The 115811-nt window shown below is 41.2% G+C and overlaps 1 protein-coding gene across 4 annotated transcripts; it reads left to right on the top strand.

The window, feature by feature from the left end:
- The first annotated feature begins 35532 nt into the window (after positions 1 to 35532).
- On the top strand, positions 35533 to 115541 carry LOC145344182 (ras-related protein Rap-1b). 4 transcript variants are annotated; one of them, XM_080191124.1, is made up of 10 exons: positions 35534 to 35651; positions 44944 to 45014; positions 58973 to 59049; positions 80284 to 80372; positions 85102 to 85170; positions 85765 to 85821; positions 87660 to 87800; positions 109783 to 109926; positions 112493 to 112606; positions 114224 to 115541. In XM_080191124.1, exons 4-9 carry the CDS (start codon positions 80316 to 80318, stop codon positions 112577 to 112579), a joined length of 555 nt encoding a protein of 184 aa, XP_080047250.1. In that variant the 5' UTR covers positions 35534 to 35651; positions 44944 to 45014; positions 58973 to 59049; positions 80284 to 80315; the 3' UTR covers positions 112580 to 112606; positions 114224 to 115541. The 4 variants fall into 4 exon arrangements, with proteins under 4 accessions (XP_080047248.1, XP_080047250.1, XP_080047251.1 ...); XM_080191125.1 differs by lacking the exon at positions 44944 to 45014 and adding an exon at positions 41004 to 41085; XM_080191122.1 differs by lacking the exon at positions 44944 to 45014 and having other exon boundaries at positions 35533 to 35651.
- The last annotated feature ends 270 nt before the right edge of the window (positions 115542 to 115811 follow it).

The raw sequence follows: 115811 nt of genomic DNA, 5'->3' as shown, positions 1-115811 counted from the left end.
CCAGTCACCCAGAGGCTAGTTTGTGACTTAGTCCGATTGTAATAAAAGCCACACCGAGGGTTGGATCAAGATGAATGCATTATGATTGCTGCCAGGACATTGTCTGTAGCTGGAAAGAAGCTGAATGTTATGAGAATGAATTTTCATTTCTTCAGAAATGCGTCAGGATTTTGGTGGGAGTCATACACAATCTATTTGCCTGTGTGAAGCCCAGTACTCTGTTTTCCTGCTTCACTCTATCCATTAGGAAAGTAATGTAGCTATTTTTTCTGACATGGAGATACTCTGATACAAGGGTTAACAGCAAACTGGGAGATGTTGGATAAAATATAAAAATTTCAGTAAAAATATTTTTTTAAAAACTGGGCAATGCTGTTGATTTCATTAATCAGAGGGCACAACCTCAGGCTAAAGTTGAGTGTCTTTAAGACAGCGATAGATAGGTTCTTTGTTAATAAGGGAATCAAGGCTTATGGGGAAAAGGCAGGAGAATGGGGATGAGAAAAAAAATCAGCCATGATTGAATGATGGAGCAGGCTCTCTAGGCCGAGTGGCCTAATTCTGCTCTATGTCATATGGTCTTATGGTGTCAGTTAAACAAGCCAGAGATAACTTCTCAAGAGTCTGCAAATATCATGACAATCAAATCATTGCAACTTTGTATAGCAAACTACTGAATGACTTAACATTTAAGGATAAATAAAATTAGAGATAAAAGAGAGAATGAGGAGAAGCCTGGAATAACCCAGCAGCAAAAGGGTTAAGGACTTTGATGATCTAACAGCTACAGCAAGTGCTCTCCATCTCTTGGTTCAAGCTCCAGCTATGGCTACAGCAGGTAAAATAGGTTGGTGGAACACCTTAAATGGAAGTGGAGGCATGGAGCCCACATACACAGCTCCATAAAAAAAAATGTGTCTTATCACACATTAGTGCTAAACTTGGAGCCACCAATGTTTTAACACCTCCAGGCAAGTTCAAATTACAGCAATCAAAAATTAGGCGATCGACAAAATGATGTAATAAAACCAGACCTTCAAATAGGCATTTCTTAGAAATACAGCACCTATTTTGGATCTATTTTCACCCTTTCACCAAAATTACCCTCAAAAATGCTTTGACTCCAGCTGCAATGTTCGATAGTGTCTGGCAGCTCATACAGCCAGAGGGTTAATGCTCAGGTTAAAATGTAAAAATTAAAGTCAGCTATTTTCATTCGAACAATTGAATTTCTAAGTTTAAATGCCATTGAAAACTAAAGTTAGGCCAACATGAATGGTGTGAATGTATTTTTAAGTATAGGGAATATACACAATATTTAGGACTATTTTCTCTGGAAAGTAGGGGACTGAGGGATGATCTGATAAAAGATTTTAAGATTATGAAAGGCTTTGATACGGTAAACATTGAAAAAATGTTTCCACTTCTGGGTGACAGCAAACAAGGGGCCATAAATATAAGATAAATCCAAATTCCAAAAGGGAATTTAGGTATATATCTTTAACCAGAAAGTGGAACTTACTACCCTATAGAGTAATTGAAGCAAATAGCAAAGGGGTGCTAATCAAACACAAGGCTGAAAAGGATAAAGATTATGGTTTGGAGTTAGGTGAAGAAATGTCATAAGAGAGTCATTTGCTGTTAAAATACTCGCCATGTACCTTTTGGTCCCAATAGCCTGTTCCTGTTCTGGAAGTACTTCGCAAGGATTCTTCTCCTCATTTTCTCTTTTATCTCTAGTTTCATTTACCATTAAAAGTTAAGTTATTCAGCAGTTTGCAATATAAAGTTGCATTGATTTGATTGTCATAATATTTGCAGACTCTTGAGAAGTTACCTTGGCTTGTTTATTTGACACAGTATTGAGCGTAAGGGGATTTTCACAGGGCTGCCTCCTGGAGGCTCTTGTATTCAGCTGATCTCAGCTAACACAAAGACTTACGAAAGACAGTATGCAGTTGAAGACGTTCTTTACTTGACCAACACATATTGGGAGAGAGATAGCCAGAGGATTCCAACTTCTCTCAGATGTTACATCACACCAGCAGGACAGATATACATTTGTGAAGATTTGTTTTTTTCACCCAACCTGTCATCGAAGTTGGACGGTCCAATCACATTAACACACCTTAGTTACTTTGGGCCAACAGCATTCTACTTTCTAGCAGAATTAGGAATTCATTGGTCAATCGAACCCAGAGGTTCTTCCCCCCGTTGCCTAGTAGCCTTACCTATGCAAGTCCAGTAGATTCAAGGGTCACTACTAACACCTGCAGTCCTGGTAATGAGAAGGGAGACATCTCTCCTGTCTGTTTTCTGTCCCCTTATCAGTGGAGGCTGAATAAGTCTCTTCATTGCAGCTAGAAGCTGAATCCTTCTTTTCATTTCAAAAACTTTGATAGCTTGTAACTGCCTGGCCTGCCCCCAGTAAAAGGAAATATGCTCTATGCTTCATTGTGCCAAAAGTATGCAGTCTGTCTAATTAAACTTATTTTCCATTATGCCTAAGGGTAAATTGCTTGTTGGCCAAAGCACACAAGAAAATCCAAAAACACAGCGTAATTCTATAATACTTGTTCAAAAATGATTATATATGTGTTTGTACAGACAATACCTTGGTATAATATATAACTGAGGCACATTGTGTTATCCTAGATATATATATGGCACATTGCAGTCTCTATTTTAAACTAATTTATTTTGTTTACATAGTCTTCAAAAAGCAAAGGTTTCTTTACTGCTACATTGAGGAAGGCATGTTAAATGCCATTTACCCACTCCTGTCTCTGGTGGCAATCCTGATAACATCAATAACAGTTTTCACATTCAGCAATATTATTTTGTTTGTTCAACTGTTTAATCATTCTCACATCCAATAGTGGTCTTTATTTTTGTTTTGCATGGTAACTAAACAAGCTAATGAAGTATATATTCCATTCACAATTCCTTACGTTAACACCCATATGATGAATTTACTACTCACTGTCATGTCATAGTATCATAGTAACTGAATCCACATTAATTTACAGTAGCTGGTCTTGTTTGCACTCTAATCATGTTTCTATGACAACAATCGTAGGTTGCTGCCAAAAAGGTAATAAGGTAGTTGGACCCAATGAACTTCCACTTCTTAAGAATTCTTGCCATTTACGAATATAATGTGCAGAAGCTTTTGAAAAACTAGATATTGAAATTGTTTTAAAATTTAAGATATTTAATTATCATGTATGTTTTATTCAGGTGGCTGCTCATAATACATTCACAGCCACTTAGACATCAGTGAAGCTCCTTAACAGAAATGCATTAGCTATGGAATTGAAAATAGATTTGGTGTGTTTGTAATTTTAATTACTAAGGACCTGCAATGATTAAAAGCTGTATTGAAAAGCAAGGCACTCAATATTAATAGTGCCGCACTTCTCTAATTACATTTTTACTTAGCGGAACTTTATTCTGTTGCTGTGTCATTGAATTTAGTTGGTTTGTAATGATCATAGGTCTTCATTTATGGAGTTTTTAGTGTCCTGCACTGCAATTCTGTCCATGAGCATGTTTGTTTTTAAAAGTAGCTTCAATCAAAAATGAATAATGTCAGGAGTTCACATGGCACTCCTCCAGGACTATAAGCTTTAATGTGAGCTCACTGTGGACTTTGCAGCATCAAGCCCATGCCCAGCTGTAACCTGACCCCATTTTTGTGGTGACAGACTTAATAAGCTCACAAGCACGTCTACCCATAAGCTATTGAAGTATATGAGGCTATGCCATGCTGTGTAGTAATGAATAATTATATTTAAAATTGTAAAAATATTGTTAGTTTGAATTGCAAAGAAAACTGAAGATGAGAACAAAAAATATTAAAACATAGCTTTTCAAAAATTAATATATCTCCTAGATGGTTTATATCCATTCATAGTCAATTAGCAAAACATCTAGCTCAAATTTGAACAGCATTTTACCTTCAATTTCTTTCTATGTGCAAAAATATCAATGTTCATTTTCGCTGATGCTATGGAAGTTTGGAGATTTTTAAAAAATTAATATATCTCCTCGGTGGTTTATGTCCTTTCATCTAGCTTAAATCAGAATGACGTTTTGCCCTCAATCAGTTTCTGTGTACAGAAATGTCAAGGTTCGTTTACACTGCTGCTATGGGAGTTCAGACTTCAAAACTTTGCTCTTGTATTCCATCAATTACTAGTCCAGCTATGACAAGCATTTCAAAATGTCACAACAGTTCTTAGGCAGAACAGTCAAAGTCTTATTAGCAGAATTTCTCTTCCCACCTGCCATGGGAATCTTAGCAGGTGGGACATGGACCATGCAAAAGTCCATTGACCTCGGGAGGGATTTTCTGACCTTGGGGCAAGCACAGCCAGAAAAGCCTGTTCCAAGAGTGTGGCCTTGGATCCATGGGAGACACACCTACCCCTGTGCCAGTCGCTCATCCAGTGCCCTTGCTAATTCCACACAGCCAGCTGGGCTACATTGCCATGTACTGGGGATAAGGCTTTCAAATAGCTCTGCTGTAGAGTCTTTCTAATGGTCATGATTAGGTGGGCCAGTATATCACGTGACAAGCTGGGTGCTAGGAAAGCCCAATTCCACAAAAAGGTGCAAATTCAGCAAATCTACTTTTAGTATGACAGCAGGATTATGTACACCACACTCATTCCATTAATTGTATATTGAAGAAAGAATGAATCTGAGGCCAATCTATGCTTTAAGGCATATTTCATTGCCAAGGGTACTGAGTAAGGACACAATTCTTCCAGTTCCCCCAACACCCATCTGAACTGATTTTTATACTCTTGCAATGGATCCCTAACCCTTCCCCGATTGGGATTGGCTGTTCTTCATTACAAAGTTAAAGCATGTACCCCATTGCAGCATATTTCAACATTTAAAAAGGGAAAAAAAGTCACATGCATTTCTTTTTACAGACAACATTTTTAAAAATCTGAAGACAGAAATTAATCACACATTTTCAAAGCTCACATTGAGTTGTGTCTCAGAAACTTCCAATAATCCTTCAATACAAATGTTCCTTTTGACGAAAGAATCCAATCACTGATGGCTCATATCAACCCATTGAGTTTAACAATTTCCATTTTCTCCACCATTTGTTTTAGACTTGCTAGATCAATTTGTAATCATTTTTCATTCATTCTTTGTGGAGTGTGTATTATCCCAATGGGATTGATTATGAATATAACATTCTATTGGGACATTTGCTTTGTCATTTCTACCCCTCCCACTCCACCCTTCAATGTCGTATTTCCCTTAGTGTTTCAGATAAAAAGAATGCCATGTAAATTGCCACTACTAGTGCAAGAGTCTCTGCAGCCAGGGTATACATTAATACTTGCCTTATTTTCTTGGCTTCCCAAGCCAAGATACAATATTTCCTACTTTCCCCCAGAAGAAACATTATGAAATCTGCTGCACTTGAAAACTCATCAACAAAACCTCCATGAGAGATTCACTGAATATAATCAATTGTATATTCTTAGGGTCACCCAAAGACAGTACATATTTGGTCATCTTTAATTTTTTAAATGTTTTCACAGAACCGTAGGATTGCAGAATTGTTACAGCACGGAGAGAGGCCATTTGGCCCATCATGTCTGCACTGGCTCTCCATGGCACGAAGCATTATGACTTAGTGCCATTTCCCTACCTTTCCCCCATACGCCTACATGCCAGAGGGAGGCCATTTGCCCATTGTGTCTGCACCAGCTCTCCAAATGAGCATCATGACTTAGTGCTATTTTGCAACCTTTTCCCCATGTACTTACACATGATTACTTGAATAGAAACAATCTAATGCCCTCTTGAATGGCTGAATTGAACTTGCCTCCACCACATGTCCAGGCAGTGCATTCCAGAACCAAACCACTTGTGTGAAAAAGTTTTTTTTTCTTTCACACTGCATTTGCTTCTTTTTCAAATCACTTTATACCTGTGCCCTCTTGTTCTTGATCAATTCAATTCAATTCAACTTTATTGTCACTGTCTAATGCACAAATAAAATACAACAAAAAGTGAGCTTGCAGGCTCCCAAGACACAAAGGAAAACACCAAATGCAAATAGACATTATAAAATAGTGCCAATAGTCATTAAGTGTGTACATGCATTTTGCACAACACCTATTGCCTGGGAATACGTTAAAGGATGGTGCTCAGCTGGGTAACGTTCCTGAACCTGGTTGTACAGGATCGAGTGTCTCTGTGGTTGCTTCCCAGTTGGTAAACAGTCTATAGTTGGAATAGGTGGAATCTCTAATAATGCTGAGAGATCTCCACCAACAGTATTTGTATTAAATGTCCTGGATGGCTGGTAGGTGGGTGCAAATAATGTATTGGGTAGTTTTCACTACCTGCTACAGCGCTTTCCAGTCAGAAATGGAGCAACTGCCATACCACGCTACAATGCACTTCGACAAGATGCTCTTTATTGTGCACCAATAGAAATTTGAGAGAAGCTGGGAGGACAGGTTGGCTCTCTTTAGCCTCCTCAGGAAGTATAGTCGCTGCAGAGCCTTCCTCACTTGGGAGGAGGAGTTGAGGGACCATTTGGGGTCTCTGTGATCCTTTTATTAGCGGGAACATTTTCTCCCAATCTACTCTGTCCAGCCCTCTCATGATTTTGAGCACCTCTATCAAATCTCCTCTCAGCCTTCTTCTCGCCAGAGGCAACAGTCCCAACCTCTCCATTCTATCCTTATAACTGAAGTTTCACAGCCATAGAACCATTGTTATAAACCTCTTCTGTGCTCTTTCCAACACATTCACATCCTTTAGAGTGGCACCCAGATTGTACACAATATTCCAGCTGAGGTCTAGCTGATGTCTTGTACAAGTTCAGCATAACCTTCGTGCTCTATATCCATATTAATAAATTGCAGAATACTCTATACTTTATTAATTGCTCTCTCCAACTGTCTTGCTACTTTTAATGTGTTGTTCCCCCATAAGATGTCCTGAAGATTAGGATGTTTCTTTACAGGATATTAAAACTTGCATTGCCCAGCCAATTTAGTTGTCCATTTAGAATTCCCAGCTGCTCCATCTCATCTTTGGAAGCATCTGTATCTTTTTGATTTGATTTGATTTATTATTGTCACATATATTGGGAAACAGTGAAAAGTATTGTTTCTTGTGTACTATACAGACAAAACATACCATTCATAGAATACATAGGGGAGAAGGGAAGGATAGCATGCAGAATATAGTATTGCAGTTACAGATAGGGTGTAGAGAAAGACCAGCTTAAAAATGGTAGGTTCATTCAAAATTCTGATGGCAGAAGGGAAGAATCTGTTCTTGAGTTAGTTGATACGTGATCTCAGACTTTTGTAGCTTATTCCTGACGGAAGAAGGTGGAAGAGAAAACATCCAGGATGTATGGGGTCCTTGATTATGTTGGCTCCTTCTCCAAGGCAGTGGGAAGTATAGATGGAGTCAATAGATGGGAGGCTGATTTGCGTGATGAACTGAGCTACGTTCACAATCTTTTGGGGATTCTTGCAGTCTTGACCAGAGCAGGAGCCAAACCAAGCTGTGATACATCTGGAAAGGATGCTTTCTATGGTGCACCTGTAAAAAATGGTGAGAGTCATAGTGAACATGTTTTGCGCGGAGCTAGCCTGACTGACTGTGATAGGGTTAACATTTTCTAAATACAATAGGTGGTGTAAACCTATTCTGTTTTATTTCTAATCTTATATACTTAAAAGCCCCATAAGCTTGACACCAACTTTAAAGTTTGCTCTAATCATGCCAATAACTTTGTTTTGAAACTCATTAAGCACCACCCATCATCAACATGCATCAAAAAGATGCCCACAAGTTTCCCACCAGTAAAACATAACACGATCTATCTTTAGTTGGAGACAACCCAACTTTAACAATACTGATTGAACTGAAAAGTACTGCACTTTGATAGCATCAGTTTAACGACAGACACATTTATTTAACATCCATAATGTAAATATCTTACATTAAGTGCCAAATAAATGCCAAAAGCATAAAAGGCTACTAGATATTTTTCAAGGAAGGTCTTTTTATTTTTAGAACTGAGGAACCAATCAAATGGTAATTTTGACATTTAGGCGTGTCAAGTGCTAAATGTCTAAAAGCAACAGGAATCTAAAGCATATTATACGCAGACAAAGCCTTGAGGTTAGCAAATAAGAAGATAGAACTATTTCTAATAGTTGTACTGTTCAAAGCTAATACAACACAACATTTTTTAAGGATGTTGATGATGCTTACATAAGCTAAGAAAATGCTGGCTATTTATTATCTGATGAGAAATTGAGATGTGCATCACTCTTGGCTGTGGCACTTATTGGTCACAGTGGTTAGCATTTGTAAAAACTCCCAGGAAGCACTATAATTGCTGTGACATCCTGTTAGTATCTGCATTAATTTACTTGCACTGTACATACACAATTTATTTTTAGTCATTCGTGGGACATGGGTGTCACTGGCTGGCCAGCATTTATTGCCCATCTGTAGTCATTCTTGAACTGAGTGGCTTGCTAGGCCATTTCAAAGGACAGTTGAGTCATTGCTGTGGCCCTGGAGTCACATGTAGGCTCGACCAGGTAAGGACAGCAGATTTCTCTCCCTAAAGGACACTAGTGAACCAGATGAGTTTTCCCAACAATCAACAATAGTTTCATGGTCATCGGTAGATTCTTAATTCCAGATATTTTTTATTGAATTCAAATTCCACCATCTGTCATGGCAGTATTTGAACACAGGTCCCCAAAACATTAGCTGAGTTTCTAGATTTGTAGACTAGCGATAATACCACTAGGCCATCGCCTCCCCTTTAATAAATTTGCATTTTTATTCTGCAGCATATAGCCACCTGTAAGTTCTGGATGGAATTGGTCTGGCTCTGATTGATGAAATGCATCAGGACATCAGATTGCATCCATAGCTTGCCTGTTTAATGTAAATGAGGTTCGAGTCCTTATTTGTGATCAGACATCAGGTTGAGATCTGCCTGTTTTGCACCCAGAACCCCTCTTTTAATATATCTGTAAAATATAAATTAATGACTGCTTTAATGCTTTCGGGGTCTTTCGCCACGCACTCACATTGTTCCCTTTTACCTAATTTCAGGAAGAACATTCATAACATTCCCTGCTTACTTTTTATTAGTTGGATCCATATTTCAACTTGCTATCTGCTTGCGGGATGCCCCACAAAATGAATCCCTTTGTAAACTCCCCACCCCATCTCTCCTTATATATTTGCCAGGTATGTCGTGCTTGTGCATTTGCCCCCAAAAAGATTTAAATGATACGATCTCATGGTTTCTCATGAGGTCAGCACCTTGAATATGGGGTCTCGCCCTGCCATACTTCTAGTATCAGATCATAGGACTCAAAGTCATGACATCTTGGTTTAAAGATTATGTTGGATAATATTCTGCCAATACCTAATGATGTCCTTATTTGTTAATTCAATTGCTCCTCCATTTTTTATTTATTTATATCCTTTGCAAAAATTGTAGATAAGAATATTTAACTCCCAAGGCTGCATCAACTGAAGTCAAGTTTCTGTCAATGGCATTACCTCATAATAACATATTTGAAAATGTATGGCTGCCCTTACTATTGGCAACCAACTTCACTTCTGCAAGTCCCTTATGAAATAGTGCTCTGGGGCTGCTTTTTGTGTTGGCCAAGAATCGCCATACCAAATTCAACTCCCATTCACCAACCACCTGGTGAATTTTGGTACATCCAGAACTGGATAAAATATTCAAGTTACTGCTTAGTCACTGACATGTATAGGTTTAGCTTGTGAAATTCATCCCCAAACCCTTCAAGCAATAAAGGAAACTTCAGGAAGACATTCTTATGAGCTGTGCTTTTCTTAACTGTCAACACATTTCTCTCACCCACCACCCAGAATCATAGAATACTACAGTGCAGAAGAGGTCCTTCGGCCCATCGAGTCTGCACCGACTCATGAAGTGCCCTGACCTGCTCACCTAATCGCACTTGCCAGCACTTGGCCCATAGCCTTGAATGTTATGGTGTGCCAAGTACTCATCCAGGTATTTTTTAAAGGGCGTGAGGCATCCTGCCTCCGCCATCCTCCCAGGCAGTGCATCCCAGACACCTACCCTTCATTGCCCAATATCCTGGTGTTTAACAGTGGTATTGTTAAAACAGCATTGAAACCTTCAGCAAAGGGTGAAATGTATGAAATTAGCGTAACTCGGATGCTCTTTTTGATGATCCATAATGACAACATTTGTGCTTGGTTTGTTCAAACTGGAAATGCATCTTAAACAAAGAGTATTTCAAAATTTAAATCAACAGTGCTATTCTCATGATTTAATGAAGTAATAGAATTTTAAATGAGGTTGCTTCCCCCTTCTGCATGGAAACTAATAGCTAGCTTGTTCCACTGTAACTAGGCTAATATTCTAATCAGATTAATGACTGGGTCTACAAACAGAACTGGCTTTACGGAGAACACAAAATTAAGTGATTGCACAGTATAAGATTTGATTTGAAAACAATGTGCTACATGGTGAAATCTGCCTTGAAAATAATTTACCCTTGTCTACTCTTAATATTTCAAGTACAGTATACCAAAGCTTTTCTCAACAGTTTGGAAGCTTAATATAGTGTAATGACAGTCTATCTATATTTATAGTTTCCATTTTTCCACAAATCAATGACTGCATTTTTAATTTTACCTTTCTTTTCTGATAGTTTTTTTTGATTTGATCATTCTAATGATGGGGAGGCAGTGGTATTGTCACTGGACTGATAATCCAGAGTCCCAGGGTAATAATTTGGGAACCCAGGTTCGAATCCCACCATGGCAGATGGTGAAATTTGAATTCAGTAAAAATCTGGAATTAAAAGTCTAAATGATGACCATGAAACCATTGTTGATTGTTGTAAAAACACTTCTGGTCCACTAATGTCCTTTAGGGAAGGAAATCTGCCATCCGTACCTGGTCTACATGTGACTCCAGACCCACAGCAATGTGGTTGACTCTTAAATGCCCTCAAGAATGAAAAATAAATGCTGGCCCAGCCTGTGATACTCACATCCCATGAACAAATAAAAAAAAAGTGGTGTAAAATATCCATATATTCTTAATTCCAGAGAAATATATGAAACATACCATTTAGTATGTTACTTTATGATGTAATCATAAGTAAACTAATTAAATAAATTAATTATCATAAAGTAAATTAATTAAAATGATCCAATATCTACTCTGTCAGGAAAATTATAATTACACATTCTACAAGAGAGGATATTTTCTAGTAAACACATAGAACATAGAACATAGAACATAGAACACTACAGCACAAACAGGCCCTTCGGCCCACGAGTTGCGCCGATCACATCATCACCTACCAACCTACAGACCTGTCTATAACCCTCAATCTCATTAAACCCCATATACTCATCCAGAAGTCTTTTAAAAGACCCCAGCGAGTTCGCCTCCACCACCACTGACGGCAGCCGATTCCATTCACTCACCACCCTCTGAGTGAAAAACTTACCCCTAACATCACTTCTGAACTTCCCTCCTTGCACCTTAAATCTGTGTCCTCTCGTAGCAACCATTTCAACCCGGGGAAATAGCCTCTGAGAGTCCACCCTATCTATTCCTCTCAACATTTTGTAAACTTCTATCAGGTCGCCTCTCAACCTTCGTCTCTCCAGGGAAAAGAGTCCCAGCTCCCTCAACCTAACTTCATAAGGCATGCCTCCCAGTCCAGGCAACATCCTTGTAAATCTCCTCTGTACCCTCTCAATAGCTTCTACATCTTTCCTATAGTGAGGCGACCAGAACTGCGCACAATACTCTAAATGAGGCCTGACGAGGGTCTTATAAAGTTGCAGCATGCAAGCTTAATCATTTCATGGACATGAGATAAACACACAAGGTGAGGAAGACAGTGGCATTGCAATATTCCCATTGGAAAAATAATCCACACACCATGGGAAACATTCTGGATCAGAGTTTGAAGCCCCCCCATGGCAGGTGTTGGAATTTAAATAAAAATCTTGAATGAAAAGTCCAATGATGACCATGAAACCATTGTTGTAATGTGATGATGAAGGGTCATCTAGGCTCGAAACGTTGGCTCTATTTGTTGAAGTGGAAATTTTCCTCCTTCTTGACTGTGACAGTAAGACTCAACAAAAGTAATTTCGACAAAATAACTAGTCTTTATTTACAAAAGACTGCGTGCAGTATTGGCAGTAACTTGAGTTTGGAGAGCTGTCATTACAACTTGCTAATTCCTTCTCAAGTCCACGCTTGCATAAATCGCGAGGTGGCTGTCCCTGCTGTCACTGGGAGATGTGCCTGTTTCACCTGTGAATGGAGAAACTTCAGAGAAAGTATTAATTGCTTCAAATAATTCTGTATCTGGTCCCCCATCACATGGAAATCTACTCCCTCTAGGGGCTTTTCATGGGCATCCCAGGGAATCCTCATTGGCCGACCGTAGACTACCTTTGCAGTTGACAGTCTGGTCCATGAATGTGGAGTCACCCGTATGTGAAACAGTGCCAAGGGCAATACCTTTAGCCAATTTAACCCAGTTTCTTCAGTCAATTTAGATAACTTTTCTTTTAAAGTCCCGTTGGCCCTTTCCACCATTCTTGCTGCCTGCGGGTGATACGCGTAGTGCAGTTGTTTCATTACAGGTGATAGGCTGTCCCACCTGATTAAAGGCTCCCCCCACCCCACAACCTCTCCACCGATTTTGGAGAGGAGGAAGGGAATTGAATTCTGCCCATATTTTTTCGGCCAGAAATTTTAGGATGAGCAGGGCAATTATCCACATTTGACATGCTGAGCTTGGCATATCTATCCAGACATCAAATGTATTCCCCAAAAAATAGTAAAAACCACCTAAGGTTGATGATTAAATTAGGAAGTGATGCCTCCAGGGCAGTGTCAAATATTTTTGAAACACTTTGGCCCCTCATTTTTATCAATAAATCAAAGAAATAATTTATCAGACCAGTCCTTATTTGTGCTAAGAATACAAGGTCACATGTTGCTTGCACTATTTTCCATCACAATAATTCCTGTCTCAAAAGGCGTGAACCCCCTGCAAGAAGTTTCTAGAAAATTAATTTAATCAAAATTGAAAACATCAGTCTGAATTTTGATAATACTGCATTCCAATTTGATGAAAGACCTTTGTTCGTCATTTCTGGGGTCACTTCACAAGGTCCTCATGCTATTTTCTTATGGGTTAGATCATGAACACTCTCTTGATTAATTCCAGGTTGACTTCAGAAAGATCGCTAAACTCAATTTCTTCAATCTTTGTAGTTTTTACCAATCAAATCTATTCTAAAACGTAGGAGAGACTTTTAGTTCATGCTGCTTTAAAGATAAGGAAAGCTTTCATCACATTTATAAGTATCCAATGGTTTCATGTCCCTTCTGAAAACTGTACATCTGACCATTTTCAATATTGAATGCTATTGATCTTGTCTGATTTTGCTGAAGGCTGCCTGAGCAACATCAGGCAATTCTCCCAAAATAATTCGAAGTGTCAAATTTGTGTGAAAACTGGAGTAAATCCCATTATTCAGCGGGATTTTCAAAATGAATCTCCCACACTCTGTGGACTGCAGAGTGCTTTAGCGTGAATCACGCTGAAAATCAATGAGCAGGACCTAGTCCCACTGAAGAGGCTGGCAGCAGAGTGCTGAGCGGGCCATTGCACATGCGTCAATCTGTCCACACCAAGATCGGCACATGCGCAGTAGCCCACATTGTCGATCTCCCGATCGCTGCCCAGTCCCATAATACCCACTTCGCCACCCTTCGATCGCTGACCACTCAGATGAACCCCCGCCCGCCACCCCTGGCCTGCCTCAATCTCTCCCCCATCCCCACACATCACTGATCTCCCAATTTCTTCCTTCCCCAGCCCCCAACCACTAGCAACCCCAACAACCCCGCCCTCCATCGCAGCCCTGACCTCCCAGCATGCTAAACCCTCCCCTCCTCCACCTTGATGCCCAACCCCGATCATTGGCCTCTCTCTCTCTGTCACTCAGCCTGACTGCAACATGGCAGTGGGTCCCCCCACTGCCCACCTGTTGCCCATCAGAGGCCATGCCCCATTAGGCCCCACTTCTTTGCACTGCTTGATGTCTGGTGGGCAGTGCCAAGGTGCCCTTTGGGCATTGAGCACTTTGCCCCTTGGACTGTTCCAGAGGGCCCAGGTTGGCACTACCAAGTTGGCAATGACCAAGGGGCACTCCTCCAGTGGCCAAACCGTTGGGGGGTCTTGATGCCCCCCCCCCCCTTTCATTCCAGCAGCACCGTTTGCCAGCTCCCTGGAGGTGCGGACCTATAATAAACTCCACTAGAGTGAACCGCTTCTGGCAGGAGTTGGGGGGGGGGGGGGGGGTGGCGGTGTTGACACTAGCGGGCTTGGATACTTCCATCCCAGGCCAGTTAATCAAATGTAAAATATCCATTAGCACAAATTACGCAGCTCCACACTGATTTCTGGTCCAGAGCTGACAATGCTGGAAATCTGGCTGCCGGAGACTCGTGGAGGCCATAGTGCCCAACAGGCAGCTCACGAAACAGCCTCCACTTGAGTCTCCCAGCCCACTGCAGCACTGGGGGCCAGCAGAACAGCCACACAGATTTTTTTGCGGACCTGTTGAGTCAGCCAGTTGTTTTACAGCTGATGCAAATTTATTCTCTGGTGAAATTGTTGGAAAATATGAAGGGGATGTGAAACGAATGTCGGGCTGAACACCTCACCTTTCTCTCATAGGCAAGATTAAGGATGACCTTTTTTATTCATTTATAGGATGTCGAAATCGCTGACTAGACCAGCTTTTATTTACCATCTCTAATTAACTTTGAGAAAATGGCGGTGAGGTGCCTTCTTGAGCTGCTGGAGCCTATGTGGCATTGGTACATTTGCAGTGCTATTAGGGAGGGTGTTCCCGGATTTTGACCTAGTGACAGTGAAGCAATGATTACATATTTCCAAGTCAGGACTGTGAGTGGCTTAAAGGGGAGCTTCCAGTTAGTTGGTGGTGTTCCGATACACCTGCTGTCCTTGTCCTTCTAGATAGTAAAGGTTATGAGTTTGGAAGGTGCTTTCTAAGGAGCCTTAGTGAATTCCTGCAGTGCATCTTGTAGATGGTACTCACTGCTGCTACTGTGCATCATTGGTAGAAGAAGTGAATGTTTATGGATGGGGTGCCAATCAAGCGGGCTGCTTTGTCCTGGATCATGTAATGCTTGTTGAGTGTTGGAGATGCAAAGGGAAAGTATTTCATCACACTCCCAATATGTGCCTTGTAGATGATGGACAGGTATTGTGGAGTCAGGAGGTGAGTTACTCACCCACAGGATTCCGAGCCTGTTACCTGCTCGTGCAGCCATAGTATTTAGTCCCTAGGATGTTGATAGTGGGAATTCAACAATAGTAATGCCATTGAATGTCAAGAGCAGTGGTCAATTGGAGATGGTCATTGCCGAGCACTTGTGTGGCAGAGATGTTACTTGCCACTTATCAGCCCAAGCTTGGAAATGGTCCAGGTCTTGCTGCATTTGAGCGTGAGCTGCTTCAGCATCTGATTTGCTTCCACTCCAGATCAATGGGTTCTGAGATGGCTGTTAAGTCCAATGTGTAAATTATAGATTCTGACACATGCCGAATGCATGGAGCTTGAATTGTTGCATTGATTAGGTGTTTTAAGGTTTCCCTCCAACACTTCAACTTTGCCTCTTCATATTCCTAACAAAATCATTCCATGTTTTGTGCCATCCCAAATAAATCTTTTCCATTTTGGTCTGTCACAAGTCAGGGATGAGTTGACAGGGATGTATGACCTTTTCAGGACACTTTGAGGACCTCTCTGAATTGCATCTGCTGTAATCCTGGGGGTTTCCTGCTACAACTAAGTTCTAAATAGCTTCAGGAGTCTGCTATCAGGCATATGAATGACATATCACACCCAGTGGATTGATTTTGATTGACACCTCAAGACTAGTTTTGTTGGCTTGGGACACAACTCTGCTATTGAACTATCTTTCTTACCACCAGATTTGTAGAACCTTGTGAAAACACCACTGATGTTACCTCTCCAGTGCTTTGAGATGTCTGCTCTGTGCTGTCCAAGTCTCCAAGGACCATGAGGATCACTGCTGTCTGGTAAACCATGATCTTAGTCTCAGGTTTGACATCGCAATCCTCAAAGACTCTTTTCCTCGGTCATTTGAAGATGATGAGTTTCATTGTCTATCTCTGCCTTTGTCAAGAGGAGAAATAGATACAGTATCTTATCAAGATACAGAAATAGTCCACATTTTCCAGGATTTCCCTGTCAATCTTAACTGAATAAGAAGTCTCACAACACCAGGTTAAAGTTTATTTGGTAGCAAACACCACTAGCTTTCAGAGCGCCACTCCTTCATCAGGTGAGTGGGAGATCTGTTCACAAACAGAGCATATAAAGACACAAACTCAATTTACTGACTAATAATTGGAATGTGAGTCTTCACAGCTAATCAAGTCTTAAAGGTACAGACAATGAGTGGAGAGAGCATTAAGCACAGGTTAAAGAGATGTGTATTGTCTCCAGAATCTTAACTGAGCCATGGAAGCTGGTTTTTCAGGTGTTTATGAAAGATCCATTTTCTCATATATTTCTGAGGTGTCAACAATGACCCTGGAGCTCAGTTACTCAGTGAGTACACAGGCAAGCATCATGTGCCTTCTGAAGCACAGTGACTGAAGCTGGACATCACTACAGAATGGGCTTCACATCAGGATTAGACTTGCTGGTGCCTCAGTCTGACTCTTACTGAGGGATAAGTGAACACCTCATGACTGTTCTGTTCAACCTAATGAGGAATCAGTGTGCCACTGTCATCAGCGCAAATGCTCCTACCTTTGAGGCAACAGACAAAGCCAAGGAGGGACTTGACACTAACCTTGAGCAATCCCTAGCCCAAGTTTCAGCAGGTGACAAACTGATCCTCCTCAAAAATTTCAAAGTTGGGAAGGACATGAATATCTGGAAGGGTGTGATAAGCAACAAGGGATTAGGGGGAAAAAATACTTGTATGGTGTCCTCCTGACAAAATGTCTAGAAAGACTTGTTTCTCCTAGCTGAGAAGTCATGGTGCACCATGATCCAGTTTTATACTGCACAAGATTCTCAAATGTCTTTTTCATTGACGTCAATCTTGTCCTTTTATCTACTTATCTATCACCACACTCAATCTTGGTACTCTTTGTAAGTTTTTTAAGGTATTGAAATATTGTGATAAAGATGTGTTGCATAGTAGAAATTGAAAATATGTGAGAACCAGCAGTCAGCAAAATCTTCAGGCAGAACAGATACAATCATTCAGTGTTTATTCTCTGGCCTCTTAAACGTTCTATTGCTCAGACACACCCGTGGGCCTGCAAACAGGAGAAGCACCAGGGCCCCTGATGTCTCTGCCTGGTCCTGCCTACAAAGTTGACTGAAGGATGTATAACATAGAACATGCAAAATATTTGAGATCTGGTAGAAAGTGTAAACATGTCAAAAAAGAGTAACTGCTGCCTTAACAACCAGCTTCAACAGGATTCACCATAGACAGAGGATACAAAAAATTGATGTTCCTGAACAGTATTACTAATATACGATGCATGAATGAGATTCAATAGGGTGATATCACTTCCATGGTAGTCGGATGTGTACTATCATGTGAAGCAAGAATTCTCAGCAGCCTATAGTTTAACAGTTGGAAATGTACATTACAAATGCAAAATAAATGCGCATTTGACTACCATAGAAGTGCTATCATTCTACTGAATCTCATTCATGCATCATATGGTTACTTTGCTGTGCTCCCAACTATCTGTCTCTGGGTTCGGTTTATAAAATATGGTGACCCTGGTTTAGGACGCATAGCATGGCACTTTTAATCTCATTAGTGTGAGTTATTAGTTGAAATATAGGTATAGGATTACTCAGTCAGCACTTTAAATTTTCAGACAATTCAAGAAATTACAACATCCCATGGATATAATATGCAGACTCAAATCTGTATAAAACATGCAAAGCAGAATAGTACCAGACATCAGTAAAATATTATTAAAAAAGGTGGCTTAACACTATGTAAGCTAAACTGTATTATAAAGTTAATATGTAATTCTCAACCTGTTACAAACAGACAATTGCAAGTGTACAAGCAGCTGCCATTTAAGAACATTTATGGAATGAATTTGACATGTCCTAGCAGCAAGTAATTAGACAGCAGGAGTAATTAAGGTTTCCCTTCATTTATTCATTTTAAGTCTATTATCTCCACCTCATAAACACGATATATTGTAGCCCATATGTTTTATTTTGTACAGAGCAAGTTTATATTTTATTATTCATGCAACATTGTCAAGTTATAGAATCTCTCTTAATTCCTACATCCATGCTATGAAATTTGTATCATAATGAGATTTCAGTTAATTTTCATGGCCTTGGTTTTATACTAGAAATAAATGGTAAGGCAAACAATCATCATGGTTATTATGGAGTAAATCAGATAGCTATGTTTGGAGGCCACAGATGCACTGTTTGTATCTGAGTTATTCAGCTCCTTCATAGGCTGTGCTAATAACAATTTCAATGAAAACGCTGCAATTTGATTGCGGATGAACCATACTGTTTGCTCTGCTCATACGTGCCACACATCCCCTTTAGAGAGTGTTCAATCAATCAAGATTCAAGAGTGCGCTGAAACATGGCGACTGCCCCCAACATACCCTCTAATTCTATCCTTTACTCTCATTCTATGCTTTTAAAACTTAACTCTAACTCTTCTAAACTCTACCTTATATTAAGTTGATATTTCTCTACACTCTAGTTATGACTGTAACACTGCAGGCTGCATACACCCTCTCCATTCCTTCTCCCCTACGTATTCTATGATTGATATGCTTTGTCTGTATAGCGTAAAATAAACAATACTTTTCACTGTATCCCATATGTGTGACAATAATAAATCAAATCAAATCAATTTACTGCTCAAAATTTGTGAAAAGTCAAGGGGCAGCAGCTAACACAGTGAACGTTGTACATTGACAACTGACAGCAAATTCTGGCCCAAATACACCCTAGAGTCACAAATGCAAATTAAGTGTGTATTTGAAATGTTCTTCCAAGAATGTCCTCTTCCTAGAACCTCACTAGCAGCGAAATTCCACAGGGTTTGCACCTTCCTTTCAGAACATTAGTCATAGGTTCTTTTAAATTGTTTTGTTGAAGGATGGGCAATTTCGGCAGCACATTCAAACTTTCTTGAAACTAACCTTCTACAAATATATTTCAGTCTGTCACAGTGACGCTAATTTTTGAGTAACTCTCTTAATTAACAATTCTGTGCAAAATTAGAAAACTAAATGGAATCGAATATGTATAAACATATAACATCGTACGATTTGTGCACAGTTACCTGCCAATTTATTAATCAAATCTGGTTTGAGTCCTTGAAATATTTCAGAAATGGTCAATACAAACAATGACAGACTGGGAATGCCTCACTGGCCCATCTGACCATTCCCATACAACTGTGATGTCTTGCCTTACCCAAACAGTATGTAATTTCCTGGGAGAGGTAAAAAATATCAGATGAATACCCAGGGTAATTTGGGGGAGGTCGAGAAAACTGAAGTGTCCTTTCCAACCTAATTAGATGCTCAAGATCAGTTCAGCAGAACATGCTAACCCTGATCAATGATTAACATTATACAATACCTACTTGTTCGGAAGGATGATCTCCCAAAGTATGGTGTCCTGCCTCTTCGAACATATCTTGGTAACTAAGAGGCTTTAAATTGTTAATTTGTGGAGCTCCTTTGTATCTTTTTCAAAGCCTCAATATACATCACCATGTGAGAAGACCAAAACGGAACACAGTATTTTAACTGAAGTCTACGTAAGGACAAAATAATGGTTTTTTTTATATAGCGAACTGCCTTATAATTACACCTATTCAGCCAGATATTGCTTCACAATTCGGCATGAACTTTTAGAAATCTGCACTAGAAGGTCTGATTTCTTTTTTTCTCTGCTGGCTTTAGTACTTTTCCCTGAAGGGATATGCTCAGCATTCCCCTTCCCACGTTCTCAACATAACAGTTAGAACATTAGAAATACAAGCAGGCGTACACCGTACAGCCCCTCAAGCCTGCTCCACCATTCAATAAAATCAGGGCTTCAATTTCACTTTCCTGCCTGTTTTCATAACCTTTGTCTGTCCCATACTAAAAGAATCTGTCTTATCTCAATCTTGAATATATTCAATGATATAGCCTCTGCAGTTTCAAAGCTTAATGACCATCTGAGAAAAAAACTTCCTTCTCATCTCAAACTTAAATAGGGGATTTTTCTGAAACTCTAGGGACGATTTTCATTTCACATTAGACATCAGTGAGAACAACGGCATGGGTGCAAAATATGGTGAGAATCGGGACTTGACTCTCGCCAGCGAGATCGCAGTTTCCAATGTTCCAGACCACTCGCTGGTGACATGTGAAAATTCCATCGCAGAGAGTTGGAAATCTCATTTGAATATATTAGCATCTTATTAGCAAGCCCTCCCACTGGGACCTCCCTCCTCACTGATTGGATTTGATTTGATTTGATTTATTATTGTCACATGTATTAGCATACAATGAAAAGTATTGTTTTTTGCACGCTATGCAGATAAAATATACCGTTCATAGGGAAGGAAACAAGAGAGTGCAGAATATAGTGTCACAGTCACAGCTAGGGTGTAGAGAAAGATCAACTTAATGCGAGGTAGGCCCATTCAAAAGTTTGACGGCAGCAGAGAAGAAGCTGTTCTTGAGTCGGTTGATACATGATCTCAGACTTTTGTATATTTTTCCCAACAGAAGAAGGTGGAAGAGAGAATGTCTAGGCTGCATGGGGTCCTTAATTATGCTGGCTGCTTTGCCAAGGCAGCGGGAAGTGTAGACAGAGTCAATGGATGGGAGGCTGGTTTGCGTGATGGATTGGGCTAAGAACATAAGAACATAAGAAATAGGAGCAGGAGTAGGCCATCTAGCCCTTCGAGCCTGCCCCGCCATTCAATAAGATCATGGCTGATCTGTCGTGGCTCAGTTCCACATTCCCGCCCTCTCCCCATAACCCTTAATCCCCTCGCTTATCAAAAACCCATCAACCCGCGTCTTAAAAATATTTAGCGAGGTAGCCTCCACCACTTCAACAGGCAGAGAATTCCAGAGATTCACCACCCTTTGACTGAAGAAGTTCCTCCTCAACTCCATTCTAAACCGCCCCCCCTTTATCTTGAGGCTGTGCCCCCTAGTCCTACTATCCTTTCCGAGCGGGAAGAGTCTCTCCACCTCTATCCTATCCATCCCATTCATCATCTTATACGTCTCAATGAGATCTCCCCTCATTCTTCTAAACTCTAACGAGTACAAGCCTAGTTTATTCAGCCTCTCCTCATAGCTCAACCCCCTCAACTCCGGTATCAGCCTAGTAAACCTCCTCTGCACTCCCTCCAAGGCCAAAATATCCTTGCGTAAGTACGGCGACCAAAACTGCACACAGTACTCCAGCTGCAGCCTCACCAATGCCCTATACAGCTGCAGCAAGACCTCCCTACTTTTATATTCAATCCCCCTCGCTATGAAGGCCAGCATCCCATTCGCCTTCCTGACCACCTGCTGCACCTGCAAGCTGGGTTTTTGCGACTCATGCACAAGGACCCCGAGGTCCCTCTGCACCGTCGCCTGCTGCAGTTTTTCGCCACGTAAGTAATAATCCTTCCTACCATTATTCCTACCAAAGTGGACCACCTCGCACTTGCCAACATTAAATTCCATTTGCCAGTTCCTGGCCCATTCGCCCAGCCTATTTAGATCCTTCTGTAGACTCTCCACACCCTCCGCACAATTTGCCGTTCCACCAATCTTGGTGTCATCAGCAAATTTCGACACCCTACACTCGGTTCCCTCCTCCAGATCATCTATATAAATGGTAAATAGCTGAGGCCCCAGCACCGACCCCTGGGGCACTCCACTAGTCACCATCCGCCAATCCGAATAGCACCCATTGACCCCCACTCTCTGCCTCCTATTTGACAACCAATCCTCTATCCACGCTAACACCCTACCCCCAACTCCATGTCCCCTGACCTTCTGCAATAACCTCTTGTGAGGTACCTTGTCAAACGCCTTCTGAAAATCAAGAAAGACCACATCCACCGGCTCTCCTCTATCCACCGCCCTAGACACATCCTCATAGAACTCCAGTAAATTTGTCAGACACGACTTCCCTTTAATGAAACCGTGCTGCGTCCGCTCTATCAAGCAATTCCTCTCAAGATGCCTCGCTATTTCCTCCTTGATGACGGATTCTAACATTTTACCTACAACAGACGCTAAACTAACTGGCCTATAATTCCCCGCCTTTTGCCTGGCACCCTTCTTAAACAACGGCGTAACATTAGCCGCTTTTCAATCTTCCGGCACTTCCCCGGAATCCAGCGACGTCTGGAAAATAACCACCAAGGCATCCACTATCACCTCCGCCATTTCTTTCAGAACCCTCGGATGCATTCCTACATTCACAACTTTTTGTAGTTCCTTGCGGTCTTGGGCAGAACAGGAGCCATACTGAGCTGTGATACAACCAGAAAGAATGCTTTCTATGGTGCATCTGTAAAAGTTGGTGAGGTGCCAATTTTCCTTAGTTTTGTGAGAAAGCGGACACATTGGTGGGCTTTCTTAACTATAGTGTCGGCATGGGGAGGACCAGGACAGGTTGTTGATGATCTGGACACCTAAAAACTTGAAGCTCCCAACCCTTTCTACTTTGTCTCCAGTGATGTAGACAGGGGCATGTTCTCTAATACGCTTCCTGAAATCAATGACAATCTCCTTTGTTTTGTTGACATTGAGGGAGAGATTATTGTCACTGCACCAGTTTACCAGATTCTCTATCTCATACCACTGAATGTTGATCGAGCAAAACAGCTTTATAAAAATGAGAACTTGGTGACCTCGCTTCCGTAGGGGATATTGGAGGTGAGCACTTAGATTGCCATCCTCCTCCAGGGTGCCAATTGCAGAGGAGGCAACGGAGCGGATGCAGGGGACCCCTGATAAGTTGTAACTCGGGGGAGTGGGGGATGGAGGACAGGGTGTGAGGGGAGTTCAGTCTTGCTATTGCGAAGAGTGGGTCACTCACAGGCCTTAGCTGTCCTTCATGGCTACAAGCCTTTAAGTTTAAAGGGGTCTGGCAGTTGGTCTGTAAGCCACAGTCTCTGTGTCCTCCTTAAATATAAACAAATCACAAATGAACCTTTAAACATCAAACTAAAGCGTAATTAAAGGTGTCAAAAAAGCACCAGTCCGAGGTGCACATCGAGCATGGAAGGCCTCCATGGTGCCCGTGGACACTGCATACTCCCTCTCCAGGAGTGCCCAGTAGCCACGGTAAAGGGACACGGTGAGACAGTGGTTAGCACTGCTGCCTCAGAGCGCCAGGGACCCAGGTTTGATCCTGGCCTTGGGTCACTGTTTGTGTGGAGTTTGCATGTTCTTCTCATATCAGTGTGAATTTTCTCCGGGTGCTCCAATTTCCTCCCACAGTCTGAAAGACATGCCAGTTAGGTGCATTGACCCAAACAGGCGCCAGAGTGTGGTGGCTAGGGGAATTTCACAGTAACTTCATTGCAGTGTTAATGTAAGCCTTACTTCTGACTAATAAATAAACTACAAAGTGGACTTGAGGTGGTGAGGGGCTAGGCTTCCAACTCTTTTCTTGAAAAATGAATTAAAAACTAAACCAAATAAACTGAGGGATAAAGTAAAATGGGCTGCCCCTTAAAGGGGCATGATGTGGAGATGCTGGTATTGGACTGAGGTGGACAAGATGAGAGGTCTCACAACACCAAGTTATAGTCCAACAGGTCCAGAATGTTGACTGGGGAAGCGCATTGGAAGGTAGGTCTGCTGAGGAGCAGTGGAGGATCTTTAAGGAGATCTTTCTTGGTGCTCAGCAGAAATTTATTCCGATGGTTAAAAAGGACCGTAGGAGGAGAGGTAATAAGCCGTGGATAACGAAGGAGGTGAAGGAAAGTGTTAAATTAAAAGCGGAGGCGTTTAGAGTAGCTAAGAGTAGTGGGCGAGAAGAGGATTGGGAGAGGTTTAAATGTCAACAAAGATTGACAAAGAAGTTGATAAAGAAGGGTAGGAAAAACTATGAAGCTGGGCTAGTGCTTAATATAAAAAAGGATAGCAAGAGTTTTTATAAATATATAAAAAGGAAGAGGCTGGCTAGGGTGAACATTGGACCCTTAGAGGATGAGAGGGGGGACTTAGTGGTAGGGGATGCGGAAATGGCTGAGGTCTTGAATAACTTTTTTGTTTCGGTCTTCACGGAGGAAGACGTGAATAATATGCCGGGTGTTAGCGACGGAAAGGTGGTAGGACTGGAGGGTCTCAATGACATTATTGTTACTAGACAGGCGGTGCTCGACAGACTGGAGGGACTGATTGTGGACAAGTCCCCAGGACCGGATGGAATGCATCCGAGGGTTCTGAAAGAAATGGCAGAGGTGATAGTGGATGCCTTGGTGGTTATTTTCCAAACATCGCTGGATTCTGGGCAAGTGCCAGAAGATTGGAAAATGGCTAATGTTACGCCGTTGTTTAAGAAGGGTGGCAGGCAAAAGGCAGGGAATTATAGGCCGGTTAGTTTAACGTCTGTTGTAGGTAAAATGTTAGAATCCGTCATCAAGGAGGAAATAGCGAGGCATCTTGAGGGGAATTGCTTGATAGAGCAGACGCAGCATGGTTTCGTTAAGGGGAAGTCGTGTTTGACAAATTTATTGGAGTTCTATGAGGATGTGTCTAGGGCGGTGGATAGAGGAGAGCCGGTGGATGTGGTCTTTCTTGATTTTCAGAAGGCGTTTGACAAGGTACCTCACAAGAGGTTATTGCAGAAGGTACGGGGGCATGGAGTTGGGGGTAGGGTGTTAGCGTGGATAGATTGGTTGTCAAATAGGAGGCAGAGAGTGGGGGTTAATGGGTGCTATTTGGATTGGTGGTTGGTGACTAGTGGAGTGCCCCAGGGGTCGGTGCTGGGGCCTCAGCTATTTACCATTTATATAGATGATCTGGAGGAGGGAACCGAGTGTAGGGTGTCGAAATTTGCTGATGACACCAAGATTGGTGGAACGGCAAATTGTGCGGAGGGTGTGGGGAGTCTGCAGAAGGATCTAGATAGGCTGGGCGAATGGGCCAGGAACTGGCAAATGGAATTTAATGTTGGCAAGTGCGAGGTGGTCCACTTCAGTAGGAATAATGGTATGAAGGACTATTACTTACGTGGCGAAAAACTGCAGCAGGCGACGGTGCAGAGGGACCTCGGGGTCCTTGTGCATGAGTCGCAAAAACCCAGCTTGCAGGTGCAGCAGGTGGTCAGGAAGGCAAATGGGATGCTGGCCTTCATAGCGAGGGGGATTGAATATAAAAGTAGGGAGGTCTTGCTGCGGCTGTATAGGGCATTGGTGAGGCCGCAGCTGGAGTACTGTGTGCAGTTTTGGTCGCCGTACTTACGCAAGGATATTTTGGTCTTGGAGGGAGTGCAGAGGAGGTTTACTAGGCTGATACCGGAGTTGAGGGGGTTGAGCTATGAGGAGAGGCTGAATAAACTAGGCTTGTACTCGTTAGAGTTTAGAAGAATGAGGGGAGATCTCATTGAGACATATATGATGATGAATGGGATGGATAGGATAGAGGTGGAGAGACTCTTCCCACTCAGAAAGGACAGTAGGACTAGGGGGCACAGCCTCAAGATAAAGGGGGGGCGGTTTAGAAAGGAGTTGAGGAGCAACTTCTTCAGTCAAAGGGTGGTGAATCTCTGGAATTCTCTGCCCGTTGAAGTGGTGGAGGCTGCCTCACTAAATATTTTTAAGACGCGGGTTGATGGGTTTTTGATAAGCGAGGGGATTAAGGGTTATGGGGAGAGGGTGGGAATGTGGAACTGAGCCACGACAGATCAGCCATGATCTTATTGAATGGCGGGGCAGGCTCGAAGGGCTAGGTGGCCTACTCCTGCTCCTATTTCTTATGTTCTTATGTAGGTTTATTTGAAATCACAAGCTTTCGGAGAGCTGCGCCTTCCTCAGGTGAAGTTCCCCTGACAAAGGGGCAGCGCTCCAAAAGTTTATGATTTCAAATAGTCTTTAAAAGGGAACAGCTATAAACAAAAGCAAATCACAAAAGAAACTTAAAACATCAAATCAAAATGAGATAAAAGGGGCCAATAAGGCACTGCAGTCCTCAATGGTGCCCATAAATACTGCACGCTCCCTCTCCAGGGATATACGTGGATGTAACCTCAGTAGAGTGGGAGCGGAGTAAGGCTTCCAACTCTTGTGAGTTTGAATAATTAAACTAAAAGGGCTAGGCTTCCAAAGGGTTAACAATTGGGTGTCAATCAGTGGCGTACTGGTGCATTGCAATGCTGACTAAATTGGCACAATTGACCTGTTAATATAGGGTCAGGGTGCTGATTAGGCAGCTGGCTTCCCCTTGTGGCAGGCAAGGCACACCAACCAAATGTATATGAAGACTGCAATTTAAAGTCAACTTCATCCTCATCCACCTGCATTCTCCTGTTCTCATGGGCTGCACATTAAACAAACCTTCCAACTTGAACAGCCAGCTACTTGTACGCAGGCTGCCACGTCCAATGGTCTTGAACTTCCAGACAGCTCATGCCCTCAGTCTTCACAGTTCATTCTGACTGCACTCATCCACTCCTCTATGAGGGTCTTCAGCCCTCATTGGGTTTGACACCAGTCCTTGTCAGAAATCCCACTCTGCCCATGCAGTGCAGCATCTCATGGAACCCCACCCAGGAACCTTACTGTCACCCCCTGTGGTGACTTGGTGGATTCATCTGCTCCTGCTCATTTTCTAGCTGCCACTGAGAGCAATCCTTTAGCGGTGATATCTGATCAAACCCACTTACTGTGAAATTCCCCTAGCCATCACACTCTGGCGCCTGTTTGGGTCAATACACTTAACTGGCATGTCTTTCAGACTGTGGGAGGAAATCGGAGCACCCGGAGAAAATTCACACTGATACGAGGAGAACATGCAAACTCCACACAAACAGTGACCCAAAGCTGGAATCAAACCTGGGTCTCTGGCGCTCTGAGGCAGCAGTGCTAACCACTGTCTCACCGTGTCCCTTTACCGTGGCTACTGGGCACTCCTGGAGAGGGAGCATGCAGTGTCCACGGGCACCATGGAGGCCTTCCATGCTCGATGTGCACCTCGGACCGGTGCTTTTTTGACACCTTTAATTACATTTTAGTTTGATGTTTAAAGGTTCATTTGTGATTTGTTTATATTTAAGGCGGTACCCTTTTAAGAGAATGCCCCTTTTGTTTTGTCTCTCAGTTTGTTTGACTTTGTTAAATTGCTTTATACAAAAGTTGGAAACCCAGCCCCCAAGCATTGAACACCACAGCTAATATTTACATCTCCGTAACAAAGAGCTAACACTGATGTGGCCCCCAATGCAAGGCATTATGGTGAAGATGATCATTACAGACTGGGAGGTCACCCATTGCCTGTGGCCCTCAAAGTGACTGCCCGTCAGAACTTCTATGCCAGCAGCTTGTTTCAGGTCTGCATGGATGATCTGTGCAGCATCTTGCACTCTGCCATACACATTGCATAAGGGAGGTCACAGATGATGGTATGTTATTTGCGAGGGGCATAAGTACATCAACTTGGACCGGGACCAGGCGAGCCAAGATGCCATGGACTTCGCCTGCATAACAAGCATGCCCAAGGTGCAGAGTGTCAACGATTGCATACATGTGGCTCTGAACTCCCCATGGCCATTTGTGAACCACAAGAGATACCATTCCCTCAATGTCCAGATTGTCTGTGACTACGCAATGTGCATTATGTTGGTGTGTGCTCATTTCCCAAGGAGGATCCATGATAATTACACCTTGGGGCACTCGCAGATCCCAGTCATTTTTGAGAGAGGGCAGCAGCTGGAAGGATGGCTCCTTGAGGGCAAAGGGTACCTCTGGTTTAAAGAGCCTGGGAAATGCAATACAGAATAATTCTCTCGTCTTTATTTGTAACCATTTCCATCTTGAATCTTTGTTCAATGTTTATTAATATTGAAATAACATATTTCTTTATTTTCTTAAAACTTATTTGCTATTCTCTGGTATTGAAGCAAGCTTAATTTCACACTCAATTCCTACACATTTAATAGTAGCAACACTATTGTCCTTATAAAAGAGCATATTATGTTCGTTACCATGAGAAAAATCATGTGATCTGGTAATATCTATATATTAAAATTGTACATCTGATTTGCCATTCATTCCCACAACCTTAGTTCCAGTAACACTCTAATATTAACATTTACAGTGGAAACTGACTATGTAAATGATGATAATAGAATTCTGTACGCTCTAAGAAAACTAGGTTTCAATATCTTGATAAATACGTGCTAATGAACCAAGCAAGTCCCTAATTCTCCCCTTTAACTGCATATTAAGGGCATATGTGGAGTCTTGCCTCCCAGCACAGGTCGAGGAATGAACAGTGCTTGATAGCAAACCATGTATATTAATCAGTGTGCATTGAAATGAATATAATTTACTAACCCTCGATTAGATTACCCACAAGCTGCTAAGTAAATGAAATAATTATTTCATGTCAAATCAAGGAAAAACCACAATGCAAGTCATACACAAAATATTACTTCTTATTACAAATCACTATTGAAAGTTACATACAAGAAACACCTTAAAGACATGCAAAAATGTAATCTGATTTACCAAGCAATTGAGTAGTAAATGATTAATGGATAAAGTTGCTTAACAAATTGGATAGCAATGGAAACAAAGGCAATTCAGCATATTACAGTACTGGTATTATTAACAAAGCAGTGACTGGAGTCTAATGTTATATACTGATTAGGTTATGTAGAGTAAGTCTTTAGATAGCTGACAAGTTAATAGCTTCTATCAAATAGTTCAAGTCTTTGGGTGTGATTAAAAATGTTCAGTGCTTACAGAGCTTAATCCTCATGAGTGGAGTGGTTGTATCAGTTTCCTTTCTTCTATGTGGCATTAATTTCTTTGGTGTTGAGTCAATGAACTGAACACACTTTAAACAAAGTGAAAATATCTAAGTTAGCTTCCCTTTCACCCCTCTCAAATGTTTGCAATAAATTAGGGGGGGCACGGTGGCCCAGTGATTAGCACTGCTGCATCACAGTGTCAGGGACCCAGATTCAATTCCGGCTTTGGATGACTGTCTGTGTGGAGTTTGCACATTCTCCCCGTGTCTGTGTGGGTTTTCTCCCACACTCCAAAGATGTGTGAATTAGGTTGACTAGCCATGTTAAATTGACCATTAGTGTTAGGGGATCAGTTGGTAAATACATGGGTTACGGAGATACGGCCTGGGTGAGATTGTGGTCAGTGCAACCCAATTGCCGAATGGCCTCCTTCTGCACTGTACAGAGTCTATGATCTCATTCTAAATGACATTGTTTAGCTTTTAACCTCTAACACTCTCTCTCTAAAGGTACATTTTACTAATAGGGATGTCTCTTAAACCTGCAGCATAAACTTTACCTAAAGAAAACTAGAAGTCTTTGCCTAAGATACGTTGTCACTTCTACCAAAGACAAAGAAAACCTCTGCTTCTGTGACAGAATTGCTTATCCGTTTTTAGGTCTATCACCTCCAAAGAGTCAGTACTGAAGCCTGGATCTCCAGGCTGATCAACAACAGCAAACATCTCACCTCGCTGATCGGAATGCTACTGCTGCTCCTGCTGGTCCAAAAGAATCCCCAATGCACCCAACAGAGAACTCCAAATCTCACCCTCCAAGGTTAAAAAAAAGTAGAGTTTATTCATTTATCACAAGTAGGCTTACATTGACAATGCAATGAAGTTACTGTGAAAATCCCCTAGTCCGGCACCTGTTTGGGTAAACTGAGGGAGAATTTAGCTTGGCCAATGCACCTAACCAACACGTGTTTCGGAACGTGGTAGGAAATCAGGACACCCAGGGGAAACCCACACAGACACGGGGAGAACGTGCAAACTCCACATAGACAGTGACCCAAGTTGGGAATCAAACCCAGGTCCCCGGCGCTGTGAGGCAGCAGTGCTAACCACTGTGCCACTGCGCCAGTGGCACAGGTAAGTAGAAGCCTTATAAAACTGCGGTTCAATGATTTAAATTATGAGGGGAAAGTTGGATAAACTTGAGTTTTTGATCCTTGAGGTCTGAAAGTTGAAGGGCAATCTAATCGAGATGTTTAAAATTCTAGTGATTCAAAGGATAGGTTCCGAAAAACAATTTCCTCTGGTGGGGGAATTGAGAGCAAAGCGTGATGTTAAAATTAGAATTAGCTTAGTTAGAAATGAAATCAGGAAGTTTTTTTTCACTCAAGGGAAAGTAGAAATCTGGAACTCCCTCTGGATTGAATAGTCTACTCCTGTTTCTATTAGTACCCCATCCCTGTTCACCACTGGCAACCAAATTTCAAAACTAAAAACAAAAAAGTAACAGCAAAGTAGTGTTCAAGATAGTTGCTGACAGTTTCCAATAAAGGGCATCAGCCATGAAGTGGACATAAGACTAAACTATAGCCAGAGGTCAGTCCCAAAGAACCCACCCTCCCCACTGTTTGGGTTTCAAAAATGCAATCCTACAAAGTGTTCTGTTAGTCATGTAACTCTGTCATGAGGTGAGCACTGTAGGCTGTCATTTCTATTCAGTTCAATAAAGGGTCTCAAAAGGACAGACACTGAAGAAGACTACCGTCAGTATGCTGGAAAAATAGTGTCAGAAAGTGAAACAGATATTTGAACACTGGAAATGAGGCAGAGAAGACACTGAGAATCCAAGAACACAGGTTCAAATCAGCGAAAAAGCTGCTGAAAAGGACCAAAGAAAAGACAACGGCAGCAAGTAAATTACAGAGTGAGTAAAAAATGCTGCAGTAAATGTTTCTATCCCTTCTCCAATCGAATTGAAAAATGATGCACAACAAAACTGACAGGTTTACCACTTACAATGGCAAAACTACAAGGGTTGCAGCAAACTTAATTAACAAGCCTGAACTGATAAGAGTAGCCAGACATGCTGCTGGGGAGGGACTGCTACAATGTGCCACCCTAAATATAAGGGGTGAACAAAGAAAAAAGATCCCAAAAAGACCACAAAGATTTAAAATGCATTGAATGCACATTCTGAATCATGAGTGAATGGTACATATAAACAATATGCGCTCGATGCCAGAGTTCAGGGTTAAAATGAGACCATTGAACAGCATGTGACTGCGGTAACACAGCTTGAAGAATCATGTAAGTTTGGACAGCTCAAAGATTGTTTGATTAAAGAGGTGTGTGAGACCCCTCCGTGACAGCAATTCTATTGAAGGATGAGGATGAGGAGCTGATGCTGAAGAAAGTGATAGACATGTGTTGAAATGCATAAGTTGTGAAAAACCAGCTGGAGCTTATGTATGGCAGAAGTTGCCATTCATATGCTCCAAGTTGAAAGAATGGAGCAATTGTATACAAAGGATAGGATACAAATACTGTGCAGGACAACATGCTTAGGAAAAGAAGGATTATCCAGCATGGGGTAAGCAATGTTTTAACTACAAGAAGCAGAATCATTTTTGCCAGAAAGGAGGAAAATATGCTTATACAGATGGCCATGGGAGAGATATCAGCTGCCAGGTCTCACGAGGAACTATATAAGTTACAACATGTTCGTTCCACCAAATCCATATGCAACACGTGGTTTGTGTCTGTTACAGAAGGAGCGTATTGAGCAGACAGTGTCAGGTCCTCATCTTGCAGCATAATGATCTTCACAGATCAGTGTGAAGTGGCTCAACATGGTGAGCTAAAAATGAAACCCTCAAAAGTAAGGTTGAGGCTATGTGATGGCATGATACTCACACCATTAGGGATACATTAGTCTGAGGGCCCAATACAATGGCAAGAAGGAAGATTTAAAGTTACAGATCATAGATGGGACATCATGGCTACTCACTTCAGCTGAAGCAAGTCTAAATTTTGGGCTGGTAACCCTGTAAGTGCCAACAGAGAATGGGCACAAAAGGGCAGAAGAATACCCCTGAGAGAGGAAGATAAATATTTGAGTAAACCACAAGATGGTTGCTGATCACTTCAGTGCAATGAAGTGCACAAGCTGAAGGTAAATGAAGCAGTACTATAGGAAAAGGTTCACTTCAGAGCTGAATAGGAAGATTTGAAGGACAATGTTCCAGCTGAGTTTATACCGGTGAAGATGCACAATAAACTGAAATCTTCAATGAAGCAAGCTGTGTGAAATGAGAACAAACAAGTTTGAGCGATGACACAACATGCCAGGTAAAAATAATGATCCTTAATTCCACACTCAAAGTAGGAGTTGAAAACACTCAAACAGGTGAACAGCTGTGGAAAGCATCAGACAGAAAAGGCACACAAAGACATTGAAACTTTGCAAGAATCATGTAGTCATGAAGAAACATGAGAAGCCAGTCAAGGTACAAATCTCAAGAGGAGTTAGCCCACTTGTAAACTTGGGACATGTGTAGAGAAATTGTTACCTCAAACATACATGGTGAGAGTGAACAACCATATATACCAATGCAACCATAGGCATAATTGATCAACTAATGAAGCTGTTTCGTCACTAAAATTAGCTGGTCAGGAAGAAGGGATCACGTCAGCTGTACAGAGTATAGAACTACCATCAATCACAGTGGTCCATGAGTTCCCAAAAACTGAAATGGAAAAATAACACCCACCAAGGCAACAAGAGCCAGGGGAATTACACTCTTCAGACAAGGAACATTGCCCAGACAAAGTCAATGTCATTGAGCATGCATTCCAAAAACAGACCCTCATCGTTTAAAGACTATGGCTGGAACTTTCCTGCATTGAAATCTCCATTCATATCAGTGGGACTGAAAGGTCCCGTTGGTGTAAAGTGCTGGACAATTCTGGCCCTATGTGTCCAATGCATATGCAATGACTGACTAGTAGAACAAACAGACGTTAATGCATGAGAATAGTGTGTATATAGTGGGTAAGCTGGGTAACTCAGTCGTGACGTGGAGATGCAGGTGTTGGACTGGGGGTAAACACAGTAAGAAGTCTCACAATACCTTATTAAAGTCCAGCAGATTTATTTGATAGTAAACGCCACAAGCTTTCAGAATGCTGTTCCTTCGACAAGTGAGTGGAAAGTTCTGATCAGAAACAGGGCATATAAAGGCACACACGGTTTACAGAATACTGATAAGAATGCGAGTCTTTACAGTTAATCTGTTATTCAAGTCTTAAAGGTGCAGACAATGTATCTGCTTCTTTCTTATTTAGAATCATAGAATCCTTACAGTGCAGAAGGAAGCCATTTGGCCCTTGAGTCTGCACTGACCACAATCCCACTCAGCCCCTATTCCTGTAACCCCATATATTTACCCTGCTAATCCCCCGACACTAGCATCAATTTAGCATGGCCAATCAATCTAACCCTGCCAAGATAGACAACCTCACAATTTTCCACATTATATTCCATTACCAGATCTTTGTCCACTCACCTAACCTAGCTATATACTTTTGTAGCCTCCTTATGTCCTCTTCAACTTACTTTTCTACCTATGAAAATTGTTGAAAAACAATTAGCTCCACTTCATCAAATGTTGCATTTCCAATATGTTCTTTCTGATCAGAATTCTTGCTGATAATGCTGGTTACTGGCATTTGCTACTGTTTGAGTCCAGTTGAACATTCATTTGCAAATACTATGCAATTTAGTTTGGCACAGCAACTTGGGACTCTTGTCTGGGCTGGTAAGAGTAACTCCTAGCCTAGTGCTACAGCAAGTGATCCCTGTTTCAAGATGAGTACATGCAATAAAATGGGCCCATTTGAACTAAAATTTTGATTGCAGAGCTAAATCATAGTTTGATTTTCCTTACTATCAAAGCATAATATATCACCAAACAGAGAAGGTTTCAAACAAACCAGTGATGCACTGCCAACTTCAACTCAAAAACCACCTGGCATGCACAAGGACCTTAGAAAAGCAAATAGTGAGACCAACCCTCTCCTGACAATCCTGGGCTATCGTGACCTTCTTGCTATGGGGTTGCTAATTCTGGTTAGATGTATTACTTAAGATTTCTGTAATATAAGGGTCTGGCATACATCAGATTAATGTGGGACTAAGAATAGTTGTAAAATAACACAGGATCTACACTTAGAGGTTAATCTAGTGTGGAACAGAACTGTGTGCACAAGAAATCATGGAGACAGCTCCTATCTGGAACCCTTAACAGGAAATATGCATATAGTTCTTGTAGTTAATAAATACATACAGTTAACCTACCTAAGACTACAAAAATTTTATTATGACCTACCAAATGGTATGCAATACCTTATGACGATTTCATCACATAAACTTCAACCACCACATGCCCACCACTGGTTGTCATCGTCCCAAGCCATCCATCCTCATAGCACACAGCATTATTATGCCAATTGGAAAGCAAAATCTTCATCACCCAATTGCATGAATCTTGACTATCAGACAATCTGTTTTACATTGCCAGCATTTTCTAAATTAATAAATGAAAGTGCTCAAAGATAATCTAAAAAAAAGTTCCAGTAATGTTGCTTTCTAGTTGCTGGCAGCAATGTCCTGGAAATTAATAATTCCGAGAGGCTTTGGGACAAATCTGATGGCTTGCCAAAGTACAACCAGAACTGAGTAACAATTGGTAAACACTGTTAGGGAGAAAATTAGATAAAGGGATATATAGAGATAGATACAGAGAGAGAGATAGTTATGGAGATAAATACTATAGATATTGAGATAAATATTATTTAACTATAACAAGAGATGGAAGGAGGAAGTGAAATAGGGCTAAAGGGATATTTACATATATAGTAAGAGAGACATAAAAGTGAAGAATATATAATAAATGAGACGGAGACAACATTTGGAGATAGTGAAATATAGAGAAGAGAGAAATGAGTAAAGAGAGGGGGTGAATAGAATGAGAGGTGGAGAGGAGAGGGATAGAATGAGAAAGATAGATAGAGAGCAGATGGATAGAGTGAGAAAGCTGGAGAGGAGATGAATAACATGAGAAATATGGATAGAGAGGAAATGGAGAGAAAGAGAGAGGGATAGAATGAGAGAGGTGGATAGAGAGAGAGAGATGGTTAGACAGAGAAATGGATAGAGAGAGAGATGGTTAGACAGAGAGATAGATGGAATGAGAGAGACTGAGAGGAGATGGAGAGAATGAGAGGCATGGATAGAGGAGATGGAGAGGAAGAGAGAGATGGATAGCAGGAGAGAGGGGTGAACAGAGACAGGGATGTTGCAGAGCGCCTGCGCCTGGCGTCAGCCGGCGGCGCTGACGGAAGCGGGAGCGGTTTCAGAGAGAGTCGAGCGGCCGCTACCCGCCCACAGCCCGAGAGCGAGAGACACGGAGACTGTCCCCGCCCGACACTGACTGAGCGGTGAGTGCTCGCACGGCAATCCCAGAGGGAGTCCAGGTTTGTGTGGAGATGGCGGGTTAAGGTGCCCTGGGGATGGCCCGGGGAGTGGCGCTGGGCCCCGGGAGGGAGGGCTGGCTGGCTGGCTGGCTGGCTGGGTGAGCGGTTTGCGGAAGGAGCCGGACCCGCTGCCGGTAAGATGGCGGAGCGGAGTCTGTGGCGAACGGCGAAAGCTGAAGCTGCACCGGGGCGGCCCCCTGCCCACCTCCCCCCTCGCCCTTCTTTCATTGCCCAGCGGCCTAGGAGCGAGTCGGGAGGATGGGGAGGCGAGACCGGGGCTGGGCCACATCCAACACCACCCCCCCTCCCTCCGTACACCCCTCCCTCCCTCCGTACACCCCTCCCTCATACGCACCACGCTCACCGACCCCCCCCTCCCCCCGTCTCTCAGGCAGACCCCCCCCACCCATTCTCTTAGGCAGACAGACCCCCCCCACCCCCTCCATTCTCTCAGGCAGACCCCCCCATTCTCTCAGGCAGACCCCCCCACCCCCCCCCATTCTCTCAGGCAGACCCCCCCACCCCCCCCATTCTCTCAGGCAGACCCCCCCACCCCCCCCATTCTCTCAGGCTGACCCCCCCACCCCCCCCATTCTCTCAGGCTGACCCCCCCACCCCCCCCCCCATTCTCTCAGGCTGACCCCCCCATTCTCTCAGGCAGACCCCCCCCCATTCTCTCAGGCAGACCACCCCCATTCTCTCAGGCAGACCCCCCCCCCCCCATTCTCTCGGGCTGACCCCCCCCCCATTCTCTCGGGCTGACCCCCCCCCCATTCTCTCGGGCTGACCCCCCCCCCATTCTCTCGGGCTGACCCCCCCCCCATTCTCTCGGGCTGACCCCCCCCCATTCTCTCGGGCTGACCCCCCCCCATTCTCTCAGGCTGCCCCCCCCCCCCATTCTCTCAGGCTGCCCCCCCCCATTCTCTCAGGCTGCCCCCCCCCCCCATTCTCTCAGGCTGCCCCCCCCCCCCATTCTCTCAGGCTGCCCCCCCCCCCATTCTCTCAGGCTGCCCCCCCCCATTCTCTCAGGCTGCCCCCCCCCATTCTCTCAGGCTGCCCCCCCCCATTCTCTCAGGCTGACCCCCCCCCCATTCTCTCAGGCTGACCCCCCCCCCATTCTCTCAGGCTGACCCCCCCCCCCCATTCTCTCAGGCTGACCCCCCCCCCCATTCTCTCAGGCTGACCCCCCCCCCATTCTCTCAGGCTGACCCCCCCCCCCATTCTCTCAGGCTGACCCCCCCCCCATTCTCTCAGGCAGAACACCCCTCCCTCCCCCCTCCTCCCCCCACCACCCCCCCTCCCCCCTCCCCTACCCCCCCAACACCCCCCCACCCCCCCCAACCAAACACCCCCCCCACCCCCCCAACCGAACACCCCCCCCACCCCCCCAACCGAACACCCCCCCCACCCCCCCCAACCGAACACCCCCCCCCACCCCCCCAACCGAACACCCCCCCCACCCCCCCAACCGAACACCCCCCCACCCCCCCCAACCAAACACCCCCCCCACCCCCCCAACCGAACACCCCCCCCACCCCCCCCAACCGAACACCCCCCCAACCGAACACCCCCCCCCCCAACCGAACACCCCCCCCCAACCGAACACCCCCCCCCAACCGAACACCCCCCCCCAACCGAACACCCCCCCCCAACCGAACACCCCCCCCCAACCGAACACCCCCCCCCAACCGAACACCCCCCCCCAACCGAACACCCCCCCCCAACCGAACACCCCCCCCCCAACCGAACACCCCCCCCCCTCCCCCAACCGAACACCCCCCCCTCCCCCAACCGAACACCCCCCCCCCTCCCCCAACCGAACACCCCCCCCCTCCCCCAACCGAACACCCCCCCCCCCAACCGAACACCCCCCCCCCAACCGAACACCCCCCCCCCCCAACCGAACACCCCCCCCCCCCCAACCGAACACCCCCCCCCCCCAACCGAACACCCCCCCCCCCCAACCGAACACCCCCCCCCCCCCCTTCTCTCAGGCAGAACAGCTCCCACACACCCCCCCCCCCTCCTCTCAGGCAGAACAGCTCCCACACACCCCCCCCCCCCCCCCCCTCTCAGGCAGAACAGCTCCCACACACCACCCCCCCCCCCCCCCTCAGGCAGTCCCCCCCCATGCACACAACCCCCTCACTTTTTAAATAGTTATGTCCTTTTAGCGTGTTATTCATACTTCAGCAATTCATATATTCGGCTGTAATTTATATTCTTGCTATTGAAGGGCTGATGCGAGGCAGAAGGCCCCACCTTAGTTGAACTGTATCCCTGAGGCAGCTCCAGCAGTCAAAGCGGATGTTGCTGGTTCACAGCTGCATCCCAGCTCTGATACTGAAATATCAGCTGTTCGTCGCTTTAATTCCTCTGTCCTTTTCAAAGCAACTGGCCTCATGAAGTTTGATTTTTCAGGGGAAAATAGGTCCTTTATCGAAAAGACTCTTTCATGTTTTCTTCTATGTGCACTGCGTGCTTTAATGTTGCTAAAATGGGCTTTGTTTCGCATGTCTCGTCAAATGTCCATTGTATTGCCAGGGACTGTGAAACAATGTAAAAAGTGACCGTGGATTTTGTCATTAATCAAGTTGGTACTACAAAGTGAAGACTTTCAGTCCATTTCAGAGTAAGGAAAAGAAAGTCTTGTCAAGTGTGTTATTTCCTCAAGTGTCAAAAATAGCAGGAAGTGATCTCGTTAATCTACTGAGTTTATGAAATATGTAACTCAAACGATGAAGGCAGGACCATTTATATACTTCCTGTGTGAAGAGTGTGATAACAAGAGATCAAGAACATCTTTGGAGCTTAAACCTTTTTTATTTACTCCAGGCATATTGAAAAATCAATGAAACACTACTTGTATTTATATAGAATCCTTACACCTCTTACAGTGCAGAAGGAGCCATTCAGCCCATCGAGTCTGCACAGACCACAATTCCACCCAGACCCAATTCCTGTAACCCCACATATTTACTCTGTTAATCCCTGACACTAGGGTTGATTCGGCATGGCCAGTCAACCTAACACACACATTTTTGGACTGAGGAAATCAGAGCATTTGGAGAAATCTCACACACAGGGAGAATGTGTAAACTCCATACAGAGAGCGATTTGAGGCCGGAATTGAACGCAGGTCCTTGATGCTGTGAGGCAGCAATGCTAACCACTATGCCACCCCAATATAGAATAGAATCCCTATAGTGCAGAAGCCCATTGAGTCTGCATCGACTCTTACCCAAACTTAACCTGTAACCCTGTTTACCCTGCTAATCCCCCTAACATATGTATCTTGTGACACTAAGGGGCAACTTATCACAGCCAATCAACCTAAGCCGCACATCTTTGTTTGGGAGGAACATCCAGAAGCAGATATGGGGAGACTGTGCAAACTCCACACAGGCCAGAATTGAACTGCGGTTCCTAGCACCGAGGCAGCAGTGCTAACCACTGTGCCATCATACCACCCATATAGTGCCTTTTAAGGAGTAAAACATTCCAGGGATGTTGTAGGAGTGTTATCAATCAAAATTTGATTTGGAGCATTAGGAGGGGTTTTCAAAACTTGGTAGCCTAACTCCTGGTTAATAGTGTTGAAGTCATTAAAATTTAGGAGAAGCAGTGGTTTAGTACTATTGTCCTGGGCTAGAGACCGAGTAATGTTCTGGGGACCTGGGTTTGAATCCCACCACTACAGACGGTGAATTTTAAATTCAGTAAAAAAAAATACGGAATTTAAAGTCGAATGATCATGAAACCATTGTCAATTGTCGTAAAAACCCACCTGGTTCACTAATGTCCTTTAGGGAAGGAAATCTGCAGTCCTGATCTGGCCTGGCTTACGTGTGAATCTAGACTCCAATGTGGTTGACACTTAAATGCTCTCAGGGATGTAATAAATGCTGGCCCAGCCAGAGATTTCCACATCCCATAAACAAATACATTTTTAAAAATGGGAATGCTGGAGGTCAGAAATAGAAAAACAATTTTTTCACACATCCCATAAATTCTTTTTGAAAAGGAGTGATGGACAAACAGAACTTAGTGCAAGTTAGGACAGGAGGAGGAAAGATTTGAATGTCTTCAAGATTATGGGGGATAAAATCTGGGAGGCTAGGTAGTAGTGCTTTGGAATAATCAAGTCCAGTGGTTTATTAACAATCTGGCAATTTGTCCTGGCAATGGATTATAATTGATTTGTTTTCAGATTGTGGTTAAATGAAATAATAAAAAGCAAGGTGTAATTGAACAAATTTATGTTTTTACTCTTTCAAGTTTTTAGAGGTTGAAAATATTTTCAAGAGCTACTCTTGCAAGGTTTGAAGCTGAGGAGAATACAAAGCATCTCTGAGGGGTGTAGATAATTTTGAGTGTTAAAAATGTCAGATAACATATAATATGGTCAAATGTGAGATCATCCATTTGGCAGGAATTACAGAAAAGCAAAATATTATTCAAATGGAGAGAGACAGCAGAATGCCGCATTACAGAGGGACCTGGGTGTTCCATGGTTGTACAAACAAGGAGCTGAGTAGGCCATTCAGCTGCTCGAGCTTGCTCCAACATTTAATAAGATCACAACTGATATGATAGCAACTTCAAGTATGCACCCTGCCTACCCTGATAACCTATCATTCCTTGTTTACCAAAAATCTATCCACTTCTGCCCTAAGAATATTTAAAGACTTTGCTTCCACTGCCTTTTCAAGAAGAATTCCAAAGATTCGCAGCCGCCTTGAGAGACCAAATTTCGTCTAATCTCTGATTTAAATGTTTGACCCCTTATTTTTAAATAATGACCCTTAGTTCTAGATTCTCCCACAAGAGGAAGCAATTTCTCCACATCCACCCTGTCAAGGTACCTCAGGATCATGTATGTTCCACAAAAAACTACAGAAGATCATGAATGTATCCATCACGCAAACCAGTCTCCCATCCATTGACTCTGTCTACACTTCCCACTGCCTTGGCAAAGCAGCCAGCTTAATTAAGGACCCCACGCATCCTGGACACACTCTCTTCCATTTACTTCCTTCGGGGAAAAAGATACAAAAGTCTGAAGTCACTTACAAACTGACTCAACAACAGCTTCTTCCCTGCTGCTGTCAGATTTTTGAATGGACTTACCTTGTATGAATTGATCGTTCTCTACACCCTTGCTGTGACTGTAATACTACATTCTGCACTCTCTCCTTTCCTTCTCTATGAATGGTATGTTTTGTCTGTATAGTATGCAAGAAACAATTCTTTTCACTGTTAACACATGTGACAATAATAAATCAAATCAAATGTTTCAATCAAATTGCCTCTTAGTTTTCTAAACTCCAACAGATACAAGCCCAGCCTGTCTAACCTTTCCTCACAAGACAACTCCTCCATTCCACACATTAATCTGGTAAGTTTTCTCTGAACTTCTTCCAGTGTACTTAAATCCTTCCTTAAATAGGTGACCATTACTGTATGCTACTCCAGATGTAGCCTCAATAACTGAAGCTTAACCTCCCTACTTTTGTATTCTGTTTTCCACAATAAATGATAGCATTCTAATAACTTTCCTAATTGCTGTACTTGCACTATGACACCCAAATCCATTTGCATGTCAGAGCTCTGCAATCTCTCATCATTTAGGTAATATGCTTTTATATTCTTCCTGCCAAAATGGTCGGTTTTGCATTTTCCCATGTTAAGCTCCATTTTATCTATATCTTTTTGTAGCCTTTTTATGTCCTCTTATTTTCCTATCTATCATGTTGTTGTCAACAAATTTGGCAATCATTGCATCCCTTCATTCAAGTCATTTATATAAATGGTTGAGGTCCCAGCACTGATTGTTATGAGATACCACTTGTTTCATCTTACCAGCCTGAAAAAGATCCATTTATGCCTGCTCTCTGCTTCCTGTTAGCCGGCCAATCTATCCATGCTGATATGTTATCCCCTTACCATGAGCTGTTATTTTCCGCAACCTTTGTGACACCTTATCAAATGCCTCCTAGAAATCTGAGTACAGTGCATCCACTAGTTTACCTTTATTCACAGCACATGCTACTTCCTCAAAGAAGTAAGTTGGTTAAACATTAACTATATCACTAGCTGCTTTTTTAAGACCCAAGGATGAAATCCATCAGGACCCAAGTGCTTTTCAAAAATTTGCTCATTACCACTTCTCTTTGTAATTTTCCTGCATTCTTCCCTCCCTTTCATTTCCTGTCAGTTCTTCAGACTCAAATGTTCTGGAGTTGCAGTCAAGTTGTTTTATTATGAGTGCTAATAGGAATAGCAGAAGATCTGTCTACCTCTGGGTTATGGGCCCAGCACAATTCGGCTGCACCACTCTGCAATGGCACTTTCTATAGGGCCACTACTTACTTTGTAAACTTTATTATTTGTAAAATATTTATAGAAAGGCTTGCTATCTGTTTTTGTTTCCGGCCAGCTTTCACTCATACTCAAATTTTTCCCTCAATCATCTTGTCATCCTTTGCTGTTCCTAGTATTCTATCCAATCTTCTGACCACCTACTTTTGCAGAATTATATGCTTTTTCTTTAAGTTTGACATTATCTTTGGCCTCCTTCTGCACTGTAGGGATTCTATGTTCTATGAATGGATAGTGAGTCCATCTCTTAGATTTTTTTCTTGCTCATTGAAATGCATCTGAAATATGCTCATTAATGTTTGCCACTGCATTTCTTTTGACCTATACCTTAATTTACTTTGTCAATAGGATCTTTCAGTCCCACCAAAGTCTACAGTGTTTTGTATATCTTGCTTCTCCTGCTTTGGAGGTAGCTTTTGGCGGGACTGGAGGATCCCACCCTTAGCCTCGGACCCAATCATCTCTGCCTCAAATGGAATTTAAAATTGAATCATGTTATGGTCACTGCTACATTGGGAGCACCTTCACTGTAATGTCATTAATGAATCCTAGAATACTGAAAGGACTGGATAGAATGGACTTGGGAAAGATGTTTCCATTAGTAGGAGAGACTAGGATCCGAGGGCGCAGCTTCAGAATAAAGGGATGACCGTTTAGAACTGATGTGAGGAGGAATTTCTTCAGCCAGAAGGCAGCGAACCTATGGAATTCAGTGCCACAAGGCTGTGGAGGCCAGGTCATTGAGTACATTTAAGGCAGCAATAGGTTCTTGGTTAGTAAGGGAATCAAAGGTTACAGGGAAAAGGCAGGAGAATGGGGTTGAGAAACTTATCAGCCATAATTGAATGGTAGAGCAGACTCTGGGCCTAATTCTGCTCCTATATCTTATGGTCTTATAATCCCATCTCACTGTACAATACCAGTTCAAGTATTGCCCGCTGTAGAACTTGCTCTTCTAAGAAGCTATCGTGGAAATATTCTATGAACTCCTTATCTAGACTACCTTTACCCATCTGACTTTTCTAGTCTCTGTGTAGATTCAAATCTCCCATGATTATAGTCATGCTTTTCTGACAAGTTGCCATTATTTAAAGTATAAAAGCAGGGAAGTCTTGCTGCAATGCACAGGGTACCTGCATAGATGAGACCATATCTGTGTACAGTTCTGATTTCCTTAATTAAGGAGAGATATTATTGCATTAGAAGCAGTTCAGAGAAGGTTGGGTCAATATTCGCAGGGAGTTTGGAAGGATGAAAGGTGATCTTATTGAAACATACAATATCCTGAGGGGACTTTAATAGGTGTTGGATTGGATGTTTCCTGAGCTAGGAGCCACAGTTTTAGAAATGAGGTTTCCTTTTTAAAATTGATACGTGGCAACAGACCTTTGATTAACAAGGGAGTCGAGGGTTGTGGAGGGCAGACAGGAAAATGGAACTGAGGTCACAATTCGATCAGCCACGATCTTATTGAATAGCAGAGCAGATCTGAGGGGCTGAATGGCCTATTCCTGCCTGTATTTATGATTTTACGATCTTTGAGCTGTTGAGTTCCGAATAAATGTAACAAATGCATTGATGTATTTCAGTGAGGTGATGATGTTCTGGCAAAATAGTAGTATACAAATGTAGTTGATTTGCCATCTTTCTATAAAGTATGATGTGCTCAAATAATTTGTGTGGTGGAGTTATTGCTCATGCCATCTGTTACCATTATAATTTTACATTTCGGGCACACTTGTGAATGTTCTCTATAACTGGATTTACTTGTATTTTAGGATATATATAATGTTATATGGGTCACTGAAGATACTTGAAACATGTTGTGCTATATATCTTGGGTCATGTTCCGTGCAGTTATTTACAATACGTTATGAACACATTGAAAATACGTATAATGCATTCTTGGAATGTGTTTAAGGTTAGATTTGGCATATTTTCAAATGATTTTGATTTTTGGTTATGATACTGTTTCAAATTCCCTGTTGTTTATACAAGATAACTGAACATTTAGTGAATTTATTGCTAATAACGCCAAGGCGTTCATTTTTGAAATTTATACAGGGCCATATTGTTGCACTGGACCAGAACAATAACCATTTTACCTCTAGGTCCTTGATTTTAATACATTTCAAAATAATGTTGTGGATTGAAATCACTCTTGCCTGAGGGATCCTAGCTTAACTAAATTAGTTCAACACTTTTAGCTCATTTCCTAAGGGGCATGAGCTCACAGTACACAGCCGCCTCTAATTTAGGTCTAGATCAGCCTCACTTGAGAGAAACCAAAATAACAGCTGGTGTAGAAAATAATGCGATTTTTGCAGTAGGGTGTGCTTTTTGAAGTTGCAATAAAAGGACATTGTTTGGCATGTCAATGAAGCTTTACTTTGCTTCTATTCCCGTTCTGCTTTGATAAAACTGCCAAAGGTGGAAGTATCTTCCATACAACATGAGTATCATTGTGTTTTTAGTTGAACCAAAGTGGTTGACAACAGAGTCAAAACCATGAAATTAGATTACAGTGTAATGCTCTATGTTAATGGGGGTGGCATAACCATTTTGATCTGTTGGCCACTGTACAATATGCATAAATTTCTTAAGCTCAAATTCTAGAACATTAGAATCCTCCTTTGTTCATTTTGCTTATTAATAATCACCTGAACCATTGCTGTTCTCTTTCACCAAATGTAATTAAAGATGGAATTAATTAGGAATATTGCACATCTCTTGGCTACTGGCTCGATTGCAGCAGCACCAGCCTTAGAAAAGTTTATTTGCCAACTTCAGCTACTGTGGTCTACGTGAGTGGGCAAAGGAAGGGAAGATGGCCTGGGAGGTTTGTAATTTGTCATTTTGTTCCCATTGCCTTTAGGTTAAAGCCAAAAACTCTGGGAATTGGTGATTCGTCATGATGCTTGTACACATTGTACTGCATTTAAAGATGTGAGTGAACCATCAGATGTTTAAGTAGAACGTGTCTGCATAAAATCAGTGAACCAGGATGAATTAGTGCACTTAATGAGGGATCTAGGCAGTGTAGAAGGGGTAAATCTGTTCCTCCTCAGGAAAGGATCGAGAATGAGCACAAATTCAAAGTAATTGGCAAAAGAAAATATGAGGAAAAACTTTTCATAGAGAATGGTGAGGTCTGGAATGCACTGCCTCAAGTGTGGTTGAGACAGTTTCACTTAAGATATTGAAAAAGAAAATAGATTGTTAGCTGTAAAAGAAAAATGCACAGGGTTATGGGGAGAAGGTGGGCAAATGGTGATAGGTAAACTGCTCATTTGATGAACTGGTGGAGGCACGATGGCCAAATGGTGACCTTTTGTGCTGGAGCAATTGTGTTTCATAGTTTTTATATTAGTACAAAAACTTCCATTAGCTTTTCACCACATCACTGCCTCACGTCACTGTCTGTAACATAAGGGCACAAAGTTTCTGCTGGGGTACAATTGGTAGAACACACTGGATAGTGTGCTGCCTCTAAAAAAAAAATGAAGTTTCCGACAAACTCCTTTTCATAAGCCCAAATAGAAGTTTTTGTGGATCAATGCAAATCAGCAGCATAATTGATCAAAATTGATTTGTGATTGGAACAGGGCTTTCTCGAGCATCACAGATGGGTGGAATGGCCTGGAAATATGCTGCCGTGAATTTACTGATTTAATGCTTTTGGTTTTTAATTGGTGTCAGTTGACTGCTTTGATTTACCCTTGGTACATGAGTCCTGTGACCAGCAGTCAATTAAACCTGCACAGGTGTGTTCTGCTCTGCTGTAATTGATTGAATTCTGACTAATTAAGACAATTTGAAATAATTGTAGTAGCAGGAGAAACACAACAGGATCAGACTTGATTACTGGTCAGTGTAGATACAGGTGATTTTCAGTTGGTTCATATGTCTGCAGGTATGTGTTCACCTGAGAATATGGTACAATGTGAAACCCCCACCTGCCCCAAAGGGCAACAGGCAAAACCTGCTGCACTGATTGAAGGCATGGCCAATTTCAAATTTAGGAACTGCAAGATCCTGAAATGAAAAGTGGGATGGTGTTGGTGTTAGGGGCGGGGGCATAAAGTGTTACAAGCACAGTATTTAAATTCTGTGATCCTTAATCCTATTTCATGCAATGCCACCTAGAATACACATCTATGGATATGGTGCAAGAACTCTAAGTCATGCCATCTTGATTTGAGATTGACAGTGTCAGTTCATATGTTGCATGTGTAAATGCAGTGGAGTGCTTGTAGCGCACTGCTTTGGTAAATTGGCACTCTACTATTGAAATCTTTAAAATAAATTTGATAATTTAGAGGTCCATATATGAGCGTGAAGTTAGCTTTCAGATATGCAGCATTGTCTATCCATTCCACTGCTGGTATTACTCTACCGAGCTTCCTGTGACATACTGAGACCTAGATAATTCACGGTTTTTGGATTAAATGTTGATATAATTAAAATCATCCTCTTTAGTTCCAACTAACAACTCAGTGCGTATGTTCTGAACTCCCATCAATTTTCTTGGCACAATTTGTAGTCTAAGCATCGCCTGGGAGTACAAACCTTGACATTCTGCTAGTATCCTACTTCTATACCTGAAAAGGTAGCAAGGCAACTTTACTGCCCCTTTTTGAAATGTTGCCTGCCCTTACCCCTTTCTGTGTTAAAGGCTGAGACTCCATCTTACAACTTCATCGATTTGAGGCCTGGGTTTCCCTAAGTAATTTTTGTTGCCCTACAATTTATCTAAAATGCTGTTTCCTATGTCTTTTCTGCCCAAAATTCTTTTGCCCTATTACCCTGCATTTGTTCATGTTAAATTCCATTGCTTCACATTCCTAATGTTTTGATAACATTCACGTTTCTGTGTTCAAAGTCCCCTGTGATATCTTTCATATCGCACTACGTCCACTTTTGGCTCCATTACCAGATTACTTGATGTTCTTTTGCCCTACTGCTCGTTGCTGTCTTTTCCCCGTTGATTTTATGAAGAACTTCCAACAATCTGCTTTGCCATTTCCCTAACTGTTTTAAAGTCATTCTTAAAAAATCCTTTTTTGTGATTTTTGCTGTCAAGTGTTGTCTTCTGCTTCTCTTATTCATTGTACCTTTTGTGATATATTCTTATTGGGAGGAGTATTAGAATTATAGAAACCCTACAGTGCAGAAAGATGTCATTCTGCCCATCAAGTCTGCACCGACAACAATCCCACCCAAGCACTATCCCAGAAAACCATATGTTTGTCCTCCCAATCCCCCCCCCGATGCTAAGGGGCAATTAGCAAGACCAATCAACCTAACCCTTTGGAGCGTGGGAGGAAACCCACGCAGACACAAGGAAAACATGCAAACTCCATGCAGACAGTAACCTGAGGCTGGAATTGAACTCGGATCCCTGGTGCTGTGAGGCAGCGGTGCTAACCATTGTGCCACCCCACAAATTGCACAAATGTAAATTGATCCATTTCAAACTTTGATTGCCATCTGTTATGAAATATTAATTTTAATATCAAGTATGATTTGTGGATTGGAACATCAATTAATATCAATGCAGCTTCACATTGTAGTGATTAATATTGATATGAACAGAAAGTCATGTTCTTGCTGTTGAAAAATTAAGTTCCAGTTGAAAATAATGGTTATCATGGAACAGAGGATGGTGGATTTTTTCTAACTTTTCAACATGGTGCTGTTGCCTTGAAATATTTGAGATGTTGATAGGGTGCAGAGTTGGGCAGAAAAGTAGCAGATGGAGTTTAACCCTGATAAGTGTGAAGTGATTCATTTTGGTAGGACAAACTTGAATGCAGATTACAGGGTCAATGGCAGGGTTCTGAGGAATGTAGAGGAACAGAGAGATCTTGGGGTTCATATCCACAGATCTCTGAAGGTTGCCACTCAAGTGGATAGAGCCATGAAGAAAGCTTATACTGTTTAAACGTTTGTTAACAGTGGGTTTGAGTTTAAGAGCCATGGGGTTATGCTGCAACTAAAGCGGACCTTGGTGAGACCACATTTGGAATATTGTCTGCAGTTCTGGTCACCTCACTATAAGAAGGATGTGGAAGCATTGGACATAGTGTAGAAGAGATTTACCAGGATGCTGCCTCGTTTGGAGGGTAGTCTTGTGAGGAAAGGTTGAGGGAGCTGGGGCTTTTCTCTTTAGAGCAGAGGAGGATGAGAGGCGACTTAATAGAGGTTTGTAAGATGATGAGGGGGATTCATAGAGTGGAAGTGCAGAGACTATTCCCTCAGGTGGATGTAGCTGTTACTAGGGGGAACTATAAGGTTCATGGTGGGAGATATAGGAGGGATGTCTATCATGGTGGGAGATATAGGAGGTAGATTCTTTACTCAGAGTGGTTGGGCTGTGGAATGCTCTGCCTGCTGTGATAGTGGAGTCGGACGCTTTAGAACTTTCAAGCGGTTATTGGATAGGCACATGGAGCACACCAGAATGATAGGGAGTGGGATAGCTTGATCTTGGGTTTGGAGATAGCTTGGCGCAACTTCAAGGGCCGAAGGGCCTGTACTGTACTGTGCTGTATTGTTCTATATTCTATGTTCTATAAATTATGTAGTGTCTTTATCATGCCATTGTGTCATCTATTTTTCACTGAAATCTTTATTCATGCCATTTGTCAAGTCAAGATCTAATACTCTTTTGGTTGACACCCAACACCCACTCTGCCTGAATTAAGGAGTCAGTGCAAGTCAGTGATGCCATGTCCCCACAATACCTCAAAAGTGAAATTCACACCTCTTTATTTAAATCCTTCACAGTCTTGGCCATTGCAATTTCTACGAACTAGTACTGCCCCAATTCTTTGTTTTCCACTGACTGACCACTTTTCCCTACCTTTGGTCACTGTGTCTTTAGCTTCCTTGGCCCCACACTCTTTAATTCCCAACCTAGATTCCTCAGCCTCTCTTTTCAAAAAAAACTCTATGGAAGGATCTCTTTGACTACCTGTTTCAGTATCTGTATCCTTATCTCAGCATACATTTTTGGCAGCGCTTTTGCGAAGCACTTAAGGTTATTTAAACATTACGTGAATGCAATTTATTACTGTATTAAAAATCTTTAGGGCACCTCAGATGAATGAGACTTGACATGTATAACAATTAATTTTCAGTGCCAGAGAGAGAGTTCGGCTTCATAAGAGTTATAATGCCATGAGACTGAAATGGACAAGCTTTTTGTGATGTGTTTAGTTGGTATCTGCTGTGCAAGTGTGGGCATGTTGTTCAGTGCATTTGAATGGTGAGCAGTCAATGAGATGCTTTATTCACAAAGTAAAAGCTAGAGTGGCAGCCTTTTGGATTTTTCTGTTTAACCACGGTCTGTATTCTCCTGAAGTTATTGTGTGGTTTTAACATAAATAATGGTTAGCAGCTTAGCTCCAATTTTGACAAACTCTGACCCAATACCTGAAGCACAAAGTTAATGGCATCTCTGCTGAAACTCAACTGTCACCAACTTTACGTTGCGTCTTTGCATCTCTAGAATCTATGAAAGATGCAATATAAAACATTTTTCCTGTAACTAGCCAGAAATATAAAAGCAGATTCTGAGTGTTGTATCAACATAAGAAAAAAGAGTAGCAGCTAAAATAAATGTGACCTCTAACTCTGTACTGGTTGGAATCAAATCTGACACAAAGGAAGATGGTTGTAATTGAATGTGTTGGATCATCTGTGACCCACGACATCACTGCAGGAGTAGTATCTGGTGCATAACCATCTTCCGCTGCTTCATCAATGACCATCCCACCACCATAAGGTCAAAAGTGGGGATGTTCACTGATGATTTCACTGCATTCAGCATTTGCTGCAACTCAGCTACTGAAGCAGTCCATGCCCATGTGCAGCAGTGATGTGGGTATGCCGGTGTTGGACTGGCGTAAACACAGTAAGAAGTCTGACAACACCAGGTTTAGTCCAACCGATTTATTTGATAATAGACTCACAAGCTTTCGAGGTTTCCCTGTTCGTCAGGTGAATGGAGAGTTCTGGCCTCAGACAGAGCATATAAAGCACAGACAGTTTAGAGATTACTGATTAGTGCTTTATATGCTCTGTCTGAGGCCAGAACTCTCCATTCACATGTGCAGCAAGACATGGACAACATTCAGGTTTAGGCTGATAAGTAACAAGTAACATCCGTGTGACACAATGACCATGTCCAACAAGAAAGAATCCAACCATCTGCCCATGATATTCATTGGACTATGAAGAGAGACTAAATGGACTGGGTCTGTACTCGTTGGAGTTTAGAAGGATGAGGGGGGATCTTATAGAGACGTACACGATAATGAAGGGGATGGATAGGGTAGAGAGATTCTTCCCGCTCAGAAAGGACAGCAGGACTAGAGGGCACAGCCTCAAGATAAGGGGGGAGGCGGGGGGGGGAGCAGTTTAGAACAGAGTTGAGGAGGAACTTCTTCACTCAAAGGGTGGTGAATCTCTGGAATTCTCTGCACGTTGAAGTGGTGGAGGCTACCTCGCTAAATATATTTAAGTCACGGGTAGATAGGTTTTTGGTAGGCAAGGGAATTGAGGGTTATGGGGAGAAAGCGGGAAAGTGGAACTGAGCCACTTCAGAACAGCCATGATCTTATTGAATGGCGGGGCAGGTTCGAAGGGCTAGATGGCCTACTCCTGCTCCTACTTATGTTCATTACATCATGGAACTCCCCCATTATCAACATCATGGGGGTTACCATTGACCATAAGCTGAACTGGATCAGCCACAAAAATACTCTGGCTACAAATGTAGGTCAGAGGATAGGAATTCTGTATTGAGTAACTCCCGACTCCTCAAAATCCATCCATTTGTTTACAAGCCATAAGTCTGGAGTTTGATTGAATACTGTTCACTTGCCTGAATAATACTATGGCACATAAGTTCCTGGAGTGTATTCTGAATGGTTATTTGGACCAGTATGTTCAGGAACTAACTAATGAACAGACCATCTTGGATTTCATACTATGTACTGTGAAGCAGTTAATTAATCTTGTTTTACGGGGTACTTTAGGGAAGTGTGACCATAACGCAGAATTCCTCATTGGGATAGATAGTGGAGTAGTCCAGTTTGAAACTAGGGTCCGAAATCTATACAAAGGAAAGACATGGGGGGTGAGTTAATAGATTGGTAACTTCATTGAAAGGCATGATGGTGGATAGGCAATGGCTAATTTTTGAGGAACAAATGTATGTGTTGTAACAGTTATATATGCCTTTGTGGTGCAAAAAAATACAGGCAAAATACAACCATGGCTAATGAAAGCAATTAAGGCTAGTATTAGATTCAAAAAAACTTGCCAGAAAAATGTAGCAAGCCTGAGGTTTGGCAGAAGTTTAGAATTCAGCAAGAGGACCAAGACATTGATTAAGAGGGGCAAAATAGAAAGACATAATTTGCAAAGAATATAAGTAGACTGTAAAAGCTATAAGTATGTAAAAGAAAATGATTAGTGGAAACAAATGTAGATCCCTTGCTGTCGAAAATGGGAGAATTTATAATGGAGAGCAAGGAAATGGTGAGCAGTTAAACAACTGTTTAAGTTCTGCCTTCACAGAGGAAGTTGCAAATAATGTCCCAGAAATGTTAGGGAAGCAATGATCTAGTGAGGAGGAATTGAAGGAAATTGATATTAGTACAAAAAATAGCGCTGGGGAAATTAACGGGTCCAAAAGCTGATGGTAATCATCAGGGCCTGATAATTTATATCCCATGGTGCTAAAGGAGGTGGCCATGGAAATCATGGAAATTTTGGTTGTTACCTTCCAAAGTTCTGTAGATTCTGTAACAGAGCCAGCAGCCTGGAGAGTGGCAAATATCACCCCACTATTTAAAAGATGGAGGGAGAAAATGGGGAATTGCAGACCAGTTAGCCTAACATCAATAGTAGGAGTTCATTTTAAATAATGTGAAATCAGGACACTGAGAAAATATTAAGAATTAGACAAAAGTCAACATGAATCTATGAAAGGAAAATCATGTTTGACAAACCTACTGATTTTTTTTTTGAGGATGTAATGAGTAGTTAAGGAAGAACAAATGGATGATTCTTCAAAAAGCTTTTCACAGTCCCACATAAGAGGTTAGTGTGTAAAATTAAAACGTATGGGTTTGGGAGTAATATACTTGCATAGATTGAGAATTGATTAACAGACGGGAAAGATTGTGGAAATAAATCGGTCTTTTTCAGAGTGGAAGGCCCATTTAGTGCAGGTACCACCGGGATCAGTTATTGGACCCCAGCTATTCACAATATATATCAGCAATTCTGATGAGGGAAGTCAAATATAATACCAAGTTTGTTGACACAAAACTAGGTGGAATTAAGTAGTGTGGAGGAAGTAAAGCAGCTTCAAGCAATTCAGACAAGTTGAGTGGGCAGATGTATGGCAAATGCAGTATAATGTAGATAAATGTGAAGCTATCCAATTTAGAAAAACAGAATGCAGAGCATTATTTAAATGGCGATAGATTGGAAAATGTTGATGTTTAAAGGGTCTTTGGTGTCCTTGAACACCAGTCATTAAAAGCAAGTATGCGGGTGCAGAAAACTCTTAGGAAGGCAAATTGTATGTCGGTCTTAATTTGGGGATTTGAGTACAGAAGCAAGCATGTCTTACTGTAACTGTGCAAGGCATTGGTGAGTCTACACCTGGAGTATTGTGTGCAATTTTGGTCATGATATACTTGTCATAATGGGAGTGCAGTGAAAGTTCACCATACTGATTTGTGGGTTGGCAGGATTGTCGTACAAGAGAAATTGAGTTGAATAGGTCTGTTTTCATTGGGATTAAATGAACATATAAAATCTCACCTGGCTGGGTGATACCTCGAAGAAGGGGTCAGAGTCTCAGGATCCGGGGTGGGCCATTTAAGATTAAGATGAGGAGAAATGTTTTCACTCGAGGGTGGTGCCACAAAGGTTGTGGAGGCCGAGTCATTGAATGTAGTTGAGAAATAAATTTCTAGCCTCAAAGCAACAAAGGGTATGGGGAGACAATTGGGAGTGTGATGTTGGGCTAGAGGATCAGCCATGATCACATCAAATGGCGGAACAGGCACGACTGACCGAATGGCCTACTCCGATTTTCTATGTTTCAATTAATTCATGTGTAAGGATGTTTGATACTTTGTAACCAGAAGTTATTTCCTGATTTTGAGCAGACAAAATGATATTTCACCTGGATTTAATCTCTTAAAATGAAAACTCTCAGAAAATAAAGTCAATCAAAACTTACACCTGCCTTTATTACAAATCTCCTGTTGTTGTCAGTATTAAGCATTCATTTCTTCCAGAAGTTTCCAAGCAAACAGCTGGAAAATGCACAATCAAACTCCCGATTGTCTGGGGATACACAAAAGATTTGAGTTTAGCGATGAGAAGCTGAGTTCAATAGTCTTGGACTTCCTGGACTTGTGAACCATTGATTTAACCAAGTCACTGAGCAGCTTGCCAGCCTACTTTCCTGTATATCAAGTGGAACTAAGTAGCCTGAAGTTGAGTAGCTTCTTCAAATACTTAAAAAAGAACTCCTACTGGGAGGACCAGTAGCTTGAGTCCACCCTCTGCATTTCGAGCCGGCATATAAATAAATGTTGCTGAGCCCTGTTTTATGCATTTATTTGAATGTACAAAACAATTTACAAGGCACTGTAACTCCCGTAGAGTAGTGCATGGTGCATTTGTGCATTGCTCTTTAACTGTAGTCCTTGCATTCCAAATGCATCTATCTTGTTTTGATTATGCCGGAGCTTTGCTGATTTCATTGCTACCTGTTTCACTGGACACCTTGAAGTAATTCCCAGTAGAAGTGTTTAACAAAATCAGGTACAAACATGATGGAACTGTTCTCAGGCTTTGTTCTTTCTGACTCTCCCTGATCAAGTTACTCAAGCTAAGCCAAAAGACAGGCAACATCTGTGGAGCTGGGCAAGGTGCTGGCAGTTCTAGAGTAATCAAGATCTCGCAGAAGGCATACAGAAGCACTTGCATCCAACAAAGCACCCTTGATAGTTGGACTTCTTTAGCAGGAAGTCCAACTTAAAAGCATGTTAAATTGGGTGTTTGAAGGCATGCACCATGCACGATAAACAAGGAAAACCAGGGATTAAAACGTTCTCAGCACATCTTTCTTACAAGGAAGTAGGTTACATTTGATTTTGATTTTTTTTTGTCTGAAGGGTTATGTCTGAAAGCATATTTAGATAGCAGATGTTGTATAAATGGACACAAATCATAGATTAGGTGCAATGGCGACCACACTTAAAAATTATTATTCTTATACAGCATTTTGGGGCAAGCTGAGATCGTGAAGGGTGCTCATAAATGCAAGGCTTTTAAAAGATAGGTAGTGGATAATAGTGCCTTGGTGTTTGGGCAGTTAATGGACTGCTTTAACATGAAAGTCAACGGAGATGATGCTATTAGAGTTGCACAGAACATACAACATAGAAACAGTTCATTCAACCCAACTAGTCAGTGCACACATGCTCTGCGTGAGACTCACCTCAGCCTTTCAAGCATACTTTTCTATTTTACTTTCTTACACCAACTTGCCTAGTTTATTTTCAAATGTGTGACAGCTGTGGCTAAATTGTAGCATCCTGAGTCTGAAAGTTCTGAGCTCAGGTCCCACTCCAGGACTTGAGCACTATCAGCTGGGGTGTAAGAGATCCCATGAAAGTTTTCAAAGAGCAGATGAATTTTCCTCTGTGTCCAGGGCAATATTTATTCAATCAATGTCACAAAAATGTCTTACATCTGCTAATTATCTCTGTTGTTTATGGTACCTTACTATGTCTAAATTGGTTACTGTGATTTCCTACATTACAATCGTGACTATACTTCAGAAGTATTTAATTTGCTGTAAAGCAATTTGAGGTGCCTGGTCATGAAAGGCATTATATAAATGCAAATCTGTCTGTCGTTTGGAAGCACCTTGGTTTAACCACTTTGTGTACTGGTGACTTCCATATTCCAAATACTTTGCATGTTGACTGCAGGCTGTATAAAGATGATAGCATATTTGAAATCTGTTTCACTTGAGAAAACTTGCATGGCAAAGTTAGATCAGTAAAATTTCCAAATCAATCTGAAAGTTTCTTTATACTTGACACCTAATGATAAGTATGTGCAAAATGCTTCACATCCAAGTTGACTGTTCATTCTTGGGCCATTCCACCTTGAGGCAACATTATTTAAACTTTAATTTAAAAAATTAAAACCGAGCCAGAATTGAGAATCAGCAAGTACACTAAAGCATGTTGGTTTTTCACAATGTGGTGTCAAAGAAGTAATTCCTTAATTCTGGAAATTTGACAAAAGAACCAGAGGGGAAATGAGAAAACAAAAAAGGCAGCAAGTTAAGGTGGAATGCATAGTGTGAACAGTTAATGAAAATAGATTCATTAGTATCTCCCAGAAAGAAATTGGATAAATACTTAAATCATATATTAAAAATTCATCGCCATAAAGAAACAAACACAAGATGCGCCAAATGGCCTCTTACTGTGTTGGTCTTTTTTTTGAGGAGTTTAATTGGTTCCTTTTACAATTGAGATCTGTTTTCTGTTAATTTGATAACATGTTGCTTTAGCAACTCTGAAATCAAGCCTTGAAGCACTGAATCCCTGTTTTTTTTTCTTTCCTCTCCCAGTTTTAACTTTGAGTGAATTTATTCTACTTGATTTTAAATCATGTTATGTAGGCTGTAGAGAGGAATCATCAATCTATAAGGAGTTTACTGAATAATTAAATTGAACATACAAGTGGATAAGTACATAACATTACAGTTATAGTTCTTATTCAAAGCTGCATACCAAACATTGGCACGTTCTAGTCATCACGGACATTTATGTTGATGCTCTTTTGTACGAATAAAGTGATATATAGATTTTAAGTAATTGTTTAAATTTATTGATCAATTGTTACTTTAATAGATGTAAAACATTACAGTTCAGTTAAGCAGAACATTTGTTATAGTTGCTAAAGATGTAGAGCTTACACGATTTCCAAACATTGCAAATGCAGTTGATAATGATGTTGCAGGTTTTGAATACTGGTGACAGTGGTGTGCTTGTGAATAAATGTATTTATAATTGGCTTGAATCATACCTGGAGGTTGTAGGATATTTCAGCTGCAGTTATTGGAAGCGAGTGGAAATGATTAGACTTGGTTATGTTTCTGGAGGAAGTTGTATTATGAGTGTGGGATTATGTAGCATTAACTTTCAATTAGAAAAGAAAAATTGCGTGCCCAAAGCCCTTTACAAGATGTTTTGGTTTCTGCAACATATTCTGAAGGGCCACTGTGGTTGCTCTCATTCCAGGTTAAAATGTACACTGCTAATAATGCTCTACTGCTGCACAGCATTTTTATAATGGGTTTTCTCATGTTATTTCCCCACATATTTGTGTTTTGGCACCTGTCCTAACTACTGGTAAGGTGAGTCTTCCCTTTGAGTGGTTTAGTATTGGAGAAGTGTGGCTGGCAGTAAACACTAAGCCTTGTTTCCTGCATTTCTCTTGAAAATAAGGGAACAAATAACATTATAAATTTGCAAAAACGTTGAGTTTTCAAGTGTGCTGTCAAACTGGCTTATTTGTGTGAGGTTAATGCAGAGATCCAGCAATGCACGTGTCTGCATAATCAGAGTTGCTTAACCCATATTGAGACAAATTCTAAACATTGCAGTTAAGGTGGGGAACAATGACATACAGAGGTTGCTCTTAAACAGAGACAAAACAGGCAATTACAACGAGGGGAAAGAAAATGGAAGGAAAAATAGTTGCCTCAAACTGCTCTTGTACATCCTTACTATTTACTCTATTTCCTTGGCCAGGTGGCTGTTGTGGGGATTGCTTCATTTTTGGGGAAGAAGGGAGAGGGCGAAGAATTAGAAATGTGAAAAATAAAATGCGTGAGGTGGAAAGTATCTCAAAAGGTCTTTGAGACATCTGAGAGAACACAGATAAAAGCAAGAAAGACTGGAAATATTCAGGTCAGGCAGTATCTGTGGAGCGCCAAACAGAATTGATCTTTAAGGTTGCTGACCTTTCATCAAAACTTTAATTTGAGAGTCAGAAGTGATCAAAAGGCATGAAGTTGTCTTTCAAAATAGTGATCAACATTGATTAAACCTTTGAGACTCATGACAATCTAGACCTTTGCAAGAAGTCCGCTGAAAAAGAATTTTGAAACCTGGTGCAATCCAACAGTTGTGTTCTCTCCATGGAATACAATCACTCAATTTTTTATGAAGCTGAGACAAATGCTTCAGCAGTATATTAACTTTTAGGACTGACATTTTGCAATCTGTAATAGCAAGACAATGTTGGGAACGTTCCTTACAGCACGTAACTATGCCACAGATGCAAAATCTTAGCAAAGAACTGTATTTTCTTCATGATAAAAATGTTAGCTCTTCTCTTACAAGGAAAGATTAGACTCATTGGTCTTGTCAAAATATTTTGGCCAAATTGTCCTGTAGAACTTGCAAAGGATGATTGAAGAAGTGAAGTAATGTTACAGACAGAAGTAATGTAACAGTCACCCATTCCCACAGCGGCACAGTGGTTAGCACTGCTGTCTCACAGTAAGCCTAATTATGATACTAATAAATAAACTTTAATAGGTAAACTTGATTTTCATAATCTTGACATACGAGACAACCATGCCATCAAACTTCTGGGTTAGTTTTGTCAGTGCTTTCAGTTGAAAGTGTGTTTGAAATGTGTTATGCTTTTTCTGTTGAGGACAGAGGTCCAGGTGGTGGTTCAATTTACTTGGTTTCCTGCTGTCATGAGCAAGAACTTCATAATTATTGGTTTGGACAAAATATTTTGACAGCAAATGTGAATATAAAGTTGAATTGGGAGGATTACGTTTCTCACCAATTTCATTTGTTCCATCCATGAGACTAACATCCCCAACTTGATGCAACAAGAAAATGCTCCACACTTTCATGCTGACTGCCAAATGTCTGGTATATGGGAGCGACAGGGCGTTTGACAGTTTGAATTATCTGTGAAGGTATTAGTTCAGACAAGTATTATCTTTACTGGTAGAAAACGTATCATTTTATCAAAACATATGGCTTGCCTGCCGTGTCTGCAACTGCCACTGCTGTAACCCAATCACATTTTCCTGCTTTAGAATGATACACCAGCCATGAAAAATCTGAACTTCTTTAAATTTTAGAAATTGAGCAACTTAAGGTTAACTTCAAAGAAAAGGTAAACAATTGTTCACAACAGTTGTCTCATTTAAGAAGAAATTAGTTCAGCTCAAGATGTTTGCATTTCTGATTTCTAAAATCAAAGTTGGACAAGTCAGGGCTGTTTTCAGTGCAGCTGCCAATTGCTTTTATCCCTAATTTTTAGGATATTTATGTTTAATTGGTCTAAATCACCCCAGAACTGACTTCCACCAAAATGGTTGCAAATATCCAGTTCAAAATTATATTTTGTAATAATGAAATAACACCTTTAAAAGAAAATGGGAAAATTATCCTTGCACAGTTCATTGCTTGTGATGGAAGAAGTCGCCATGAATTATCCAATATGTGTAAAATCTGTGACAGCCATTCTGATCAGAAGGGTCCCGAGGCTAGTCCTTCATCTAGAGGGACTTCAAAATAAGGAATTGTATATATTTGTATCCTGCAGTTTTTAAATTTGTTTTTATTAAATATTTAATAAGGACGTTTCACCAACTTTGTAGAAAAATGTATATTGTAACAGTTCTGAAAGTTAATCAGCAGTCATCCAAGCCTGGAATTGTGTTTAATTTTATTTCTCACACAATGCTCATAGAATACATTTTCAAACTTTGATATACATTTCATTAATGTTATTTTAATCTAACTTTGTAGGTGGAAGTTGTTGAAGTCTGGATCCAGATACTGCATCATTAAATCTACTGCATTCAAGAGCAAGGGGCTGAAGACTTGTAAGTTACTAAATGTGAAGTATTAGTCTTTCCATAAGCAGAATGAGTAGGAAGTATTGAGTCACAATGGGTGGCCGTTTTCAGAATTTTATTTTTGTTTCATTGTAGGAGGTCTGCTGGTCAATCTGTAAATGTTCAATGCTAATGGAACATTACTGTTCAGCCAGTTCCTCAAATTGCACTTGCATTAGTGAACAGATAAAATGGTTATCAGACAATGTTATTTCTCAATTTTGATCAGTACTTTTTAGTATAACATAACGCCCAGTAGTCTTGGTTTTAGAGATCGTAATTGTTGACAAGCTGCAGAAGTGGCTAGAAATAGAGTGAAAATATTGATGAAACAAACAGCATTGTTGCTTCTTTTAAAAAAAAGCTACCTTTTTGTCTTGTACTCATCAGGACATTTTACAAGAATACCAATACAAGGGGGAAAAGCAACAAATTTATACCATGAGAAGAGAATGCTGATCGGTTGGGAAATGGACTCTGGAGAGTGCAGTTGCTGATGACTGATAATCGATAATATTATCTGTGAGTCACCATCAACTGGTATGTTCTCCACTGCAGGGCCTGTACCAATCAAAATCCACTTGCCAACCAATCTGCGCTCTCCTCTCATATGGTATAAATTGTTGTTTTATTTTACAGGTATTTTTGGGCAATGTTCACATGAGTGCAAGACCAAAATGTGACATGTCTTTTAAAGTTCTGTATTATCGAATGACTATTTGCATATATTGTCAGCATCTGCAAAGGAAATTTAGTTTATAGCCTGAGATGTTCTATCGGAGAGGTCCCCTTCTCTCAAAATTATGTATTTTCATAACTTGTAGTATTTGTGAATTGCTTGTTGTAGATTTACTCTTCAGGGTACAGTTGGAAAGGGTATTTGTATGTCTCCTTTTACTTAGGCTGCTGCCACCCACATTGTATTGTCTATTCAGTAAAGCAATGCTGCCCTTACAATTCACATTATCCTTTTCAATATTCATTCATGGGATGCGGGCATCACTGTGAAGGCCAGCATTTATTTCCCATTCCTAAGTGCCATTGAGATGGTGGTGTTAGTTGCCCTTTTGAATTGCTGAAGTTTGGGATGAAGATTCTCCAAGCAGGGTCATGTGTGACCTTTGTGAAGAACTGCTGATTATGATTATCTGATTCATCTGCCGCCCTTATTCTTCAAGTTGGTCGAGAATATGGGTTTGAGAAGTTTTATCGGAGAATCCTTGGTGAATTGCTGCAGTGCATTTAATAGATGGTATGTTAGCTCATTTTCATGAGACTCTTCCGTCCTTGATACAAAGGCAAACACCAATTCCGATTCAAAAGTTCTTTAATTGTCTTGCATATGCCAGCAGGCAAGCCTTTTCTATGTAACTTCCACTCAGTGCTGGGAGTCAGTTGGCAAAGGTGCTCTCAATAATGAGATTCCTCTTCCTCTTCCTCTTCCTCTTCCTCTTCCTCTTCCTCTTCCTCTTCTTCCTCTTCCTCTTCCCCCCAATGTAGTTTTACAATCCTCATGGTCACCCACGGTCTGATGCAATCACAAATTGCATCACAAGCTAATCACAAGACACCCTTTGTTCTAGTCAGGTTAACCATATTTAAGTTCATAATATGGTTATGTTGAAAGAAAGAGAACTATTAATGGGCAAGCTCATTAATCACAGATATCTTAAGCTTGTCATTTTGAAATCAACTCACAGTAGGCTATATTTATGCCCTTCATACCCCAAACTGCTGGTTTAGCAGGTTGCTGCAAAAGCTCGTAGCTGCATGAGATATTAACCCTTTAATATCTCAGGTGCACAGGGCAGCAGTTATGCACCAGTGATGGAAGCTATGTCAGTCAAGCAGGTTGCTTTGTTCTGGGTGGTGTTAAGCTTCTCAGGTGACCCTGGAGCTGCAGTCATCCCAGGAAAGTGCAGAATGTTCCAGCATACTTTGACTTGTGTCTTGTGTATAGTGGAAAGACTTTTGGAAGGTGGAAGATGGGTTAGTCACCACAGAATTCGAAATTTCTAAATCACGCAACTGATGTAATGCTACCTGTTTTCTATTCCCATTCCTGTTTGGTTTCACCTTTTTCGACTTTAGTACTATGCAGCAGAGCACTTGATATTGTAACTTGATGATTTAAACCCCAACGTGTGTTTTCATTTATCCATGTTTTAGATGATGAAGCAGATCCTACACAAACTGAATTTTCACAGCTGAATATCATAATGGTGTACAGCAATAAGACTGTCCAGTGCACTGGAACAGTTCCCAGGCCTCTGTGACTGACTACCAGTAATTGTAGAACACCATTGTAAAATTACTACAAGGAATATTTCCTTCACTTTGTAGGGGAGGCAAAGCACATTTTTTTCTGTCTCCTTCACTCCACAGCTCCTCCTCCCCACCAAAAGAAAACAGATCTCGCCATGTGGGGGACTGGGGAGCATTTTTGACTATCTGCCTACAAATGATTTATGCCAAAATGTATTATTGAAGGGTCAGTACAAAATGCAAAGTTCTATTATTAATACCTGATGGAGCAAGTTGGGAATTGGATTGTTTTATATTAGAAGCCTTTTTATAATTCGTAGCTGGTCAATCAATTTTGCAGCTTATAATTTTTGCCACTTTTGACCCTACACAACTAATGTGAGGAGGAAGGAAAGTTCTGCATTTGAAGTGTCGTAACTGGCTGGATACTTTCCAGAAGGATTCTTTTTTAATGCAGTTGTAGAAAACTGGTGTGTAATCCAGCATACTGCTGCACCCTAATACTGATTGTTAAAGCAATTTTGTGTTGCGCATAGCAAGATTTTTGGACCAGACAAAATAATGCTATAGCTGCTGTAAGAATCAATTTGCAAACAGCTCCAGACTATTATGAAAACACTTGCATTTTTTCCTTATCTTTGAAATATAAACATCCAATATTTTACAGTAAGGTTTTTCTGAAGGTTGATTATTTTCAATGGTTTGCATTTGGAATTAATGTGCATTTGCTGCTTGATTTTTTTATTTGTCCAGCCCAGCCTATATTTTTAAGTCAAATTTGAGCCACCTGAACAAATCTCAAAGCATCTTGAAACAAGCTGCCAGACTCCGATCTGGAGCAAAGTTGCCATCTTCAAAATTTTCCATAACTCCACAAATTTCATTGTTTTTTGTGTGGGTGGCTGAAAGCGCCCATGGATATTTGGATGCTCTGAGTCATTAACAGTGATTCAGTCAGACTGAGGAACATCCTACTTGCTGAAGTTGCTCAAGATCAGCTTCAGTTTCTTAATTTCTCAATTCTCCTCTTGTTTATCAACCATACCTGCATGGCAAAACTAGTTTGCAATGCTGCTCTCAAAACTCATTGTATCCGGCAAATTGGTGTAGAATTTAGTCCTGCCTTCTTAAGCAACTAATCATTTTGAAGCTAAGGACTTCCAACCCTTGAAAAGCTTGATAACCCCAGTGTTCATCAGCCAAAGCTTAGAAGTTAAACAAGATTCATGTTCCATAGACTGGAAATTTCCATGGTAACTATTCATAATTGTTAACAATTTTTTTGTCATGCCTGCGCTCATTTTACTGACTGACTATTTTCTTGTTATGGCAAGATTCTTTTATCATCTGGGATTAACTTTAGAGAAGTGGCTTTTTTTAACAGGCTTTTCTAATAAAATTTGTTCTGAAATTCTCAAGAGTTTTTATCGCCTTCTGTTTTAAACCTTTCAAGATGCTCTAATGTTTGAGTTTAGAAATGCTTAACTGTTTCATATCAGTTCAGAATTCTATGCCTCTGATTCTTTTCAAGATGAAATCCTGATTTTGGGCAGATTTAATTGATTTCCTCAGTGACACCAATCTTTTGCTAGCTCGGTCAATCAAAGCATAGTGGTTTTATACTTCAGGTTCAAATGCAGATGATTTGCATTTTGAAAAATATTAAATTTTTACATGATAGTCCCTATAGCAGCTAAAATATGATGCTCTCACAGATTCTCAAATATCCATGCTGCATAACATAAAGAGCTTCACCCTTGAAAGAAGATGGAGCAATGGAGCCTGACTAGATTGTTGGCTCATAGAAGAGGAGCCATATTGGACTGGTTATTAACTTCTGTTTCTATCGCTGTAGATGCTGCCAGACCTGTTGTGTATTTCCAGCACTTTGTCTTTATTTCAGATCTCCAGCATCTGTATTATTTAGTTTTGCTTTTAATCTGGTCAGGTCAATCTGTGGTTAAAATTTGTACATCAGACTAAAATTGGCAGAATGAAATGTAATGTGTTATTCATTTGTTTACTAATTGGAACCATAAGCTGATGCACCTTTAAATGAATTATAACAGAACAACTGTAGCAATACATAAACTTAAATGTGTTCAAAATATAGCATGCAGAAGCAGGACTAGACGCCAGTATAACACAATGTAGATGGTGACTTAACGTGCAAATTTGACTGTGCATATTAAGATGTTCAAGTGATAGTTCATCATTGTTTATTTTGTGCTGTTTGGTGTTGAATAAAATTGTAGAAAAAACTCTTCCTCTCACTCATGTCTATGTTGAAAACAAGACTATATGGCAGGTGGTTCTAACAATACTATTTTTGTGGAAAGTCAGGAAAGGTAATATAGGATCCAGGAGGGCCAGGAGTATTGAATCAAAATGCACGATGGAGTGAATTTAAATCTTTGTTGCTGTGCAGATCTAAAGTTATTACTGCCTTGTCCCAAATATCCTTAGACATCTGATTCCACATCACCTGAAGACTGAGCTTAGTCTTGGCTCCCCAGGTGTGATACCATTTGTAATCAATTAGCATGTATCTATGTGATTCAGATAGTTTCTACAGGGTGAATTTGCAAACAATTAATGGAGCTTGTATTGTAATAGTGAACAATTCAGTCAGTGTGTGAAATAAAACATTGAATTCCCTAGAGATGTCAGCAATCTTTTGTGCCTTTTTGTGCTGAGGGATTTAGTTTGGTAAGCAGTTAGATGCAACCATGCAGCAAATGCCTGGCTTTAACACCATCAGACGCCTTGGGCAGTGACATCAATGGTGCAATGCAAGGTGCTAACTACAGCAAAGCCGGCTGATTTGTAACAATGACACAAAAAGCTGTTGGTCAATCTTGGAATTGGTCAAGATACACACCTCAGCTTACCCAGCGCTGATCTTTTCCCCAACTGATGGTTTGCATAGAATTTAGCTAAACTAAAGGCAGTTTGAAACCAGACTGTTATGACTTTGACAGTGGTGCCTATATAGTTGCATTGCGCCTTTTAGGCAAATGTATGTGTCTGCCACAAATAAATTTTTATAGCTCACTCAAGTAAACTTTGTCATGATTGAAAATTACATTTTTCTTTCAAACCTAAACATTTGCTCTAATTGCCTGCACTGCATTCCACGATTATGTTGATGCATGTTAGACAACAGACGTAAGCCAGGAGCTAAAAGTAATATTTTCAGGGTTGGACATGTCCTTTTTGGGACTGTTTCTAAAAATGCAAGTAATGTTTTTGCATATTAACCTTTTTTTATATTTGTCCTCCTGAATGTCAGTCATTGCTAAGAGTATAATTCCTCAGACGTTGGTTATAGTTTGATACCTTATCTAAATGGCCTTTATTAGTGTCTGAACCTTAATATTGAGAGTTTGTAGGCCTTTTGGCTGTTGTGTTTCAAACCCATTCTTCCTGAAGTCCACACGTATACATTGTATTGGAAGTGGGAAAGTTAAATTCAAAAGTGATCAACTTTTCCCCTCATCAGCCCTAGGGTGCAGAGACCACTTGTAGCACTAACTCTTCCACCAGCTCATCAAACTTCCTGTAATGTTCCTTACAGTCCCAGTCCCGAAATTGCACTTTTCTCTCAATTTCTCTATCTCTGTCTCTGCCTTTCTGACTACCACCCCTGCTTCCTATGCCCTCTCTGAGCTCACCTTGTCCATGAGATCCACCACCTGGCTTCAATCCTATACCCATTAAAATGCTGACCACTCAACTTCACCACTTGTCCACATGTTTGTTAATATTGTTAACAATTCCCTGTTCAATAGTTGATTTGTCAACAAAATTTGTCATCATTCCCTCAAGAAATCGTGCCCTGATCCCACTGCCCTTCCTCTGCAAATACTTGGGAACGCGTTGCCGCCTTCCAAATCAGTTTCTTTCCTGGAACTCCATGTTTGAATCCCTCCAATTATGTTTCTGCCCTGCCACACTAGTGAAGCCGCTGTTATTGAAGCTACAAATGATCCTACGTGACTGACGAAGATAAACTTTCCTTCCTCATCCTTCTCAATCTGTCTGTAACCTTTGATGTGGTTGAACATCCCATCTCCTCCAAACCCTTTCCATTGCCATTCAGCAGTTGAGATTGCTCTCACTTGGTTCCATTCTCTTACTATACCACACTGTTTACTCAAGGATCTATCCTTGACTCCCTCCTATTTCACATCTACATGCTTCCACTCTGGAATCATCCGCAAGCTCAGCATTAGTATTCACATGTGCTGACAACACCCGGATCTACCTCTCCACCACCTTTCAGCAACTCCACTGGTAAAACATTAGACTGCTTATCTGAAATTCAGTATTGGATGAACAGAAATTTCCCTAATTAAATATTGGGAAGACAAGCCACAGTTTTTGGTCCCCACCAATTCCATTCTCTAGCTACCAACTTCATTCTCTTACCCTGGCAACAGTCTTGAGAGTAAACCAGACAGTTCACAACCTCAGTGTCATGTTTGACCCAGGGAGAAACTTCGAACCATCACAAAGACCACCTAATACCATCCCCATAACATTGGGGATGTTATGGGGATGGACATAGTCGTGAATGGTGCGAACATTGTGCAATCATCGGTGAACCTCCCTATTTCTGGCCTTTATGGAAGGAAGGTCGTTGATGAAGCAGCCTGGAGATGATTGGGCCTAGGACACTCCCCTGAGACTGAAACCCTCCCTCATGCTTTTGTCAGCTCTGAGATTTGACTATTCCAACACACTTCTGACTGGTCTCCACTAGACTACCCTCTGTAAATTTGAATTCATCCAAAACTGTATCTTGCTGCATATCCAGTTCTCCTATTACTCCTGTGCTTGCTGAACTACATTGGCAAAGTCTTTTAATTTTCACCTTTGTTTTTAAATATTTCAATAGCCTCATCTCTCCTCATCTCTCCACATATCTGCACTCCTCTATCTCTGAATTTGTGTTCTTGATTAATTGCTCCATCATTGGTGACCCTGCCTTGAGTTGCATGAGCCCAAGCTCTAAAGTTTCCTCCCTACATGCCTCCACCTCATTATCTCATTTTCATTCATTCAAATACTCCATCAAAGCTCCCTCTGGAAGGTTTTGATCATCTTGTCTAATATTTTGTGGGGTCAGTGTTATATTGTTTTTTATAATGCTTCTGTAAAGTACCTTGGCATATTTGATGCAGGGCCTTGAACCTGATAAACATTTATACTTGTCAATCCAAACCCGGATATTGTCCAGGTCTTACTGCATTTGGACATAGTCGTGAATGGTGCCAACATTGGGCAATCATCAGTGAACTTCCCTATTTCTGGTCTTTATGGAAGGAAGGTCATTGATGAAACAGCCTGGAGATGATTGGGCCTAGGACACTACCCTGAGGAGCATCTGAAGTGATATCCTGGAACTAAGGTGATTGACCTCCAACAACTGCAATTATCTTCCTTTGTGCTGGGTATGACTCCAACCACTGAAGAGTTCCCCTGCCCCTTGATTCTCATTGACTTCTGTTTTGCTGGGACTCCTTGATACCAAACTCTGTCAAATGCTGTCTTGATGTCAAGGGCAGTTACCTCCCCTCTGGAATTAATTTATTTTCTCCATATTTGAACCAAAATACTTCTGTGGTGTAGCTTCACCAAGTTGACACCTCATTTTTAGATATGCTTAGTGCTGCTCCTGTTATGCCCTCTTGAACTCCTCAACGAACCTGGCTTGATCCCCTGTCTTGTTGGTAATGGTGGTGTGGGTGGTATGCCTGGACCATGAAATTGTAGATTGTGATTGGGCACAATTCTGCTGCACTTGACGTCCAACAGTACCTCATGGATGCCCTGCCTTTACACTGTGGGTGTGCCACACAACATGTTGTGTACCCTCAATGTGAACATGGCACTTTGTCTTCACAAGGACTGTGCAGTGGTCACTTCTAATGATAGTGATGTCAGTTGCACCTGCAGCAGGCAGGTTAAGGACGCGGTCAAGTCTCTTTTCCCCTCTTGTTGGTTCTGTCATCGTCTGTTGCAGACCTAGCCTAGAGGCTGTGCCCTTGGGACTCTGTCAGCTCAATCTGTATTGGTGCTACCAAGTCACTCTTGGCGATGGACTCCAAATTCCCCAACCAGATTGCATTCTGTGCTCTTGCTGCTGTGTTTCCTCGACATGGTGTTTAACATGGCGAAGTTGGAAGGGATGAGGGATGTGGTATGTGGTAATTAGCATGTACATTCTGGATAGCGAACCATAAATGCAAAAACATGGTTTTTGGTGCTGGAAAATGTGGTTGATGTGTCTGCAGGGAATTGTTTTATATGAACAAATTAAGCAAATTAAATTTCCATAATTTACTGCATGATATGGCAGTTTACTGTTGGGTTTGGGATACAGTTTTATAACAATAGAATAAAAGGCATTGTTTGCTTTGTATGAACACTTGGCAATTTTTCATGTTTGCTTTTAAAACCTTTTGCTCTGCAAACTTGAACTCTACTTTCATGAGCAAGATTATGCAATGAATTGGAACATTTAAAGATTGATCTAATTTCTAATATGTTTAATGCTGTTTGTATTTTTAAACTACACGTAGGTCAAAATTTCCATCTGTGTCTCCAGATTTCTAAACTGAGCAATTATAAGTTGCATCATTGTTGAAGGCCATATGTTAGTCATTTTTTTTCCTGCTTTGACAGAGCCATTCTGGGTGACTAATCATATTTGGCATCGATTTGGGTTTTAGTGGTCAAAAATAAGTCCATATATTCCTGTACCCATGTCTAATTTCAGAAATTTTCAATTGCTTGTTAAGTCATTTGTCATAATGTTCTATAACTGTTTAATTTCTTGGAATATGTGCTTAATTCAGCAAGAAAAGTCAATGCATAGGTCATATCTAACATGACTGCTGCGCTTGGTGGATCTTGTGTTGGCTTATTTCGGAGATTCTTTGATAAGTTGTAATTAGTTTCATTTTAACAGTGAGGAACGTATTAGTAATTGGGATGTAAGGGTCTTAGTGAGCTTCCTTAACTAAGCAGTTAATATCTTAATATGCACCTGGGATTTGCAGTAAACACTACTTGTGATGGAATATAATTGCTAAATTGAGCATTGTTTTTCTAATTTAGGGAATGCAAATACAACAGACATTTCTCAAAGAATATGCCATAAAGGTGCAAAAGATTTAAATTTCCTTGGAAGACAAGGTACCTCACAAGAGGTTATTGCAGAAGGTCAGGGGACATGGAGTTGGGGGTAGGGTGTTAGCGTGGATAGAGGATTGGTTGTCAAATAGGAGGCAGAGAGTGGGGGTCAATGGGTGCTATTCGGATTGGCGGTTGGTGACTAGTGGGGTGCCCCAGGGGTCGGTGCTGGGGCCTCAGCTATTTACCATTTATATAGATGATCTGGAGGAGGGAACCGAGTGTAGGGTGTCAAAATTTGCTGATGACACCAAGATTGGGGGAAAGGCAAATTGTGCGGAGGGTGTGGAGAGTCTGCAGAAGGATCTAGATAGGCTGGGCGAATGGGCCAGGAAATGGCAAATGGAATTTAATGTTGGCAAGTGTGAGGTGGTCCACTTTGGTAGGAAGAATGGTAGGAAGGACTATTACTTACGGGGCGAAAAACTGCAGCAGGCGACGGTGCAGAGGGACCTCGGGGTCCTTGTGCATGAGTCGCAAAAACCCAGCTTGCAGGTGCAGCAGGTGGTCAGGAAGGCGAATGGGATGCTGGCCTTCATAGCGAGGGGGATTGAATATAAAAGTAGGGAGGTCTTGCTGCAGCTGTATAGGGCATTGGTGAGGCCGCAGCTGGAGTACTGTGTGCAGTTTTGGGCGCCGCACCTGCGCAAGGATATTTTGGCCTTGGAGGGAGTGCAGAGGAGGTTTACTAGGCTGATACCGGAGTTGAGGGGGTTGAGCTATGAGGAGAGGCTGAATAAACTAGGCTTGTACTCGTTAGAGTTTAGAAGAATGAGGGGAGATCTCATTGAGACGTATAAGATGATGAATGGGATGGATAGGATAGAGGTGGAGAGACTCTTCCCGCTCAAAAAAGACAGTAGGACTAGGGGGCACAGCATCAAGATAAAGGGGAGGCGGTTTAGAACGGAGTTGAGGAGGAACTTCTTCACTCAAAGGGTGGTGAATCTCTGGAATTCTCTGCCCGTTGAAGTGGTGGAGGCTGCCTCGCTAAATATTTTTAAGACGCGGGTTGATGGGTTTTTGATAAGCGAGGGGATTAAGGGTTATGGGGAGAGGGCGGGAAAGTGGAACTGAGCCACGACAGATCAGCCATGATCTTATTGAATGGCGGGGCCGGCTCGAAGGGCTGGATGGCCTACTCCTGCTCCTATTTCTTATGTTCTTATGTAAACACCATGTCACCAATAAGGAGATGTTGGGAATGTTGCCCTCTTTTTTTCCTCAGAAATAAATTTTCATAGAATCCCTATAGTGCTGAAGGAGGCCATTCGGCCCATTGAGTCTGCACTGACCACAATCCTACCCATGCCCTATCCCCATTACCCCATCTATTTATCCTAGCTAGCCCTCCTGACACCAAGGGGCAATTTAGCATGGCCAATCCACCTAACCCGCACATCTCTTGGCTGTAGGAGGAAACTGGAGCACCCGGAGGAAACCCACGCAGACACAGGGAGAATGTACAAATTCCACACAGACAGTGACTCAAGCTGGAAATTGAACCCAGGTCCCTGGCGCTGTGAGACAGCAGTGTTAGCCACCATGCCGCCGTGTTCCATTAATTCGATCATTCACAATTTCACAAAGCGCTTCTTAGGTATGTTTACAGCCCCATAATACAATTGATGAACTACTGAATTTCTTGAAGCTTTATAACTGCTTGTATCACAATGCATTGTGAAAAGCGTTTTTACATGGTGAGTGGTTAACACCTGGGAATGCACTGCCTGAGCATGTTGTTGTAGAGACAGATTTAGTTGTGGCTTTCATAAACTGGGTTGTTATCTGGAGAGATTTTGAAGGGCTACAAGGAAAAGACAGGACAATGAGACTAGATTTGCTGCTCTTGCAGGGAGCTGCCATAGACACGATGGGCTGAGAGGCTTCTTCCTATGTTGTAATCGTTCTGTGATTTTTTTATGATTTAATTCGAAGTGCTCTTCGTGAATCATTCATTAGTCATTAGGTTTCCGTTTTCACAAAAATAAATTTAATTTCCAAATGTGATCCCAAAGCTCTAAAATTGTGAAATGCAATTTAATGGAATAATTTAATGTACTAAATTAATTAACATTAAAGATCTTGGTCTTCAGGGCTGTTTTTCAGTTGTGCATTTGAGTTGTCGGGTTTTGTTAAGCTGAAGTTGAGAGATTTTGGAGGTTATATAAAATATATGGAATACATCAGGGGGAAAATCATTTGACCAACATCTTGTATAGGCATCAACGTCAAAACAATTTTCTCTGACAATTACGGCTGTTGAACATGTGTTGTTGAATGTGGAGTGACATGCTTGCATAATTGTGCGCATAGTTACTAGCCCCAATAAAGCAAGACCAAAGGCAGTATCATAGTTTAATCTAATTACTTTATTACTAAGCTCAGTAACCATAGAAGCTAATGGTTCTAAAGGAGTTTTTCCATCTTCCTTCAAAGATTATTGCAAGATTCCGATTCCATTGTTTAGTCAATTCTCGTGAAGTGCTGCTGAAACAAGTTAGTCTCAGGAGGGGATCTTTTTAACTGACATAAAGAGGACAATGATGACTGGGAGAAACTGGCATTTTCCTGACTTATTCTTCAGCTGTTCAGCAGCCTTTTTGGTGTGTGTGGTCAGCTACATTGTTATCTAATATAGAATCGTAGAACCCTTCAGTGCAGAAGGAGGCCCTTTGGCCCATCAAGTCTGCACCAAACACAATCCTACCCAAGCCCTACCCCCCCCACATCCCTACATATTACACCCACTAATCTCTCTAATCTACACATCCCTGGACACTGAGGGGCAATTTCTTAGCATGGCCAATCAACCTAACCCGCACATCTTTGGACACATCTTTCCTGTCATGTGAAGCCTCGGTGACGCCTCAAATTATAGCCCATTCTGATGCTTGGAGTTGGGGCCTCGTCGTGCACTGAATTGCCTACTCAATAACAAGGTTCTACAGCAGATTTGGAAAGGTATTAAAGGCTGTAAGAATGGACACACAAGTTCACAGTAGATTCTTACACATTCTGCTTTAGGAGAATGTCAGCTGTTGCTGGACTTACTGCATGAAGAAAGGAACAAATTTAAAGCTTTGATTCCTTTCTGTGGTGACCTGATTGATGCTGCTCGGTAGCAGAGAAAATAGCATTTCCATAACTCATACTGGTGGCCTCTCTTCAAACAGGCAGGGCAAGGGCAGAGACAGCTCACCACATGCGGTTATCATTACCTTCCTCTAATGTACTTTGCCAGTTTTTTGAAAATACCCTCATTTGGTTCCCCTTCTGTAACCAGAGTATAGTATAAAGGATTAACAGGATATGGGGCAGCATGGTGGCACAGTGCTTAGCACTATTGCCTCGCAGTGCCAGGGACCTGGGTTTGATTCCAGGCTTTGGTCACTGTCTGTGTGGATTTTGCACATTCTCCCCATGCCTGTGTGGGTTTCCTCCAGGTGCTCCAGTTTCCTCCCACAGTCCGAAAGACATGCTGGTCAGGTACATTGGCCATGCTAAATTCTCCTGCAGTGTACCTGAACAGCCGTTGAAATGTGCCAACGAGTAGATTTTCGTAATAACTTCATTGCAGTGTTAATGTAAACCTACTTGTGACACTAACAAAATAAACTTTAAAATATGCTAATAAATGACATTGATGTTGTACCACTGAAATCACAATGTGGTTTGATTTGTGTTAGATCTGAGAGGAAGGTTGAAATCATGCCTTGGAGAAACATGCCTACTCTAACCTGTTTAGATGTTGTGCTAATAAACAAGTGTCTATATCAGTCTAAGAACCAAGTCACGCATTGAGAAATACTCATCTCAGTTCTATTATTGTACAAACAACACATCAGTGTTGAAGGAACCCCACAGTGAAGAACCCTTTGAAAACTATTTGTAAAAAAATTGGCAAAGTACATTAGAGGAAGGTAATGATGACTGTATGTGGTGAGCTGTCTCTGCCCTTGCCCTGCCTGTTTGAAGAGAGGCCACCTGTGAGAGTTATGGAAATGCTATTTTCTCTGTTACCAAGCAGGATCAATCAAGTCATCACAGAGAGAAACCAAAGCTTTAAATTTGTTGCTTTCTTCATGCAGCAAGTCCAGCAACAGCTGACATTCTCCTAAGGCAGAACATGTAGGAATCCACTGTAGACTTGTGTCCATTCTTACAGCCTTCAAAACCTTTTTCAAATCTGCTGCAGAACTTTGATATTGAGTGGGAAATTCAGTGCATGATGAGGCCCCAACTCCAAGCATCAGAGTGGGCTATAATTTGAGACGTCACTGAGGCTTTACATGACTCATCAGTTGGCTAGGTCCATGGTCAGCAGGCCCACAGACATAGCATGCCAAACCAAAAGTGAGTGTGAGAAATTCCATGCCAGTAGCCATTTTGAGATGTTTACATTATGGTGCGAAAACCCAACATGGATCAAAAAAACAGCGTGACAGGATGAGAATGCTTTCAGTGTGAAAGAACTGGATATTTCATGTGTTTCTGCAAATCCTGTAATTTTAATCTTAAATTGAAGATATTGAAGATCAGAAAGTACTTATGAAACACATTGCTTCTGAGAAATGCACAGTCCAGAAAAATTTAATATTAATCCAGACTACTGGTCAGTTAAAGTCCAAGTTCAAGGCTTTGACACAATTTTTAAAATTGATACTGCAGTGCTGTTAACATAATTGCAGATGACCTTGACTGGCTTCAACCAAGACCCTTCATCCATCAGACATCAAGTCGTAAGGTTCAGGCAGTATAGACCTTCCAGTCAAACACAGGATTATTGCTCCTCTTAGCTGCAAAGGGCAGCAGATCATTGATTGTGAAGAACAGGGAGAATTAATATACACCTTTTGTTAAGTTGGCATACCTCTAGGAATCCTAGGAAAAGCAGATGAAGTCCATCATTTGAGCGACTCAGTCTTTCATGCAACAGTCTTCAACCTTTTATTTGGAAGCAGTGGAGAATTTAACCTTTCGTAGTCGAGGAAGTTTGTACACTCAGTAGTAACTTACTTCCTTTCACAGAGACACCGTACACTAGACCAAAGGCAGATAGGAAAGTTCTGAATCTCTGTTCTTTGCAAAGTAAGGCCAGAGTTGGCAGATACATGGGGCACAACAGATGGTGACTATACCTATGAATTCCTGCTGGATCTGAATTGGTTCTTTCTAGAAGCAATGAGGAAGAATTCCTTGTGGTACTGAGTGGCAAACAAAGCTTACTTGGATAAGAAATTGGTTTTATTCTTGAAGGTAATTGTCCAATCAAATTTGTAGTCATAGGTAGCTATTACAACACTGTTTTGGCCATAATGATTTTGTGATGTTTTAATTATAAGGTTTCTCTTCAGCACTATCTGCTTGTAATATCCTACGCTGACTAGCTTTTGGCTGATGTGAATCTGTGAACTGTTGTCAGTGAAGTAATTTTAATTTAAAAATAGTTGATTTTTCAATATTTAAATGGACTTGCCATTTAGGTCAAGCTTACAGATCATGTATCACTGCTGCCCTTTCCTAGTGGTAGTACCAATGCCTGTGAATCCTTTTACTGATGGCGCTTGCCACTTTTCATTTCTATGAATATGTAGTATAATCACACGTGTGTAACAGTGTGTACCACAATTTATTTGAAAAGATATACTTGTGGGCAATTGTTGGAGGCACTAAATTATGTTGGAAATTTCAGCTTGTTTTCTGTTTATAAATAGCTTTCCACGTGGTGTTAATTGTCACCGGTGTTAATATATTAGAAATTTGTTACTTCAGTAGCCTTTGATAAAGTAGTAGAGTCATGACTAAAAATAGTGTCGGGGATACAACTGAATCGATGGAAATGTGGCTGCAAGGCAATCATGGGGTTTTCCTGACTGGCAAAAGCTGGGAAGTGGTGTTCTGCAAGAATCTGCTATTCACAGTTTATATAAAAGATGCAGACAGGTTCTGAAGTATAATTTTGAAATTTGCCGATAATGTCAAGTTGAAGATATAGTCAATGCCAGGGAAGACTGCAACAAGTATAACAATTAATGTGGTGGAATGGATCTAAAATTAGCAAATTAATTTCAATGTAGATCAGTTTTGGTAGGAAGAATAATGAAATCGTATTGCTCTAATCCTTGGCCAGAACCCCCAAAGTTGTTGAGAAATCTGACTGGGGACCAATAATATTTAACATAGATTTTGTGACTCCAGATACTTGAGTGAATAACGCTTCAAATTTTCACAGGTTTTGAACTATGAGGAGAGGCTGAATAAACTAGGCTTGTACTTGTTAGAGTTTAGAAGAATGAGGGGAGATCTCATTGAGATGTATAAGATGTTGAATGGGATGGATAGGATAGAGGTGGAGAGGCTCTTCCCACTCAGAAAGGTCAGTAGGACTAGAGGGCACAGCCTCAGGATAAAGGGGGGGGGGACGGTTTAGAACGGAGTTGAGGAGGAACTTCTTCACTCAAAGGGTGGTGAATCTCTGGAATTCTCTGCCCGTTGAAGTGGTGGAGGTTACCTCGCTCAATATTTTTAAGACGCGGGTCGATAGGTTTTTGATAGGCAAGGGGATTAAGGGTTATGGGGAGAGGACGGGAATGTGGAACTGAGCCACGACAGATCAGCCATGATCTTGTTGAATGGCGGGGTGGGTTCGAGGGGCTAGATGGCCTACTCCTGCTCCTATTTCTTATGTTCTTGAACAAACAAAAATTGTTTTATCTTTCTAATTTTACATAGTAAAGCTAACTTGCAATATCTATCATGTACACTTAACATTCAAAGTAAGTTTGAGGTACATGTGAATTAACAAACCCATTATGGTTGAACATACTAGCATTACACAATAAATTGCAGATGCAACCAAGACAGTCACTGATTTTCCAATAACCCACCCATACATCAGTAACATTTTGTCAGGCAATCTCATTGAAACTCCATCTCTGTCATGAGGGGTTCCAATCTTCATCTTTGAACACCTTGCCTTGGTTCAAACTCCAATCATTCAGTACGATTGAAATGATAATCTGTCTCGGTCTTTAATGTTTGTTCTGTATAAAAGGGAAATCCTAAAAAACACAACACAAATACAGAAGATAATGTTTCCAACAACAGTCCACCTCAGTTTTGATCTCTCCTCCTGAGAGTCTGTTACTCTGGATTCCAGAGTACACTCAAACATCAAGTCATGAGCACATTTAAAGCTCTTTGGCCACGCCAAGCAGAACACTACCGCTCCAAAGTGATACCTTTTTTCTAAAGGTCCATAGCATGGAGTCACCAACCTTCTATCTTTTTGGGTCTTGAAGGTTTTTCCAGGGCCCACTTCAATTACTAGACTTGGATGGCATCAGCAACACAGTTCCAATCTGGTCAAAAACAGAAAAATACTCTTAAAATCTTGGCAGGTCAGTCTGGTCTCCTGGTTCCCCTGGATGCCTGACTACTCACTCAAGCACCAAATTACAGGCATAACCTTAGATCTTCAGCATCCACAGGAAGTCCTCAAGAGTTGCCAGGACCTGCAGTTCCTGACCTTCACATGTTGGACTCTAAATGAAGTAAAGGCCCCATGGAATCTGGAGGATACAGAGAGGCACATCACCAAAAGTATCATATCATTTATTTCCAGAAGTGAAGAATTAAAAAGCAGAGCTAAACTTGTATGGAACCTTGGTTAGATCATTGAGGTATTGAGATTAGTTTTGGTTCCCATATTATTTTGAACAGAATGGAGAAAAGGCAAAATTTACAATGACTGGACTACATGTCCAGTTTTTTGTTGAGGGTTTTTTTTTTGATTTTTTTTTGGGCTACTGTTTTGTTTGCAGGTGCTGCTTTTACATTCTCAGCATCTTCTTTATTGGGAATGCAGTGACATTATCTCTTGTATTTGTGTTGTTTTTTTTAGGATTTCCCTTTTATACAGAACAAACATTAAAGACTGAGATTACCATTTCAATCGTACTGAATGATGATTAAACATAGAAACTAGAAGCAGGAGTAGGCCTGCTCTGCCATCCACCTTGATCATAGCTGATCAAATTCGATATCCTGATTTCTCCCCCCCGCTTTCCTCTCATATCCCTTGATCCCTTTAGCCTAGAGCTATATCTAATTTCTTCTTGAAGTCAGGCAACGTTTTGGCCTCGACTACGTTCAATGGTAGTGAATTCCACACATTCACCACCCTCTGAGTGAAGAAATTTTTAAATGGTTTACCCCTCATCCTCAAACTATGACCGTAGTTCTGGGCCCCCCTGCTATTGGGAACATTCTTGCTGAATTTATCTTGTCTCACCCTGTTAGAATTTTGAGTTTCTATGCAATCTCCTCTCTCGCTTCTAAACTTCACTGAATATAATCCTAACTAATTTGGTCTCTCCTTGTATGACAGACTTGGCATCCCAGGAATCAGCCTGGTAAATTTTCGCTGTACTCCTCTACAGCAAGGACATCCTTCCTCAGATAAGGACACCAAAAGGCAGAGAGTGGGGGTTAATGGGTGCTATTCGGATTGGCGGTTGGTGACTAGTGGAGTGCCCCAGGGGTCGGTGCTGGGGCCTCAGCTATTTACCATTTATATAGATGATCTGGAGGAGGGAACCGAGTGTATGGTGTCGAAATTTGCTGATGACACCAAGATTGGTGGAACGGCAAATTGCGTGGAGGATGTGGAGTCTGCAGAAGGATCTAGATAGGGTGGGCGAATGGGCCAGGAACTGGCAAATGGAATTTAATGTTGGCAAGTGCGAGGTGGTCCACTTTGGTAGGAATAATGGTAGGGAGGACTATTACTTACGTGGCGAGAAACTGCAGCAGGCGACGGTGCAGAGGGACCTCAGGGTCCTTGTGCATGAGTCACAAAAACCCAGCTTGCAGGTGCAGCAGGTGGTCAGGAAGGCGAATGGGATGCTGGCCTTCATAGCAAGGGGGATTGAATATAAAAGTAGGGAGGTCTTGCTGCAGCTGTATAGGGCATTGGTGAGGCCGCAGCTGAGTACTGTGTGCAGTTTTGGTCGCTGCACTTACGCAAGGATATTTTGGCCTTGGAGGGAGTGCAGAGGAGGTTTACTAGGCTGATACCGGAGTTGAGGGGGTTGAGCTATGAGGAGAGGCTGAATAAACTAGGCTTGTACTTGTTAGAGTTTGGAAGAATGAGGGGAGATCTCATTGAAACATGTAAGATGATGAATGGGATGGATAGGATAGAGGTGGAGAGACTCTTCCTGCTCAGAAAGGACAGTAGGACTAGGGGGCACAGCCTTAAGATAAAGGGGGGGCGGTTTAGAATGGAGTTGAGGAGGAACTTCTTCACTCAAAAGGGTGGTGAATCTCTGGAATTCTCTGCCCATTGAAGTGGTGGAGGCTGCCTCGCTAAATATTTTTAAGACGCGGGTTGATGGGTTTTTGATAAGCGAGGGAATTAAGGGTTATGGGGAGAGGGTGGGAATGTGGAACTGAGCCACGACAGATCAGCCATGATCTTATTGAATGGCGGGGCAGGCTAGATGGCCTACTCCTCCTATTTCTTATGTTCTTATTATGTAAAACTGCACACAGTATTCAGGGTGTGGCCTCACTAACACCTTATGCAGTTGCAGCAAAATGTCCTTATCCCTATACTCAAGTCTTCTCGCTGTGAAGGCCAACATACCATTTGCCTTCTTTACTGTCTGCTGCACCTGATTGCTTACTTTCAGTGACTGATGCACGAGGACTCCAACATCTTGTTGAGTATCCACCTCTCTCAATTTGCATCCATTCAAGTAACAAATCCGTCACCCTATTATTGCTACCAAAATGGATAACCTCACACTTATTCACATTACACTGTATCTGCCATGCCCCCACACAGTTTATCCAAATCACGCTGAAGAATCTCTGCATCCTCCTCACAGCTCACCCTCCCACCCAACTTTGTATCGTCTGCAAATTTGGAGATAATAAATTCAGTTCCTTCTTCAAAATCATTAATATACAATGTGAACAGTTGGAGTCCTAGAACTCCATTAGTCACTGACTGCCAATCAGAAAAAGATCCATTTATGCCAACTCTTTGCTTCCTATCTGCTAACCATCTTTCTGTCCTTCTCGAGACATTACCTGCAGTCCCATGTGCTTAAACTTTACATAGTAGTCTGTTACGTGAGACCTTTTCAAAAGCCTTCTAAAAGTCTAAATAAACCTCATCCACTGGCTCTCGTCAGTCACTTCTGCGAGTTACAACCTTAAATTCCAATAGATTCGTCAAGCATGATTTCCCTTTTGGAAATCCACATTGACTTTGTTCGATCCTACCACTGCCTTCCAAATGTTATGAAATCCTTGACAATAGACTCTAGCAACTTCCCCTGTACCGACATTAAGCTCACTGGTCTATTGTTCCCTGTTTTCTCTCTACCTCTCTTTTTGAATAGCAGGCTTACATTAGCTACCCTCCAATCTGTAGAAATTGTTCCAGAATCCACAGAATTTTGGAAAATAGCCACTATTTCCAGGGCCACTTCCTTAAATATTCTGGCATGAAGATTATCAAGACCCAGAGATTTATCCACTTTCAATGCTATCAAGTCCTCCAAAATCATTTCTCAACTTATGCTGACTTCTTTTAGTCCTCACAAAAACATGTTTTCTCTCAGCATTCCTGGCACATTTATTCATATCTTTCTTTGTGAAGACTAAAGCAAAGTACAAATTTAATTCCTCAGCCATTTCTTTCTTCCCTGTTATGAATTCTCCTGTTTCTGACTGTAAGCTACATTTGTTTTTGTCAATTTTTTATCTTTACATACCTATAGAAACTTTTACAGCCAATTTTTATGTTCCTCGCTAGCTTACTTTCATGCTCCATTTTTCTCTTTTTAATCAATCCCTTGATCTTCATTTGCTGAATTTTAAACTGCTCCTAATCCTCAGGCCTATTGCTTTTTCTTACCAATTTGTACGCGTCTTCCTTGAATCTGATACGATTGCTAATTTCCTTTCTACGCAATTGTTTGGCCACGATTCCCTTACCACCCTTGCGCCAAACGGGAATAAATATTTCTGGAGTTCACTTCATTCTTTAAATGGCTGCCATTGCCTGTCCGCTGTCTTTCTTTTCAGTAGTGTTTCACAGTCCATCATAGCCAATTCATGCCTCATGTCACCCTAGTTGCCTTTATTGCGATTCAGGACCCTGAACTCAGAATCAGCTACATTATTATCCACCTTGACAAAGAATTCTACCATGTTAGGATCACTCCTCCTCTCATAACCAGCCAGGGCATGGAGAGAATTTCATTAACCTTCCTTGAAAACTGTCATTCAAGTCCATTTAAGCAAAGAAATGAGGCTTTGGTTTATCATCACATCTGGAAAAAAAAGTTCAAGAGGGTGGTGTTTGCAAAACTATGAGCTGTAATAAATAAAAGTAATTCCAGTAAGGAATTCAAGAGAAACTTATTTACCAATAGATTGGTTACTGTGTGGAACTTGCAACCACACTGTTTCAAATCAAAGCGCAGATATGTCTAAAGGGAAGCTAAATAAACACAAAGGGAGATTAATCGTGCTGATCTGGTTAGATGACTAGGGATTTGAGGAGATTTGTTGGTGGCATAAACACCTGCATGAACCAGCGGGCTGAATATCTTGTTTCCTTGCTTGTATGTTCTATGTAACTTACTGTAATATGACTGTCTTTGTTCCGAGATTGACCTTTAATTTAACTTGAACTGCAATATTTATCAAACAATTGCGATTTTTGTTCTGGTGCAGCTGAAAACGATATTCACTGAAAACGCTACACAATGCGCGAGTATAAGTTGGTGGTCCTCGGTTCAGGAGGAGTCGGAAAGTCAGCTTTGGTGAGTCCTATAACATTGCTGTGTCACATTTGTGTGTGCTTCCAATTTCTTTTTGACTACTCTTATGGATCTGCAGTTGCCATTCCTCCTTGTATCTAACTTCAGTGACTGCAAGACTGAAAACTGACTGATTAATTACCCACAAGCCCCCCCCTCGCCTTCTCACTCCAATGTGATCCTGACATAAGAACACAACATAAGAAATAGGAGCAGGAGTAGGCCATCTAGCCCCTCGAGCCTGCTCTGCCATTCGATAAGATCATGGCTGATCTGGTAGTGGTTCAGTTTCACTTACCCACCTGCTCCCCAGAACCCTAAATTCCCTTATTGGTCAAAAATCTATCCATCTGTGATTTAAACACATTTAACAAGGTAGCCTCCACTGCTTCAATGGGCAGAGAATTCCAAAGATTCACCACTCTCTGAGAGAAGTTTCTCCTCAACTCTGTTCTAAACTGCTCTCCCCCCTTATTTTGAGGCTGTGCCTCCTAGTTCTTGTTTCCATTCTAAGTGGAAATAATCTCGCTGCTTCTACCCTGTCTAGCCCTTTCATTATCTTATATGTCTCTATAAGATCTCCCCTCAGCTTTCTAAACTCCAATGAGTACAGGCCCAATCTACTCAATCTCTCCTCATAACCTAACCCCCTCATCTCTGGAATCAACCTGGTGAACCTTCTCTGCACCTCCTCCAAAGCTAATATATCCTTTCTTAAATAAGGGGACAAAACTGTCCACAGAACTCCAGGTGTGGCCTCACCAGTATCTTGTACAATTGCAGCAAGACCTCCCTGCTTCTGTGCTCATCCGTCTCGCGATATAACTCAGCAAACTGAGTTTTTATGATTCATGCACAAGGAGCCCCAGGTCCCTCTGCACAGTAGCATGTTGTAATTTTTCACCATGTAAATAATAGTCTATTTTACTATTATTCCTTCCAAAGTGGATAACCTCACACTTGCCAATGTTATACTCCATCTGCCAGACCCTTGCCCACTCATTTAGCCTATCCAAATCTCTCTGCAGACTTTGTGTCCTCCACGCAGTTTGCTTTCCCAGTCATCTTTGTGTCATCTGTAAACTTTGTTACCCTACACTCGGCCCCCTCCTCCAGATCGTCTATGTATATGGTAAACAGTTGAGGCCCCAGCACCAATCCCTGCGGCACGCTACTAGTCACCAACTGCCAACTGGAAAATCACCCATTTATTCCGACTCTCTGCTTTCTCTTAGATAGCCAATCGTCAGTTCATGCTAACACTTTACCCCCAACTCCGTGTACCTTTATCTTATGCAGCAACCTTTTGTGAGGCACCTTATTGAATGCCTTCTGGAAAGCTAAATATACCACATCCACCGGTTCCCCTCTGTCAACAGCACTCATTATATTTTCATAAAAATCAAGTAAATTCATCAAACATGACTTTCCCATCATGAATCCATGCTGCGTCAGGTGTCCTGCTATTTCTTCCTTAATGATAGATTCCAGCATTTTCCCAACTACGGATGTTAAGCTAACCAGCCTGTAGTTACCCGCCTTTTGTTTACCTCCCTTTTTAAACAGTGGCGTGCCGTTTCTTTTAATACCCTGGGATGCATTCCATCCGGACCAGGGGACTTGACTACCTTTAGTCTCATTAGCCTACCCAGCACTACCTGTTTAGTAATAGTCATCGTTTTACAGTCGTCACCCCCCTACAGTCCCATGACCATCAATTATCGGTATGCTATCTGTGTCCTCCACTGTGAAGACCGACACAAATCTTGTTTAAGGCCTCGGCCATTTCATTGTTTCCCATTATTAAATCTCCCTTCTCATCTTCTAAGGGTCCAACATTTACTTTAGCCTCTCTTTTCCGTTTTATATATTTGCAAAAACTTTGACTATCAGTTTTTATATTTTGTGCTAGTTTACTTTCATAATCTATCTTTCCTTTCTTTATTGCTTTCTTAGTAGTTCTTTGTTTTTTAAAGCTTTCCCAGTCTTCTAGTTCCCCACTAATTTTGGCTGCTCTGTATGCATTGGTTTTTAATTTGATACTCTCCTATATTTCTTTAGTTATCCATGGCTGGTTATCCCTTTTCTTACATTTCTCCTTTTTCGCTGGAATATATTTTTGCTGAGAACTGAGAAAAATCTCCTTAAAAATCCTCTACTGTTCCTCAACTGTCCCACCAACTAGTCTGTGTTCCCAGTCTACATTAGCCAACTCTGCCCTCATCCTATCGTACTCCCCCTTGTTCAAGTAGAGGACACTGGTTTGGGACCCTACTTTCTCACCCTCCATCTGTATTAGAAATTCAACCATATTGCAATCATTCATTCCAAGAGGATCCCTCACAAGGAGATCATTAATTTTACCTGTCTCATTACACAGGACCTGATCCAAGATAGCTTGTTCCCTCGTAGGTTCTGTAACATACCGTTTGAGGAAACTATCTCGACAGCATTCTAAGAACTCTTCCTCAAGTCCACCGTGATCGACTTGAGTTGACCAATCAATATGGTGGTTAAAATCTCCCATGATTATTGCTGTTCCGTTTTTACACACATCTGTTATTTGTTTGTTTATAGCCCACTCCACCTTGAAGTTATTATTTGGGGGCCTATAGACCACACCCACCAGTGACTTTTTCCCCTTACTATTCCTTATTTCCACCCAGATTGATTCCACATTTTGCTCCTTAGAGCCTATATCGTCTCTCACTACTGCCCTGATGTTATCCTTAATTGATGTGCGTAAACCTGGTGTTGTCGGACTTCTTACTGTGTTATCCTTAATTAACAGAGCTCCCCCACCTCCTTTTCTTTCCTGTCAATCCTTCTGGAATGTCTGATACCTCTGAATATTCAGTTCCCAGTCCTGGTGACCCTGCAACAAGTTTCTGTAATGGCCATTAGATCATATCCATTTTTACTGATTTGTCAACTCATTCACTTTGTTTTGAATGCTACATGCATTCAGGTAAAGTGTCTTTATGTTGATCTTTCTTACCTGGACCAGAATTGTTAGTGCATTCCTTCATGTCACAGACTGGTTATTCTTTCCCAGACCATCTCCCTGCACTGTGTTGACCACCTTCCTTCTCATGCTTGTCACTTTTTTTTTTACTCTGCCTGACGTTAAATTCCTGCCACCTTCTATACTCTCTCTCCTATTATGTGGTCTGGAAACGTTACTAACCTCTCCTGAGCCCTCGGCTCCTTTAACTAGTTGAAAGTCCTTATCATTAACCTGCACTCCTACCCTCTCCTTTACCTTTGATTTTGTAATTCCCCATACAACTGAACCCTCCCTCCCCTAGTTATACAATTCGCCAGGACTCTGGTTCCAGCACGATTCAGACGAAGACCATCCATCGGAACAGGTCCCATCTTCTCCAATACTGGTGCCAATGTCCCATGAATTCAAACCCATTTCTCCCACATCAATCTTTGAGCCACGCATTTACCTCCTTAATCTTATTGACCCTGTGCCATTTCACTCATGTTAATGCATTCTTCACCAGCTTTATGGTGATAATTGAGAGCCCTGTCTCAAAGTGAAGCATAAGCCAGTACTATTTATCCCATTGCTGCATTGGTTGAGATTGGATAACAAACCTGGGAGAATTGTGAACTGAGGAGGATGAATGATGGACTTCAAGAGAACATGAACAGGCTTGTGGAATGGGCATATGTAAATGGATCAAAATCTTGGCCCTTCCTTCCTGATGCATTGCCATCCATCTGGCACAAGTGTAATGGTTCAAGAGGGTGGTTCACAACCACTTTCTCGAGGGCAATTAAGAATGGGCAATAAATGCTAGCCAGCAAAGCTCACATCCTGTGAATGAATATAAAAAATAATACAGGGAAGAAGTGTTAAGTGATATATTTAGCTTGAAAGAGAAAGGAAAAGTATAAAATGAAGGAAGCATTTCTAAAATGGGTGCAGGAACTGGGAGTAAATGTACACAAATTATTGAATGTGGCAGAGCAGATTGAGAAAGGGGTTATGAGGTATACAGGAACCTGGGCTTTGTAAATAGACACACAGACTGCAAAAACAAGAAGGCAATGGTGAACCTTTATAAAACACTGTTTTGGTCTCAGCTGGAATGTTGCGTCCAAGTCTGGGGCACCACACTTTAGAAAGGAGAGGGTTCAGAAAAGCCTCATGAGAATGGTTCTGGAAATGAAAGGTTAGCTATGTAGATAAATTGATAAGGAGAAGATTGAGAATAGATTTGAGAGAGGTGCTCAAAATCATGTGGGATCTGGACATAATAGACGGGGAGAAGCTGTTCTGAAGGTGGAGGGATTGAGAATCTGAGTACGGGAATTTAAAATGAAGACATGAGGAGGGGAAGAATTTTGTATCAAATGATTAGGATCAGATGTACTGCTTGAATGTGGCCGAGACAAATCTAATCATAGCTTTCAAAACAGAATTAGATAACTGTCTGAAGAGAGCAGGTCTACAGGGAAAATGGAGGGAGTGGGACTAGTTGAATTACTTTTGCACCAGCATAAACATGATGTGCTGAATGCCTCTGTGTTGTAACCTTTCTGTGATTCTATAACTCAACACATCCTAGGAATTGAACAATTTCAACAGTGGTATATAGTGTATTCATCCAGAGCATATTTTTCAAATTCTATATTATTTATATCGATTTGTGAAGTTCAACTTCTGTATTCTAGTCTGTTTTAATAGTAATATTGGGCCAATTACACTGTTTTGCAGACTGTACAGTTTGTTCAAGGAATATTTGTTGAAAAGTATGATCCAACAATAGAGGACTCCTACAGAAAGGTGAGTTATTCATAAAGTCAAAAGTCTTAATGTGTCCAAAGCTAGGGCATGATAAAGTCATATCCTCAAAAATAAACTGGAAATACCATCTAAATTTGATGGTATTTAATAAGCTTCCATGCCTCATATAGTTGAGTGGGACAACTTGCTGAAAAATTTCTCCAGTACGCATGCTGTACTTCTCTAAAGTGCTTAAAATAGCTGTATGTCACAGCTTTGGGAACGTACAAGTAAAACTTGGTCAGTAATAAGTTATTTGTGTCAAGAAAATGGGTGTGGGTGTTGAGCTGAAAATGTCTAAATACTGCTAGTAATTGTTTTTCATTGTGGCTCAATGTTGTACAAATCCTATTTTGTGAAATCCTTTATAGAAGTTTATACCATAGTACATTTTGCAAGTTTCCATTGAATATATTGTGTAATGCAGACTTGACTAAGATAATAGCATGAATTCATTTGGCACTTGTCAGAATTAGTTCAACATTTTTCTTTGCCTGATTAATGTAGAAAAAAAATTGCTGACATTTAAGACAAGCCTGAAATAATTGGGTTAATCCCTGTAAGTTTCAACTTGCTGTGTTTTCTTTATGGTAGCAAGTTGAAGTGGATGGACAACAATGTATGCTTGAAATCCTGGATACAGCTGGAACGGTAAGACATAGTTGCATAAAATCTACAGTTTGAACTAGGCAATTCATGCAGACACGAGAATATGCAAACTCCACACACAGTGACCCAAGCTGGGAAACAAGCCCAGGTCCCTGAAGCTGCGAAGCAGCAGTGCTAGCCACTGTGCTACTGTGCTGCCCCAAATGATGGGCTTTGTATAATGTGCAACTAATGCTATGTATGTATTTTACTTGAGTAACTTAGCTATGTTTGTTCGCCACAGAATTTTGCTGAGACTGTTTCATTATATTTTTACGAGAAAAGTGTTTTTGCTTTTCCAATTCAGCCCAACAGCTCTAAGCTGGTATTGAACTAAGTTTCCACCCATTCCAACTGCCTCATTTCTGCCTTTAAGCACATCTTTTTATTTCCTTTTCTCAAGTACTCGTTTAGTTTCCTTTTGACAGCATCTTCTTTATTTGTCTTAACCATTTCCGGTGGTAGGGAGTTCCACGTTCTAACCACTGAGTGAAGAAACATTTTATTTTGCAATGGGTTTATTAATAATTGTTTTGTATGTATGGCCCCTAGTTTTGGCTTCTCTCATGATCATAGAAACCCTACGGTGCAGAAAGTGGCCATTTGGCCCATGAAGTCTGCACCAACCACAATCCCACCCAGGCCATACCCCCATATCCCATTAATCCCTCTAACCTACGCATCTCAGGACCCTAAGGGGCAATTTTTAGCATGGCCAATCAACCTAACCCACACATCTTTGGACTGTGTGGGAGGAAACTGGAGCATCCAGAGGAAACCCATGCAGACTCGAGGAGAAGATGCATATTCCACACAGACAGTGACCCAAGCTGGGAAACGAACCCAGGTCCCTGGAGCTGTGAAGCAGCAGTGCTAGCCACTCTGCTACCGTGCCGCCCCAAATGATGGGCTTTGTATAATGTGCAACTAATGCTATGTATGTATTTTACTTGAGTAACTTTAGCCATTTTTGTTTGCCACAGAATTTTGCTGAGACTGTTTCATTATATTTTTACGAGAAAAGTATTTTTGCTTTTCCAAGGTCCAGCAATCCATTAGGGATATGGTTCGTGTACCATCAAAATAATACCTCTGATCAGCCTTTTCTTCTGGAAATGCAATGCATCATCATTTTTTTCCCCCTTAGGCCTCTGTTCCTTTCCATTATTCAATTTGTTGCAACTTTACTTCCGTCACTTCGGATTTTATTCCCATTCCTTCAGGCATTTACAAACACAATTGTCATGAAATTTCTTTTACTATAGCTTTTGATTTGATATTTTTATGATCTTTCAATTAGATTAACCATACAGTATTAACATACTGTCTGCTTTATTTCACAAGATATCTTTTGATATCTTGGACGTTGATTTCCCACTGGGTTGAATATATTTGTGTTATTTGGGAATGTTATGGTGCTGCCCTGTTAATTTGTTGAGGAATTACAAAATTGCCAGGAACATCTACTGATGTATTTTTTTAAATTCTGAACCCATTTACTACTCTTGATATTTCATAATATTTCAAGCATCTTATTCAAAGTGACTTTTTAAAAAAATTAAACTGGCTGAAAATGCAATTAATCCTGAACATGGCTGTATCATTAAGGTGGCCAAGTTACAATATTTGTGAAGTTTAGAAGATCAAGGCAGTCTGTGTTGACTGCCATTGAAAGACATAAAGCATACTCATTAAAAGCTCAATTTGATATGAATTTATTTCCGTGGTTAAAAACGCAGTGTAGTAATTATGCTGTCTTCTTTCAATGACTAAATCAAGTTGCAACTTCTTAAATGCTAAAATTTAAAACAACAGTTGATTTAGATGCATTTTATTTACAGGAACAATTTACAGCAATGAGGGATCTTTACATGAAGAACGGACAGGGTTTTGCATTAGTATATTCTATAACAGCACAGTCAACATTTAATGACTTGCAGGATTTAAGAGAGCAAATTCTTCGAGTCAAAGATACGGATGATGTAAGTATGTGCAACCAACCCTTCTCTGGAAAGCCATGTCCATAATTTTCAGGGCTAACTTGTGTTTGGCTCCAACAAAAAAAAGAAATGTCCAGTAGGAAAGGGTGGAAAAAATTACTGACACCTGAAATTTATTTCCCCTTATACTAAAGAAAAGGGCTTAAAACTGAAAAGTGCCTATGTTTATACAGTACGTTGTAAAATCGCTGCATAACTCAAACTTGTAGGGCTGGGTTCTTGTTTAATAGTGCTTTAGAGTTGCCAAGTGGAAGCCAGCTATTGCCCCCATAATGATTGCAAGGGGGAATATTACCAGGCCACTTCATACATTAAGCATAACAGTACAATAGAGGAAAGTGACCTTTATTCTGAAGATTAGATGTAGAGTCAGTTTGGGTAGAGATGAGAAATAGTAAAAGTAGGAAGTTCATGGGGGTAGTTTGTACAAGAGGAAATGAGGCATTGTGAGAATGTTATGGCAATAAACATGGGTGATTTTAACTTGAATACAGATTGGGGAAATCAGGTTGACAAAGGTAGCCTGGAAGATGATCTCAGTGTTTTTGGCATAATTTTTTGAAGCAGCAGGTGCTTGAGCCAACCAAAGAGCAGGTTATCCTAGATCTGATAATGTGCAGTGAGACAGGATTAATTGATGACTTTGTAGAAAACACGTCCCTCAGTTGCAAAGATCATAACAGGATTGAATTTCACATTCAGGTTGAAGGAAAGTAAGGTAGGGCCTAAGGCTATCGTTGGAGCTTGAGGACAATTGGGAGTATGAAGACAACTGGCTAAATTGGGTTCAGATACAAATCAGTAGGGATGCAATGGCAGGTATTTAAGGAGATACTTTGTAACATTCAGCAAAGATGCATCCCAGTGAGAGAGATTCTGGGGGAAGAATGTATTATCTGTGACTACTGAAGTTAAAGCTGGTGGGTGAGATTTTACAGCCCTGCCACTGCCAGAATTACCCAGTCTCATTGAAAGTCAGTAGACTTTTCCTGGGTAGTATCAAACTGAAAACAAAAGTGGAGTTATGCAAAGTTTAATGGCAAATTAGAAGATCGGACAGAATATAAGGAATGGCAAAGAACTCCTTTCAAAAAAAAAGGGGGAGAAATTGATAGCTAGAAATATGAAATCAGATGGTAGAGTTTCTACAATTACTTTAAAAAGGGCAAAAGTAAAGTGAATGTTGATCCTCCACAGAGTGTTTGGGGAATGAGTAATGGAAAAATGAGGAAATTGTGGATAATTGAACAGATACTTTATATCTGCCTTCACAATAGAGGATACAAATAACATCCTAGGAATAAGTGTGCATCGAGAGGTTGGGGGGGAGGGTGCTGAAACTGAAAGAATTAAAATCATCTGGGAAAGAGTGCTGAGAAAATTAATAGAACTGAAACTTGACAAGTCCCCAGATTTTGATGGCCTCCATCCTCAAAGATGATAGGTGTATTGATTTTATTTTTATAAAATTCCATTGATTGTGGAAATGTCTCATCAGATTGGAAAGACATTTGATAAGGTGCCACAAAAGTTACACAAGATTATATGATGTAGGGGGTAACTTATTAGTATGTGTGTAGAGTCTTGGTTAGCTAACAGGAAATGAAGCAGGCATAAATGAGTCATTCCTAAGTTGATGGGGTGTAATGAGTGGTCTGCCACAGTCAACTAGTGCTGGGTTCTCAACTATTTATAATCCATATTAATGACTTGGATGATGGGATCAAACGTGTGGCTGCTAATTTGCTAATGACAAAGATGTATAGGAATCTATGTGAAGAAGATATAAGGTGTCTGCAAAGGGATATAGATAGGTTGAGTAGGCAAAAACTTTGGCAGATTGCGTATAATGTTGGTAAATGTGAACTTGTTTAATTTGGCAGCACAAACTAAGGACAAGGGAATCAGGCTATCCTAGAACATGAATCAAAAAATAAGTATGCAGATGCAGCAAGTGATTAGGAAGGTAAATGGAATGTTGTAATTTATTGGAGGGGAATGGAAAATAAAAGTAGGGATGTTTTACTACAGTTGCATGGGGAATTGGTGGAACCACATCTAGAATACTGTGTACAGTTTTGGACCACTTATTTAAGAAAGACCATAATTGCATTACACACAGTTTAGAAAATGTTTGCTTGTCTGATTCCTGGAATTGAGGAGGTTATCCTATGAGGATATGTTGGTTGAGTTAGGCCTATGTTCATTGAAGTTTAAAAGAATGAGAAGCAATCTTATTGAGACAACATACAAGATCCTGAGGGGACTTGACAGGGTGGATACTGAAAGGATGCTTCCCTTTGCGGGAGAGTGGAACCAGAGAAGACACTTTAAAAAAAAGACTCTCCCATTTAAGATGGAGGTAAGGAGAAAATGTATTCATTGGTTGTGCATTTGTGGAACACTGTACCCTAGGGACCAGTGGAGGTGGAGTCATTGAATATTTTTAAGGCTGAGTTTGATAAATTCTTGATTGACAAAGGAGCTGTAGGTTAGGAAGGAAAGTTAAGGCCACAATTATATCTACCATGATGTAATTGAATAATGAAGTAAACTCAAGGGGCCAAATGTCCTACTGCTCCTAATTTAACTGTTTGTATGTCTTATCAACCATGTTGAAAATGGTATTATACCTAGCACAGAAACCCCTGCTCATTTCCACTCTAGTCGCATCCAATTCCACCCTACTGCTAATTGGAGCCAGTTGCTGTATGGCTTGAAGAAAGATGTCGTGTTGGGAGTGAAAGTACGCAGTTTTTATATTTTTTCCAAAAGGCTTAATATTGAAGCACTGTGCTAGATTTTGCTAGGCTTTTGTGGCCCACATAGGCCATTTGAGGGAGCCCCAGCTAGATTTTATGCCCATCTTGAAAACTAAAGAGCTGCTTTTGGGGCTCCTATCCTTTTAAGATTCATCTGGCAGTCTTCCCAGTAGTTGAGGGCCCATGCTGGTAAGATGCCAGTGGAGTGCCATGGCATCTCTCTCTGTCTCTCTCTCTTCTTCCTCCTCCCCCCGCCGCCGCCGCCGCCTCTTTTGTTTGTCCCTTCAGGTTACATAAAATTCAGCCCTTTGTTTCCTTAAAACCACTGCCAGCTTATCGAGTGCTAGATCTGTAATATCAAATAAGCTGTTCACAGTGCCATTTATAATCATTCGTATCTCCTGTCTAGAAAGCCTACCTTTCAAAATGAGTATTGAGGAACTTATTTTGTCATTATGTTGTCAGGAATTCTTTTGGCATTGTATACAAGGAACAAGATATTGGAGTAGCTGTTCAGTTTCAAGTTGTTTCGGTAACAAATGCTTTGGCTTCAGTCCCTATTCAAATGTACAAATTTCTCTATTCAGTTGAGCATTGTTAACAAAAAGGACCATTCCATAATACAGATTGCTTTCATTTCTAATTCAAGTAGAAAAACAAAATGTTGTTCATGATTATTTTCACATTGTTTTGGAATAAGCTCTTTATTCTATACAATGGACCTCCAGTGCCCAATAATTTTTGAAGTTGGGGCAATTCAAGCCTTTGTCTCTTGTCAACTGGCCTCAGCACAGTTTTCATTTGTTTTGATAAAAGCAAAGTACCGTGAATGCTGGAAATCTGAAGTTAAAACATTATGCTGAAGAATTCTATTCTCGTTGAAACAGTAACTCAGTTTTCATCTTCACGTGCTAACAGATTACATATTTCCAGCACTTTCCTTCTATTTTGGGTCTATTTGCCATGTCATTATGATAGTACAAGATTAAAAAGTCTGAGGTCGTGTACCAACGGACTCAAGAACAGCTTCTGCCCTGATGCTGTCAGACTTTTGAATGGAGTTACCTTGCATTAAGTTGATCTTTCTCTACACCCTAGCTATGACTGTAACACTACATTTTGCACACTCTCATTTCCTTCTCTATGAACGGTATGTTTTGTTTGTATAGCACGCAAGAAACAATACTTTTCACTGTTAATACATGTGACAATAAATCAAATCAAAAATTCTTCAGCTGAACCTGATGCCTTGATTTGAGTAAATAAACAAGATCTTCCCTTTTGACATAGCATGCCTTGAAGGAATATTTTTTCCCACTGGTCCATGTAACAGCTAGTTCTGTCTAACCTGCTTACCAGGATGAATGCATTTCCAAATACACTTGAAACTTGACATCATTCAAGATAAAGTAGTCCACTTTATTGGCACCCCATTTATAAACATTTGCTCCATCCACCACAGACACACAGTGGCAGCAGGGTGTATTATCTACAAGATACACTGCAGGAACTCCCCAAGGCTCCTTAGACTGTATCTTCCAAACCCACAACCACTACCATCTAGAAGGACAAAGGCAACAGATGCATGTTAACAGTACTACCTGGAAGTTCCCCTCCAAGCCACTCAACCATCCTGACTTGTAAATATATCACCATTCCTTCACTATTGCTGGGTCAAAATCCTGGAACTCCCTCCCTAATGGCACTGTGGGTATACATGCACCACATAGGCTGCAGCGGTTCAAGGAGGGATGGGCAATAAATGCTGGCCTAGCTAGTGACTCCTATAATCCCATAATTTTTTTTACTAAAAGGCTACAATGGTGTCCTGATTGATTTATTTCCCCAGGCTGGCTACTCTTTGAAGCTGGTCAATTAGTATTTCTACAAGTTGTTTTGTCTTCTTGCATCCCCACAAAAAATTGATCAGTCTTGTACATCTACACTGATCTGGCTATTATTCATATTAGTGTCTCAAGTAATTTGATTTCAACCCTTTTTAAAAACAAAAAACCTTTTCTTCCGTTCAATCCAGATCGAAAAATTGAGTGCAAACTAGTTTTGGTAAATTGTAGGTGTGATGTAAAATTAGGGCAGAAAGAAACATTTTAAAATGGGTATTTAATAATTTAGAAGTGAAGATTTCAGAAGAGGGCTTTAGAACAAACTATGCTGTGTTTCTCAAAACCATTTTGTGTTTCTCGATATTGTGTTTTTCTTTTCCCTCCACCTCATTTTTAAGTTAATTGTATTGACCTACAAAACCTATCTAAGCACCTGCTTCTGCTGTCTGTTTTGAACTTTTTTCCCTTATTCTTCCACAAGCATTTATTGTCCATCCCCAATTGTCCAATTCAGAGGGCTGTTAAGAATCAACCATATTGCTTTGGATCTGGAGTCACATATAGGATAGACCGGGTTAAGGGTAGCAGATTTCCTTTCCTAAAGAACATTAGTGAACCAGATGGATTTATATATCCATCAATAGTTTCATATTCTCCATTATTGATATTTGGTTAATATATTCCAGCTTTATTAGTTGCTATGTGCCTCCAGAGCATTTGCCTGGATCTCTGGATTGCTAGATCAAGGGCATTACCACTATGCCATCGTTTCCCCATAAACCTCCAGTGGTTTGTTTTATTAATCTGTTCATTGGCTAATAAACAGTTTTCTGCTCTCAGACTTTGAGGATAGATAATTTGATATCAACATAACCAGGACAAACTTTGACATTGCAATGCTCTTTTCAAATGTGCACATTCTCCTCGTGTCTGCATGGGTTTCCTCCCACAGTCCAAAAATGTGTGGGTTAGGTTGATTGGCCATGCTGAAATTGCCCCTTAGTGTCCTGAGATGCATAGGTTAGAGGGATTAGTGGGTAAATAAGTAAGGATATGGGGTAGGGCCTGGATCGGATTGTGGTTGGTGCAGACTTGATGGGCCAAATGGCCTCTTTCTGCACTGTAGGGCTTCTATGATTCTAAATTGATTAGTGCTAAAGCATTTACTCACCAGTTTGATAGCACCTGGATCAGATAGTATGCACCACCTCAGTATTTGAAAATGGTCTTACTGCCTCACTCTAAATTAAGCCCTCCATCCTTCCTAGACTCTCCACCTTCTTTGCTTGAGCAACAGCTGAAAATACACTGATAGAAAAATATTTCACTCTAAAACATTGATGTGATTAACTGACAACCCAAATGATAATCAGTAACTCTTCTATAGAAGTCAAAATGCCTGACAGGAAATGGAATTTGTGCTGAGAAATTAAATCTTCTAATTGTGGTTTACTGCATTTGCTTATCTCTCTTCAAAACTAAACAGAATTGAGACTTGTTGAAGGATGTTAAACCACAGGTGCTTTTTCTGCCTATATGGCTGAATGAGAACAAAGTGTTTTGAGGTGAATTGGCCAAATAATGACAGATGCCATTTTAAAAAAACTCTGATATTTAGAATGGGAGCAGAGAACGAGTAAATGAGAAGGACTGGTGGTGTTGATAAACTAGTAGATTTAGGATTCCAATTAAAACTAGTTTTAGACACAAGATGATGCAAAATAGCCACCCATTTTTATTTTGATTACTAGAAATAGAGAATGCGTGCGGAATATGGTGATTAAATAGAATACTGGTCAGACTTCAGTCTGAATAACATTAGACTCAAAGTGAATCCAGGTGGGGGCCAGGGAAAGTCATGTAAAGGAATATGAAAATGTAGACTACACTGCCTGAGAGAGAAATGCTGAATTAATTGAACTGTTTAAAAGTGAGGTGAATGGATACTTGGGAATTAAGTGTTGCAGGATAATTGCCAGAAATTGGAACGGCAGACTATCATGACTAACCTGGCTAGTTGGCAAAGCAAACATAATAGGCCGGATGGTCTACTGCCATTCCTCTGAACTTGTGACGTGACTTGTGCATAGAAATTAGCTGCAGTCTCTTACATGTTTATAAATTAGGTCTTGGATTGATTTTCCAAGAGAATAGAAAAAATATTGGTCAAGTTTTTTGTTCTCTTTGATTAGGAAAGAGAACAATGTTATGAAGAGTTGTATCTAATGAAGTTGCTTTGCTTATGTTTAAATAATGCAGTTAAGGTTATTAGAAGTTGTATGAAAGAAAATTCAAACTAAATAACCTTAAGCACTGTATACATCACAAAATGTATGGGTGAGATGGGCCCTTGACCCATTTTAATTAACCCATGCAGCCAGAAAAGTCTTAGACTGTTAAACTTTACTTTATGTATGGTATTTATTTATTGGCCAAAAGTAGGCTTACATCCACTCTACAATGAAGTTACTATGAAAATTCCCTAGTCGCCACTCCAGTGCCTGTTTGGGTACACTGAGGGAGAATTTACAATGGCCAATTCACCTAACCTGTACATCTTTGGATTGAAGGGGGGAAACCGGAGCACCCGGAGGAAACCCATACAGACATGGAAAATGTATAAATTCCACACAGGCAGTGACCCAAGTTGGGAATCAAGCCCACATCCTTGGTGCTGTGAGGCAGCAGTGCACAGCACTGTGCCACCATGCAGTTTATACATTGCCGCTGTTAGTTGTTAAATAACTTGAGGGTTTTGCCTCCACCACTTTTACTTCTGAAAATGTTGATTTCGCTTGCATGCAACCTTTCACTTGTTCGAACTTGTACATTTGCACATATCTTATTTCACAGTTTTATCTGAGGTTGTATTCTGGATTAACCATAATCGCCTCTCAGCTGTCTCCTTTACAGGCTGTAAACCCTAGCGCCTTGAGCCCTTAAATGAGATACTTGGCACAAAGGGCTAGCCTAATGGTTCTCCCATGCATTGCCTTCAGCATTTGACTATTTCCCATATTTCTTAGTGACGAAAATTGAACACACTTCTCGGGTTACAGACTGACTAGAGCATTGTATAGTTTGATTATAACTTCCTCTGAATGACAGTCTACAGTTTTGACTTTCCTAACATTGAGCTCTGAACACTACTCAGTACTAACTTTGTCCCCCAGCTAATCACTGCCTAGTCTTTTCTCGTTTTCATCCATTCTTGAGTTTTTGCCCAGCTTTGAGCTTAAAATGCCACAAAATTTTTTGAAAAGTTTAAACATGCAACGTGGTAAAGTTTACCATCTTGTGCTAGAATTTCCTCAAAGGAAGTCTAGATAAATTGGTGCAGGTCTTTAATTAGATTGTTACATAAACTCCAATATACCCCTAAATAATCCTATTTTATACAGAATTGAAGAAACACTATTAGGTTTGACATTTTTATTACCTTTTTGGAAATGTATATTGTACATTAATTTGAAACAATTGGTGGCTTGGTGGTAAGGATTATCACACAAATATTCTTGCGAGTCTCAACATTCTTGAGTGGATAAGCAAATAATAATTTCCATAGGGAAATCATAAATAAGTAAATTTATAGAATGACCCTCCAATGAAGAAATTACCAGCAGGTTCCACTTGTCTTTTGTAGCTTTTATTTTGACACTGATCAGAACCAGTTCAAGTTGCATGTGAATTAACAGGCATATAATCATAGAATTCCTACAGTGCAGAAGGGGGCCATTCAGTCTGCACCGATTCTGAAAGACCATCTCACCTAGGCCTACACCCACAGCCCAATCCATAGGCTGTGCATTTACCATGGCTAATCCACCTAACCTGCACATTTCTGGACACTAAAGTGTAATATAGCATAGCCAATCAATATTTGAAATAAAAGGGTAAATTTCATTTCAGATAGTCGGTTGCTATTAGCAAAGATAGGTCTTTCACAAGTGCAAACATTTGCATAACTCCTGCACAAATGTGGCACTATGTAGCTATGCAATCCCACAATATGCTGCTCTTTATTCATGCATGGTAGGCCAGACACCTATTTGACAACAGCTTTCACCTTTGAATTTCATGAGTACAATTATTATCAGCAACAGCCTCCTCCCTTGCCAGGAGTGACAATGTACCTTTCCCAGAGTTCATTTTCAAATGACCAAGCCCAATTCATGGCTTGGCCACGACTGGGAAACACCCAGCTCTTTGGCATCACCAAGTTATTCTCCCAGCTTTCAAGGTTTTAGATCTTTTTAGCCAGCTCACATTGCCTTCTAAGAGCTCCTGCATTCTTGCCTGCCAAACAGAAAAAAAAACCCCTTCCAGAAATTGGTTTGCTTCTTCTCACGAGAATTCTCTATGTTCTTCTTCCTGTCTGCATTAGTGTACTGATCGTCTTCATCCTCCATTTCCTGTGCTTATACCTCTACTTTGTCTGCCAGCCACGCAGCTTCCTCCTTAACTTCCTTTCTGTTGGTACTGCTTCCAAGTCCAGGATTATTGGTCACATGGACCAGTACTTCCTATTATCCAAGAAAGTTAAAATTGACCCCTTTACATTATGTTGCAAACTCTTAAGCCTTCTTAACGTAGAATACAAATTCCACAAACCTTTCGAATTACAATTTGTTGCTTAGTATACTGCTTGCAGGTCAAAAATTGTCACAGGTATTAATTTGTTTTAAGCATTATCAACCTATCTAGGACTTCCAGTTCCTTTATATCAAAGACTTGAATTAGACAATTGTACTTTTTGTGGGGACATTTGTGGAAGTAATCATTCAGAGTATTTGTCTTAGAGGTCATCTTCAAACCTATTTACATGTATTAATGTTTGTGTCTTCCTTGATGGTCCTCTAGAATGGGAAAGTGTAATTTCAGGCAAAACGCTTAAAAGCTGTACTTCCAGCATGGCAGATGTTTTTGCTAATTGGGATCACTGGACTTCAGGAGTCCATAAGGTTAATAGCATAAGAAACCTTCTGTCTGTCTGGAACTGTCAGTCTCCACTTGTCTGGACAAGTGCTGCTCAAAAAGTTTGATACCATCCTGGAGAAATCAGTTTGTTGATTAGCACCCCTTCCACAAACACTCACTTCCTCCGCCAATGACGCACAGTAGCAGCAGTGTATACCGTCTACAAGAGGCACTGCAGGAATGTGGATGGCCATAAAACAATAGATAAGGGTCATGGGTGGAGGGGGGGACTGGTAGTGTTAAAATGGCGGCACGGGCTCGTTGGGCCGAAGGGCCTGTTTCCTGGGCTGTTTTTGTTCTTTGTTCTTTTTGTTCTTTAACTCACCAAGGCTTCTTAGAGAGCATCTTCGAAATCCATGACCCCCCCACTATCTAGAAGGACATGAAAGCACCATCACCTGGAAGTTCCTCTCCAAGCCACCTATCATCCCGACTTACAAAATTATCATCATTCCTTCACTGCCCCTAGATCGAAAACTGGAACTCGCTCCCTAACTGCACTGTTGGGTTTACCTACACCACGTGGACAACAGTGCTTCAAAGAGGAAGCTCACCACCATCTTCCCAAGGGCAGTGAGAAATAACTGCTGGCGAAACCCACATCCCTTGAATGAATATAAAATAATTGACATATTGTGACTGTGGAAAATTTGCTACTCTTGTTTGTCGTATGAGGAACTGTTGAGGACTCTGGGATTGTATTTGTTGGTGTTCAGAAGGATGAGGGGGGATCTTATTGAAACTTACAGGATACTGCAAGGCCTGGATAGAGTGGATGTGGACAGGATGTTTCTACTAGTAGGAAAAACTAGAACCAGAGGGCACAATCTCAGGCTGCTTTAAAACAGAGATGAGGAGGAATTTCTTCAGCCAGAGAGAGGTGAATCTGTGGAACTCTTTGCCGCAGAAGACGATGGAGTCCAGGTCATTGAGTGTCTTTAAGACATATAGGTTCTTGATTAATAAGGGGATCAGGGGTTATAGGGAAAAGGCAGGAGAATGGGGATGAGAAAAATATCAGCCATGATTGAATGGCAGAGTAGACTCGATGGCCTGAGTGGCCTAATTCTGCTCCTATGTCTTATGGTCCATGTTTACAGAAAAACGCAGCGGCTGATCTACCTACTGATAGGGTTAAGGATCTTCTATTTGGAATACTCACATCCAGATTCTTTGCTGCCAGACTTCATCTGGTTACAACACTCACTGCAAAGCTGAGGCAGTTGATATATTTTTGACAAGACGTAAAAGAAAATAATCTATATTTAGAAGCTACAATATCTCTATTTTGTGTCCCTTCCTGAATGTCACTCATGGTTAGATTATCCCCTACTTCATGGATATCATTTCAATTTGAAGCAGAAGTGTGGAAAGATAAAGCTTTGTGCTTCTTTCCTTTGTTGGGAAGGAGATAATTTGGTGCACGTTTCACTCTGCTGCAGTTTTTTCAGTAATTTGTGCTGTCACTCCATGTTGAGATTAACGTGGCTTTATTTATTCGACACTTGAACTATCTCAACATTTCTCTCTATAGCGATGCGTATTACTCATGAATTTCAAGCCACGTTTTTCTCTCTCCCAGTTAACTCAGTTTTGGGTTTTGCTAATCACGTAAATAATAATTTACTTGTAATTTTTAGAAATAACTTCATCCTATTTTTAAACACTTCACTGCATCCAAATTGAAAATACAGATCATAATTTTTTTAAAGAAGCTAATTGTGGAATACCACTGTAGGAGTACTGCTGAAGAGAGGAAGAATGAAATTGAAAGGGGAGACTGCACTTGGGTAAGAAAAGGCCAATGGAGAAATTGGGTGGGTGGAGACAGAATGGAAGAAGAATCCCAGAGGGTAGTAGATGCTCAGTCAATAAGCAGTCTCAAAACTGACTGACAAACTTGTCCAAAAATCTAAGGACATGGAAATAGGGGAGGAAAGTGGAGCTCACGTGGAAGTTCAGCCATGATTATACTAAATGACTGAGCAGGCTGTTATGGTCAACTCCTTTTTTTTATGTTTTTGTTGTCCTGCAAGTAATAAAACATAAGTGTGAGGATGGGAAATATACCATAAAGTTGTAAAACGTGTTGTTGTGATCTTCTATAAGTTTTAGCATGCACCAATGTTTACTTAAAAGTTGAAATCACTGGTTAACTTGAATGGTTAAGTAATTGTGGAATGGTACTGTAGTCATAACACTCAAATGTATAGTGTTTATTATAGGCAATTAATTTTAAATAGATATAATAGATTTGGCAGCATTTGACTCTGCCTCTGATTTACCGATTATAATTTCTGCGTAGTGTTTAAATTGCTTCAGTGATAACTGTCTGTCCTTTTAGTACAAATAGAAAAAATAATTTTGTACGACTTTGACTTATTAGATCCAAATTCAGTACTTTCCTGGGCATTAATGTGCCTGGATTCCACACACTTACCTGAATTAAAAGTAAGAATTCAAGCTATATTCAGTGGTTCAAAATGTATAGAATTTTATTGTGTAGAAGGAGGCCATTCAGCCCATCGAGTCTGCACCAACCACAATCTTACCCATGCCCTATCCCTCTAACCCATATCTTTATCCTAGCTTGTCCTCCTGACACCCAAGGGGCAATTTAGCATGTCCAATCCACCTAACCCGCACATCTATGGACTGTGTGAGGAAACTGAAGCACCTGGGGGAGAATGTGCAAACTCCACACAGACAGTGACCCAAGCAGGGAATCAAACCCGGGTCCCTGGCGCTGAGAAACAGTAGTGTTAACCATTGTGCCACCATGCCCATTATATTGGAGCCCTTGAAATTTAAACAAAGACATTTGTCTGAATTTTAAGTAGTCTCACAACACCAGGTTTGCTAGCACGAGCTTTCAGAGTGCTGCTCCTTCATCAGATGACTTATCTGATGAAGGAGCAACACTCTGAAAGCTCATGCTATCAAATTAACCTGTTGGACTTTAACCTGGTGTTGTGAGACTACTTACTGTGCTTACCTCAGTCCAATGCCGGCAACTCCACATCAGATCTGAATTTTGCATTCAGGGCACACCTAAAATCGGCGTGGACATCCACTCATACCTGAGATCATGTTGTTAACAAAATATTACACTGGGCAATTAACAGCCATCCAGCATGAAAGGCTGAGTGCTGCTGGGGAGGATCTGGGGAGGGCAGGTGCTGGGAACAGGAAGTGTGCATTTAGGTTGGGGTGAAATGTAAAATCCTAACTGTTACTGCCTGTACTCTAGATTCTAATGTACGTTGAAGACATATTAAAAAAAAAACACAAGGATTTCTATTACCTACAAACTGATTGTTAATTTCTTTGTTGTTTGTGGGGTCTTGGTGTGTGGAAAATAACTGCCAGTTAGTTGTTGCATCACAGTCATTGCAACTTCTAAATATTTCATTATAAGTGAAGTGATTTGAGTTTGAAAGATTTGATGAGGCACTGTGTGCATTCAGGTTTATTCTTTAGTATCAGAGACTAATGAAAAACATGATTTAAACCTTTAATGTTTGACTTTGAAATTGATTCAGTTGCTGCAGGTGAATATAAGAACATAAGAACATAAGAAATAGGAGCAGGAGTAGGCCATCTAGCCCTTCGAGCCTGCCCCGCCATTCAATAAGATCATGGCTGATCTGTCGTGGCTCAGTTCCACTTTCCCGCCCTCTCCCCATAACCCTTAATCCCCTCTCTTATCAAGAACCCATCAACCCGCTTCTTAAAAATATTTAGCGAGGCAGCCTCCACCACTTCAACGGGCAGAGAATTCCAGAGATTCACCACCCTTTGAGTGAAGAAGTTCCTCCTCAACTCCGTTCTAAACCGCCTCCCCTTTATCTTGAGGCTGTGCCCCCTAGTCCTACTGTCTTTTTTGAGCGGGAAGAGTCTCTCCACCTCTATCCTATCCATCCCATTCATCATCTTATACGTCTCAATGAGATCTCCCCTCATTCTTCTAAACTCTAACGAGTACAAGCCTAGTTTATTCAGCCTCTCCTCATAGCTCAATCCCCTCAACTCCGGTATCAGCCTAGTAAACCTCCTCTGCACTCCCTCCAGGGCCAAAATATCCTTGCGCAGGTGCGGCGCCCAAAACTGCACACAGTACTCCAGCTGCGGCCTCACCAATGCCGTATACAGCTGCAGCAAGACCTCCCTACTTTTATATTCAATCCCCCTCGCTATGAAGGCCAGCATCCCATTCGCCTTCCTGACCACCTGCTGCACCTGCAAGCTGGGTTTTTGCGACTCATGCACAAGGACCCCGAGGTCCCTCTGCACTGTCGCCTGCTGCAGTTTTTCGCCTCGTAAGTAATAGTCCTTCCTACCATTTTTCCTACCAAAGTGGACCACCTCACACTTGCCAACATTAAATTCCATTTGCCATTTCCTGGCCCATTCGCCCAGCCTATCTAGATCCTTCTGCAGACTCTCCACACCCTCCGCACAATTTGCCGTTCCCCCAATCTTGGTGTCATCAGCAAATTTCGACACCCTGCACTCGGTTCCCTCCTCCAGATCATCTATATAAATGGTAAATAGCTGAGGCCCCAGCACCGACCCCTGGGGCACCCCACTAGTCACCAACCGCCAATCCGAATAGCACCCATTGACCCCCACTCTCTGCCTCCTATTTGACAACCAATCCTCTATCCACGCTAACACCCTACCCCCAACTCCATGTCCCCTGACCTTCTGCAATAACCTCTTGTGAGGTACCTTGTCAAACGCCTTCTGAAAATCCAGAAAGACCACATCCACCGGCTCTCCTCTATCCACTGCCCTAGACACATCCTCATAGAACTCCAGTAAATTTGTCAGACACGACTTCCCTTTAATGAAACCGTGTTGCGTCTGCCCTATCAAGCAATTCCCTTCAAGATGCCTCGCAATTTCCTCCTTAATGACGGATTCTAACATTTTACCTACCACAGACGTTAAACTAACCGGCCTATAATTCCCCTTACTCCCCTACAAGCCTTACTTGTGACTAATAAATAAGCTTGTTCAATATACTACATAAGGAAAGAGAGCTAAAAACATCATGAATATTAAGGATAGGTCTATGATTCCAATATTAGTTAGACCTCAGAAAGGCAAATCCAATCTAAAAGGAATGGTCTTTTGATGCCTAACACTTTGAGGAAGGAAAAGCAACGGGATAATGAGGTAGGGTTAGTTTTAGATGAACTGCCTCAATATGCCTTTTTGAAGTTAGTGAGAACAATGCAACCTGTAATGGCCCAAGTGTGAGACACACATTTGTGAGGCTTTAAGTTCTGCTAACTGGGAAGAGTGGTGAAAAACAAATGTTGTCCTACAATTTCAGTTAGAAAATGGCTTTCCAGTGTTCATTTCTGAATTGTAGGAATCAAGCAGAAAAAAGTGTGCCCAAAGAATCAGTACAGGCGCTGATACAACAAAAGAAAGCGTGAGCAAACTGCAGAAAAATGAGTACACCTTTCACTGCAATTATTACATTACTCCTGATTTTCCATACTCTACACTTACGCTTTATGAACACAAGAATAGGGATGGGATGTACCCCAGGTTACTGTGGGAGGCAAGGGAAGAGATTGCAGAGCCTCTGGCAACGATCTTTGCGTCGTCGATGAAGATGGGAGGGGTTCCGAAGGATCGCGGATGTGGTTCCGATATTCAAAAAAGGGAATAGGGATAGCCCGGGAAATTACCAACCGGTCAGTCTGACCTCAGTGGTTGGTAACTTCATAAATCCTGAGGGACAGGATTTATGAACATTTAGAGAAGTTTAGTATGCTCAACAGTAGCCAGCATGGCTTTGTCAAAGGCAGATTGTGCCTTACGAGCCTGGTTGAGTTCTTTGAAAATATGACTAAATACATTGATGAAGAAAGAGCAGTAGATGTGATTTATATCGACTTCAGCAAGGCGTTTGATAAGGTCCCCCATGCAAGACTTCTTGAGAAAGTGAAAGGGCATGGGATCTGAGGTGCTGTTGCCTTGTGGATCCAGAACTGGCTTGCCCACAGAAGGCAGAGGGTGGTTGTGGATGGGCCTTTTTCTGCATGGAGGTCGGTCACCAGCGAGTGCCCCAGGGATCTGTTCTGGGACCCCTGCTGTTTATAATTTTCATAAATGACCTGGATGAGGAAGTGGAGGGATGGGTTGGTAAGTTTGCTGACAACACGATGGCTGGTGGTGTTGTGGATAGTCTGGAGGGATGTCAGAGGTTGCAGCGTGACATAGATTAGATGCAAGGCTGGACGGAGAAGTGGCAGATGGACTTCAACCCGGATAAATGTGTAGTGGTCCATTTTGGCAGGTATATGACAACTTCCAGTTATATTGAGCTGGTTCATATTCTGGTCAACACGATGTACATTAATTCATATTAATTCCTTTCGTTATACTGTATAGATCTCCATCTGAAAATAAAATCACTGGCAAGCTAAAGCAGTTGTGTTTTGGGAATGAGAGTTGATAGTTCTACATACAAAATAAGAGTCGGAGCATAAGCAGATCATTCAGCTCCTTGAGCCCACTCCACCATTCAATGAGATCATGGCTGATCTTTTACTTCAGCAGCATCTCTGTGAGTTGAATACTCAATGACTGAGCCTTTACAGATCCCTGGAGCAGAGAATTCCAAATAATTCACCACCCTCTGAAATAATAAATTCCTGCTCATCTCGGTCCTAATTGGCTTGTACTTTGTTCTGAGATTGCATTCCCAGGTTTTAGATACCCCTCAGCCAAGAGAAATACCTTCCTGCATCGACCCTGCTGGGCCAATTAAGAATTTATGTTTGAATAAGATCACCTTGCATCTATAGAATCCCTACAGTGCAAAAGGAGGCCATCCAGCCCATCGAATCTGCATCAACTGTCTAAAGGGCATTGTAGGCCAGGCTAACCCCCACCACCTTCATTAATCCACACATTTACCATGGCTAATCCACCTAACTTATACATTTTCAACTGTGGAAGGAGACCGGAGCACCCGAAAGAAAACCACGCAGACACAAAGAGAATGGGCAAACTTACAGTCACTCAAGGCCAAAATCAAACTGGGGTCTCTGGCAGTGTGAGGCAGCAGGACTATTGCAGCTCGACGCCTCAGCACAGATCCTTGCAGTATCTTACTAGTGGTCGCTGCCAACTTGAAAATTGTTTCCAGCTCTCAATAAATCGAAGTATATTACCCTGAATCCCATGTGCTCTAATTTTGTTCTCTAACCTTGTGCGTGGGACTTTATCATAGGCTTTCTGAAAATCTGAATGTACTATACCTACAAGCATCTCCTTTTCTATTTGGCTAGTTACATCTCCAAAATCTCCCAATAGATTGATTAAACATGATTTCCCTTTCATAAATCCAGGTCCGTTCTGCCCAATCCAGTTATCACGTCCTTCATTATAGATTTTTGCATTTTCCTACCCCTGATGTGAGGCTAATGGGTCTGTAATTCCCCATTTTCTCTCTTCCTCCTTTCATAAATAGTAGGTTACGTTTACCATCTTCCAATCCAAAGAAACAGTTCAGAGTCTGTAGAAATTTGAAAAATGACCACCAATGCATCTGCTATTTCAGTAGCCACCTCTTTCAACACTCTGGGATGTAGATCACCCAAGTGCGTGGTATTTACCTACTTTAAGTCCCCTAGTTCTGTTTTACTAATTAGTATCTTCATTACCGCATGCCATGGGGAGGCATGGTGGCATAATGATTAGCACTGCTACCTCACAGTGCCAGGGATCCAGGTTCGATTCCTGGGTTGGGCCATTGTGAAGTTTGCACATTCTCCCTGTGTCTGTGGGTTTCTCCGAGTGTTCTGGTTTCCTCCAAAGATGTGCAAGTTAGGTGGATTGGCCATGCTAAATTGCCCCTTAGTGTCAGGAGGATTAGCAGGGTAAATACGTGGGGATACAGGGATAGGGCCTGGGTGGGATTGTTGTCGGTGCAGACAATCCCTAGGTGGGATTGTTGTGGGTGGCACGGTAGCACAGTGGTTAGCACTGCTGTTTCACAGCTCCAGGGTCCTGGGTTCAATTCCTGGCTCGGGTCACCGTCTGTGTGGAGTTTGCACATTCTCCTCGTGTCTGCATGAGTTTCCTCCCACAGTCCAAAGATGTGCCGGTTAGGTTGATTGGCCATGTTAAGAAGTTGCCCCTCAGTGTCCAGGGATGCATAGGTTAGAGAGATTATTGGGTCTAAGATGTAGGGATATGGGGGTAGGGCCTGGGTGGGATTGTGTTCGGTGTAGACTCGATGGGCCGAAGGGTCTCTTTCTGCACTGTAGGGTTCTATGATTCTATGGACTCGATGGGTCAAATGGCCCCTCTCTGCACTGTAGGGATTCTATGACTCGATATTTATACTGGTCCCTTGATTCTTATGATATCTGGGAGGTTTTCAGTACCTTCCTATATGAAGACATTCACAAAATATCTGTTTAGTTTCTCTGCCATTTTCTTATTGCAATATCTCGTGATTACAGTATAACCCTTGATATGCACACCTTTAATTTCCTGATTCATGCTGTGCTTTACATTACCACTTCTGCTTGGTGGCCTATAAACAACACCCATTGATGTTTAAGATGCAAGCAAAATACTGCAGATGCTGGAATCGGAAACAAAAAGTGCTGAAAAACCTCAGCAGAGCTCTCAACATTTGTGGAGAGAGAATAGAGCAAATATTTTGAATCTGGATGACCTTGACTACAGCTCTTCACACCCCAAATTCTATAAGGACTCCATCCCATTTTCTCAGTTCCATCGTCTCCGCAGCATCTGTTCTGAGGATGCCACTTTCCAAAGTAGTGCTGCTGATTTGTCTTTCTTTCTTTCTTCCTTCCTTCCTCAGTCGTGGTTGTCCATCCATTGTGGTTGATATGGCTCTCAACCATGCCCAACCCATCTCCCGGGTCACTGCCCTCTCCACCTTCCCTCCATCACAGAACCAACATAGGATTCCCTCTTGTACTCACTTTTCACCCCACCAGCCCTGCATTCAAAGGATCATCCTCCACCATTTCCACCAACTGTAGCATGATGCCAATACTCAACACATCTTCCCCTCGTTACTCTGTCAGCATTCTGCAGGGACCATTCTCTCTGGTATGCCCTGGTCCACCCCTCCATTGCACTCAACAACTCACCCCTGCCCACAGCACCTGCCCATGCGATCGTAGAAGGTGCAAGACCTGCCCCTTTACTTCCTCCCTGCTCACCATCCCAGATCCTAAACACCCCTTTTCCAGTGAAGCAATGCTTCACATGCACCTCCTTCAATCTGGTCTATTGCATTTGCCGCTTGCAATGCGGTCTACTCTATTTCGGAGAGATCAAACATAGACTAGGTGACCACTACTGAACACCTTTAGTCCGTGTGCTAACAGGACCCAGACCTTCCTGTCACTTGCCAGTTCAACACACCACCCTGCTCTCCTGTCCACATGTCCATTCTTGACCTGTTGCAATGTTCTAGTGAACTGCAACACAAACTGGAGGAACAGCACCTCAGCTTCCGATTGGGCACTTTACAGCCTTCCAGACTGAACATTGAGTTCAACAACTGCAGACCATAAACTTTCTCCAGCTTCACCCCATGTACGTTTATTTTATTGTTTCTTTACAGCTCATTTATCCATTTTTATCATTCTTCTTTCTCACTTCCATTTTTCCACTTCTCCATTCCTGCTATCCTCCTTGCGCCTGATGCCTGCCCCCCCCCCCCCACCCCGTCCCTCGATGGGGCAATTGCCTTAACCATCTGTACCTCTGTTCTGCCATTCACACATTCTGATCACTTAATGGACACTTTTAGCACCTCTCTCAGCTGTCTTCATCCTCATTTACATTCCCCTTGTCCTATTACAGCCCCCACCCTCCCGACTCTTTCTGTTTTACTTAGCTCTGATGAAGGATCATCCAGACTTAAAACATTGACTCTATTCTCTCTCCACAAATCCTGTTAGACCTGCTGAGATTTTCTAGCATTTTCTGTTTTTGTTGCACCAATGTTTTCTGCCTCTTGCTGTTTCTTTGTTACATCTAAACTGATTCTGTCTTGATCCTCAGAACTATCATCTCTCACTTCAGTATTAACCCCCTCTTTGATTAGCTCAGCTACTCCAATATCTTCACCTAGCTTCCTGTTCTTCCTAAATGTCAATACTCTTGGATATTCACGTCGTAGCTTTGGTTTCCTTGTCATGTCCTGTAATGGTTATCAGGTCATGCATATGAAGTTGTGTGAGCTAACAACTCATCTATTTTGTTGTGAATGTTGTAGGCATTCAGAATCAAAGCCGTTAATTAAGTTAACTTTTTTAAACTCTGGTCCTATCAACTGGCACACTCATGTTTGCAATCACTATTCTTTTCTGCCAAAATCTGATTATCATCTTTATTGCTACCCTGATCTTTTGTCTTGTCATTTTCTTAAATTTACTCAATCCTCCCCACATGATCTTCACCACCCAAACCCTACTGGGTGTTGCTAATTGAAAAGTATTACGTTCAGTTTGGAAAATGATTGGATCTGTCTGAGCAGATATGTGGAATGATGTGAATGTAAAAGTGGTCCGAACGGGGTTCTAAAATGTGTACGCTGTGAAAATCTTAATTGTCATAACATAAGTTCCTCAAGCAGTCTTTCTTAAAACTGTGCGCTCTATGGCCTGTGTAGATTTTTCTATCAAAGATACCAGGGTTTTAGCATAGTTAATATGGTTACTGGAATTAATAATTGATGGCAAGTTTGCAAAAGTGCTCTCTCTTTGAATGTTGAAAATTTTTCACCATTAGATGATTGAAATATATTTGTAGCTTTGTTTATAATTTCTTCCTGGGAAGTAAAACCATCAAGAATTCATGTCCTTTTTTTGTTTGTTTGTAAAATCTATTCTGCAGAATGACTCCAACACTAACTTGCTTCTCAGTAATAACTGCAATATTAACATTAATTTTAATTTCTCAATAGTCATAGCTGATCACTTATTTTCCCATTCCCTCCCAAGACAAATATACCTATCCCATCTACAGTCACCATTAAGTGTAGTGAGGCGACGGTCACGGGCTCAAGGTGAGAGGGGCGAGATATAATCCAGATGTCAGAGGGACATTTTTTACACAGGGTGGTGGGGGCCTGGGATGCAGTGCCAAGTAGGGTGGTGGAGGCAGACACGCTAGGTTTGTTTGAGTTACATGGATAGTCACATGAGCAGACTGGAAATGGTGGCATACAAACGAATGTTCTAGTTGAAGATCAAGAGCCTCATGACGTTCCTGGGAATTAATAGATTCCTATCAGTCGTCCAACAAATTTCATGGCTCACCTTGTCACTTACATTATAGCTATTGGGGATCTTCCATCACTGTCCGTATAGCCTGTTGTATGTCTATTGATGTTTATTGATGTCCCCTTTTACATCCACAGGCGATTCGGCCCACCTTGTTCACCAACAAGGCGCATACACACGGTGGGTTGTGCGAGGGTTGCTCTTGGATGTTGCTTCGAGAGTTGCCTAGTGCTTCACGTCCGTTAGTGTCCGCTTACTCTGGACCAATTGACGGGCAACACGTCAGCACAGTGACTATCACTGCTGTACAGTTACAGGGACCCGGGTCGGATCTCCGGCTTGGATCAATGTGCAAACTCCTACAGACATTCTCCCCGTGCTTGCATGGGTTTTCTCCGGGTACTCTGGTTTCCTCCCACATCCCAAAAATTGTGCTTTTTAGGCTGATTGGCGTCAATAAATTGTCCCTTAATTGGATCTCCCTTAATCTGGCGTACATACAATTCCCTAAATTTCCACCCCCTTTATTGTGGAGTTCCACTAGGGGTAGACAAAAAACATCGAGCGACGTAAGACTCGAATAAGGCACTTACTGAGTGTGTTAAAATGGGCGGCACAGGCTTGTAAGGCTGAAGGGCCTGTTTCCTGTGCTGTGCTGTTCTTTGTTCTTTGGTGTAAATAAAACACATGACCTACTAAAATGCCCACCACTGTACTTCCAGATTTTGCCATTTTGAATTTAAGATTACCTCCAAACAGAACACTTTGAGCTAGGGATTACTAGAGTAAAATATTGGTTAATGTAGGTCTGTCACGATAGCATTTGAGACAATAGATTAAGAAAATTGTACGTAATGGGAGCCACACATTAAGTCATTCACATGAACTATCTTTCAAATAAATTGATATAATTGTATACCGGATATACCTAATGTCAGCAGCTTGTTCATTGTTTCATGCTCGTGTTATAACTAAATGTAATTAATTTATAAATGATCAATTGCTATGAGCAATAATATGTCATTTTAATTTTGTGCAAATGTTTTCCGCTTCAAACGGCAATTCTTCATCTGCTTTGCAGGTGCCAATGATTTTGGTTGGTAATAAGTGTGACTTGGAGGAAGAACGAGTGGTTGGAAAAGAACAAGGACAGAATCTAGCAAGACAGTGGTGTAACTGTGCCTTTCTAGAATCTTCTGCAAAGTCGAAGATTAACGTTAATGAGGTGAGACAAATGTGCAGAAACACTGATCGTTAATGCCATTTATTGTGCTAAATGATTCATGTATTAATTTCTTAATGGGAAAATCGTCAAGTCTTTAATTTAATTAGAAAGCCGACAAATTGACAATGATTGAAATTTGCGTCAAAACTTTTAATTTTGCTGTTGTAGGGCGAAGAAATAAAAATATTTGGCAAGTATATGAAATTAGTTTTTGCTTGTTTGGTTTGCAGAACAAACAGTTGGTTATTTTGTATCAGTTTGACATTTAAAAAGATATTCTCGGGCAGTGGGTGAGTTGAAGGGCTGTTTGTTGCTCATCCCGAGATGTCCTGTGAAAGTGTTGCTGGGCCCAACTTCCAGAACTGTTCCAGTACTTGTGATGCTATACTCGTGATCTTGTCAGGAATGGCATAATTTTGTGCAAGTTGAAAGGATAGGCGTTTCCTACTTTTATCCTCCTCGGTGGCCAGGGCCAGAGAGCTGGGAAATGCTGTCCAAGGCGAATTGCTGCAATGTATCTTGATGTGCAGGTTAGGTGCAATGGCCACGATCCATGCACAGGGTTATGGGATAGGTAATTTTTTTTTTTGGAATCAGTGCAGACTTGATGGGTTGAATTGCCTCCTGCACTGTAGGGATTCTATGCTGCTGCTGGAGATGTTGCATATTGAGTCCAGTGTTTACACTCGAGGGACTGCTCCGTTTTTCATAGTGTTGACTTTCGTAATTTGCTTTTGGATGTATCCATCCAGGAAAATAGTGAGTTTCCACTGTGCCCCTTGCTTGAACCTTGTAGGTGGTGAAGATTTTAAATTCAGGAAGTGAGTCATCCATGACTGAATATTGTGCCTCTGGCTCCTTCTAGCCATTATTTTGATCTTGATAGTCAATCTAAGCTAGTCAGTGGTCCAACCCATCCACAAGTCTCCCCACTCCCACCTTTTCCTGAAGGAGCAGCTAATGTCTGTTGTACCGCCACACCATCACGAATGTTTGCCTTGTCAGCAGTGACCCAAAGGAAGTTTGAAGCAGGCAGTGGCAAGCTTAGTTCATTGTAACAACTGTTGAATCAAAAGTCAACTCGTGTTCTTAGCCCATCCAGGGGTCTTAACTTGCCATTCTGTGATATTCTTCAGCAGGCCAGGTCTGTGATAGTAGGAATGGTGATAATTAAAATTGCACATTTTTCATATAAACAGTGATAAGAATACAGAAAACTTTCCAGAAACCAAATGGACGTTAAAACTCTGGAATCTTATCAGAAGCATTTGAATATTGGATGCTAAAATATTGGGTGTCCAGGCTGAATTGTGGAACACTAATTGGCCCTTAATGTTTACTCTTAATGTCAGAATTATGGTATATTTTATCAATTTAAATTGGAGGAGTTGTTTTATTCCATCCAATTGATTGTGTTTCTTGCTTTATGAACTTGGACCCCCTTCAGTGATGTATGATCATTTCAGTCCATCTTGACTATGCCAGCTCATTAAGCTCTCCAATTAGTTCCATTCCCCACTCTTTTTCCCAGGGCAAAGCTCTTTTTATTCTTAGCCTGTTTTTGTTGTACATGTGTGTGTTAAAATATACACTGACTGAACATCCACAGCTCTCTGGGGTAGAGAACTTAGTGGCATCTCCCTTATTTTGATTTTTTTATATCTATTCTCAAAACACAATTTTAAACACCTCAATTAAAGAGCATCTTGTACCTCTCTCTGTGAAGCAACCAATCCTGACTTTTCTATTGCCCCAGAAAGCTTTAAGTCCTTTATTCCCACTACCTTGTATGATAAATCCCTTTGCTCTACACCTAGGCCTTGACGTCCTTTCTAAGTGTGGCTCCCAGAATTAGGCCCCAGTGGGAGTAGTGTGCCTAACTGGTGACGTACCACAATGCTTTTCTTTAAAATCAAGGATCCAGTACGATGTTTAACAACTTGTCCTGCCACTTCAATTCACAGTCAACCTAAACTGGGAAATTTATAACGCAGAAAGAAAGGTTACACATGAATGTGAAATGGTGTCAATATACAATTTGGATTGATTGTTGCTAACAAATTCCATTCTAATCACTGTTCGTACTACTGAGACATCCATTACGAGGACATTATGAAAGATGTTGGTTTTGTTTCTTCAAAATGGGTAAAAAGACTTTATTCAAACACAAATATCAAACAATACTGCTACCGTGGGCAGTTGTTGAGTGAGGAAAAAAGGGATTTCAGAGTTTGAATGGAGTTTGGTTGTACCATCCATTCAGTAGTGTTCTTCAGTCAACAGTATATAACCAATTTTATTTCAACATAGAGACTGGATTAATGTACCAAACGTGAACTGTTACTTTATTTGACTTGAATTGAAGGTATATGATCTGTAAGATTAAATCTACAACCTAACTATCCTGTAAATAAGCAAATGCCTTATTTACCAAAATTTTGCTATGGCTTGCATCCTTTTCTATAACTTGAATACCCAAAAACAAACACCTTTCAGTTTTACAGAGACATTATGGAAAATTGATTTAATTTCAAAACTTGGTTATTAAAATGATTGTATATTACAGATTTTCTATGATCTGGTCCGACAAATCAACAGAAAATCTCCAGTTTACGGAAGGCCTCAAAAAACCTCAAAATGCCAGCTGCTTTAATACAGATCTATTCTAACTCCGAGCCAGGTAAAAATTATTACACAAAACCTTTACACTTGTTAGTTTTGGGAAGGAGGAGAAAAAAGGGAATTACTTTGCACTATGGTTTTAGCTAATATATTTAACATTTTCTTCTTACAAAAACTTAAGCATTCTCTCTCAGAAGTTGCACATCTGTTTTATTTGTGACAACACACAGGATTCAATCTACTAATAGGCTGAGGAATATTCATTTAATTTTAACCAAATTTGATTAAATATTTAATCATTGCCACAGGTTAAACTGAATCAGAAAGCTTGGAATCTTCACTGATACCAATTCAGAAGACTTCTTAATTTTAGCATGCATGTATTAAATAAATCTTTGAAAATTTTTTTTATTTATTCATGCCACAAGCAAGTTTACATTAACCCTGCAATGAAGTTACTATGAAAATCCCCTGGATGTCACACTCTGCCACCTGCCTGGGTACACTGATGGAGAATTTAGCATAGTCACTGCACCTAACCAGCATGTCTATTGGACTGTGGGAGGAAACTGGAACCCCCAGCAGAAACCCATGCAGGCACAGGGAGAATGTGCGGATCCCACACAGATGGTGACCCAGCTAGGAATTCTCCCTGAATCCCTGGCACTTTGAGGCAGTAGTGCTTGCCACTGTGCTGCCTTTTACTTTGTAAAGTTACAGATCTGTTTGCAGCACTTCAGTTTTCCCAGCTCTCCTTCCACCACTCCTCAGCCTGTAGCCTCTGTTCTTGAGGCATTGGTTTGTATTGAGATGCAATTTCCTAGATGACAAGCCAATGGCCAAACTTTCACATTGGTGATTTTTCAGGCTGGTAGAAGACAGACCATCACTAGATTATGCTGGAGAAAGTGGCCATGGCTGATTTCTCTTGTGCCTCTGCTTTAACCCAAGATTCAGGACACTCTAACCAACTATTCAAAATCCAATAGCTGAGGACTTAACAGCATCTTGAATGTCTGCGTGATTCAGTTCTAGACCTCACGTCAGCATTCGTTCCCAGAACAATTAGAAGAGCTTCATACTTGACTGCATTTTAAACATTTCTTAAGTGCCTATATATTGTCATTTATGTCTTTGAAAACAAATAACAAGTTCTACAACAGTCTCATCAAATTGTTGAATGAAAAATAATAGTCAGCTTGAAGGAAACATCTTAATGTTGATTAATTTATGAAATGTTATCTCTAACACCAGAGGGATGTAATCTATTAGTTGAATGAATTAGCCAAAATATTAAACTTCATTTTTTTTGTCTGTTCATGAGCAAATTTTGGGCAATCCTTAAATATACCTAAAGTATTTGAGATGTAGATTTAACATTTGTTTTGCACGAAGTTATATTTTAAATGAAGTAAGTTACCACTGAAATGGACGTTATAAGTGGGTCCAATTTGATCGCTTTCTGGAGGGAAAAAAGATTGAAGTAAATTTTGCGAAGGATGGGATTCAGTTCAATCAGGGATAGGCTTTTGGGCCTTGTGTTTTTTTTTGTGAAGATTGCTAAATTGCCTGTGAAGATTATTTAGTATACATATCATAGAAATTTCCAACTGTCTCGACTAAAGATGGTAGTAGCACAAATTTAACTAGTTTGCTTTTTTTTTTAAACTTTCAGATATGATGGACTATTTCCCATTTTGACAGTGCCAGCATTCCACTTTACTAAACCTATTTACATCTGAAAAATGGACTTTCCTGTGGTGGTACCCTTCAACAAATGGATGAAAGCTCCCAAGTCATTTTGCACATAAAATAACTAATGTTTTCAGCATTTCAGGAACAGAAAGCTATTTTTTACTTCTAAACATTCTAATAGTAGGCAACTGTTAAAACTAGGACCTACATTCAGTGTTACTGCTGATCACATTGGAGCAAGTACTCCTTTCACCAATGTTGCATTAAACTGGTAAATAACTATTGGTAATTCCCTTTTTTGGCAATTAAGTTATGTAATTCCCTGAAAGCACCACTATTTTAGCTTAATTAAGATGGAAGTCCAAAGATCTCTGTAGATTAGACAATTTCTCACAGCTAAATCTGCTTCTTCGATATTTGTAGCTTTTAAAATGGAGATGCAAAATCATTGTTTTAGTGTATAACTGCGCTCTGATAATTGCAACAGCTATTAAAATAATTGAGTTTTTATTTTAGTAAAACCTGTGGAAACGGTGATTTCTATGTATAGAAAGTGTATGTTTTTGTTTCAACCATACTTTGTCTTTGGTCTACATTGTTGCCTTCAAATAGCTATTAACATTTTTAGAAAATGTCAAGTCTTTCATTGTATGTTTCCTTTTTGTTTACATGGATAATGTTTATAAAGGATTGTACAGTGCGGGTCTACAACAGGAATTATATATTTTAAGATACTTATTTTAAGACTTTACAAGTTTGCTTGGAGTTCACTCTTGATCTGCTCCTGCAGCTGTGGATTCTCACTAATTCTGCTTGCTTGTGCATATTTGTAATTATCAGTACCAAATATACATTAAATTAGACATTGCCTGTTAGTGGTTATGTTTCATGTGTAATGTTTTGTTGAAATGTTTCCTGGTGGAAGAGTACTGTGGGTATTGATGGTGAATGTGAGAAATAATTTTTATTCGAGTGTAATTGGTCACATGGCCCAAGTTCTGCTCATTTATTTAACAATGCCTTCATGCTTTGTATGCATTAACTTTTGGATAGAAGATTGTGTATGGAATTGAGCCACAGTATTTGAAATGACCAACTTAATGCTACAAGTGCTTTAAGGTGGCCAAATGTAAACTTAAAAAGCCTTAATTTCCATAGAGTGGTGCAATTTTTTTGTATAACCTTGCATCAATTCAATAAATTTGGATTGCCTTGCAAGGGCTTGCATTATGATTATCTGCCACTTGAATGTTTTGTCATGTTTTAACTGCAAGTAAATAAAGTATTCGTTTAACTTTTGTAAATGTAATACATTTGAGTACCATGTGCGATTGTGTGTTGTATTGGTGATTGTTACACTTTTCAGGAGCAGATAAAACAATTCAAACCACAATTTATTATAGAGCAGGCTGCATATTTTGCACTTTAGTGGTGCAAAAGTTCAAAAGTTTATTTTTTAGCTTTGTTTCTAATTAATCCTAATTTCTGGCAATATTTCTTCAGAAGTATGTAGAATCATACAATCCCTACAGTGCAGAAAGAAGCCATCGAGCCTGCATCGACCACAA

This window comes from Carcharhinus amblyrhynchos, chromosome 6 (genome assembly GCF_965287045.1).
Source record: "Carcharhinus amblyrhynchos chromosome 6, sCarAmb.v2.hapA, whole genome shotgun sequence".
Lineage (NCBI taxonomy): Eukaryota > Metazoa > Chordata > Chondrichthyes > Carcharhiniformes > Carcharhinidae > Carcharhinus > Carcharhinus amblyrhynchos.
The sequence above is the reverse complement of the archived record's forward strand: the minus strand, read 5'-3'. Positions and strand labels throughout refer to the sequence as shown.

Bases quoted from the DNA above. Each gene is read 5' to 3' on its own strand.
- LOC145344182 (XM_080191122.1), top strand. From the start codon at position 80,316: ATGCGCGAGTATAAGTTGGTGGTCCTCGGTTCAGGAGGAGTCGGAAAG. The intron at 85,822-87,659 runs GTAAGACATAGT...TTTTATTTACAG, and splicing joins TCCTGGATACAGCTGGAACG to GAACAATTTACAGCAATGAG. The intron at 109,927-112,492 runs GTGAGACAAATG...TGTATATTACAG, and splicing joins CGAAGATTAACGTTAATGAG to ATTTTCTATGATCTGGTCCG.